At 43.7% G+C, this 144,179-nt stretch overlaps 3 protein-coding genes across 5 annotated transcripts in view; 2 read left to right on the plus strand and 1 right to left on the minus strand.

The window, feature by feature from the left end:
- Positions 1–30,396: 30,396 nt before the first annotated feature.
- Positions 30,397–81,788, minus strand: LOC120046161 (wings apart-like protein homolog). The gene is made up of 20 exons (XM_038991166.1): positions 81,516–81,788; positions 79,353–79,843; positions 70,003–70,720; positions 69,371–69,714; positions 66,191–66,315; positions 60,084–60,170; positions 58,872–59,042; positions 57,106–57,242; positions 56,819–56,930; positions 56,370–56,603; positions 52,438–52,549; positions 45,438–45,535; positions 44,956–45,032; positions 40,104–40,282; positions 39,681–39,796; positions 38,742–38,906; positions 36,890–37,109; positions 36,588–36,676; positions 33,392–33,487; positions 30,397–32,702 (listed from the first exon to the last, which is right to left on the minus strand). The coding sequence occupies exons 2-20, from the start codon at positions 79,819–79,821 to the stop codon at positions 32,637–32,639; spliced, it is 3,615 nt and encodes a 1,204-aa protein (XP_038847094.1). The 5' UTR covers positions 79,822–79,843; positions 81,516–81,788; the 3' UTR covers positions 30,397–32,636.
- Positions 81,789–95,307: 13,519 nt separating this feature from the next.
- Positions 95,308–107,636, plus strand: btbd16 (BTB (POZ) domain containing 16). Its single transcript, XM_038990243.1, has 13 exons — positions 95,308–95,383; positions 96,276–96,369; positions 96,805–96,887; positions 98,005–98,133; positions 102,956–103,096; positions 103,297–103,408; positions 105,101–105,220; positions 105,426–105,517; positions 106,288–106,370; positions 106,477–106,551; positions 106,655–106,756; positions 107,083–107,271; positions 107,568–107,636. Exons 1-13 carry the CDS (start codon positions 95,308–95,310, stop codon positions 107,634–107,636), a joined length of 1,365 nt encoding a protein of 454 aa, XP_038846171.1.
- Positions 107,637–112,783: 5,147 nt separating this feature from the next.
- LOC120046162 (pleckstrin homology domain-containing family A member 1-like) overlaps positions 112,784–144,179 on the plus strand; it is a 34,247-nt gene continuing 2,851 nt past the window's right edge. The window contains exons 1-12 of one of the 3 annotated variants that reach the window (XM_038991168.1): positions 112,784–112,907; positions 125,752–125,925; positions 131,650–131,706; positions 131,903–131,948; positions 134,137–134,234; positions 135,866–135,988; positions 136,896–137,036; positions 137,537–137,605; positions 141,362–141,426; positions 141,758–141,821; positions 141,989–142,078; positions 143,054–143,124. In XM_038991168.1, the coding sequence (XP_038847096.1) occupies positions 125,785–125,925; positions 131,650–131,706; positions 131,903–131,948; positions 134,137–134,234; positions 135,866–135,988; positions 136,896–137,036; positions 137,537–137,605; positions 141,362–141,426; positions 141,758–141,821; positions 141,989–142,078; positions 143,054–143,124 (965 nt within the window). In that variant the 5' untranslated portion in view covers positions 112,784–112,907; positions 125,752–125,784. Of the gene's footprint in view, positions 112,908–125,751; positions 125,926–131,649; positions 131,707–131,902; positions 131,949–132,293; positions 132,597–134,136; positions 134,235–135,865; positions 135,989–136,895; positions 137,037–137,536; positions 137,606–141,361; positions 141,427–141,757; positions 141,822–141,988; positions 142,079–143,053; positions 143,125–144,179 lie in introns of those variants that run through there. The other 2 variants (XM_038991167.1, XM_038991169.1) reach the window with 2 other exon arrangements.

The following is a 144,179-nucleotide window of genomic DNA, read 5'->3' on the forward strand; positions in this document are numbered from 1 at the left end:
AGTATAGGCTAGACCAATTATGTACTAGACATCTTAAATCAATGTTTTTTAAATGTTTTTATGCCATGCGTATTATGCAGTAGACTATTAAGCTATGCATTGTATAACGACACAATCATTATTTTAATGAAGATGTTTTATTTCAGGCCTGGGCTCATGCGTGTGCCTAAGCTCTAATATGCGTATAAGGGTTTTGAATTAATCATCACCGTAGAAAGCGCTGTCCGTTTCGTTGTTTGTCTTTGAAACAACATCCACAATGACGATGTTTTCCACACAGTTTCAAGCTGTTGTTGAAGTTCTTTCTTCAAATTGATCGATCACAGTGAGGTGAGTTTTATAAGCTTGATACTATTCTGATCCTAAGTGTTTGATGTGATTGTCGACTGCATTGGTATTGATGTCAGAGTGGTTAGAGCAGGCCTGGGCAAAGGCCGGCCCAGGGGCCGTATGCGGCCCCCGACCTGATTCAGTATGGCCTGCGGAATCATGCTCAGATCACAAAGAATTTGTGATAGTAAAGTTTTGAAAAACGTATTTGTTATTCAAATTAAAAGCCCAATGAATACTCGCCTTTGTGTATTGATTTAACTCCCACTGTCACACCAGCCTTCGCTTTGGTTCCCCCTCCTGTCCAGCTCAGGCGTTCAGCGTCGCCGGCCTTCTAGCTGCTGCCGAACCTGCTGCTGGCAAACGCCCTTCACTTATCAACCCTGGAATTGTCTCGTCATCATTACACACACCTGGTTCCAATCCCCACTCTATCACTGTATATATACTCCCTCTGTCATTTCTCTTTGTTGGTCATTGTGCATGTTGCTTGTTTTCCTGAGAGTATTCTCAACTTGTATTTCGTGAGTACTTTATTATTTTGCACTTTGGGTTTCGTCCCGCTTTCATATTTGGTGCTTTAATACATTTCAGTAGTTCTAAACCTGCGACTGCCTCTCTACACATGTGACACCCACCGCTTGTGGGACATTTATTTTGAAGGCACGTATAAATAACAACTGCTTGAGGACAGAGAGTGACTGACAGGCTGACACACACGTCACAGTTACGAATAGTAGCTAGCTAGAAATTGCGCTTTATTTTCAAAGATTTCAAGGAAAAGGAAAGTAGACAATGAATGTAGGGTGTTCCAGCAAGACTGGACATTGAAATATTTCTTTATTGAGGTATCTTGGAAAGCTGTGTGCTTAGTGTGCAAAGAGAGCATCGATGTCTTGAAAGACTCCAACTTATCCCTACACACCCAAAAGAATCATGCAGAGAAATATAGGAATATGTCTTCTGAGCAGAGGGCAAGTGCATCGAAAGAGTTGCTTTCTCAGTTGCAAAAGCAGCAAGGACTTTTCACAAAACTGCATTCAGCAAACGACGGAATTGCGAGAGCTAGCTATGTATTGTCTCACAAAATTGCTAAACAAATCAAACCATTCGCTGAGGGCAAATTCATTAAAGAACGTTTAATTGACTCTGCAGCAATACTTTACCACGACAAGAAAGAGCTTTTTGAAAATGTTTTCCTGTCAAGATGAACAGTGACACGGCGTGTTGAGGACATCACAGAGAATATGGACCAACAGTTGAAAGACAAGGTAAAGGATTTCACCTATTTCTCCTTGGCCCTGGATGAGAGCAGTGATGCACGTGACACAGCACAGTTGTTGATATTCTTACGAGGCAAAACCCCAGACTTTGAAATTACAGAGGAGCTTGCTTCAGTGCAGTCAATGAAGAGCACAACCACGGGGAAAGATTTATTGGAGGAGGATGGTTAATAAGTGTGTGGCAAAGCTGGGACTGAGTTTTTAAAAGTTATCCAATGTGACCACTGATGGATGCCCAAACTTGACAGGAAAAAACATTGGCCTTTTGAAACGGATAAAGTAGCTGAGCTGAACCCAGATCAGAAAATGATTTTCCTGCATTGCATTATTCATCAAGAGGTGCTCTGTAAATGTGTTCTGAAAATGAGCCATGTTGTGGAGACAGTCACTAAAGTGGTAAACTTTATAAGAGCAAAATATTTAAATCACAGGCAGTTTGTCTCACTGTTGGAAGAGACAGAGTCGGGTCATGCAGACGTCCCCCTTGGGGAAGGTGCTTAAAAAGGGTGTGGGACCTGAAGTCGGAGATTGCTGAGTTTTTGCAAATGAAAGACAAATATATGGATTTCCCTCAACTGCAAGATAAAGAATTGTTGGCTGATGTTGCCTTCACCGTGGACATCATGGCCCTCATGAATGAACTGAATTCCAAACTACAAGGGAAAGGCCTTTTTGCACATCAGATGTACAGCCTTGTCAAAGCCTTCAAGGGAAAACTACTCCACCAAGTAGAAGCCAACAATCTCACCCACCTTCCGACACTACTAGTCTGTTCCCTATCAGATGACCAGCGGGAGAAGTATACATCGCTGCTGCTTGCTTTGAACGGTGAGTTTTCTTGTCGTTTTGAGGATTTAAAAGTGTTGAAAAATGACATGCTGTGGTTTCCTCTCCTTTCACCTTCAATGTGGATAACGCTCCCACTGACCTGCAACTTGAGCTTATCGATCTTCTGTGTGATGCAGTGACTGGAGAACTATTCAAAACAATGTCACTGACGAGGTTCTATGCATCTCTCGATGAACAAAACTTTCCAAAGATTAGGAGTCATGCTCAGAAGATGTTTGTACTGTTTGGGTCAACCTATGTACGTGAACAGACATTTTCAGTGATGAAATATAACAAGTCAAGGCACAGATCAACTCTCACCTCTCAGCAATCCTGCGCATAGTGACATCAGACACTGTACCTGACTTCACTGCTCTAGTCAATACCCATCAGAGACTTCACTCCTCACACTGATTGAGAAGTTTAAATGTAATGTTGAGCTCTCCGTCTTGTGTTTTTGTGCGTACGCGTTAACAAGAGTTCTGTCCGTGGTGCTGAATGCACAGTGTACTTTTCCCTCCGTGTAGTTCATTGCATGTTTAATAATGAAAATACATGCCAAAAGGAGAATATGGATGGGGTGTATTTCTGTGCATGTTAAAAAAGTAAAATAAGTAGCATATCTGGACGTGATTTACAGTAGATATATCTGTCAACACAGTCATACACATGATGTATAATCCTGTAATATGATTCTGGCCCGCGATGGACAAAAATATATTCTAATGTGCCCCTCCATGGAAAATAATTGCCCAGGCCTGGGTTAGAGAGACAACAGAGCCCTGGGTACCAGGCCATTAGCAACCTGACGGTCGTTAGCGAATTGGGTCCTACCAACACGTCCAGAGTGCATAAAAGAAGATTACTGTGACTCAACGGTCACGTGGAATTTGACTGCGGTCATGACTCATGGATGCCGGTGTGGCAATTATACAGTCACCACAACAGCCCTACAGGCTTCTAAACAGCTTCTACCCTCAAGCCCTAAGACTCCTGAACATCTAGTCAAATGGCTACCCAGACTATTCGCATTGCCCCCCCCCCCCCTCTCCACACCACTGCCACTCTCTGTTGTCATCTATGCATAGTCACTTTAATTAACTCTACCTACATGTACATACTACCTCAACTAACAGGTGCCCCCGCACACTGACTTTGTACCCCTGCATATATTATGTTATTTCTTTACTGCTGCTCTTTAATTACTTGTTACTTTTATCTCTTATTCTTATACATATTTTTTGAAACTGCACTGTTGGTTATGGGCTCGTAAAGTAAGCATTTCATTGTAAGGTCTACACCTGTTGTATTCGGCGCATGTGACTAATAACATTTGATTTGATTTGAAATGTGCTTGGGATGGTTGTTAGATTAAACAGCGTGGTGATGTGTTGACAGTGAGGATGAGAACTAATGGTTTTTTGAGCCGCAGGGAATGCAAGCTCCAGAGGGCCTCGAAGCTAAGCAATTCCTGGTGAACATTCAAAGTCCCCCCCCACACACACACACACTGTCAATGCTGGGTATAACAAACGACTATTAAACAACCTTTAGATTGCTATTGTCTTTGCGTCTGTGCATGTTTGTGTTCGCGTCTTCGAGTCATGAGTCAATCTGTGCTTCCAGGTTTGAAGGCAACTGAAGGAATTCATTTGCATCTGTACATCTCTCTCTCTCCCCATCTATCTTGTTCTCTCTCTCAGAAATAAAAGTGTTTTTGTGCCTCCTGCCTGTCATTATGCCTGAGTGGGTACATTGGGACAACACTAACTGACGGAATATGTCACAGGCTGTCTGAATACGGCGAGAGTGAAACGGCGTCTACCACATTGAGTGCTTAGGTGATTATGCCTTACTGAAATGTATGAAAGGTTATTGCACTAGCTGGTTATATATTCTCCTCGGGCTAATACAAGCAGATAAGCAAGCAGCCAGCAGCACAGCCCTAGCGCTTGTTGTTATGTCCTTGCTTCGTGAGGTGTTTGCTATATCTCCACACATGGAAGGAATCAACGCCAAGACAACCTTATTTAGCAGAGAGGTTGCACAGCCTGTCTGGGAATCCTAGATCCCCACCTTATTCTAGAACGGAAATAAGGATTTTGGCTTGTCGGCATCTCAAAATCCCCTCACGCTCAAAGTTTTCATCGCTCTGTCTAGACAAACTTAAGCAGTTTTCAGCACCCCAAAACATTTAGATTCCACACCTTGTGTGTGGCTGTGTCTGCCCTGGGATTCCCTATGGAGAGACAGTGGCACAGCTGTGTGATGCCTAGAGATTCCCTGTGGAGGGCTAGGCAGGGAGCTGCATGTTAAGCCTGCCTAGAGTGCCTCATCTATACTGCTGGCTGCTAATGCTTGAAATGGTGAAAGGATTTATTGAACATTTTAAGAATACACACCTTATTTTGTACAGTGCCTTCAGAAAGTATTCATACCTCAACTTATTCCACATTTTGTTGTGTTACAGCCTGAATTCAAAACGGAATAAGAAGATTTTTTTCTCACCCATCTACACACAATACCCCATCATGACAAAGTAAAAACATGTTTTTACAAATGTTTTGAAAATGAAATACAGAAATATCTAATTTACATAAGTACTCACACGCCTGAGTTAGAATCACCTTTGGCAGCGATTACAGCTGTGAGTCTTTCAGGGTAAGTCTACGGGCTTTGCACACCTGGATTGTACAATATTTGCACATAATTCTTCAAGCCCTGTCAAATTGGTTGTTGAACATTGCTAGACAGCCATTTTCAAATCTTCAAGTCCAATTTTAAGTCAAAACTGTAATTAGGCCACTCAGGAACATTCAATATCGTCTTGGTAAGCAACTCCAGTGTGTATTTGGCCTTGTGTTTGAGGTTATTGTCCTGCTGAAAGGTGAATTTGTCTCCCAATATCTGTTGGAAAGCAGCCTGAGCCAGGTTTTCCTCTAGGATTTTGCCAGTGCTTAGCTCTACTCCATTTCTTTCTTTCCTAAAAAATCTCCCTTGTCCTTGCCGATGACAAGCATACCCATAACATGATGATGCAGCCAGCACCATGCTTGAAAATATGAAGAGTGGTACTCAGTGATGTGTTGTGTTTGCCCCAAACATAACACTTTGTATTCAGGACATGAAGGTAATTTCGTTGCCACATTTTTTGCAGTTTTACTTTAGTGTTTTGTAATATTTTTATTCTGTAGAGGCTTCCTTTTTTTCACGTGTGTCACGTTGTCTAATGATTGGAGACAGGCGCAGGAATACATAATAGGGGATTTTATTTACTCCACCCAAACAAAAGAGTGAGGTGTAAACCTCTAAATAATACACGGGAAAAGACCCGTAAAACAAGTGCACAATAACACGTAGCATGGAAGCCAATACAACAGCACAGGTACTCACAGGACCAACAGACATGGTAACAATAACCAACAAGGACAATGGGGAACAGCCATTAAACTCTGTAACTGTTTTAAAGTCACCATCGGCCTCAAGGTGAAATCCCTGAGCGGTTTCCTTCCTCTCCGGCAACTGACAAACTGTATCTTTGTAGTGACTGGGTGTATTGATACACCATCCAAAGTATAATTAACAACCTCACCATGCTCAAAGGGATATTCAATGTATGTTATTGTATCTACCAGTAGGTGCCCTTATTTGCGAGGCATTAGAAAACCGCCCTGGTCTTTGTGGTTGACTCTGTGCTTGAAATTCACTGCTCGACTGAGGGACCTAACAGATAATTGTATGTCTGGGGAACAGAGATGAGGTAGTCATTCCAAAATCATGTTAAACACTATTATTGCACACATTCAATTTATGTGACTTGTTAAGCAAATGTTTAATCCTGAATTTATTTAAGCTTGCCATAAAAAAATATGTTGAATACTTATTTACTCAAGACATTTAACATTTAAATGTTTTATTCATTTGTAAGAATTTCTGAAAACATAATTCCATTGTGAAATGATGGGGTATTGTGTGTAGGCCGGTGAAACAATCTCAATTTAATCCATTTTAAATCCAGGCTGTAACACAACAGAATGTAGAAAAAGTCAAGGGATGTGAATTCTTTCTGACGCAGCTGTATGTGTGCATTCCCTCTTTCCCAATTCGACAAGAATTATATCACCGTTTTATATGTTATTATATGGATTAACATCTACTTTCTTGTAGTTTGAATAGTGCAGAACGGATGGATGGAGCTTTGGGAGTTCTGTCTGTCAACAGACAAGGCTTAAGGCAGCAGGGCCGGCAGATAGCTTCTGGTATAAACTGGCCAAAGGGGAGGGGAGTAGAAAAGGGATGAATAAAAGACAGGAGACCATGTTAGCCTTCAAGGCTGCAGGAGCTCCAGTCAGCGCTGTTTAGGGCCAATGTGATTCGTCAGGGATAGGGAGCAGAAGCCTTGCTGCTGTTAGGTTGGCCCCTCCTGTCTGTCACGTCACCCTGAGAAAGTCAATCTCTTTTCATTAGCGCCATGCTCACACTGCCATCTGAGGTGCTCCAACACACACACACACACACACACACGCACACGCACACCAGCTTCAGCCGAGACTTGAGGCAATAGGACTCCTGACAGTTGGAGACACGTACACGTATTGTATGTAGACAGATCACGTTTGCTCTTCACATAAAATATTCATAAGAATACCCATGTTCTCTCCTCTCTCATCTCACATTTTGTCTTTCCCTCGCGCTCTGTTTCACACGCATGCACACACGTGTAATGAACCGGGGTCTCCCAAAAGAGCAACCAACGTCTTAGACCGCTAGACCAAGAGGAGATTGTCCCTTGGGCTGAGGGCAGACACTGGTTTTGGAGGTTGCAGGCAGGGCTACCTTATCACACAGACCATGACCAACTCATGTCTGCTACACACACACACACACACACACACATACACACACCACTCAGAGGAGTGCTTTGCTCCATTATAACGAGTTAGGGTACTACATAATTTAGCAGACATACTTATCTAGGCTGATTTGCCATGCTATCAATGTCTACATCACAGCTTGGTGTTCAGAAGAGCAGAGACTGAGCCTGGAGGCTAGGCTAGCACATCCCAGCCCCCTGAGGGGTTGGGCCCACAACCCCAACCTCAGGATTCATTAGAACCCAGGATACAGAGTTAGGTCTGTGTATACAAACACCAGTAAAGGCTGGAGTTTCTAGTGCATCCATCACCAACATTAATGGAATTTCACACATGAGCTGCTGTGGACACGACCTGCCTTAATGTAGAGAATATGCTGTCCAGTAAGGTAAATAAGCATCATTGTCACATGAATGAATGCACACACACACACACACACACACATCATGGACTGTAAATACAGTATACAGTGTTCTGTACATGCAGAGATGTGGTGGAGGTTCAGCATTTAATCAAGATGATTGAACCTCCATTGCAAAGGTCAGCCAGTTGGCAATTGTCGCTATCATAGCTGCACATAGACCACAAAGCTGATCTTTCCCTCTCTATCATAGCTGCACGTAGACCACAAAGCTGAGCTCTCCCTCTCTATCATAGCTGCACATAGACCACACAGCTGAGCTCTCCCTCTCTATCATAGCTGCACATAGACCACAAAGCTGAGCTCTCCATCTCGATCATAGCTGCATATAGACCACAAAGCTGAGCTCTCCATCTCGATCATAGCTGCACATAGACCACACAGCTGAGCTCTCCCGCTCTATCATAGCTGCACATAGACCACAAAGCTGAGCTCTTCATCTCTATCATAGCTGCACATAGACCACAAAGCTGAGCTCTCCATCTCGATCATAGCTGCACATAGACCACACAGCTGAGCTCTCCCGCTCTATCGTAGCTGCACATAGACCACACAGCTGAACTCCCCCTCTCTATCGTAGCTGCACGTAGACCACACAGGTGAGCTCTCCCTCTCTCATTTTCTCTCTCTTCCCTCTCCACACCCTCCCTGTCCTCACGATTCTCTCTCTCGCTCCCCCCGCTCCGCTGAATCATATTCCAAAGCCTGCCACCCCTACCACTCTGCCCAAACAGGCTCCCTCCACTCTGCCCACCTCTTGCCACCCACCACATGACCAACCGGGAACACTGCAGCAGATAATTACGGAGACTTCTGGGCAGACTCCCACTGTGAGCCCAGGTTTCCCAAATAGGCAAGCAGAAAAAGCTGGCAGGAGGCAGTATGCCAAGACTCTGGAAAGCCAATCTCTGGTCCATGTGGATCCAGGTCTAATGAGTCAATTAGCTTCAGAATTAGCATGATTAATTACCAGAGCAACTAACCAAGCTGGTAGCGCCTTGCAGGCCTGGCTTAGTGTAGAATAGTGGACCCAGAGTAGCGAAGGGAGGTGATAGGTGGGAATGAGGAACACCCATGGTTGTAGAAAAACGGTACGTGAATTTATTGTAGATGAAGAATTTCAGGATACATGGCTTGTCTCAAACATTTGTCTGTAAAAGCAACATTCAAGGAAGTCACAACCTCAGCTGCTACAGAATCACACAGTTTCACAGAGACATTATCCGTGTGCCTTCGGCTCAGTCTGGCGTCAAACTTTAACTATAAGAGTCAACACTGGCAGACATTTCATACTGGCAGTTAAACAGGTCAAAGGTAGAACATCAGTACTTAGTTACGACCGATAATTGTAGACTCAAACACAGGAAAATAAGTTATCAAATCATTTCTCATTACAGGTTCCTACTGCAGCTAAGACTAGGCCTAAATGCTAAACAGCATAATTAGGGATTACCCGTTTTCCAGCTCTGAACAGAGCCTAACTCTCCCCCTTACTTAGCCATTTCAAATATCGCCTAATCAGACCATTACTTTGTTCCAGCTGTTTGATAGGTGTTATTAACAAGCGTAGCACAGAGAATTTAGCCTACCTTAACTTGTCTATACTTCCATGCCCAACTTGCAAGACAACCAATGTCTTCTAAATGTCCATGTCTAGTTGCAGGGGGTTCATTTGAATTTACAAAATGCTCCGTTATTAAATTAAAAGAAACGTTTTGATCCATCTAGTAATCCGACAATGCGTGCTCCGCCATCTTGTCTCTTTCAAATCTTCTCTCATTGATTGAGACAGGTGGTTGTCCACCCCGGAGGGCCGCATGTCATGATGACACTCACCTATCTCAATCAATGAGAGGACATTTGAAATAGATAAGATGGCAGCTTACACCTTGTTGGATTACTTCATGGAGCAAAACCAGGGCTGGAATACCGAACGGGCATGCAGAGCACGTGCCCTGGGGCCCACGACCTCCAGAGAGCCCCCCCCCCCCCCCCCCAAAAAAATACATCCCGTTACAATCTGCTATCTACAACATAGCAGGACTAAGGAGAGTCACCCAGGACAGTGAACACCAACTGTCAGGATGCAACAAACAAACTGCTATGGAGTATATCTGATGCCTATATGATCTTTTCTCTAATGTGTAAACGGCAACAATAAAAAAACACAAGGAATCTGATCTTTTGACTTCCGATGTATGCCACCTCTATATGTGGATCCTCATCCTCATCCTCCATATGTGACCTCTGTATGGACACTCTTTGGTGTTGCTCTGAAGTGCGGTTTTTTTCTTTGCCTATGTCGTTACCATGACAACCCCCCAAAATCTAAAGATAGAGTGACAGGAAGTGAGCATTGCATCTGTGTGCTAGTTCAGAGGCTATATCAGTGTGAATGTTCAAATCTGATATGGGTCACATGCATAGCAGCGGGAAGCAGGGGTGCTGAGGGTGCTGCAGCAAGACATTTGTGAACTAGGCCGTTATTGCTCCTGTTTGTGCGGAGAAAAGATCGGATATAGAAAGAAAATCAGATTTGGGTTCTTAGGGTGGCTGTTTAAATGCACTGGAAGCAGTGCAGCTGCATTAAAAATAACATGAGTAGAGCTACTCAGGGAGACAAACACAGGTGAGATGAGTGCTAATTATTTAACTCACCACACCTGGCTTAACCTAAGCAATCAATTTGGTAGCAAACAATTAAGGTCAGGGACACCTAAACCGGTGGATAACTATGCATGGCAATGAACATGTGCACTTTGTCAAAACCGCATAGATAGATACTTATAAGCATTTTAGATGATCATATTGTTAGAAAGTACATTTTAAACATATATTAAAATGGTAATGAGGCCAGGCTCAGGCTGAAATAAAATGGGTCTGGATGGAAGAGGAATCACAGTGGTACAATCCAGTAGGAGAGCTGTTGAATACTGAGTGGAACATCATCATCACAGAGTCTGTGCCATTGAATGCTTGCTCGCTTGTCAAATATTCGTAGTGCGCTGCCTTTCAAATAGCCTGCCTGCCCCAAGTGTAATGCTAATAATGATAGCATCCCTGTATGAATGGATGGAGAGAGATATGAATGTTGCTCTCTCCTGTGAGGACAGCTCATCTCCTCCCCCTGTGTGTTGTACCGTTCCTTTGACACACACACAGTACCCATCACACGTTAGTGGCAGTATGGAGGTGAAAGGAATTATGGGTATGACGTGTGACAGAGCCTCCACACACTCACACACCTTAACAGCAACACTTCAAACAACTACACATGCATGCACACGCACACACACCCGAAACAACATACACACACCTGAAACAACATACACACACCTGAAACAACACACACACACCTGAAACAACACACACACCTGAAACAACACACACACACCTGAAACAACATACACACACCTGAAACAACATACACACACCTGAAACAACACACACACACCTGAAACAACACACACACACCTGAAACAACATACACACACCTGAAACAACATACACACACCTGAAACAACACACACACACCTGAAACAACACACACACACCTGAAACAACATACACACACCTGAAACAACACACACACCTGAAACAACACACACACCTGAAACAACATACACACACCTGAAACAACACACACACACCTGAAACAACACACACACACCTGAAACAACATAGTGCGCTGCCTTTCAAATAGCCTGCCTGCCCCAAGTGTAATGCTAATAATGATAGCATCCCTGTATGAATGGATGGAGAGAGATATGAATGTTGCTCTCTCCTGTGAGGACAGCTCATCTCCTCCCCCTGTGTGTTGTACCGTTCCTTTGACACACACACAGTACCCATCACACGTTAGTGGCAGTATGGAGGTGAAAGGAATTATGGGTATGACGTGTGACAGAGCCTCCACACACTCACACACCTTAACAGCAACACTTCAAACAACTACACATGCATGCACACGCACACACACCCGAAACAACATACACACACCTGAAACAACATACACACACCTGAAACAACACACACACACCTGAAACACACACACCTGAAACAACATACACACACCTGAAACAACACACACACACCTGAAACACACACACCTGAAACAACACACACACCTGAAACAACACACACACCTGAAACAACATACACACACCTGAAACAACACACACACACCTGAAACAACACACACACACCTGAAACAACATACACACACCTGAAACAACACACACACACCTGAAACAACATACACACACCTGAAACAACACACACACACCTGAAACAACACACACACCCGAAACAACATACACACACCTGAAACAACACACACACACCTGAAACAACATACACACACCTGAAACAACATACACACACCTGAAACAACACACACACACCTGAAACACACACACACCTGAAACAACACACACACACACCTGAAACAACAACACACACACACCTGAAACAACACACACACACACACCTGAAACACACACACACACACACCTGAAACACACACACACACACACCCGAAACAACATACACACCTGAAACAACACACACACACAACCGAAACAACACACACACACAACCGAAACAACACACACACACCTGAAACACACACACAACCGAAATAACAAACACACACACACACACACACACCTGAAACAACATATACACACACACACACACACACACACACACACACACACACACACACACACTTGAAACAACATACACACACAACTGAAACAACACACACACACAACCGAAACAACACACACACACACACAACCTAAAACTACTTTAAACCTCATCAACTCAAGACATGTTAGTTCTGAATGCAGAACTGAAAAAGAAATCCTGCAAAAACATCTTCACAGACAAGCATTTTGTCGTGAGAGGATCACCATGAGGTGTAGTTGATCATTTTCACAATGAATATTATAGTGCTGTAATCTATCTCTCCATCATCCTGGCCTGATTGAGGATTGTTATTTTACCTTTATTTAACTAGGCAAGTCAGTTAAGAACAAATTGTTATTACAATGACGGCCTACCCTGGCCAAACCTGTGCGCCACCCTGTGGGACTCCCAATCACAGCCGGATGTGATACAGCCTGAATTCAAACCAGGGCCTGTAGTGACACCTCTTGCACTGAGATGCAGTGCCTTAGACCGCTGCGCCACTCGGGAGCCCAATGTACAGGAAGTAAATGTTTATGAGGACGTATTTAAGTATTATCAGACAGAGATCAAACAAGGAATTTGTGAATGAGGAGCCAACATCACTTCCAAAAGAGAGGACTCCTCCTTCTGCGGCTAAGAATTCCTGCCAACAGTGCTGGAACAGTGGAGCACTACTGTCTGTGTGCGTTTGTCGAGGGGATATAGTGCCCACTACTGGCCCCAAAGAGCAATTCGGGAACAACTGGTCCATATCCATAGATTTCCAGACTGAGAGAATGGCAAGAGGGTGCACTCGTGTACTGCCTATCGTGAATTTAATAGGATTGATGTAAGCATTGGTTTCCATCTTTGTTACATCCATGCGAGAAAGAGTGCAAGAGCACACTGTGGGAGAAGGGTGTACAATCAGTGCGCAGACCAAGGAAGAGGTCTGTTGTTGTTGAAAAGTATTGAATGTACACAACAGGATAGTAGTATGTATTCTTGGATCCACACCAATGCCTCCTACTGAATATCTTCCTTGAGGGAAACCAGTACGCACACATTATAGGGTGACTAGAACTTGAAATGTAGTGACGGTTTGGGCAGAGCATTTCTAATGTCTTCACATCACAGATGTATAAGGAACAATAAGACAATGACAATTAATGTTGAAGAGGAACACTATCTGATAAACATATTGTCAGTAAACTGCTTATGAGTCTATCTTGAATGATGGTTGCATTTGGGCGTGGCATTTTGGAAAAAACAGACTTTTTCTAAATGGCCTACAGGCCCTTTTTAATAGTTGTGCACTACTTAGGGAATAGGGTGTGGTTTGGGATGCAGGCTCGGTTTGAATGGCTCCTATCCCCCTCTCCGTGGCGGACCCAGCCTCTCCCGACGTTTACGTGATTGTATGCAGTTTCCCAGGGACACAGCACCATCCAATGGCTAATTGATGAAATCATCTCAATGATCCCCAAAATGGAGTCTGTCTGGCCTGGGTGTACACCACTCCATACAACACGTGCCATCACAGCTCGTGGTCCAGGGACACGCTGGGGCTATGCCTGGTGGCCACCCACTGGGAAGTCCACGGAGTCCAGGGCCAGGCCCCAGTATGATGGAGAGGGTGATTAAAACACAAAGAAGCTCTGTTAATACTGGATGAGCGAGGGAGAGAAAGGTGGAGCGTGGCTCTAAATTGGACCGTATATCTCTGGTGCACCCCAGTCCTGCGTCACCCCACTGGTGACGGATGAGGGAAGCACTGGAGCTTCTTCAGCACAGGCAGTGCCCACTGACGGAAAATCCCTTGTCCTATATATAGTGAGAGACTAAATACTAATAAAATGCTGTAGAGCAATCCTTTAAAATCTTCCAGTAATGTCAGCTTTAGATCATTCAGAAGCAGAGTTGGGGAAGCTACTCGGAAAATGTAGTTTACCAAGCTACCAATTACTTCACAATGGAAGAAGTTAAGCTACACTAGAGCTGCCCTTAAGAAAAATATAGTTTAGTTAACTAAAGTTACTTTGAAAAGGTAGTTCACTACATCTAAATTATCATATCTAAATCTCAAATGTCATAGACTACAAATTGCAAGACAGATCACTCTGGAATCAGATGTTAACAGACTGTGTATTGTAGCCTATAACACAGATGCTATGTTTCAAGTGAGAATTAGGCAGGTCTGATGACGAAAATGAATTAAATTCTTACCCACTTCACCCATATTTTATTTTTGCAAAAAAAGTAGTGTGTAGTTCCAGTAGTTAGCTACACCACTACATGGTAAACAAAAGTAATTAACTACTGAAAACACTACCAATATTGGAATTTTGTTCAATTACCACCAAGCTACTGCAAAATGTATTTAAATGACTAGTTACTAACTACATGTAGTCTACTCCTCAACACTGTTCAGAGGTTGGAATAAAATGCCAGTCTGGGGTTGGTATAAAAATGCTACTATTTGACACATTTTCTATGTCAAAAAATTCACAGATAAACAGGAAACCTTTGGAAATCTGACTGAGTGAATGGCTGACTTTCCAGACAATAATATTGGTTTTCTCCAATGTCTGAACATTTTTGGTCGACACCCTGATCAGCAAACAGTGATGAACACATTTGAAAACACGTTTTATGAGAGAGAAAAAGATGGAGATGCACGTCAAATGAGCCATAAGTTCATTGGAGAATAGTCGGCGAGATCAACAAGACAACCAGAGAATGAGGCCAGACAGACAGTTTTGTTTTGTTTGTTTTTTGGTCATTTGGCAGACGCTCTAGTCCAGAGTGACTAGGGTTAAGTGCCGAGCTCGAGGGCACATCAACAGATTTTTCACCTAGTAGGGACAGGGATTCAAACCAGCAGCCTTGAGAGCATGTTTCCTGCTGTTTGACAGTCAGTGTACCTGTCTCCCTGATAGGAGTGGTCGAGGCCTCCTCTCACACCAGACAGGGTTGATAATAGGATCTGACGTATATGAGACACCAGCTCTGAACTCTCTCCCATCCATCCTGGCTTTATTCATAATTAACAGATCAGAAGAGGTGCTACGTTCATTCTGGAACCGCAGTGAGACACAGATGAAAGGGTCACGTTATAAAACCTTTCCCCCAAAAAATGCTGTCAAACTATGTGATATTTTATGCAACAGCTCACTGCATATAGATAGAGGAATTAACCAGAAAGGAATATGTACTCTCTGTTTCTACCATCTACATCCCTTCAGTAGAGTTCTTCCACTATATCTGATCCACCACCCAACCATAACTTAGTATGGTGCATCCATCTATTCCACGCTATGAATGTAAATACCATACATCTACCCAAAGCACAAGCCATCTAGTCATTCTGAGTAGCTCATCCATCTGGCCTAAACAACACAGCACACAACACGGTGTAGTATCCATCCATCCATCCATCCACACCGTGTAGTGGAGGTGCACATCTGTCTAGCACCCTAAATATGGCCCATCTCTGTTACAGACACACAGTGCTCGAGGGTATGAGGGTAATACTCCTCAAAACATTTCTCTGAGTCAATTATACAGGAGGATGCAAATAGGGGTCCTTGGGGTCCGGCCTCATTTTGGAAATAGTTTGTCGTTGGGGAAGATGCAGAGAGCCTTGGTTTTTCTCTGAAATTAATTGTCCTCCTGTGTGGATATGCTAGAGATGTGACATTGATGAAATGTGGGGTGGAACAGTGTGTTGTTCCTCCATGTCAAACCAAGATGAGGATTTCACAGCTTTTCCAATTAATTTCCATTACATTGCTGGAGGAATCCTCTAAATATGAGGGGTTCTGAAAGCAGAATTTGGTAACCAGGTAGGTGTTGATTCTACCCCAAGGCTGAAATCCATATATACGATTTGAAGCTAGAAGTTTGAAATGAATTACAAAATGGAATCTCCTGTACAGTATGGCCTTCCAACACTGAATAGCACATGAAAAACATGAAAATGCATAATTCAAGGAAAGGTCTGTGGGTGAATTGGAGGGAAAATCATGCTCTGTGCACTTCACTCCTACTTCGTGCTAGTCCTATTAGCTGCCATGGAAATCAACGTCTCTGCACATTCTCTGAAGGGGTCGCGTTTACTCCTGCAGATGTTGAATATGCATTAAGTTGTTCTGCCTATGACCTGCTTTCCTCTGCTCTCCTGCCTGTCTAAATGGCGAGCCTGTCTTTCTAATTGTAATAATATGGCTAATGTCAGTGGTTGTTCTGCTTGTCTGAAGGTCTAGGCTCCCTGCTTATGTCAGTAGTTTTCCTACTGCCTGTCTGAAGGGGTGGGAAGAGTGAGTGAGTGAGTGAGTGAGTGAGTGAGTGAGTGAGTGAGTGAGTGAGTGAGTGAGTGAGTGAGTGAGTGAGTGAGTGAGTGAGTGAGTGAGTGAGTGAGTGTATAAAGGGATAGGGGGCATAGCTAGAGAGAGGAGAAGAGAGAGAGAGAGAGACAGAGAGGAGGAGAAAGAGAGGAGAAGAGAGAGAGAGAGACAGAGAGGAGGAGAGAGAGAGGAGAAGAGAGAGAGACAGAGAGGAGAGAGAAAGAGAGAGACAGAGAGGAGGAGAGAGAGAGAGAGGAGGAGAGAGAGGAGAAGAGAGCGAGAGAGACAGAGAGGAGGAGAGAGAGAGGAGAAGAGAGAGAGAGAGACAGAGAGGAGGAGAGAGAGAGAGACAGAGAGGAGGAGAGAGAGAGACAGAGAGGAGGAGAGAGAGAGAAGAGAGAGAGAGAGACAGAGAGGACGAGAGAGAGAGACAGAAAGACAGAGAGGAGGAGAGAGAGAGGAGGAGAGAGAGAGAGACAGAGAGGAGGAGAGAGAGAGGATAAGAGAGAGAGACAGAGAGGAGGAGAGACAGAGAGGAGGAGAGAGAGAGAGACAGAGAGGAGGAGAGAGAAAAGATAAGAGAGAGAGACAGAGAGACAGAGAGAGGATAAGAGAGAGAGAGAGACAGAGAGGAGGAGAGAGAGACAGAGAGGAGAAGCGAGAGAGAGACAGAGAGGAGGAGAGAGAGAGGAGAAGAGAGAGAGAGAGAGAGAGAGAGAGAGAGAGAGAGAGACAGAGAGACAGAGAGGAGGAGGAGAGAGAGAGGAGAAGAGAGAGAGAGAGACAGAGAGGAGGAGGAGAGAGAGAGGAGAAGAGAGAGAGAGAGACAGAGAGGAGGAGAGAGAGAGGAGAAGAGAGAGAGAGAGACAGAGAGGAGGAGAGAGAGAGGCGAAGAGAGAGAGAGAGACAGAGAGGAGAAGAGAGAGAGAGAGAGGAGAGGGAAAAGGGGTGAGAGAAACAGAAACGCCGGTGCATTCAGAGATGCATCAGAGGATCCGCACCAGGCTGTGGGCATCTTTCCCCATAATGGATTTAATGACACAAACACACACAACTCCAGCCCCACACCTCACACTCAAAAGAGTGGGATTGTGCTTTTACACATTAGCATTTGTACAGCACACATGCTATGAAGAGGAGAGAGGTGGGCAGTTAATGTAATCTCTAGGATTAGTCATCCTCTATGTGCTCTTTGATGGGAAAAGACTGGCAATCCTGATGTGTTGTTAACATCGTGGGCCAGCACTGCGGGACAAAGACCCACACCGTGCACCACAGTCCATGGGCACCAAAGAGTGGGGGTGTCCCCGCCCCTCTACACTCACACAGATGTTAGATTTGTTGGTGAGCAGAGCAGAGCAGGGTTAAGGTTAGGGGAAATGGGATTTGGAATGGGAATTAATTGTGTGTGTGTGTGTGTGTGTGTGTGTGTGTGTGTGTGTGTGTGTGTGTGTGTGTGTGTGTGTGTGTGTGTGTGTGTGTGTGTGTGTGTGTGTGTGTGTGTGTGTGTGTGTGTGTGTGTGTGAGAGAGAATGTGTCTTTGAGGGTGGATGAGTGAGAGGAGACTGTGTGTCTGTGTATGATTCTGTGATTAAAGATTGGAGCGAGAGACAGAGACAGAGAGAGAAAAATGGAGAGAAAAGAGAGATAAAGAGAGAGAGAGACAAAATTACTCTTCATTAATTTTTCAACATTTATCTGCACAAGACAAATTCACAAACCTTACTGGGGACGCCAGCACATTACTTATACATTTCCAGGAATAACGTTGACCAATTTCACGAGATTCAGCTCAGCCCAGTACCCAGCACACTAGTTAGTGAAAGTAATGTGATTCTTATACTCCAGTGCCAGGCTTAAACCCAACATGTGAATAGTGAAGTGTGACGATAAGAATATATTCCAAGCGGTGGAGGCTGCTGAGGGGAGGATGGCATGTTTGATGTTGTTGATACCTTTCCACCTATTCCGCTCCAGCCATTACCATGAGCCCATCCTCCCCAATTAAGGTGCCACCAACCTCCTGTGATTCCAAGATATTGTTATTCTATCCATTTTGTGCTAACTCACTGACTGAGCTACCTAACAGGTTTCCTAAGATGGCTGCAACTTCTTCACTCATAAAAACGACAAGCAGAAAGCCATATTCACACCGTCTGGACACGCACAAACATACATAATGCTGTGTTCATAACCAAGTGGGAAGGTGGTAATTAAAAGTGGTGAAGTCGTAAATAACAGCTGGATGCATTCACATACTTTGAACTCATTGAGAAACGCTAATGGCCAACAAGCTGCGTACCCCAAAAACTAAAGGTACAGCTGTCATGCTTGTAAACAAATTATAGTGTTCAAAAAACATATTAATAGATTGCTTTTTTTTTGTAAAAATAAATGTAACTGCCAAAAACACTGTCAATGAGGTCATTTCCTTAGTAGGGTACGTCAGAGGTCTGCATGTGGGAGAAGTCAGAGCTCAGGGATGATAGACAAGTTTCCCACTAGTAATTACCAGTTGTAGGGCTGTTCAAGACTATTTTTCCCAGTCGTGTGTGGTAAATACCACCTTCCCACTTGAATGCAGCATAAATAAGGCTACAAATAAATACACATACAGTACCCCTTGACTTATTCCACCATTTGTTGTTGTTTTTTTCTCACCCGTTTACACACAATACCCTGTAATGAAAAAGTGAAAACATGTTTCTTAAATAAAAAAAGCTAATTTATTGAAAATGAAATACTGAAATATCTCATTTACATGAGTATTCACACCCATTTGCTATGACCCTCCAAATTGAGCTCAGGTGCATCCAATTTCCTTTGATCATCCTTGAGATGTTGGTACATCTTGATTGAAGTCCATCTTTGGCCAATTCAATGGTTTGGACATGTTTTAGAAAGAAACACACCTGTTTATATAAGGTCCCACAGTTGACATTGCAGGTCAGAGCAGAAACTATACCATGAAGTCCAAGGAACTGTCCGTAGATCTCCGAGATATAATTGTAATGAGGCATATATCTGGGGAAGGGTATAAATCTATTTCTAGAGTGTTGAAAGTTTCCAAGAGCACAGTGGTCTCCATGATTGGGAAACTCTGACTAGAGTTGACCGTCCGACCAAACTGAGCAACAATGCTAGAAGGACCTTGGTCAGGGAGCTGACCAAGAACCCAATGGCAACTCTGACAGGACTACAGAGTTCCTTCGCTGAGATGGGAGAAGCTGCCATCAGTAAAGTTTCTACAGCGCTTCACCAAGCTGAGCTTGAGTGACCAGACGGAAGCCACTCCTGAGAAAAAGGGCACATCACAGCATGCCTGGAGTTTGCAAAAAGGCACGTGAAAGACTCTGACATCAAACAAATGTGACTCGTTGGCCTGAATACAAAGCGCTATGGTCTGGAGAAAACCAGGCACCTGTCTAACACCATCCCTACCGTGAAGCAACACCATCCCTACCGTGAAGCATGGTGGCGGCAGCAGCATCATGCTATGGGAATGCTTTTCAGTGGCAGGGACTGGAAGACTGGTAAGGATAGAGGGAACAATGAATGGAGCCAAACACAGGTGAATCCTTGACGATAACCTGCTTCAGAGTGCAAACAACCTTAGACTGGGGTGAAGATATCAGTTCTAACAGGACAATGACCCCAAGCATACAGCCAAAGCAACGCTGGAACGGCTTCAGAACAAGAATGTGAAAGTCCTTGAGTTGCCCAACCAAAGCCCAGACTTCAATCCCATTGAAAATCTGTGAAAAGACTTGAAGATTGCTATTCACCGCCATTTCATTTTCAATAAATTTGCAAACATTTCAAAAAACATCTTTTCACTTTGTCATTATGGGGTATTGTGTGTAGATGGGTGAGAAAAAATATATAAACGTAATCCATTTTGAATTCAGGCTGTAACACAACAGAATATGGAATAAGTCAGGTGGTATGAATACTTTCTGAAGGCACTTATGCTGGGGGCGCCTTCTGGTATCAATTGCTTCATAATACCATTAATCCATATTGTTAATAATACATGGTCACTGCCATAATAATCGTTTGAAAGCAAGCAGACATTTGATCCCAGTGGGTGATGTACAGACTTGAAAATTGCTTTTGCAAATTAACGACTCCTTGATGCAGCCTAAAGTAGATACAATACAGTAATCCTATATGTTTCTCAGGAGTAGGCAAGGAGGAAGAGAGGCAGAGAGAGAGAAAGTCAAAGAAAATAGTTAGGGGGAAAGAGAGAAGGGAAGGGAAGAGAAGTGAGAGAGAGAGAGTTGGGGAGAGAGAGAGAAACCAGTGCACGCAGCAGAGAGAAAGAAGCAGAGCTCTGGTGGAAAGAGAAAACATTGATCCCCAATTTAATTGGCTCCACACCACCAGTGTGTCTTATGCCCACAGGCTAATAAACCCTCCAATCTGGCAACCGCTGGCTCTCAGTATGCGGTGTTCCCCATTTATAATACATCATGTTATTTTAATTTTAAATACAGATCTCTTCTATAAACTACAAATAGAAATGTGTTTTCAAGCTAGCCTTGACTTCTTTGTGCATAAAAATATCAAAGTCTGGTTTTCAAACGTGAAATGTCTCTTAATCTTCTTCATTTGGTTTTCAAAGAAAACCTATTTTAGTATCAATAAAAGGTATTTGATAAATGCATGGAAGTGAAAACAAGAGCTCCAACCATTGTGACACAACTGCCCTGTTGGAGCTAGAAACATAAGCATTTCACTGCACCTGCGATAAAATCTGCTAAATATCTGTACAATATCTGTTCACAAATCATTTTTTTAAATTTGATTTGTGAAGTCTCTACTGTGTAAGTAAGACCTTCAACTGGCAATTTCATTTTTATTTCTCTTTCTCTCTCTCTGAATTGTTCTCTCTTACCCCAAAAGTTGTCATCACAGTTGAGGTTCATGATGTTCAAATCAAATCAAATTTTAAAGATGGCAAGATGCAGTAGATGATATAGAGTATAGTATATACATATACATATGAGATGAGTAATGTAGGGTATGTAAACATTATATTAAGTGGCATTGTTTAAAGTGGCTAGTGATACATTTTTGATCAATTTCCATCAATTTCCATTATTAAGGTGAGCTGGAGTTGAGTCAGTATGTTGGCAGCAGCCACTCAATGTTAATGGTGGCTGTTTAACAGTCTGATGGCCTTGAGATAGAAGCTGTTTTTCAGTCTCTCGGTCCCTGCTTTGATGCACCTGTACTGACCTCGCCTTCTGGATGATAGCGGGGTGAACAGGCAGTGGCTCGGGTGGTTGTTGTCCTTGATGATCTTTATGGCCTTCCTGTGACATCGGGTGGTGTAGGTGTCCTGGAGGGCAGGTAGTTTGCCCCCAGTGATGCGTTGTGCAGACCTCACTACCCTCTGGAGAGCCTTACGGTTGTGGGCTGAGCAGTTGCCGTACCAGGCGGTGATACAGCCCGAAAGGATGCTCTCGATTGTGCATCTGTAGAAGTTTGTGAGTGCTTTTGGTTATTCAGTTTGTCCGTGATGTGTACGCCGAGGAACTTAAAACTTACCACCCTCTCCACTACTGTCCCGTCGATGTGGATAGGGGGGTGCTCCCTCTGCTGTTTCCTGAAGTCCACAATCATCTCCTTTGCTTTGTTGACGTTGAGTGTGAGGTTATTTTCCTGACACCACACTCCGAGGGCCCTCACCTCCTCCCTGTAGGCCGCCTCGTCGTTGTTGGTAATCAAGCCTACCACTGTAGTGTCGTCTGCAAACTTGATGATTGAGTTGGAGGCGTGCATGGCCACACAGTCGTGGGTGAACAGGGAGTACAGGAGAGGGCTCAGAACGCACCCTTGTGGGGCCCCAGTGTTGAGGATCAGCGGGGTGGAGATGTTGTTACCTACCCTCACCACCTGGGGGGCGGCCCGTCGGGAAGTCCAGTACCCAGTTGCACGGGGCGGAGTCGAGACCCAGGGTCTCGAGCTTGATGACGAGTTTGGAGGGTACTATGGTGTTAAATGTTCTGAGAGAGAACAGAGATGTTTTTCTACCTTCAGATTATTCTCATCCTCACCTCTACTGTTAAAATAATTATGCCCTTCGAAACGTGCATAAATCAAAATGTTTTCATGTAGGCCTACCAGCTCTTGGAATTTTAACAACAATACTGAGAAAAATCTCCAGTATTCTGATTTAAAACCCTGTATCCAAGCCATTGGTTTGCATCCCAAATGGCACTCCATTCCCTATTTAGTGCACTACTTTTGACCAGGGCCATTGGAACTGGTTAAAAGCAGTGAACTATATAGGGAATAGGGTGCCATTTGTGGCTAATCCATCTTTTATAATATTCATGGAAGTCATCCCATTCAATCCCTATTTCTTTGGCACACTGATAGCTCAGTAGTTGATAATTGTTAGAGGTGTGTTTCACACATCAAGCTCACAGATAGCAACAGGAGGGAATCAGTGGAGACCGCTGAGGGAAGGACGGCTCATAGTAATCGCTGGACTGGAGTCACTGAAATGGTATCAACCACATATAAACCACATGTCCATTGACTCTATTCCAGACATCATTATGAGCTGTCCTCTCCTCACCAGCCTCCACAGGAGGGAATGCTGTGCATGTGTGTCCTCTGCTTAGCCTAATGCCCTAAAATTAAACTCTGGACATCAAAGCTAGTTCCACTGGGTTTTTTTTATCGTTCCCCTCTAACCAGGGACTGATTTAGACCTGGGACACCAGGTGGGTGCAATTAATTATCAGATAGAACAGAAAACCAGCAGGCTCTGGACCTCGTAGGGTCAGAGTTGAATACCACTGGTATATATATTCTAGTCACCCAAACCCTTCTGGCCTGCTATATTGAACACGGTAATGATAGAAAGAGATATTGACAACATTCAGAGAGAGGGAACTGTTAGATGTAATAAAAGGCTTCCATACAAAATGCATTTTCTTGGATCGCCTCCCATCTGTACCAGTCTGATTGGGTTTCATTCACTGCGGTGAAGATGGATAAAAACACATCTCATTTCCCAGCGCTGAGGACTTGGCCAAGGCCAGCCAAACTGTTTCTTAGAAGCTGTTTCAAAGTGTAAGTCCTGGCATCTGCACACAATTTAGCGGGATTTAACTTTGATTTAGTTAGTTCAATGGATGGGCTTTGCCAAAACAGAGTCAAAAACTGTATGTTCAAATATACTGGATGGAGGGATGGAGTGATATGGACAGGTAAAAAAGGAAGATTGCACATTAGATTGAACCTACTGACTGTGCAGTGCAGTTATAAAACACATGAACTCTGTAGCCAATATATAAACACTATTATAAACTGGGTGGTTCGAGCCCTGAATGCTGATTGACTGACAGCCGTGGTATATCAGACCATATACCACAGGTATGACAAATAATATATTTTTTATTATGTTGGTAATCAATTTATAATAGCAATAAGGCACCTCGGGGTTTGTGGTATATGGTCAATATACCACGGCTAAGGGCTGTATCCAGGTTCTCTGCGTTGCGTTGTGCATATGAACAATCCTTAGCCGTGGTATATTGGGCATATACCACACACCTCTGGACTTATTGCTTAATTATAGCGTACCATAGACTCCACACAGACAGAGCACCGAGTACTTGACATTACACATTCACTTGTTAAGAGGGTAACCTATTGCCGCTATTTTGTGGGATTTTGTGGGATGTTGTGTCATGGTCCCCTGGAGGATTTTGTCTAGTTACTGGTTTGTCCCGGGGACGTCACCTGAAGGTTGCAAAGAAACACCCCCCCCCCCCCCCCCCCATTTATATTCTACCTAGGACTCACACACCCTAGTTTCATTACACATCACCCCTAGTTACTGTTGCCAAGCCCATCAAGACCCTTACTGGTAAACCACTGATCCAGTCACAGCTCTTAGTCTTTTGGCAATGCTAGGGAAACCCACACACAATGCTTTTAACATAGTGTTTTCAATTTACATATGTGACATACATGATTACATTGTGTATGTTCATTCATACATAAACTGTTATTTTATAATGTCCTCACCTGGGATTTGAACTCACAACTTCTTTGTTGTCTGATCTTCCTGCTACGTATCAATTACTTATTTCACCTGTTGGCCTATTCCTACACGTTGCACTTCAATGTAAATCTCAGATCTGTTAAAAAATACCCTGAAGAAAAACTACTATATTTATCATAGTGATTTAGGAGTTAGATTAAAATCGAATAACATCCAACAACATAAGACAACTATACTGAAAATCCAAACGCTGAAATAAGTCAATTAAATCAATGGAGAATAGTCAGATTAATTTATAATTCAAATAGCAGGGCAGATGGCACTCTTTCGCTAAGTGCAGAGATGTATTATAGGTCATGAACGTGCAGGGGACTTCTGTAATTTGACAGACTTTGTGGCACAGCAGAAATCTCAGAATATACCAAATCCCAAGGACGTGAGTTCAAACCCCTAGGTGGGATGATATTGAAAAGTCAGTACAAAGTGATCATGTCAAATGTACTCATTTTGTTTAGCTGAACATACCACTTCATTACTTATAATGGTTTGTGTGACAAAAACATCAAGGGGACCATAACACAATGTCCCAAGAAAGGTCAGGGGACATACGTCCTAAAAACGCCCTCGGGGACATCCCCAGAACAACCGGGAACAAGACAAAAAGGGACCATGACACAATATCCTAACAATGTTCAGGGGACCATGACACAACGTCCCAAGTACATCCACGGGACAAACCGGGACCGATAAAAAGTCCTGAGAACATCCTAAAAAGGTCCTGACATGGTCCTCAGTGATGTCCTGATAACTTACAGGGAACTACACAAAGGTCCCCCAGAGAACGTTCCCTTGGGGCCATCACGCAACATTCTTAGAACATTCCCAGAACATCAGTGGGATAATGTCGCGCAGAAACACAAGGTTTTCCTGTTTGCTGGGAACACTACAGCCAAACTACACCGTCTTTATGCAACCGAAGAAGAATAAAAAACAGGAAGTAGTTGGTTGTTGTTAGCTAGCTTCTATTTTTGACAATCCCTAATGTAACATCTTACATCCTTTGTCATCCTGTCTTTCATAGCCCTTATGCTGGCATTATCTGTTTAATTTTCCTTTGTGTTTTAGAACTACTTTGATGCTTAGCTGTTTTCTATCCCCATTGAAATGTTGCTATAAAGCTTCTGTTTTTGTCATGTTAGCTAAAAAGTATATGTGCTTGTATGCAAATGTAGGATGTTCATATTGGTATACTTACCCATTCTACTTACCTCTTTTGACCTGTTGTCAAGGAGTCCCTCGACTTAACAGTGGCGAATTCCAAATTCAATAGAAAGGAGAACCACTTACAATGTAACACACAGCAATTGTATGTTCTTCTGGAAAAGTTAATCAAATAGTTACAAGTGACAGAAGTGAGAGACCGTAAAGCAATTCAAATAGCACCCTAAAGTGGTTATCCACTAAGTGGAAAAATCATGTTAATTAATTCATTGAATTTCCATGTAACTTGAAAATGAGACAGAATGTCCACAGTCCATGATTAGGATCAAATTAGAAGAATTGGAACGGTAAACGTTTTATATGATAGCCAGACATTCTTGGTACCAACATAGCCTATGCACCATCCCTCCCTCAGTGACCTTAGACTAATCTGATAACGTTTTTACGGTAGGTACATTTTTGTTTTTATTGTATTGTTGTCGATTTAATAAATAAAAATACAAAGTTTGGACACACCTACTCATTCAAGGGCTTTTCTTTATGTCAAGATTTACCAGGGTGATGGAGCTTTATGGATAAGAGCCAATTTATGCTTGATCCTAAAATGTGGTCGAGGCGCGGTATGGATAGTGTGACGCAATATTGTGTAGCCTCTGCAGGCACGCGAAGGCCCAAATGAGCTCAGTACCGCATCACTGTGCTTCTCTCAAATTGTGTACAATGTGGAGGGCTCCATATAGCTTGCATTGACATGACTGGTTGACGGTAGGTGAGGGCGGGAGGTCCTGTATAAACACAAATTCACTTCCTTCACAACAGCTATGCACGACTAAGTGCAAGAAGTATGAATCCCCTGACCGCTGCAGAGGCCATGTCACCGTAAATGCCGCAAGGCCAATGCAGACAGCGGATTGACCATGCAGAGCCTTTTATGGGGGTGCACATCTGTGTGCCTAGATGATGGTTTTGACTAGATGGGATGCTGCTAATGTCACAAGTGACTTTTCCTAGCATGTTTGGATAATTTACGCAGCAGGTTAGAAAATTAACGTAGCAGGTTAGAATAATTAGGTTAAGGTTAGGACAAGGGTTAAGGTTTTCTAAAATTATAGGTGACGTCACTTTCACATTAGCGACATCCCTTCTAGACAAGACCCTAGATGATGGAGAGGGCTTGCTATCGCAGCCAGCATGGTAGCCTCAAACAGGTGCAAGGTTAGAAAAAAACTTGGCGCCGGATTATAGACAGAATGTAGTTTACAATATTTTGACACTATTTTATACAAAATTATCAAGCAATAGCCTGGCTAGCCAATATTTTATGAATATACTATATAATGACCAGTGGTGGAAGAAGTACCCAATTGTCATACTTGAGTAAAAGTATAGATACGTTAATAGAAAATTCTCAAGTAAAAGTGAGTTACTCAGTAAAATAATACTTGAGTAAAAGTTAAGTATTTGGTTTTAAATATACTTAAGTATCAAATGTAAATGTAATTGATAAAATGTACTTAAGTATCAAAAGTTAAAGTATAAATCATTTCAAATTCCTTATATTAAGCAAACCAGACAGCACCATTTTCTTGTTTTTTAAATTTATGGATAACCAGGGGCACACTCCTACACTCAGACATAATTTACAAACAAAGCATCTATGTTTAGTGAGTCCGCCAGATCCGAGGCAGGGATGTAATCTTTATACAGTATGTGCTGAATTTTACAATTTTCCTGTCTTTCTAAGCATTCAAAATGTAAGGAGTACTTTAAGGTGTCAGGGGAAATGTATGAAAAAAGTACATTATTTTCTTTAGGAATGTAGTAAAGTAAAAGTAAGTTGTCATGAAATAAAAATAGTAAGGTACAGATACCAAAAAAAACTCCTTAAGTAGTACTTCAAAGTATTTTTACATCACTGATGATGACCATGGGTTCTGTTTCCTCTGCTGTTATGAACTAAGTATATTTCCAATAGGCCTAGATGAGTGCCCTCTTTTTCTTCTCCCAGTAAAATACTAATTAGGTTAAAGATTAGGCTAATTTGTGAAAATAACGGATATAGTGATGTTTTACTTTTTCGCTAAAAGCAATGGTTTATTAGCAATCTACCATGATTAATCAAATAAACATGACAAAATTATTTTTCAGATTGGATCTGTGTTAAATCAGATAGGCCTACTTAATTTCATCAAGTGAATTGTTTGTCTAGGCCTATTAAAATCCGCATTTTAGGAATAACTCGAATAGTTTGATTATAATTTCCAGTTAAATCCCCTTTTCATTAGAATGCGCTTGTTTCATTACTTTACTCGATGCGCAGCCGAATTTAATGACTTCTGACAAGTGTGTGCCTCTCTCCAACACTTGGCTCGTGCGTCCGGTTTGCGTCTTTTGTTGGTGATGGCAAACACTGAAAAGAAAAAGGTTTTCCCCTTTTACCCTCCACCGCTAATCCCGTCAGTGAAATTTGGTCTCATTTCTTCTTGTCTTGCTTTGACAGGCATGTATGCACTCCAATTTACCCTCGTCATGGGGGGGGGGGGGGGGGGGGGGGGGGGGGGGGGCTCTAATCTACTCGTCCGGCGGGGTTTGATCGCAGGCCTGCCTCCTCGGTTCAATGAGACGCTTCATTAAATTTAATATGAGGAGTGTGCCAACAACTGTCAGGACCTCCTACCACGTGTTGCTGGAGCTCGCCAACTATCCAACTCTGAGACCACTCTACAATATGTGTGTATTATTAATTTACAGATTTTTGGAGAGGCAGTTGTCTGAGTAAGGAAAGCGTGGGTTACCGCAGTTCTAATGTGCGCAGAGAAAATAGGGCCCACATCGCGTTAGTGGACAGCGCTAAATCGTATGAGATTATACACATTGCGTTTGTGGCCTGCCTGTCAGTTATCCTACTGTACATTTAGCTTTTTACATACATTTATTTATAATTATTTGACCCAAGGTTTTCCTTTCTCTCTTTAGTGAGCATAAGGCTACACCCTTGAATTCAATTATCCAGCCTACAAATCCATTTGTGACTATGTAAATGAAGGCCTAGGATTTCTCCTAAAGGTCTATTATTTCATAAAATCTATATTTTCCCATGGTTGCAATTATGAAAACGTTGTTTTTGGCGGGGGTTTTTTGGGGGGGGGGGGGCAGAGAAGATTTTAGCCTGCTGTGCCATTAGCCTATAGGATAAATCTTAATAAAATAATTATTAGACAATGAGCTCTAAAAAAGTGGCCTGGTCGCACTTCTGCCCAGAGCCAAGCCAAGCCCCATGCGCACAGCGATCACTCAGATGGACCTAATCCACTTTTGATGAACTTGGTTAATAAGACTTCCTGCTGACATTATCAAAGGGATCTAACTCTATTCATTACGCGCACACGACCCTTGCCACGCCCATAGCATCCTCACAAGCTCTGGCGTTTGTCAATAAATTCTCCCCTCACACCAGAAACTTTTTTAAGCCACGGGTCTAGAAATTCAGTTACGTCTGCACTGTTGAATCTATACCCTAGTCAGGACAATGCAACGCCGAAAAAGTCTATTTGCGCCATACATCTCCAGAAACGCAGACACTGTTGCTGATTTGAAAGTGCAAGTGCATCCTATAGACATGCCACATGGAGCTCTTGTGCAGACCAGTTGGATAGAGGAGAGAGCAGAGCGCAGGAGCGAATGTGACACGTGCGCTATTGGGGAACTCAGATTGCCAGGGCTCGGATACATCGAACAGGACCAGAGCACCATCGACAGAGCGCAAAGGCGGCGGCGCATGGCTGCCAACGCCCGGGAGAGGAGGAGGATGCTCGGCCTCAATGTTGCCTTCGACCGGCTCAGGAGCGTTATCCCTAACCTGGAGAGCGACAAGAAGCTGTCCAAGTCAGAGACTCTTCAGATGGCGCAGATATACATATCGACGCTCAGCGACTTGTTGCAGGACAGGCCCTGCGTAGCGGAATTCAGCACCACTGAACTTGAGAGCACGGCGAATGTGGACACGGCCCCAACGGGAAGGCCAACAATGAACTCCACAGAAGAAGACGCAACTGTAAAACTACCTGGGCCAGGTACATACAATATATGTAGAGACAGTGGAAACGTGATGCGCGCGCCTTTCGAAGAACAGAAGACAGAGCTGCGAGGGTTTATGAACCTGTGGGAGAGAACTAGTGGCACAAAATAACTGATTGTATTTGTTTGTGCTTACTAATGTATTTTTTTTTTCATACAAAACATGTTGATTCTTGTTTGAAACCTTATGTAGATTATCTGGCTGAAGTAAAAACATATTTACGCATCAATATGAGCTTTATCTGAAAGCTTCGGCTTCTTTCGCATGTCCAAACGTACAGAAGTGTACAAAAATACAAAAAGTATCAGACACCGGTATACTGAAAGTAGCAATTTTTATTCTAGTTATTAATTATAAAAATTATATACAGGTAACCAAAGACATTCTTGAAATTAGTACAAAGATCATGTTCCTGCATTTGGCTTTGTATACCTTTTTAATCTGACTTTCAAATAACACAACTGAGAAATGCTGTATAAAATAAAAATAGGATTGGATTCAGAAAAGTAGTCTACCATTTCTAATTTCCAATAGGCAATATTTACAAATGTATTTACATTATTCCATTCATTTCCAGATTTGTGAATAAAGCTCTTGTAAACTTTAGAAGTGTTGAAATAGCTTAGAAAGTACTGATGAGGGTGTGTGTCAGCACAGCCATGAGAAACAAAACGACACGGAAATACACACCAATTGAGAATAAATGCAACCTTAGAAAATAAAATCTTAGCCTCCCAACCTCAACATCCAAGCTGGGACAAAATTATTTTAGTTTTATGGGAGAAATCTATGGGAAACAGCATATGACCAATACAGTAGCTGACACTGTACTTAAGCCGATAGCAGTCCCAATCTAGCCTGAAATTAACAAAACTGAGAACACCGGTTATGAAACTTAGATGGAGTATGGGTACAGCAACCACTAGAGGCTCGGTTCATGAATAGTCATCTTATCAGTTCTAGTACTTAGTTTGAAATGCTACAAATATGGTAGGCTTCCAGTCCCGTTGATTTAGTATGTTTAAATTAATTGAGAAAACCTCAATAAAGCAATTGAAGCATTGCAGAGAAAAGGGGACTGGTTTGTATTTATTCAAAGACAGAAGTGTTGCTGGCGAGATCAGAAACCAACAATTTGTGAAGTGTTCTACAGCCTTCAATTGGTAGGTGAAGCACTGTGGTCATTCAGACTAACAGAGGCTCTCCAGTCCAAATTAACAGGCACAAACATCCATACTTTCCTGTTGGCCATAACTAATAATGATGGGGGTAAGTATAAGCTAAATTATGTAGTTCTCGTACATTAGTGAACACTACAGATGGGGAACACTTCAGGTCTGTCCTTGAAGAGCTAGAATCTCTGATAATATTGACTTGGACAGACCGAGAGGTGAGGGACTGACCAAACTAACAATTCTGTCTCACCCTCACCTCTTTGTGCACTTTGAAAGAGAACTGAAATCTATTCGAACTGGACAAAAATTGGTTGAATAAACGTCGTTGCCACATCATTTCAACAACAACAAAATGTATGTGATGACGATGAATCAACGTGGAAAACTGATTGGATTTGCAAAAACTCAATCGGCAGGGCATTTCATCTATCGTTCACCCAACTTTCAACCTAAATCCAATGACGTAGTGAAATCTTGTTGATTTCACATTAGTTGACAACTCAACCAAATGTAACAGATATTGAACGGACGTCTGTGCCTGGTGGGTTCGACACCGTCCACTCAACCACAAAGAGGTTTTTAGAACACAAAAAAGCGGAACAGTCGTGAAAGCAAAACAATGGCATCAGTGCAGCGGGGCTATGGGGCTCTGGAGGCTTTCAGCATTTCAAAGAAGGCTGAGAGCTCTGGCTCCTATTCCAGTTCTGTGGGTCACTGCCCAACTCTTTCTATGGATTCAGAGGGGGGAATTCAGGCACTTTGATGACAATCGAAAGTTAACAGAGGAAAGAGCCAGGGAAAGAGCCATCTTTTACAGCAGACAGAAAACAAAACCCAAAACAAAAGGAGGAAATGATGTCAGTCTGGCCCTTCCACAAAAACATGTCCAGGCAGATAGCTGTAATAAGGAGGGGAAATATTGATTTGGAATACAAGGAGTTTTTATATAAATGTACAACCTGAATAGCACAAGTGGGGAAATCAATTCAAGAAAAAAAATCATATTGAATGAATATCAATGAGTCAATCATAAATTATATTTTCATGAGGGAACAGAAATACCCAACATTGAGAACAAAGTCAAGAATATAACGGGAGTTTTTGGGGATTTACTTCTCTGGTTATTCCAAGCAGACGTCATAATAATAGGAGAGGTGGAATGCTGAAACAGTGCTTCAGGCCTCACGTGTGTGAGGGGAGACCATCACAGTTTGTATAGTGAACGTGGGGATGACAATGATGATGATGGGTGGTCGTTATTAGCAGGCTGTGTGTGTGGTCTCTGGGGTAGGGTCCACCCAACTGTCCTGGTCTCTGTGTGAGGCGAGCGGTCAGTCCCAGTGTGATCAGCGTGGGCCCTTTCTGCAGAGCCAGGCCTCTCTAACAGTGCTCTAGATAGTCAATGACCCGAGAGATGGACTTCTGCCCTGCGGTGCCCACATCACACTATGGACAGGGGGGGAGAGAGAGAGAGGGGGAGAGAGAGAGAGGGGGAGAGAGAGAGGGGAGGGAGAGAGAGAGTGAGTGAGTGGGAGAGAGTGTGAGGGAGAGAGCAGAGGTCAGTTACCACACACTGAAGCACTCTCCACACAACATGCCTATTTAGACATAAGGCTACAGGAACCAGAGAGGGATACTACTCATGAGCCTGTACAAGCTCAATGACACAATGAAGAAGCCACAATAAAGACATTTAAAAACAGACATTTTGCCTCCCGAGTGGCGCAGTGGTTTAAGGCACTGCATCGCAGTGCTTGAGGCATCACTACAAACCCGTTACGTCTGGGTTAGGGGAGGGTTTGGCTGGCCGAGATTTCCTTGTCCCATCGCACTCTAGCGACTCCTTGTGGCGGGCCGGGCACCTGCAAGTCGACCTCGGTCGCCAGCTGGATGGCGTTTCCTCCGACACATTGGTGCGGCTGGCTTCCGGGTTAAGCAAGCAGTGTGTCAAGAAGCAGTGCGGCTTGGCAGGGTCGTGTTTCGGAGGACGCATGGCTCTCGATCTTCGCATCTCCCGAGTGCGGGGAGTTGCAGCAATGTGACAAGACTAACTACAAATTGGATATCACGAAATTGGGGAGAAAAGGGAGTAAAAAAAGTTGATAAAAACTGACTTTTTATGTGAGAGAACTTACTGTAAGATTCATGAAATTGAGGAATTTCTTGAGCATTTCTGTCATTATTGAGAAATCTCCTTTGGGCAGGCTTTCCCTCACAGTAGTCACATTCATCTGAAAGAGAAGACTATGAATCAGCATTGAAACCTTTGTTAGTTCTACTTATGTCCAATCTCTGATGATATACAATCACAACAGGCAGGTATAGAATGTCAGCGAACAGTAATTCTAGTGATAAACTAATCTCCATGTCCAAATCATCTCTTCGAGGGAAGACGCACCAGAACCGTAGCCACCATAACCAAGGTTGGTCGTGCGCAGTGGATTACATGCTGGGTGCCAACGAACGGTGGTGATACAACATGTAGAATCGTCGAGAAAAGAAAATGATAGCCGATGTTCTGTGGTCAGAGGTGCTAGAATGGCCGGTCCACTCAGCCATCCATCTCTCTGATGCGGTTCCTCCATTAAAAGCAGTATTCAGTTAGTTTAGGCTAAAAATTAGGAATTCATTCATTGGAACTTGTCCAGTCCTTCTAGTGAACCCAAGTAGTTATTTTGTTTGATATATGTTTTTGTTTTATTACAGATAACAGAGGTAGCGAGTAAAAGTTGGAGAGAGCGCTGAAAGAACAATGAGCCGGGTTTGGACCCATTATGGCAGTAGTACGTATTCTACAGGCATTGCGCCTAGGACCGCTAGACCAGCCAGGCCACAGTCATTTTGTTTTAAGACAAAAGTCTTGTTTAAAGTCTGTTTACGAGATAGAACACAGAGCCCTGTCCAGATAAAAGCTACAGCCTGGGACTGGTACAGGTTTATCAGAGAGGGATAACGTCCATGGCACATCAATCACAACCTAACTGCCCTATGGGAGACTCAGTGAGAGAGAGTCCATTACTGCAGATGTACTGAGCTCTCAAGGCATCATTGGATCGCTAATAACATCTTCAAAAGAGAAATAGCCATTAAATCCGGAATAACATTATCACAGCTTTTATTTTCCTTTTCCACAGTCGGCCGTGAAACTTTTAAGACGGCAATTTTGAAGGAAACCATTGATGGTCCCTGAGAGAGGCTTTAAAATGACACAGATGACGGATGTTTATTACAGACGTTCGAACGAGGCATCGCAGACCAGTCAACTTGTCTAAATGGTGATGTGGGTATTTGAAGTGAACGTTGGGTACATGAGAAAACGACAGTCTAGTTTAACATGCATAATGGGGTGACCTCAGCACTAGCTATGCTGTACACAATGGATTCGTTCGCCTTACCTACGTCTGGATAAATGGCCAAAATGCAATGTACAGTGCATTCAGAAAGTGTTCAGACCCCTTGACTTTTTATTTTCCACATTTCGTGACATTACAGCCTTATTCGAAAATGGATTAAAATGGGTTTTTTCCACCCTCAATCTACACAATACCCCATAATGACAAAGCAAAAACAGGTTTTAGAAATTTTGGCTAATGTATAAAAAAAGAAATATCACAAGTATTCAGACCCTTTACTCAGTACTTTGTTTAAGCACCTTTGGCAGCGATTATAGCATCAAGTCTTCTTGGGTATGACGCTACAAGCTTGGCACACCTGTATTTGGGGAGTTGGTCCCATTCTTCTCTGCAAATCCTCTCAAGCTCTGTCAGGTTGGATGGGGAGCGTCGCTGCACAGCTATTTTCAGGTCTCTCCAGAGATGTTCAATCGGGTTGAAGTCCAGGACACTCTAGGACCTTGAGAGTCGTTCTGAAGCCACTCCTGCATTGTCTTAGCTGTGTGCGCAGGGTCGTTGTCCTGTTGGAAGGTGAACCTTCGCCTCAGTCTGAGGTCCTGAGCAGTCTCAAGCAGATTTTCATCAAGGATATCTGTACTTTGCTCCGTTCATCTTTCCCTCAATCCTGACAAGTCTCCCAGTCCCTGCCACTAAAAAACATCCCCACAGCATGATGCTGCCACCACCATGCTTCACTTTAGGGATGGTGCCAGGTTTCCTCCAGACATGACGCTTGGCATTCAGGCCAAAGAGTTCAATCTTGGTTTCATCAGACCAGAGAGTCTTGTTTCTTATGGTCTGAGTCCTTTAGGTGCCTTTTGGAAAACTCCAAGGGGGCTGTCATGTGCCTTTTACTGAGGAGTGGCTTCCGTCTGTTCACTCTACCATAAAGGTCTGATTGGTGGAGTGCTGCAGAGATGGTTGTCCTTCTCCACAGAGGAACTCTGGAGCTCTGTCAGAGTGACCATCGGGTTCTTGGTCACCTCCCTGACCAAGGCCCTTCTCCCCCGATTGCTCAGTTTAGCCGGGCGGCCAGCTATAAGAAGAGTCTTGGTGGTTCCAAACGTCTTCCATTTAAGAATGATGGAGACCACTATGTTCTTGGGGACCTTCAATGCTGCAGACATTTTTTGGTACCCTTCCCCAGATCTGTGCCTCGACACAATCCTGTATGGGAGCTCTACGGACAATTCCTTCAACCTCATGGCTTGGTTTTTGCTCTGACATGACCTATATAGACAGGTGTGTGTCTTTCCAAATCATGTCCAATCAATAGAATGTATCACTGGTGGACTCCAATCAAGTAGTAGAAACATCAGAAGGATGATCACTGGATACAGAATGCACCTAAGCTCAATTTTGAGTCTCATAGCAAAGGGTCTGATTACTTATGTAAATAAGTTCTGTTTTGAATTTTATATAAATGTATAAAAACGTATACAAACCTGTTTTCAATGTCATAATGGGGTATTGTGTGTAGATTGATGAGGAAAACAAATAATTTAATCCATTTTAGAATAAGGCTGTAACTTAACAAAATGTGCAAAAAGGGAAGGAGTCTGAATACTTTCCAAATGCACTGTAAACTGTAGCCTAAAGTCCGCGTGTCTAATAAACAAGGCCAAACTAGGTCTATGCAACCCATTATGTGATGTGACCTTGTCTCATTGCTTCAACATGAAGGGCTGCATCGGTTCAGGGTTAGACAGTTGTGTAGAGAACGGATCAATGATTTCACTGTTATTATCGACATTCGTTATGTTTCTTTATTCATCTCTTATCTCGCCTATTGCTTGTGTTTTTATCATTTAAATGATTTTCTGTAAAGTGTGTTTCCGATTTGAACTGCAATTTAAATAACAGTTTATTTGATTATGTAGAGCAGCCATGCCACTCAGACACAGTGCGAGTGTCAGGAGTGCGAGGAGAGTGTCCTTACCGGACTCCCCTGACAGAGACAGCCCAGTAGCAGTGCTGTATAGGAGGCCACTATGCTGTCCTCCATGTGCTTCCCAGCATGCTGAAGAGCTGCAGCAGGAAGGGATGGAGGGAGAAGGGAGAAAGTGTCAGTCGCCCAAATATTCATAGAATAACCAATACAGCTCCTAACCTATAATCCAAACATGCATTCCTCTGAATCTCTTTTCAGAGTTACCTAGATGCCATTATGTATCTATTACATTACACTCAGTTAGATTTTATTGATTTATTTTGAGTTTATTTAACCAAGTAGGTCATTACCTTTGGTAAGGTCTATCTCCTCGTTCTCTTCCTCTTTCTTGGCCTTCTCTTTCTCGCTGACGGCGTTGGCGTTGTTGTTCTCTGAGGCCACCCATTGGATCTCGCCACCCGACTCTTGCCACTCGCCGCTCTGGTCCAGCTTGGGCTTGGGCACATCGTTGATGAAGTCATCCGTCTCCGCCTCTGCCGCTATGGCCGCTTGCTCCCGCTGGAGGAAAAGCTGAGGGCACAAACACATTCAGGTCAGAAAAGGTCACACGTGCATGTAAATCAGTAATCAACTCGTCCATAAAAAAAATCCAATGAAATGTTATTTGTCACATGCACCAAATACAACAAGTGTAGACTTTACCACAAAATACTTACTTACGAGCACGTTCCCAACAATGCAGAGTTAAAACGTTTTTAAAAAATGTAGAAAAAGAAGGAAATAGTAACAATAATGAGGCTATATACAAGGAGCACCGGTACTGAGTCAATGTGCAGGGGTACGAGGCAGTTGAGTTAATATGTACATGTGGGTAGGGGTAAAAGTGACTAGGCAATCAGGATAGATAATAAAACAGAGTAGCAGCAGTGTAATGTGAAGAGTGAAATAGTGTGAAAGTGTGTTTGGCGTCAACATGCATGCATGTGTGTGTGTGAGCGGATGTAGTCTGTGTGTGTGTTGGAGTGTCAGTGTAGTATCTGAGCGTGGGTAGATTTCAGTGAGTGTGCATAGAGCCATTGCAAGAGAGATAAAAAGGGGGTTAACGCAAATAGTCTATGTAAGGGATAATCAACGAGGGGCTATGAGTTCAATGGAAAATAATGAACGGTGTGGAACTGACCTCCCACAGAGATGCAGTATTTTCCAGACAACTCATAGCCCCGAGCTGATTATCCCTTTTATACCATGGCTATAATTTAACACATTTACTGCTGTTAATGTGTTTATTTGCAGGTAGACATGTGTTCAACATCCACTGAAGTAGCTAGCAAGTTTACTAGATAGCGACAGTAGTTGCCTAGACAACCAAAACCAGCAGTCCTAGCTATTATGAAAATGTTATTCAACAATGTTTTCAATTTGACTTTTGCTTTTCAAAAGCAGCTCAAACAGAGCATAGCCATTGAAATCTACCGTGCAAATAAACCATGTGTTATAGGGAAATAATGCACGCTCTAGAATGCACATCAAGCCAATCAATATTCAACAATGCCATGGTATAAATCCATTTATAAACTGGGTGGTTCGAGCTCTGAAGGCTGATTGGCTGACAGCCGTGGTATATTAGGGGTATGACAAAACATGTATTTTTACTGCAATAATTGCGTTGGTAACCAGTTTATAATAGCAAATCGGGCTATCTTCTGTATACCAACCCTACCTTGTCACAACAACTGATTGGCTCAAACGCATTAAGGAAAGAAATTCCACAAATGAACTTTTAACAAGGCACACCTGTTAATTGAAAAGCATTCCAGTTGACTAACTCATGATGCTGGTTGAGAGAATGCCAAGAGTGTGCAAAGCTGTCATCAAGGCCAAGGGTGGCTACTTTGAAGAATCTCAAATATAAAATATATTTTGATTTGTTTAACACTTTTTTGGTTACTACATAATTCCAAATTTGTTATTTAATAGTTTTGATGTCTTCACTATCATTCTGCAATGTAGAAAACAGTAAAAATAAAGAAAAACCCTTGAATGAGTAGGTGTCCAAACTTTTGACTGGTACTGAATATATAACTCCAATAATATATATTATTCCATATCTATGCCTACGAGATCGCATTATTGCTCATTGAAGTGTATGAGGTCTCTATACGACCTATGAACCCACAAACAGCCCTCAGTTCTCTAACCCACCTGCACCAGGGCAGCGATGGCAGTGAGCGATCCTTCTGTCTTGAGCTCCTCTTTGTCAGCCACCAGGACAGAGTTGAAGGGAGCTCCTCCATCCATCGCCATCTCCACCAGGCAGTAGCGGTTCCTGGCACTGTACTCCACCAGGTTGATCAGCAGGCCCAGCCCCTGGAAAATCATCACACTTCAGACTGGAGAAATACACACACACACCTACCTACACAAACACACACCCCTCCTACACAAACACACCACCCCCCCCCCCCCCCCCCCCCCCCCCCCCCCCCCCCCCCCCCCCCCCCCCCCCTACACAAACACCCCCCCCCATCCTACACAAACACACCTCCCCCCATCCTACACAAACACCCCCCCCCATCCTACACAAACACCCCACCCCATCCTACACAAACACCCCACCCCACCCCCTACACAAACACCCCACACCCTCCTACACAAACACCCCACACCCTCCTACACAAACACCCCACACCCTCCTACACACCACACCCTCCTACACACCCACAAACACACGCACCCCCCCCTACACAAACACCCCACCCCCTACACAAACACCCCACCCCACCCTACACACCACACCCTCCTACACACCCACAAACACACACCCCCCCGCCACACACACACCCCCCCAAACAAACACCCCCCCCCCAAACAAACACACCACTCTACACAAACCCCCCCCACACAAACACCCCCCACACAAACACCCCCTCCCCTACACACCCACCCCCCACTACTCCCCCCCAACACAACCGCCTACACACCCCCACCCCCCCTCCTACACAACCACACAAATACACCCACCCTACACAAACACACACAGCCCCCCCCCCCCCCCCCCCCCACACACACAAACACACACACCCCCCTACACAAACACGCACACCCCCCTATAAACCCACACCCCCACTACACCCCCCTCACCAGTACGCGAATGTCGAACCTCCTCTCCTGAGGAAGGTACTGTGGGACCCGGAGCACACAGTTCAACGATGTCATCATCATGTCCTCCTGTTCGCCTGTCTTCGTGCTTCCCCATTCTACACACACGGGGCAGAACAGTCATTATGGGGCCTCATCAACAGTTATGTGCATAACACATATTTTGGAAGTCGAATTTCTTTAGGGGTCAAATTAAAAAGCATTAACGCACTTCTGTGAAGGAGCGGCGAGTGCTGCCCAGTGCCCAAGGTAGTGTAGGTATGCTTATGTCCTCAATAACCATAATCATTTACGACCACCAGTGGCGTTGGCACCGTCTGCTCATTCTGTGTCCAGATGATACTGTGTGAGCCACAGAGTGTGTGTGTCTCTATATTGAAGTGTGTGTGTGTGCGCGCCTCTCACCATTGTCGTGGGTGAGATTTAGCAGCACGCCGATGATGGCCCTCATGCAGTCCTCCACGGCTTTGCCCACGTTGCTGTGGCTGGCGTAGGGCAGGGCGGTGCCCGCCAAACACAAGGCGCTGTTCACTCCCATCTCCCGGCTATAGCGCTGGATCATCTCCTCACAGTGCCACAGGGCCCTGTCAACCCCCCCACACAGGGAAAATGGATTATTCATTAGTTTATGTACCAAGGACCAAGCAAGCACAACAGTATTGAACCAGAGGTAGTCAGCTATATAGCGCACTTCCATTTAAGGCCCCTTTACGTCCACCCAAGTTTGAAGATTCTCATATTTCAGCATTGAACTTTTAGCCTTCTGATGTCGTGCTGGGAGATAATAGCCTTAATATTTGATGGGAGGATTGTTTGGCTGACAGACTGGACTGAAAGGGTCTGGAAGACAGCTCTGGAGGGACTTGATACTGAATTAAACACTACCACAACGGCAGTGTGTGTCTGGCAAATAAGCTTCAAAGATGTCTTCAGGGCAACAATTCTTCCTATTGGGTTTTTGTATTATTCAGACAACGCGGAAAAGCTAGTGCTTGTAAACCAATGAAAAACTGGTATGAAATTATTTGAATGCAGTAACACACGTTTCCATTGTGTCTCTTTACATATACAGTGGGGTCCGAAATGATCGACTCCCTTGATAAAGATGAGCCATAATGACTGTATAAAATACACAATTCAAATACTGAGCTATATATATTTCATGCAAATAAAAGGGGGAAATTAAATTGTATACTAATACAATTGCTCAGAGAAAGAGATTTTTGAGAGAAAAAAAACAAACAAAGGTATTGGGTCAAAATTAGACACCCCTAAAGATTCTTATAAAGTAGTCAAATGTTTTGTATTTTATGTCATATAGCACCCAATGACTACAGAAAGTTTGTGACTCCAAACTTGTTGGATGGATTTGCAGTTTGTTTTGGTTGTGTTTCAGATTATTTTGTGCCAAATAGAAATGGTAAATTTGTCATTTTTGAGTAACTTTTATTGTAAATAAGAATAGAATGTTTCTAAATCCTTCTACATTCATGTGGATGTTACCATGATTACAGATAATGCTGAACGATTGGTGAAAGTTAAGAGGGTCAAAGACCATTACCCGCCAGAAGCGCTAACCTCCCACCATTACCAATAACGGGAGGGTTAGCATGTCTTGGTGGTATCATCTTTGACCCTCTAATTTCCTCATGCATAATTTTTCCCAATTCATTCAGGATTATCCGTAATGGTAGCGTTCACATGAAATGTAGAAGAGTTAAGAAACATTCCATTCCTATTTACAATAAGAGTGACTACAAAATGACAAGACATTATTTACCATTCATTTTGACTGAGCACAAAATGTATAACCAAAATGAACTGCAAATGCATCCAACAAGTTTGTAGAGTCACAAGCTTGATGTATTCAACGCATGCTAAGAATATGGCATCAAATACTAAAAATGTTTGAGTACTTTAAAAATTCTGAGCAATTGTTTTAGTCTTAAATAATATACTTCCCAATTTTTTGGAGCATACAATATAGCTCAGTATTTGTGGGGGTATATACACTGCTCAAAAAAATAAAGGGAACACTTAAACAACACAATGTAACTCCAAGTCAATCACACTTCTGTGAAATCAAACTGTCCACTTAGGAAGCAACACTGATTGACAATAAATTTCACATGCTGTTGTGCAAATGGAATAGACAACAGGTGGAAATTATAGGCAATTAGCAAGACACCCCAAATAAAGGAGTGGTTCTGCAGGTGGTGACCACAAACCACTTCTCAGTTCCTATGCTTCCCGGCTGATGTTTTGGTCACTTTTGAATGCTGGCGGTGCTTTCACTCTAGTGGTAGCATGAGACGGAGTCTACAACCCACACAAGTGGCTCAGGTAGTGCAGCTCATCCAGGATGGCACATCAATGCGAGCTGTGGCAAGAAGGTTTGCTGTGTCTGTCAGCGTAGTGTCCAGAGCATGGAGGCGCTACCAGGAGACAGGCCAGTACATCAGGAGACGTGGAGGAGGCCGTAGGAGGGCAACAACCCAGCAGCAGGACCGCTACCTCCGCCTTTGTGCAAGTAGGAGCACTGCCAGAGCCCTGCAAAATGACCTCCAGCAGGCCACAAATGTGCATGTGTCTGCTCAAACGGTCAGAAACAGACTCCATGAGGGTGGTATGAGGGCCCGACGTCCACAGGTGGGGGTTGTGCTTACAGCCCAACACCGTGCAGGACGTTTGGCATTTGCCAGAGAACACCAAGATTGGCAAATTCACCACTGGCGCCCTGTGCTCTTCACAGATGAAAGCAGGTTCACACTGAGCACATGTGACAGACGTGACAGTCTGGAGACGCCGTGGAGAACGTTCTGCTGCCTGCAACATCCTCCAGCATGACCGGTTTGGCGGTGGGTCAGTCATGGTGTGGGGTGGCATTTCTTTGGGGGGCCGCACAGCCCTCCATGGGCTCGCCAGAGGTAGCCTGACTGCCATTAGGTACCGAGATGAGATCCTCAGACCCCTTGTGAGACCATATGTTGGTGCGGTTGGCCCTGGGTTTCTCCTAATGCAAGACAATGCTAGACCTCATGTGGCTGGAGTGTGTCAGCAGTTCCTGCAAGAGGAAGGCATTGATGCTATGGTCTGGCCCGCCCGTTCCCCAGACCTGAATCCAATTGAGCACATCTGGGACATCATGTCTCGCTCCATCCACCAACGCCACGTTGCACCACAGACTGTCCAGGAGTTGGCGGATGCTTTAGTCCAGGTCTGGGAGGAGATCCCTCAGGAGACCATCCGCCACCTCATCAGGAGCATGCCCAGGCGTTGTAGGGAGGTCATACAGGCACGTGGAGGCCACACACACTACTGAGCCTCATTTTGACTTGTTTTAAGGACATTACATCAAAGTTGGATCAGCCTGTAGTGTGGTTTTCCACTTTAATTTTGAGTGTGACTCCAAATCCAGACCTCCATGGGTTGATAAATTAGATTTACATTGATCATTTGTGTGATTTTGTTGTCAGCACATTCAACTATGTAAAGGAAAAGGTATTTAATAAGAATATTTCGTTCATTCAGATCTAGGATGTGTTATTTTAGTGTTCCCTTTATTTTTTTGAGCAGTGTATTTATTTTAAATACAGTCATTATTGCTCATCTTTATTAAGGGTGTCAATTTCGGATTCCACTTTAGACATACGCCTACACCATTAGGCAGACAGCATCCCCGACAATACATTTAAAAAAAGGCAGTGCGGAGCGGGAGAGAACGGAGGGTGAATTTAACCATAACAAAAGCTTAGCAACAGACGTGCATGACTGTTAGCATGGCTAACCAGCAGCAAAACAGCTTCATGCAAAATAAAAAAAAATATGAGATTTGAAATAATGGGGGATCATCCGTTAAGGCAGAGAGGAGAACAGAGGCAGAGTTAATATATTATTTTGGGGGGGCTGTTAATGAGGGCCTCTGCACTGCTGTGTACTGATGTGTGGCTCGACCCCTCTGATTTCTCCCCCCGTAATCGAATTAGCACGGCCGGCTGAATGCGGCTAATGAAGCTGCTGTGTGCGATGTGAGAGCGGCTCTTTGTTGACCCAGTCGAAGAGGCCTCCTGGCTGGGGGTGCAAGGATAGTTCACCAGGGGTGACGCAGGGGTTAGGAACCTGAGCAGAGCGACCAAGGCCCTGGCTGCAGGCAACGAACCCTGCCTGGGACAGGGCTAATTCAGTTATAAAGAAGGAGAACAGTGGCTGTGGTGGGACAAGTGGTGGAGGGGCTGGGGCACTGGAACGATTGGGGGGTGGCTAAACCATACGAGGGGAGAGAGGGGGGGTATTGAAAGGGAGATGGTAGGTAAGGCAAACGCATACGGGGCGGAGTTTGCTTTACAGACAGGCATAGGAGCAGGGCGTGGGGGGAATGCTGTGATTGACAATGTCAAAACGGAACCCAACACACAGCATAATGAAAACGGACATTTCCCAATACAGCTGCATACAGACACTTTTGTACATTAATTACTCTTTTAACACAATGTAGTGTTGGTGAGGAGTCCGGTCTATTTCTGTAGCCAAAGAAGACTGAATTGTGTGGGTGTTAGTGGGCCACTATATGGCATGCATCCAAAATGGCACCCTATTCCTTATAAAGCGCACAACTTTTGACCAGGGCCCCCATGTAGGGAACCGGATGACCTCTCAACCTCATGACCAGGGCCCCCATGTAGGGAACCGGATGACTCCTCAACCTCATGACCAGGGCCCCCATGTAGGGAACCGGATGACCCCTCAACCTCATGACCAGGGCCCCCATGTAGGGAACCGGATGACCCCTCAACCTCATGACCAGGGCCCCCATGTAGGGAACCGGATGACCCCTCAACCTCATGACCAGGGCCCCCATGTAGGGAACCGGATGACCCCTCAACCTCATGACCAGGGCCCCCATGTAGGGAACCGGATGACCCCTCAACCTCATGACCAGGGCCCCCATGTAGGGAACCGGATGACCCCTCAACCTCATGACCAGGGCCCCCATGTAGGGAACAGGATGACCCCTCAACCTCATGACCAGGGCCCCTATGTAGGGAACAGGATGACCCCTCAACCTCATGACCAGGGCCCCTATGTAGGGAACAGGATGACCCCTCAACCTCATGACCAGGGCCCCTATGTAGGGAACCGATTGACCCCTCAACCTCAATGAGATGCTGTCTGGTGATACAGGTGATAAATGCAATATGCATTAAGCTCCAGACTGTGTAACACACAATGTGTGTGTGCATCCATACAGGCCACTTACTTGGCTGAAGAGCAGATAAGCTGGGAGTCCTTATAAGCGATCAGGTAGCCCTGGTTCTCTGGGTTGTGAACAGTTACCTGCACAGAGCAACAACAGAGTTACAGAGGAAATACAACACTTTATCTCAAATCAAGTGAACACATTACTGCACACAGAGCCCCTCCTAGAAGACTCCCACTGGATTCACTGAGTTGATCAATAAGCGCAGGCTTAGTGCCAGGTTAGCACACACACACACACTAATCTAGCCTCAGCAGACCTGCAATCTAAACCTTCACTCTGTACTCGGCCTGAGATTGAAACCGAGCAAAACTGTAGGCTTAGGAAGCATGAGCAGCTGTTACTAAGATCAATGTTTCCCATGGATACTTCATAAATGGCATTAAATAAGATCTAGCAAGCGCTATGAGCGGGGCCCCGATTAGGAATCCAGCCTTCTGGTGGCCAGAAGTGTTGTCCAAGACATTAGTATGTGTACTCACGCTCTCCAACACCCGTAGACACCTCTCGGCTCCCCACAGTGACGCCATCAGCTTCTCCTCGTCATCCTCGTGGCTCAGGTTCTCCACACATTCTTTTACTGCAGAAACAAGAAAACTCGGTTCAACCACAACCACCTAAATCAGGTAAGAGTTCGACCAAAACAATGGAAACGCCACGTCATGGCCACGTCCGCCCTTGGGGGATAGATCCAACATCTCCTCATTGCCGGCCATCAAAATTTGCCTACATTTAGGCTATTCTTTATTATTGATTAAAAAAACATATCACAATATTATTTTGGACGATATCAGAGCAATACTGTAACTCAAAGTAAAAAAATTGCTAGGTAGCGTTAGCTAGTGCTAGTCGGTTGTGCCTGCGCCAAAACACCGGTATTTATCATCCTATAGCTTGTTCTCCACCTTTTTAAATAGTGAGCCAACATGTTTTCAGCACTTTTATTTCCATGACTGACCAAAATGAAATTTCTCCTGCCCGCTCATCTCTGCAGCAGACATAGTGAGCAATATGTTTGGAACATCAAATCGCAGTATCGAATCGCAACACACAGAATCGTGAGAATCTCAATACATATCGGCATCGAAGTATGGTAATAATATATTGTGAAGTCCCTGGCAACTCCCGGCTCCATTGTTCATATGTGTATTTCACATTACGGTGGGGTAAAAATCTGACTATAATGCTGGTATGGATGGCTCAGTCTCCATAGCAACGGCTCCGCTTGGGCTGCTCTGCTCAATGAAGAGACATAAGAGCCGTTAACGACTTGTCACTCAAAACTCAGACAAAACTCAAGGAACATTTTCTGTGAAATAATCTCCCCCTATATTTCACAAGGTTGAAGCACTTCTTGCATCATGTTCTGATCTTAATGAGACATGACTATATAACTCTTAAATCAGAGCGACTTGAACAGGCTCTACCCGGCCCTAACGTGCTGTATAATGTCAGGGTCCTTTGGGCTCGGGGAGCAGAGCTCTAATGTCAACCCCAATACGTTCATGTCGTCGCCACCAATCAACCGTATTACACCTAAGAACGACTTCAAATACCACCACCGATTTCCAGTGGTGTAAAGTACTTAAGTAAAAATTACTACTTAAGTCGTTTTTTGAGGTACCTGTACTTTATATTTGACAACTTTTACTTCCCCAAATTCCTAAAGAAAATAATATATCTTTTACTCCATACATTTTCCCTGACACCCAAAAGTATGTTACATTTTGAATGCTTAGCTGGACAGGAAAATGGTTCAATCCACGCATTTATCAAGAGAACGTCCCTGGTCAGGTCATCCCTTCTGCCTCTAATCTGGCAGACTCACTAAACACACACGCTTTGTTTCTAAGTTGATTGCGTGCGCCCCTGGCTATCCAAAAAAAGAAAATTGCTTAATGTAAGAAATTTTAAATTATTTACAATTTTAAATTTTGATACTTAAATATATTTAAACCAAAATCATTTTACTCTAGTAATATTGTACAGGGTGACTTTCACTTTTGAGTCATTTTCTAATAAAAGGTATCTTTAAGTATGACACTTGGGTACTTTTCCCACCACTGCCGATGTCTATATCATAGCTATGCCACCAGCTTATCCGAAGGAGTCAGCATTTAGCAGTCACAATTTTCTAAATCTGAAAATTACAACTTCTAAATATTATGGAGTGAAAACAGCCAAATATATCCAAATTGGATTTTAACCAGACTGTGGGCCTCTATAAAAACACAAATACAGCGGCTTGCGAAAAATGCCAAAGGGGGTGAATTTTTTCCGATTTTGTTGCTTTACAACCTGGAATTAAAATAGATTTTTGGGGGGTTTGTATCATTTGATTTACACAACATGCCTACCACTTTGAAGACGCAAAATATTTTTTATTGTGAAACAAACAAGAAATAAAACACAAAAACAGAACATGAACGTGCATAACTATTCACACCCCCAAAGTCAATACTTTGTAGAGCCACCTTTTGCAGCAATTACAGCTGAAAGTCTCTTGGGGTATGTCTCTAAGCTTGGCACATCTAGCCACTGGTACTTTTGCCCATTCTTCAAGGCAAAACTGCTCCAGCTCCTTCAACTTGGATGGGTTCCGCTGGTGTACAGCAATATTTAAGTCATACCACAGATTCTCAACTGGATTGAGGTCTGGGCTTTGACTAGGCCATTCCAAGACATTTAAACGTTTACCCATAAACCACTTGAGTGTTGCTTTAGCAGTATGCTTAGGGTCATTGTTCTGCTGGAAGGTGAACCTCCGTCCCAGTCTCAAATCTCTGGAAGACAAACAGGTTTCCCTCAAGAAATTCCATGTATTTAGCGCCATCCATCATTGCTTAAATTCTGACCAGTTTCCCAGTCCCTACCGATTAAAAACATCCCCACAGCATGATGCTTCACTGTGGGGATGGTGTTCTTGGGGTGAAGAGAGGTGTTGGGTTTGCGCCAGACATAGTGTTTTCCTTGATGGCTAAAAAGCTCAATTTTAGTCTCATCTGACCAGAGTACCTTCTTCCATATGTTTGGGGAGTCTCCCACATGCTTTTTGGCGAACACCAAATGTGTTTGCTTAAAAGGAAAAAAATAAGCAATGGCTTTTTTTCTGCCCACACTGTGGAGTGTACGGCTTAAAGTGGTCTTATGGACAGATACTCCAATCTCCGCTGTGGAGCTTTGCAGCTCCTTCAGGATTATCTTTGGTCTGTTGCCTCTCTGATTAATATCCTCCTTGCCGGGTCCATGAGTTTTGGTGGGCGGCCCTCTCTTGGCAGGTTTGTTGTGGTGCCATATTCTTTCCATTTTTAATAACCGATTTAAAAATGGTGCTCCGTGTGACGTTCAAAGATTCTGATATTTTTTTTATAACCCAACCCTGATCTGTACTTCTCCACAACTTTGTCCCTGACCTGTTTGGAGAGCTCCTTGGTCTTCATGGTGCCGCTTGCTTGGTGGTGCCCCCTTGCTTAGTGTTGCAGACCCTGGGGCCTTTCAGAACAGGTGTATATATACACTGAGATCATGTGACAGATTGCACACAGGTGGACTTTATTAAACTAATTATGTGACTTCTGAAGGTAATTGGTTGCACCAGATCTTATTTAGGGGCTTCATAGCAAAGGGGTGAATACATATGCATGCACCACTTTTCCGTTTTTTATTTAAAATTTAAAACAAGTTACTTTTTCATTTCACTTCAACAATTTGGACAATTTTGTGTATGTCCATTACATGAAATCCAAATAAAAATCTATTTATATTACAGGTTGTTATGCAATAAAATAGGAAAAACGCCAAGGGGGATGAATACTTTTGCAAGGCACTGTAGTGACAGATTTGATGAATATCCACCTCATTTGACCAGCATTTTTTTTTGAATAGGCACCAATCACTGCGTCCGTGTTCTATCCCCCGACAGTCTGTGTTCCATTGATCTCTTACCCCATCCATGCTGGTATCGCTGAGCCAAAATGTCCACCCAGCTACAACTCCTTTTAAGAACTTTGTTTCATTGTGTTATGGAATAGGCTAGGTAGATGGCAGACTACAGCTTACTACCACTTCCACACTTCATTCCCCCTGGTGGCAGCAGCAACTTTGTCCAGATGTTGAGCCTGGTTGATAAGCACTTTAGGTGCTGCCAATTAGGGTGATCGTGAATAAGTGTCCAAGCTGTGGGTTTGTTTGGTGGCCATTTCGTTCGATGTTTAGTCAGGCAATGCACTGATGCCGGAAAATAAAGGAAATTCACATGAGCACCACAATGTCTACTCCACCCATGCTCTATCAAGGTTTCCCAGCAAGGTTTCCCAGCAAGGTTTATCAAGGTTTCCAAAGCACACAGCTTTGACCCACTACAGTAGCTATGTTAGTCTATTGTACTTCAAACAATGTGTAGGCAGATTGCTTAAGATAAACGGTCTCAAACTGTTGGAACTCTCAAGTATCCACCGTTCTCTTCTCCGTAGAAGCAAGACGTGCACACTAGTACACACACACCACACTCCCTGTCTATAGCCACTCAACAATGCTCTTTTAAGAGCAATGTAATAAGTGAAAATAAGCAGACCGTGTGCACCGGTGCGTGTTGGGGCTGGAAGCGGGGTGTCAAAATGTCTCCTCCGAGAGGCAAACCCAGGACCTTCAGATCTCGGTGACATTAAACGTTAAGCTACGAACCCTGTCATGAACGAGTTATCTTGAAACTATTTAAAACGGACAGTCTGGTAATGACAGGAAGCTTTCGTTGCACAATGTTTCTGTTGTTCATTCACTCAGTACTGATTGAACGTTGATTTCTCTTGCTTGGTAAAAAAAAAGAAAAAGTCTAAAATCAGGTGTGTTGAAAACAGTCACACAGCCAACCAAGTTACCAAGCATGGCATCATCCTTTGAATATGCAAAGGTCACGCAGGCCAGCAATGATGTTTGTGTTGTTTAACTTCTACTTCATCACAATCCCGGATCCGGGAGCACCCCCATCAGTAAAAAAGCTGACTAGCATAGCCTAGCATAGCGTCACAAGTAAATACTAGCATCTAAATATCATTAAATCACAAGTCCAAGACACCAGATGAAAGATACACATCTTGTGAATCCAGCCATCATTTCTGATTTTTAAAATGTTTTACAGGGAAGACACAATATGTAAATCTATTAGCTAACCACGATAGCAAAAGACACAACTTTTTTTTCCCACCATTTTTTTCCCTGCATAGGTAGCTATCACAATTTCGACCAAATAAAGATATAAATAGCCACTAACCAAGAAACAACTTCATCAGATGACAGTCTGATAACATATTTATTGTATAGCATATGTTTTGTTAGAAAAATGTGCATATTTCAGGTATAAATCATAGTTTACCATTGCAGCCACCATCACAACTCTCACCAAAGCAACTAGAATAACTACAGAGAGCAACGTGAATTACCTAAATACTCATCATAAAACATTTATGAAAAATACACAGCGTACAGCAAATGAAAGACAAAGATCTTGTGAATCCAGCCAATATTTCAGATTTTTTAAGTGTTTTACAGCGAAAACACAATATAGCATTATATTAGCTTACTACAATAGCCAACCACACAACAGCATTGATTCAAGCCAACAATAGCGATAACGAATAAACCAGCAAAAGATATTAATTTTTTCACTAACCTTCTCAAACTTCTTCAGATGACAGTCCTATAACATCATATTACACAATACATATAGAGTTTGTTCGAAAATGTGCATATTTAGCGGCACAAATCGTGGTTATACAATATGAATAGTAGCCAAAATGCAAACAAAATGTCGGGAGAAATCTTGGGAGAGGCACCTCATCTAATCAGTAACTAATCATAAACTTGACTAAAAAATACAGGTTGGACAGCAAATGAAAGATACATTAGTTCTTAATGCAACCGCTGTGTTAGATTTTTAAAATTAACGTTACTACGACATACAGCGTGCGTTAAAGCGAGACCGCACCGAAATTAATGGCGGAATAGTAGATTTACATTTTCCAACAGAACAACGAATTAACAACGAATTTTTTACAAAGTGAAAACAGCACCCCCTATTGAGAAAAGGTTAACCTGGGTGCACTCCCACCCCCCTGGATACTTTTTACTTAGATGGCAACTTCAGGTTTTAGAGAACACACTGAAAAGTAACTTGACACTGATAGTCAGCACAACACGTGGATTACAATGACAATAAGAAAATTGCGTTGACAGAGGGAGTGTACTGAATCAATGCATAAGGTAAGGGCTGTAACATTAGCTAGCTACATGGCTAAGCAAGCCCGATTGACCAGTGTATGGAGTAACGTTAGCTAACGTAAGATGAACAACACCCATTGCATGTTTTATACATTAGCAGCGTGGCAGTTTCCCAAAGTTTGGTGTTGTCTATGAACTTTACTTACTTTAGCTAGCTGTGCTTTGTGGAAGAATGTCAAAATACAGCAAGCGTTAGAGCCTTGTTGGCTTGTAGCTAGCTAACGTTACTGGCTAATGTTAGTTGGCTACCTTACTGGCAATATGGAGAATATCCTTGGTTGCTCTTATGTGTGTTTGTGCTTTGATTACATGCAAGTGTCAAGGCCAACAGTTTAAACAGATGACTTCAGCCATGTGAAAAACCTTCCATAGCAAAATAACGCTAGCATCCTTTGCTTGTAGCTTGCCTCTCATCCGAGTGGTGTTAGCTAGCTAATAGCACTGTTGCTGCGTAACCCAACTGCTTTCGTCCGGTTTTAGAACTCAGTTTCGGCTGAAAATACCTTAGCATTGTCAGAAATGCGACAAAAAGGTTGCACCTGTTGGTTCTTAAAGACAGAAATGAGCACGTAAGCGATAAATTATACATTTAATAAAAACTGTTACACCTACAAACTTCGTCAATCTAAAAAAAAAATTAAGTCCAATGGTAACTTTATGTACGCTACATTCTCGTTTTAATTCAAAGTCTAGAATTTGAGCTAAGCGAGCGCAGAAAAGACTAAATTGCTAAAAGTCCGATGTGTGGTTGTTGGTAACAGCCAGACTGCTCATGACGAGAGGCGGGGAGTGTGTTGTGTCCCTCCAATTGAATTGATTTGCGAATATTCGACATTGATGTCATATTGGCTTAGATATGATGGTAGGGAGATTTGAATTTAACATTGAGCTTCAACCAATGCCATATTGAACATTAGTATACTGCCACATAGTGATTCCACCATTTGGGATCTCCTTGATTTCCCCACAGGTAGTCATGAGTGAGCTTCATCAGGGCTGTCTGTACCCAGACAAACACAATGAAAAAGTAACACACATAAAATACTAATACCATTCAATAAGAATGCATTTTTTGTCATACAAACAATGCATTTGGAATCTAATCGAATTGTCAGCTCCTAGGATCAGGGGAACAACCCTTTCGGGGTGTTTAGCCTAGACACAGAAAACACACTTTCAGGGTAATGTGGTGTAGGTCTAGCTCACCTTTATCCACTATGTGATCCAGGCCTCCCAGAAGCCTTAGCTCCTCTTTAAACCAGTCCCCGGCCCGCTTGGAGGTCAGCGATAACAAGGTCTCCATGGCTAAATGCCCCGTCTGCGTGCGCAAACACATACACAGGGAGTAATGAAAACACATTTACATCACACATACAGGGTATAAATGGACATTACTGACCATGTACTGTGATTCAAAGAGGCCAACTATGACAGACAATAACAGGAGGAAGAACAGGAACAGAAATATGACTGACTTCCTTCCAGTGAAGGAGGGCGCCAGGAGAAGCTAGTTAGCATGCAGGTGGCATTTGAATCCAAGCAAAACAATACTGCCGTCTCTAATTACATTGTCGATAGAAATAAGCTTTCTAACACTTATTAAATATTTTAAAGCAAACTGTTGAGCACTAACGATAAGAGAATCTAATGATTAATTCAACATGGAAGCTAACAGTCTAACAGTCAGAAACATAAAGAGTGCTTAAACAAATGAAAATAAGTTGGAGGCATTGAGGTGAATGGTCAGTCTGCTCTCTGAAGAATAGGGCTACATCCCAAATGGCACCCTACTTTTGACCTGAGCCCTATGGGCCCTTGTCAAAAGTAGTGCACTACATAGGGATTAGGTTGCCATGTGGTACACCGACTACAACATCAGCAGAGAGGATATTTATAGAGGATGTGAGGGAAAAAAGACATCAAAAGGCCCTGTCATTACGTCAGATGTCCAAATTAATCAGATCAAACTGTTTAAACGCTGTGCAGTTTGCCAGACCCAATTCAAATACATGATGTCCATTGGCTCTACCATGCAAAGCCAGTGTCAGAGTCGACTGTTCATCCATTTCTACAAGGGTTTAGGTCACAATTTTTTTATTTATACATACAGTATCAGTCAAAAGTTGACACACCTATTCATTCAAGGTTATTTTTTTTATTTTTTTTTACCATTTTCTATATTGTAGAATAATAGTGAAGCCATCAAAACTATGAAATAACACATATGGAATAATGTAGTAACCAAAAAAAGTGTTAAATCAAAATATATTTTAGATTGTTCAAAGTAGCCACACTTTGCCTTGATGACAGCTTTGCACTCTCTTGGCATTCTCTCAACCATCTTCACCTGGAATGCTTTTCCAACAGTCTTGGAGTTCCCACATATGCTGAGCACTTGTTGGAGGCTTTTCCTTCACTCTGCGATCCAACTCATCTCAATTGGCTTGAGTTTGGGTGATTGTGGAGGCTAGGTCATCTGATGCAGCACTCCAGCACTCTCAATCTTGGTCAAATATCCCTTACACAGCCTGGAGGTATGTTTTGGGTCGTTGTCCTGTTGAAAAACAAATTACATCCAATCTGGTTTGCGCTTAGTGGGACTGGTGTGTCGCTGAAGAATGCTGTGGTAGGCATGCTGGTTAAGTGTGTCTGGCATTCTACATAAGTCACAGACAATCACCAGCAAAGCACCCCCACACCATCACACCACCTTCACGGTGAGAACCACATGCGGAGATCATCCGTTCACCTACTCTGTATCTCACAAAGACACGGCGGTTGGAACCAGAAAACTCAAATTTGGACTCATCAGAAAGGACAGATTTCCACCGGTCCAATGTCCATTGCTTGTGTTTCTTGGCCTAAGCACGTCTCTTCTTCATATTGGTGTCCTTTAGTAGTGGTTTCTTAGCAGCAATTCAACCATGAAGGCCTGATTCAGTCTCCTCTAAACAGTTGATGTTGAGATGTGTCTGTTACTTGAACTCAGTGAAGCATTTATTTGGGCTGCAATTTCTGAGGCTGGTAACTCTAATGAACTTATCCTGTGCAGCAGAGGTAACTCTGGGTCTTCTTTTCCTGTAGCAGTCCTCATGAGAGACCGTTTCATCATAGCGAATGATGGTTTTTGCGACTGCACTTGAAGAAACTTGAAATGTGCCGGATTGACTGACCTTCATGTCTTAACGTAATGATGGATTGTCGTTTCTCTTTGCTTATTTGAGCTGTTCTTGGCATAATATGGACTTGGTCTTTTACCAAATACACTACCGTTCAAAAGTTTGGGGTCACTTAGAAATGTCCTTTTTTTTTTAAGCAAATTTTTGGTCCATTAAAATAGCATCAAATTGATCAGAAATACAGCGTAGACATTATTAATGTTGTAAATAATGACTATTGTTGCTGGAAACGGCTGATTTGTAATTGAATATCTACATAGGTGTACAGAGGCCCATTATCAGCAACCATCACTCCGGTGTTCAAATAACACATTGTGTTAGCTAATTGAAGTTTAGCATTTTAAAAGGCTAATTGATCATTATAAAACCCTTTTGCAATTATTTTAGCACAGCTGAAAACTGTTCTGATAAAAGAAGCAATAAAACTGGCCTTCTTTAGACTAGTTGAATATCTGGAGCATCAGCATTTGTGGGTTCGATTACAGGTTCAAAATGGCTAGAAACAAAGAACTTTCTTCTGAAACTCGTCAGTCTATTCTAGTTCTGAGAAATGAAGGCTATTCCATGCGAGAAATTGCCAAGAAACTGAAGATCTTGTACAACACTGTGTACTACTCCATTCACAGAACCACCACAAACTGGCTCTAACCAGAATAGAAAGAGGAGTGGGAGGCCCTAGTGTCTAGTTTGAGAAACAGACACCTCACAAATCCTCAACTGACAGCTTCATTAAATAGTACCCGTAAAACACCAGTCTCAAAGTCATCTCTGAAGAAGCGACTCCGGGATGCTGGCCTTCTAGGCAGAGTTCCTCTGTCCAGTGTCTATGTTCTTTTGCCCATCTAAATCTTTTATTGACCAGTCTAAGATATGGCATTTTCTTTGCAACTCTGCCTAGAAGGCCAGCATCCCGGAGTCGGCTCTTCACGCCTATGTGAATAATCCATTAAAAATCAGTTGTTTCCAGCTACAATAGTCATTTACAACATTAACAATGTCTACATTGTATTTCTGATCAATTTGATGTCATTTTAATGGACAAAAATAAATAAAATAAATCAGCTTTCCTTTCAAAAACAAGGACATTTATAAATGAGCCCAACCCTACCTTGCCACAACACAACTGATTGGCTGAAACGCATTAAGGAAAGAAATTCCACAAATTAACTTTTAACAAGGCATATCTGTTCATTGAAATGCCTTCCAGGTGACTACCTCATGAAGCTGGTTGAGAGAATGCCAAGAGTGTGCAAAGCTGTCAAGGCAAAGGGTGGCTACTTCGAAGAATCTCAAATATATTTTGATTTGTTTAACACTTTTTTGGTTACTACATGATTCAATATATGTTTTTTCATAGTTTTGATGTCTTCACTATTATTCTACAATGTAGAAAGTAGTAAAAATAAAAACCCTTGAATGAGTAGGTGTCCAAACTGTTGACTGGTACTATCTATATAAAAATGTTATTATAAGTCATGTTTTTTTGTTAACTGTTACAGATACCTCTGACTGGCTTGAAACTTGTGGGTTTTTTTCCCCAACAACGCAAAAGAGACAGGGGCGGCAGGTAGCCTAGTGGTTAGAGCGTTGGTCCAGTAACCGAAAGGTTGCTAGATCGAATCCCCGAGCTGACAAGTTAAAAATCTGTCGTTCTGCCCCTGAACCACCCACTGTTCCTAGGCAGTCATTGTAAATAAGAATTTGTTCTTAACTGACTTGCCAAGTTAAATAAAATAAAATACAGAGGAGGACAGAGGGTTGCAACTAGCCCCCATCCTCTAAGCAAAAACCAGGGTCATATTCATTAGGGAACCAAATGGAAAAAGAACGGACTGAAACCGGGAGGGACCACCTGAACTTGTCCAATAGGAAACAAAAAAAAATGTTTTCCATTGCATAATATTTGTAGTTGCCTATGAATATGACCCAAGGAGGACTATCTCTACGGGAGACCCGTACCGTGATGTTCTCCAGGTCCAGGTGCTTGTTGTGCACCGTGTCGCACAGCTTGCGGATCTTCTCCTTGACCTTTGACATCTCCTTGGTGGTGAGCTGGTCGTCTTTGGCCACTGAGTGGTCCCCATCCAGCTCCAGCAGGCGGATCATCAGGTCTAGACTGGCCCGGTCCAGGTCCATGTTGAGTCTGTCTCGGCTCAGTATGTACATCAAACTAGCTGTGCACAGGGACAGGTTCTAGAGGGGGTGGAAGGAGGACAGAGAAAGGATATGTGAACCTGATATCCTGACTTTTTAAAGTGGTGTCACTAGCGCAGGTTGTCACTAAGCGCTAAAACCATTTGTCACTTGGCAGGCTCCAGTTAACGGACTGAGCTTCTCCACTGATCTGACAGAAACCAAGTCAAGTCAAGTCAGCCACAGTCTGTGAAGAGGCAGGGGCCTTTACTTACCGGGTGCTGTGGGGCGTCGTTGAGTGTCTTGAAGACCTGGGCCACCTTCCCCCTGGCCCTCAGATGCATTCTGAAGCTGGGCATGGCACACCTGGTGGCCAGGCTAATGACACTGCAGGGGAGGACAGATAAATACGGTTTCATTGAATTGAACAGAGAGGGGAGAGTAGGGTCACTGCCTCTGCTAGATCATCAAGCTCTTAACTGCCATGAATCATTACCTTAACCATAATGAAGATGCCAAAGAATGTGACCCTGTATCAGCGGTTAGCGGAAGCTAGTCTTACCTAAGGCAGCGTGTGTTGAGGGGTTGGCCACTCTTCAGGCCGGTGGCCAGGTACTCGAAGTCGTCGGTGAACTCCTGGTTCTCCCCAAACTCCACCACGTCGTTGAAGTGCTTGACATGCTGGACTACCGTGTATAGCTGGGACAAAGAGTTGTTGGGTTCATCAAATCACATAACGTAGGTACTAGATCGAGCTGTAGAGCCCAGTCCTGCTATTCTCAGCATCAGAGCTATGCACCCACCAACCGCCTGCCTTGTTGGTCAGGAGCCAAGACCACAAACACAAGACAGCAAATGAAACTGCAGATGGAATTTAAAGATGTGAGATGCCCATTACACTGCTCCTGCCTATGGAACTGCCCACACTGCAGTTCCTAGAGGGGCTAACACTGCTTAGCATGCAAGACACCACTGTAATAAGATAAATAACTACAGATGGTTACATTAACCACTGTTTAGGGATTCAGGGATCCTGCAGTATTGTCTTATAGGAGGTATAGAGTTATCGATACACAGCCTCAGAATTCACTGATTCGTTTCAAGAGGCTATTTCTAAATAAGTTGAATTACACCTGACCAAACAAGATATGTCTGATCATTATCATTTCAGTTGAATTGGTGCTTTTGTTTAACTCCATTTTCAACATTGTAAACCAGGGCCCATATTCATTAGATGATCAAGGATCAGGTCCCCCTGTCTAAATAAAACATATTCATTATGATCTGGAAGGCAAAACTGATCATAGATCAGCACGTTTAATCCAAGATGATTGATACATACAGCCCCAGGACAATCGCTTGTGTTCTTATAGGCTGTGCTTTATAGATACTGAGTTCCAGACACAACCTGTGTTCGAATACCCATACTGACATACTGTATACTACATACTTAATGAGTATATACACACACTACGTACTAATTTGTTCATTTTAGTGTACTGTAAACGAACGGTATCCTTTAGTTGAGCATACTAGCACTACACCTTTCTCCCAGAAGTTGATGCTGTCGCTATGCAACCTCTTGTTAGCATAACAAATTACTAGCTAGACATTTTACAACTTCGGGTGCATTCTTCAATTCAATCTGGAGTGCCAGAGTGCGCTCTGGGCGTTTGTAAATTCGTCAGTTATTCAGAGTGCGCTCTGGTACACTCGAGAGTGCTTTGAAATCGGAGTAGCTAGCGAGTGAATTTACGAAAGCACCCAAATGTCCATTGAGAACACACAACTACACCACTTAGCTAAGAATGACTGGAATAATCAATAAACGTTGGGTAGTTAGTTAGATAGCATATAGTTAATATACTGGCAAGTTAAATGCATTAGTAGCAAACTAACGTTTGGTAGCTAGCTAAAATACTGGTACATACTGCTGTAATGATATGCTATGTGGCTCGTAAGGATAGCCTAGCTAACAAATTGTTAGCAAACATAATGTAATTTACTTGAAAAGTCATTATTTTATTTGTCAATTATTTACAGCAAAGAATTTGTATCCGCTCTCGTTGGACTTCGGCTGCATATTTTTACGCCATTTTCTGAAGAATTACATTACAGGCCGTAAAAACATGGAAATCGTGTCCACTGTTAGTATACTTCGTATTTTGGCAAATTTAGTACGACATCCCGGAACTTTTGGCATACTAACTATATCCATACTATAACCAATAAGTCTACTACATACTCAATTTACATCAAATAGTATGGTTAGTATGAGTATTCGAACAGAGCTACAGTGATGGGTTGCCAGGTAGAACAGAAGCTCACCTCCTTGTGCTCTTTCCTACATTTCAGTGCGGTGACGATGTCCTGGTAAGGCTCAGTGGGGAACGACACAGACTTGATGACTTTGGGAGGCGGGCATGGCGGTGCCTTGAACAGGCCATCGTCTTTGTGAGAGTTAGCAGAGTCCTTGCTGCCCCTGCTTGACTGGCTAGCCTGGTAGATAGATAGAACGAGAGAGAGAGAGAAACGAGAGGATAAGGAAGGAAGGAAGGAAAGGTGTGTGTGTGTGTGTGTGTGTGTGTGTGTGTGTGTGTGTGTGTGTGTGTGTGTGTGTGTGTGTGAGAGAGAGAGAGAGTGAAAAGGGCAGAAGTAGAGAGTGGGTCAGAGGGAGACAAGCAGAACCACACAGCCACCTGCTCTCAGCTCAGTACACGGCGCTGCTGCTGATTCATGCTGTTGAACACCAGCCAACAGCCTCCTGCCCCTTACATAAGAGGCCAGATAAGGCCCGGTAAAAACACTCAGTTTCACACCACACACAGGCTCTGAGTCTCTTCTAGCAGTTCGAGGGAAGGCAAGGGATGAGGGAGTTATAGGGACCTGTAATACATGGCTAACATTACGGATAAGGAGGAGCGTTCAGAGCGGTACTAACATCATTGGTAAGACGGAGGAGCGTTCAGAGCCGTCCTAACATTATCGGTAAAGAGCGTTCAGAGCTGTGATGCATTTTTAAAAGGATAATGAATTCCAGGAAATGGCACGGTGCCACACATGCATCTAATGACATATGGAAAATGAATCAGACGCAGGGTGCATCCTAAAATAGCACCCCAGTGCACTATAAAAAGGGAATAGGGTGCCATTTGGGACACAACGTGGAGTAGAGTGGCCTTAAGGGGGTAAACCACAGTGAAGAGACCAACTGGAGCATCATTTGTTGTGGAGGGAGGGTGAGAGTGAGGATGGAAGTTATGGGTCGAGGGCATGGAAAATTGCATTAGAGTGTTCACTGTCCCGTTTCCATGGGACTGATTCAGCCATGTTGCTGGTACTTGAACAGAGAGAGCAAGAGAGGATGAGACAGAAAATGAGAACAGTTTGTGGTGCAGTGTTCACCAGCTGCAGAAATCTCATACCTCTAGCTAGCTGGATAGGCAGGCTGATGGGAGTGCCAGGGCTAGTATTTGGCATGGGGTTGGTGGGTGACACCCGTAACTAGGGTGGTGATTAGGGGGGAGGGGGGTTACTCACGGGTGCAGTGGTTGAACGGAGTAAAGGTGGCAGCTCCTCTGGCTCTCTGTTCCAGTGTCTGGCGTTGTACACAGCTTTAGTGGGAGACTACAGGGGAAACAGAAAAACATGAGGTAAGTCCATCAGGTTACTTCACATTCCATCACAGTTCAGCCCCTCCTGCTAGAACAGTGTTACTTAGAACCATTGATCACCACACACTACAACCCAACTGCAACAGTATACTGTGTTTAAAAACCACTGAGCTGATTCAAAGTGTAGTCAATTTCTCCTAATTCGAGGTGATTTCTGATTCTAGACGTGATCTCAATGTCTTGGAACATAGCACCTCAATTCACTCGTCAAGGTAGAGCAGGGGTTCCCAAACTGTGTTGGCCCGTGAACCCATTTTGATAAACATTTCTTTGTGACCCCACCATGTAAAAAAAAAAGGTGATGTAATCAACGGCCAAAGTTAACTTTTTTTATTGGGGCTATGCCAGTCTATTACAAATCAGTCTGATAGTACTTCTGACAGTATTTTAATCTGAAAGAAATATGGTTTGAAATGACTGAAATGCATCAGAAAGGTATTGGGAAGTTCAGAAGATCATCAGGCAATGATGTTGTATGATCTTCTGTGTAGAAAACAACATCTTTTTCCCCAGTCTGATTTAGCGCCTGGTCTTGTCCACTGAATTCTAATGGCTTGTGGGCATTGTAGAGGGAAACATTACGTATCAAATCAAATTTTATTAGTCACAAGCGCCGAATACAACAGGTGTTACATTGAAATGCTTACTTACGAGCCCCTAAACAACAGTGCAGTTTCAAAAAAATACGGATAAGAAAGTATGTACGCGTTCATTAGAGTTTAATCTTTCAAAATATTTCGTAGCATAAACCATTCAAAAGATAGAGCCATATTTGTAGGAAGAAAACAGAAACCACTGTTTACTATAACCGCATTTAGCGGCTACCGGAGGTGCCTGATGTAACCCCGGTTCTATGAACCAAGGACAACTTTTCTCTCGCACCCCCATTTAGAGAGAGACGATAGAGAGAGCTGATTAGATACAAGACATCGGTCTTTGTTGTTTCCTGTAACAAAGAAGCCCCAGGGAGAGAGAGAGAAACTAAATGAATGCCTATTAAACCACCAGAGGCAGCCAGGACTGCTCAAACAGCAGGACTGACTGGAGACAACAGCCAGCGCTGTGTACATACACACACAGGCGTGGGTATGCACACAGTCACACAAACCTCTCTGCTTAAAGGGAGCCTATTGGCTCAGCCTGTTGCTGGGATATTAATAATGAATCAAAGAAAAAGGAAAAAGAGAACAAACATTGTTGTCTGAGGACAGAGCACTGCAGGAAACAATGAACGGAGAGTACGGAGACGTTCATTTAGGCCCTCTACTCTTAACAATGATCCTAATCAAGAGGACACAGACAGGAAGATTCAACGCCCACCCCACACCTCACCCCCATGGGAGTGTGAGCTCATGCCAAAAGGCATTTTCTGTAAACACGGGCACTTATCGGTCACGCGCGCACACACACACACGAGAAGGTCAGATACAAGGAAATGAACACTTGAGCCCTCCCTCCCCAACACTGCCAAATTAAGTCATGTTTGACCAAGGCCCTCAGACTAGTGCAAGCAAGTAAACACAGACACACACACACTTAGCAGAAGACTGAGGAGCTGTCATTTACAGCTGTAGGTGGGGTTCAATTGAACCATTCAACCAGCCATCAGCTGTTGTGCTCCAGGACCACTCAAGACAGTAACAGCAGCCCTGCTCTGGTCTTATGAGACATGGGCAATTCCATTATAACGGAAATACGCTGAGACTCCGATTTGTCACCTAAAAAGAATTTTGACCAATCAAAAACCATTGAAATCAAAGTTTAACCATAGAACAAGGACTACTTTTAACAACTTCCACCACTGAATATTTTACAAAAACATTTACAGGAAGAACTGTGCAGATACAAAGTATGTAAATTGTCCAAAGAAGTCTTTGTTAAACTGAAATCAATAGTTTTTGTTTGGCATACATTTAAGTGAAAAATCGGAATCCCAGCTTAGTGATTCCGATACCGTGTAACACACCACATGCAAACATACTTGTATGACTCATGACTACACCGTCTCACACACACGCTAATGCCGTTAAACCTCAAATGAGCCTCAGATTTAAAAGCTGTCGTTAAAACACCAAAACAAAGCTGTGAAAGAAAATAGAAAAAAGCCACTTCATGTTCCTGCCAGCCATCAAGCAACCCAACCCTGTAAACCAGTTAGTTTTGTTAAAGACAGACAATCACAGAACGTGTGGAAACAGACAGAGGGCATTACTATGTTTGAATCCAACATGACAACCTACACCACAATACATGTGACCAGGGCCCCTAGCGTACTTCATTCATTCGGGAAGGGGGTGCCATTTGGAATGTACTCTACCACCAGCAAGGTATCTGACGAGATTATTGCCTCTTTCTCTACCGTATTCACCCCAGTCTTCTACGCCATGCTGTCGGTGAGCCACTGAAGTCATTAAGCCAGAGTGAGAATGATTATGATGAGGAGTGGGGGAATGCTGGGCCTTTAAACACCTGTGCATCTTTACCGAGGAGAGATTTGGGCTTGACACTATAAATAACCTGTGGCGCATTCTTAGGGTTCTCTGCAGGATATTTTAACAAGGTGATATGCCGAGTACGGCGTAACTGCCATTTCCTGCAATATAGAGCAAAAAAGGCCTTAAAAAGACAAAATATATATATATATATATTTTGGGGAGAACCCTGATTCTAATTTAATTACTTTTAACCGTCTGAAATGAGTCATTACCAACCGTCATACACACCCACAACGTTAAACCCCGTAAGGAGAATATCTCTCAAGGCAGGTTAAAAATGTTCTGAGTCTTCCTGCAATCCAATGCTGCTGTTTTAAGCGGGCGAGCACCACCCACCTAACCAACACGCATCCTGTTACCGACGCCTGGCCTGCAGAAATCATTTTCACGGCGCAATGAGAGCACACAATCTCAGGTTCAACTGTTGGCACGTGAAAAAATGCCCAACATCCATCTTGTGCACAAACATTGGAGCTCAAAGCCAATCCAAAAGAAAGCAGGAGCCATATGCCGCTCCTTAGGCAACAGGCACACAAACAGGAAGAGAGGTTGGTTCAGCAGAACCAGACACAATAACAGATTGAAAACAGGAAGAGGGGTTGGTTCAGCAGAACCAGACACAATAACAGATTGAAAACAGGAAGAGGGGTTGGTTCAGCAGAACCAGACACAATAACAGATTGAAAACAGGAAGAGGGGTTGGTTCAGCAGAACCAGACACAATAACAGATTGAAAACAGGAAGAGAGGTTGGTTCAGCAGAACCAGACACAATAACAGATTGAAAACAGGAAGAGGGGTTGGTTCAGCAGAACCAGACACAATAACAGATTGAAAACAGGAAGAGGGGTTGGTTCAGCAGAACCAGACACAATAACAGATTGAAAACAGGAAGAGGGGTTGGTTCAGCAGAACCAGACACAATAACAGATTGAAAACAGGAAGAGAGGTTGGTTCAGCAGAACCAGACACAATAACAGATTGAAAACAGGAAGAGGGGTTGGTTCAGCAGAACCAGACACAATAACAGATTGAAAACAGGAAGAGGGGTTGGTTCAGCAGAGCCAGACACAATAACAGATTGAAAACAGGAAGAGAGGTTGGTTCAGCAGAACCAGACACAATAACAGATTGAAAACAGGAAGAGGGGTTGGTTCAGCAGAACCAGACACAATAACAGATTGAAAACAGGAAGAGAGGTTGGTTCAGCAGAACCAGACACAATAACAGATTGAAAACAGGAAGAGGGGTTGTTTCAGCAGAACCAGACACAATAACAGATTGAAAACAGGAAGAGGGGTTGGTTCAGCAGAACCAGACACAATAACAGATTGAAAACAGGAAGAGAGGTTGGTTCAGCAGAACCAGACACAATAACAGATTGAAAACAGGAAGAGGAATCCTAGAAAAATCTATAAAGCAATAATAGCAATACTTTTAGGAGAGATATGGGCCAAATCACTGCCTGGGGACAACCACCAGAGAGATAAGGAGAATAAACAGCCAAGTTAACTTGAGGACTGAGAGTGAGGAAGATGGACAGACAAAGAGAGTTGAAAAGAGTGTGGGCAAAATGAGAGAGAGTCGGTAGATGTATCATATCCATGATTAATGTAGGAGAGCCAGCCTGGCTCAGAGTCTAGAAGTGTGCTGTGAACAGAGGGGAGGGAAGGGCAGCCTTGGCCTGTCCATAGGCAGCAGACAGAGCCCTAACCAGCCTGAGAGAGAGCTACTCAATAAACACAACACACTCGCTGTTCAGCCACGTCCACTCATCCAGACTGGAGCAGTGCTAGGTGCCCATATACAGAACTGACATGAATTAGTCAGAGACGACATGATAATGATGGTGGCCATTAAATCAACCTCGAACGTCTGACAGCCGACATCAACAGACTGGCATACGGGCAACTCTACGGTAACAGAATGATGCGGAGACTCCGATGTTTCGCTTTAAAACGTACATCAAAAAAAAGCAATGACTGCAAAGTTAAACAAACCAAACTATGCACAAGGCACACCGAAAATTTGACAAAAACACATTTACTTTAAGCACAGTGCAGATGCAAAGCTTGGTAACAGAATACAGGCACAAACAGAACAAACCGTCATTCTGTTACCAAACTTTGCATCTGCACTGTTCTTCAAGTAAATGTGTTTATTTTCTAATTCTGTGGAAATTGTTATAAATCGTCCTTGTGCATAGCATGTTAAACTTTGCAATCATTGGTTGTTGTTTGGCACACATTTTAAAATGACAAATACAGAGGCCCAGAATGTACATACACAAATAATGCATCAAGCACAACTGGTTATGCAGAATGAAAGAGGGAATTGTTGGATTATTATGCAAAACAGAAGCATTTTTTCTGTAATTTGTAAGCAAACTGCATGAGAAGAAGATAGATTGTTATGCATCCAATTCAAATTGTTTTTTTGTAAGGGTTCTTTAGTTACAGGCTGTGCCCCAAATGGTACCCTATTCCCTACATAGTGCACAACGGGGCCCTGGTCAAAAATAGTGCACTATATAGAGAAGCGTGCGCAATTCGGGACATGTCCATGTAAACTGCATGCGCCAGAGTGCCACTTCACTACCCCTGCAGTTGGGCCAGCCGCAATAGAAAACGCTGCCTTTTGACGACTCATGAATACCCAGGTCCTTTTGGAGGGCTAGTGTTCTTCAAATGACCTCAGCGCGTTTATTATTTTACTTGCATGGAGTACATTACAGGGCTATGTATGAGGAATCTCTGAGCAGAAAACACCTCCAAAGACTTGGAAGGCACCTTGGCACTCCACAGGTTTGTAGTAGCCCAAATGCAAAAACAGATTTATGAGAATAAACTTAAAATGTGCACGTTGCCTTCACAAATAATGACTATGAACCATTGTATGACCTATAACCTGTACTTCACAACTTCAACACATAAAATGTTTCTGATTTACCCACAAAATAATTTCACACCCCATTCTAAACATGGCCTTGATCTTAAAGATCAATAGTGGAGCACTTACAGATGAAGTCCATCTAAGCGATTGGAGAACGGGCATTACTGGTTCTCTGGATGAGAGAGAAATGAGAGAATGACCGTTGCTAGGTATGCAACTCCAGCTAAATGAGTGGAGTCCCATAGGTGGGGGCGCTTCACACCTATTGGTACCTAGGACCAGAGACCTTCAGTGACAGCTCTCATCGCTCCATTCATCCACATACAAATAATCCAACAAGCCGTTTTGGCCTGGCATCTCAGCAGCGCATACAGAGTGTAGTCTACTCATTCTCTGATGAATGTTCTGGGTCTAGTTCATTGGGCACCAAACAGACTGAAACAGGGAGGGAACTACCTGACCATGTCCAATAAAAAGAGCTTTTTTGTTTTCCGTGGGAAAACGTTTCGAAGAGTTGTGTCGCTGTGGCCTGATGAACACTATCCTGAACTTGAGTGCAGGGAGAGTTGCCATAGAACACTTCTTACCTTTTTGGGGCCACTGAAGATCTTCCTATTGGTCTCCTTGGATTTCTCCACCTGTTTTGCCTGAGGTCTCCTGGGCATCTCTAGGCCCACAGAGGCAGAGTTGTCCTCTGGGAAGTCCATCACATCTACAAGGGACATGCCAAAAGGTTGACGTGTGTTAGAATAGGACACGAACATCACAGTTCATTAAGTCCATAGAATTACATAAACAGAATCCTATCGTGAATTATAAGATCTGTGACGAAGTCATTACTAGCCTAAATTGTTTGAGTATAGTCGATTTACATTTGAGTCATTTAGCAGATACTCTTATCCAGAGCGACTTACAGGAGCAATTAGGGTTAACCCTCAAGAGTCGATGTTCGTGCACCGCGGAAATCTAATTAACGTCATTAAAAAATCCTCATCCAAATCCGTCAGTTTAAGCTAGACATGTTTTTTTTTTTTTTTTTTTTTTTTTTTTACATGGGCTGCGTCTCAATCCACTGCACTCGCCTGAAGTCGGTACAGATGATTTGCCAACTTCTGTTGGCAAATCATATAGCGTCCGAACAGTTTGGGCTACACAATAATCCCTCTATGGAAAGGTGAGTCTCTTACGAACATGTCGGTTGTTTTGCTCTAGGATGCCCACAAGCCTCTGAAGACAAGTCTAAAAGGTAGCCAGGTATCAGTTTTAAAAAATGAATGGAAGTATATATGGAGATACTTTAGGCACTAAACTAAGGTGACATGTAAAAGATTCTTTTTTTTTTTTTTTAAGTATTTCCCTCGGATATAAGACAGACACTCCAGAACGAACTCCCTTGTGCTTTTTGTGTGACCGTTTATCCATGTACGAAGCTGTTATTCAATGCATTTCTATGGGCTAATAGCAGTAAAGCCAAAATCAAGGGTTCAAAATATTTTTCAACAGATTTTTTTTATACTTACAGCAGCCCTAAAATTCCTAATCAAATCGCTAAATGATCGTTGGTAACACAATTCCTTGTTGGCTTAGTAGAAACCCATATGTTAGCTCAAGCAAGGTGTACACTATACGATTTTGGCCACGATTTATACTGAACAAAAATATAAAAACGCAACAAAGTTAGTGTTCATAAGGAAATCAGTCAATTGAAATAAATTCATTAGGACCTAATCATTGGATTTCACAACTGGTAATACAGATATGGATCGATTGGTCACAAATACCTTAAAGGTAGGGGCGTGGATCAGAAAAACAGTCAGTATCTGGTGTGACCACCATTTGTCTCATAAATCGAAGCGCAACACATCTCCTTCACATAGAGGTTATTCAGGCTGTTGATTGTGGCCGGTGGAATGTTGTCCCACTCCTCAATGGCTGTGCCAAGGTGCTGGACATTGGAGGGAACTGGAACACGCCGCTATACACGTCGATCCAGAGCATTCCAAACATGATCAATGGGTGACATGTCTGGTGAGCATGCAGGAAATGGAAGAACTGAGACATCTTCAGCTTCCAGGAATTGTGTACAGATCCTAGCAACATGGGGCCGTGCATTATCATGCTGAACATAACGTGATAGCGGCAGATGAATGGTACGACAATGGGCCTCAGGATCTCGTCAAGGCATCTTTGTGCATTCAAATTGCCATTGATAAAATGTAATTGTGTTCGTTGTCTGTAGCTTATGCCTGCCCATAACACCACACCACCATGGGACAGTCTGTTCACAACGTTGACATCAGCAAACCGCTGATGCACATAACGTTATAAACGTGGTGTGCGGTTGTGAGGCGGGTTGGACATACTGCTAAATTCTCTAAAACAACGTTGGAGGTGGCTTATGGTAAATAAATAAACATTAAATTATCTGGCAGCAGCTCTGGTGGACATTCCTGCAGTCAGCATGCCAATTGCACACTCCCTCAAAACATGAGACATCTGTGGCATTGTGTTGTGACAAAACTGCACATTCTATTGGTCTTTTGTCCCCAGCACAAGGTGCACCTGTGTAATGACCATGCTGTTTAATCAGCTTCTTGCTATGCAACACCTGTCAGGTGGTTGGCAAAGAAGAAATGCTCACTAACAGGGATGTAAACAAATTTGTGTAAAAAATTTGAGAGAAAGCTTTTTGTGCTTATGGAACATTTCAGTGATTTTTTATTTCAGCTCATGAAACATGGGACATGGGACCAACACTTGGTGTGTTGATATTTTTGTTCAGTGTAGCTGTCCCAGACAAGTTTTTGAGATCGGAGACAAAATCCCCATGCCGTTGCCTACTCGGGGCACGTGGCCGTCACCGATGCTCGTTTAATGCGAGCGGGTCAGAGACGCAATCTGAGGGATACCAATCTCGTTTTCGAGCAGTTCCAGACGTCCCGATATTTTCAAACGTTTGATTTTATCAGCACAAAATCTGCAATGCTCCTGTAGTGTGATATGAGCAACAACAAGTTTTGAGAACAGTGATCAGCAATAGCCAACGAGAGCTCGCCAAAAAAAAGACAGTGAGATGCCATTGTTAGGCATCACCCAGAACGTGTAGAGTCGAGCTGGCGCGATGACTAGTACTAGTATGCGTTTGTACTTGCCTTGAACCAAAGCCAAAGGGTCAAATCTTTACAGTTCTGAAATGTACAAGCAATGTTATTCAATTCAAAATGTTTGCTAGATATTTCAACTCTGTATGGCAAGCATGAATGTCTGACTGAATGCTTATGAGGCTACTTTACTGCACAGCTAGTAGCTATGTTAAGTCTAAGCACATCCTTGTTTTTGTGAGACAACTTGGTATCTTGAATCCTCACAACCAAGTGAAGAATCGTGCAGTGTGATCCGTCTGTGCTACATCGTTTAGTGCACACCACTACGTTGGCAAGACAACTACAGGAAAGATGGTCGTTTAACGCGAGAAGCTCAGCGACGTTAGGATTTTGAAAGTTGTGTAGTGTCCACCAGGCTTTAGAAGTGTGTGTGTGTGTGTGTGTAGAGAACTCCATGTTCTTGAAATTGACCTTGACTGAGTCTGCCCTGTACCGATGCTGGTCTGAGAGAGAGAGAGAGAGAGAGAGTGTGTGTGTGTGTGTGTGTGTGTGTGTGTGTGTGTGTGTGTGTGTGTGTGTGTGTGTGTGTGTGTGTGTGTGTGTGTGTGTGTGTGTGTGTGTGTGTGTGTTACTACTGGCCTCGCCTGAGGCCCTGTGCCTGACCTGAGTGGCTGCTGGTCTGACTCTCCAGCTCCTCGCTGGCGGACAGGGGGCTGTCCACCCTCATCTCCATGGCAGCAGCGGAGGCAGCATAAGCTGTGGCTGCAGCCGCGGCGGCCCTCTTAGCCTTCCTCCTCTCTTTGGCCTGGGAGCCCTCGTCTTCGTCGCTGTCGCTGCCACTCATATCGTCAAAGCCAAAATACTTGATCTTGTAGTTGGAGCTGCCGGATGCCACTGGGTCGGAACTGGCTTCCTCCTGGGTGGCACCACGGCCCGCTTCGTTTTCCTCAAAGCCAAAAAAGTCCAACTTGGTGTCTTTCTTGGTCTTGCTCTGTGTGGGTCTGAACCTGGTAGAGAGAAGCAGAGACAGAAGTTAGAACAACCTACACATATCCAATGTCTTTGAGCAGGTGTGAGATATTGAAGGATGCATGTTTATCAGGAAAATAGAAGAATCCAAACACACATTTGAGAGCATAGCCTATACTGCAGTGTGCAGATCATTCCCACGGGGGGAGAGAAACATACCTCATTGTTATGACTCAGTGAAGGGAGCAGAAATAGCCCAAACATCATAATCTAACAACAGTGATTATCACAGTCTAGCGGTAAGTAGGTAGGTAGCAGTAGGTCACCTGGTGGGTTTAGCTGGTGCTGGTTCGGTCTTCTTCCTCAGACGGCCAGTATCTCCCTGGTCTGTCAGGGGGGCAGCAACGGCGGCAGCGGGGGTGTATTCCTCCATGACCCTGTCCTGAATGGTGACGTTAAACACCGACAAGCAGGACGGGTGAAGCACTGTGAAGTCTCTCGTCCGCCCGCGGCCCGCCGGCTTGCTGCTGTTCTCTGTATTGTTGGTCTCGAGAGGGCCAGATCCAGGCCCACTACTGAAGGCTGTACTGGTGCTAGTACTACTGGTACTGTTAGAGTCCCCGGCCTGCTTGCCTTTGTTGGGCCGGCGGTATGTCCGGCAGTGGGTGCTGACCCTGAGCAGAGACTGGGAGTAGTCCTGGGACTCGGAGGGCTCGATCGGGATCTCGAAGTCCCCCAGGCCCACAACGTCACTGGGAGTGGGCTCTGGGGAGGTCTTGTCCTGCCTGGCCAGACCGAGACCATAGCCCCACTCGCCACTCCACATTGACGAAGGGGGGCTTCTGGGGGGCTCTGGGGTGGGGGAGGTGGGCCCCAGACCCATCACTGCGTCCCAGTTGTCGTAAGAGTCCTTGGCCTCGCTCTTTAGGGTGGTGGTCTGCGCAATAGGCTTCTTGTCGCTTTCCGAGGCGTTGCAGTACCATGAATAGCTGTGTTTCTCCACAGTCGCACCCTCGCTGGACCAGCAGGGTTGGCTTGGCTTGGCTGGGGGTGGAAAGGCAATCTATTAACACAGTGTATTAGCACCACATTTTAAAAGTGCAATATGCCGAAATCGCTCTGGCATTTCCTGGTTACTAAAATTCAAATAATTCAACTAATTTCAGTTTGTGACACAAAACAAGCACTCAGAGTGTATAGAACGATTGTACCATCTAAAACGCTGTGAAAGATATTTTTTTATTATTTAAAAAATATATAATTCAGTTGTTTGAAGCTGGCATACAAAAACGAAAGTAAAAGACGCAAAAACTAAACATAATAAAAGAATAAAAATAGCACACATACAGTGCATTCAGAAAGTATTCAGACCCCTTGACTTTTTCTACATTTTGTTACGTTACAGCCTTATCATAAAAAATATAAATAAATATTATTACCTACACACAATACCCCATGAAGAGAAAGCAAAAACAGGTTTATAAATTTGCATAAATGAAGTTAAAAATAAATTAATGACATTTACATAAGTATTAAGACCCTTTACTGAAGCACATTTGGCAGCGATTACAGCCGAGTCTTGTGTACGACGATACAAGTGGGAGTTTCACCCATTCTTCTCGTCAGAACCTCTAAAGCTCTGTCAGGTTGGATGGGGAGCGTCGCTGCACAGCTACTTTTAGGTCTCTCCAGAGATGTTCGATCGGGTTCAAGTCCGGGCCACTCTAGGACATTCAGAGACTTGTCCTGAAGCCACTCCTGCTTCTTGCCTGTGTGCTTAGGGTCGTTGTCCTGTTGGAACCGCTCTGGAGCAGGTTTTCATCAAGGATGTCTCTGTACTTTGCTCCGTTCATCTTTCCCTCGATCCTCACTATTCTCCCCCAGTCCCTGCCGCTGAAAAACATCCCCACAGCACGATGCTGCCACCACCATGCATCACCATAGGGATGGTGCTAGGTTTCCTCCAGACGTGACGCTTGGCATTCAGGCCCAAGAGTTCAATCTTAGTGTCATCAGACCAGAGAATCTTGTTTCTCGTGGTCTGGTAAGAAGGGCGGGGGTGTATGCGTCATGATTAACAACTCATGGTGTAATCGTAACATACAGGAACTCAAGACCTTTTGTTCACATGACCTAGACTTCCTCACAAACAAAAGCCAACCATATCTCCCAAGATAATTCTCGTCGGTTATTGTCACAGCCGTGTATATCCCCCCTCAAGCCGATACCACGACAGTCCTCAAGGAACTTCACTGGATGGAAACATTTATTAGAGCTAGGGATTTTAACAAAGCAGATTTGAGAACAAGGCCACCTAAATTCTATCAGCATATTGATTGTAGCACTCTTGCGGGCAATATACTGGATCACTGCTAGTATAACTTCCGAGATGCATACAAGGCCCTATCCCGCCCTCCCATCAGAAATTCTGACCACGACTCCATTTTGCTCCTCCGGTCCTAAAGGCAGACACTCAAACAGGATGTACCTGTGACGAGAACTACTCAACGCTGGTCTGACCAATCGGAATCCACGCTTCAATATTGTTTTGATCACGCGGACTTGGAAATGTTCCCGGGCAGAGAATAATATCTATTTATACGCTGACTCAGTGAGTTTATAAGGAAGTGCATTGGAGATGTTGTACCCACTGTGACTATTAAAACCACCCCTATCCAGAAACAGTGGATAGATGGCGGCATTCACGCAAAACTGAACGCGCAAACCACATTTAACCATGGAAAGAAGACTGGGAAAATGTCAGAATACATACAGTGTAGTTATTCCCTCTGCAAGGCAATCAAACAACCGAAATATCGGTATCGGGACAAAGTGGAGTTGCAATTCAATGGCTCAGACCTGAGACGTATGTGGCAGGGTCTACAGGCAAATACGGACTACAAATAGAAAACCAGCCGCGTCAATGACACCAACATGACACTTCCAGACAAACTAAACACCTTCTTTGCCCGCTTTGGGGAAAATACAGTGCCTCCGACGCGGTCCGCTACCAAGGAGTGGGCTCTCATTCTCCGTGGGCAACGTGAGTAAGACATTTAAACGTGTTAACCCTCGCAAGGCTGCCATCCCAGACGGCATCCCTAGCCACATCCCCAGAGCATGTGCAGACCAGCTGGCTGGTGTGTTTATGGACATATTCAATCTGTCTCTATCCCAGTCTGCTGTCCCCACATGCTTCAAGATGGCTACCATTGTTCCTGTACCCAAGAAGGCAAAGGTAACTGAACTAAATGACCATCGCCCCATAGCACCCACTTATGTCATGAAGTGTTTTGTGAGACTAAGGATCATATCACCTCCATCTTACCTGTCACCCTAGACCCACTTCAATTTGCATACCGCCCCAATAGGTCCACAGATGATGCAATCGCCATCACACTGCCCTATCCCATCTGGACAAGAGGAATACCTATGTAATAATGCGGTTCATTGACTACAGCTCAGCAATCAACGTCATAGTACCCTCCAAGCTCATCATTAAGCTTGAGGCCCTGGGGCTCAACCCCGCTCTGCGCAATTGGGTCCTGGAGTTCCTGATGGGCCACCCCCAGGTGGTGAAGGTAGAAAACAACATCTCCACTTCGCTGATCCTCAACACTGGGGCCCCACGAGGGTGCGAGCTCAGCCCCCTCCTGTACTCCCTGTTCACCCATGACTGCGTGGCCATGCACGCCTCCAACTCAATCAAGTTTGAAGACGACAACAGTAGTGGGCTTGATTATCAACAACGAGACAGACTACAGGGAGGAGGTGAGGGCACTCAGTGTGTGTCAGGAAAACCACCTCTCACTCAATGTCAACAAAACAAATGAGATGATCTTAGACTTCAGGAAACCGCAGAGGCAGCACCCCCCTATCCACATCGACAGCACAGCAGTGGAGAAGGTGGAAAGTTAAGTTCCTTGGCGTACACATCACGGACAAACTGAAATGGTCCACGCACACAGATAGTGTGGTGAAGGCGCAACATCGCCTCTTCAACCTCAGGAGGCTGAAGAAATTGTCACCTAAAACCCTCAAACTTCCACAGATGCACACAAAGAGCATCCTGTTGGGCTGTATCACCGCCTGGTACGGCAACTGCACCGCCCACAACCGCAAGGCTCTCCAGAGAGTGGTGCGGTGTGCACAACGCATCACCTGGGGAAAACTACCTGCCCTCCAGGACACCTACAGCACCCGATGTCACAAGAAGGCCAAAAAGATCATCAAGGAAAATAACCACCCAAGCCACCGTCTGTTCACCCCACCAGAAGGAGAGGTCAGTACATGTGCATCAAAGTTGGGACACAGAGACTGAAAAACAGCTTCTATCTCAAGGCCATCTGACTGTTACACAGCCATCACTAACACAGAGCGGCTGCTGCCTACATACAGACTTGAAATCATTGGCCACTTAAAAAAATTTTTATCACTTGTCACTTTCATAATGTTTACATATCCTACATTACTCATCTCATATGTATATACTGTACTTTATACCATCTATTGCGTCTTGCCTATGTTGCTCAGTCATCGCTCAACCATTTATTTATATGTACATATACTTACTCCATCCCTTTACTTAGATTTGTGTGTATTAGGTAGTTGTGGAATTGTTAGATTACTTGTTAAATATTACTACATAATAATAATATTAATAATAATAATATTACTTTCCTAATGCACTGTAGAACAGATCTACCGCTTTTTAGACTTGCTACCAATGAAAATGCCCGATCTATAACTCACATTTTTTTTATGTGAATTTGGTCAAGTTGCCCAAAAGTTACATATTGCAGTTTCAAGCATTAGGCAGTTAATGTCTCTGACAGATGTAGCATACAGCAGATAAATTCAAGCCATCTTGACATCTGCCACACTGCAACATGGGTGCCATTTTTACATTGGAAGGTGGTTTCAACCATGTATGAGAGAGTGTTAACTAAGTGCTAGGGCTGTGAGAGGACCAGCACACCCTGGTAAAGTTTTTAGCACAACGCTGAAAGAATGCTGAGTCAGAAAATGTCTCCAACTCTGTTGGTCTAAGTCACCACAACATCAGGAGACTGGGTTAGCCTACATGTGATGACAGTGTGGACATTGACAACACTGGCTCTTGTAATTATTTACGTGCACTTTAAAACCTACTGGGTGGGACAATAATGGCTTGCTAAACAACTATACTGGCAGTTGAGTTCCAATAGGCTGCTACATACCACTTGCATTCAGATTCCGGTATATACCCCTCCCTAAGGAATGTTTAGGCTCGCTAGGCTATATGACTAGGGTAATAGTGCACAGAATATACCTTAGGCCAGGGTTCCCCAACTGGCGACCCGCGGCTGAATCTGGCTGATGATCCTTGCATTAGTCTCCTCTCTAGGATAATTTTTGACAAGTCCCAAACTAATCGTTCCAAGGCTCGGAATCCCAAAATCCGTCGCAGAAGATAGACGCTTCATCACTGACAAGAGCTGACACCTCAGTCCAAAACGTCCATAGAATTCAAAGCTCTTCAACCAAGGGAATTGAAGAGATTCTCCTGTACTTCTGTATACTTTTTAGCCAGTAGATCTGAAAGTAGCACTCACGAGACAAAAAGTCGTCAAAAATTGCGTACTACATCACATATGAGCAGATATGTGCACCACATGCAAACAAAATTGAAAAGCTGTCTAACAAAAAAAATCCTGAAATTAAAAGAAATACTTTGGCATGTTGGCAATGAGGCCATATACACTGCTCAAAAAAATAAAGGGAACACTTAAACAACACAATGTAACTCCAAGTCAATCACACTTCTGTGAAATCAAACTGTCCACTTAGGAAGCAACACTGATTGACAATAAATTTCACATGCTGTTGTGCAAATGGAATAGACAACAGGTGGAAATTATAGGCAATTAGCAAGACACCCCCAATAAAGGAGTGGTTCTGCAGGTGGTGACCACAAACCACTTCTCAGTTCCTATGCTTCCCGGCTGATGTTTTGGTCACTTTTGAATGCTGGCGGTGCTTTCACTCTAGTGGTAGCATGAGACGGAGTCTACAACCCACACAAGTGGCTCAGGTAGTGCAGCTCATCCAGGATGGCACATCAATGCGAGCTGTGGCAAGAAGGTTTGCTGTGTCTGTCAGCGTAGTGTCCAGAGCATGGAGGCGCTACCAGGAGACAGGCCAGTACATCAGGAGACGTGGAGGAGGCCGTAGGAGGGCAACAACCCAGCAGCAGGACTACTACCTCCGCCTTTGTACAAGAATGAGCAGGAGGAGCACTGCCAGAGCCCTGCAAAATGACCTCCAGCAGGCCACAAATGTGCATGTGTCTGCTCAAACGGTCAGAAACAGACTCCATGAGGGTGGTATGAGGGCCCGACGTCCACAGGTGGGGGTTGTGCTTACAGCCCAACACCGTGCAGGACGTTTGGCATTTGCCAGAGAACACCAAGATTGGCAAATTCGCCACTGGCGCCCTGTGCTCTTCACAGATGAAAGCAGGTTCACACTGAGCACATGTGACAGACGTGACAGTCTGGAGACGCCGTGGAGAACGTTCTGCTGCCTGCAACATCCTCCAGCATGACCGGTTTGGCGGTGGGTCAGTCATGGTGTGGGGTGGCATTTCTTTGGGGGGCCGCACAGCCCTCCATGTGCTCGCCAGAGGTAGCCTGACTGCCATTAGGTACCGAGATGAGATCCTCAGACCCCTTGTGAGACCATATGCTGGTGCGGTTGGCCCTGGGTTTCTCCTAATGCAAGACAATGCTAGACCTCATGTGGCTGGAGTGTGTCAGCAGTTCCTGCAAGAGGAAGGCATTGATGCTATGGACTGGCCCGCCCGTTCCCCAGACCTGAATCCAATTGAGCACATCTGGGACATCATGTCTCGCTCCATCCACCAACGCCACGTTGCAACACAGACTGTCCAGGAGTTGGCGGATGCTTTAGTCCAGGTCTGGGAGGAGATCCATCAGGAGACCATCCGCCACCTCATCAGGAGCATGCCCAGGCGTTGTAGGGAGGTCATACAGGCACGTGGAGGCCACACACACTACTGAGCCTCATTTTGACTTGTTTTAAGGACATTACATCAAAGTTGGATCAGCCTGTAGTGTGGTTTTCCACTTTAATTTTGAGTGTGACTCCAAATCCAGACCTCCATGGGTTGATAAATTTGATTTCCATTGATAATTTTTGTGTGATTTTGTTGTCAGCACATTCAACTATGTAAAGAAAAAAGTATTTAATAAGAATAGTTCATTCATTCAGATCTAGGATGTGTTATTTTAGTGTTCCCTTTATTTTTTTGAGCAGTGTATCTACTTCCCCAGATTCAGATGAAAGTGTGGATACCACTGTGTCCAGTATGAAGAAAGTTAGAGGTAGTTTCACGAGCCAATGCTAACTAGCATTAACACAATTAATTCCAGTCATTGCGCTAATGCTAGTTAACAATTGTGCTAATGCTAGTTAGCAATTGCGCTAGTTAGCAACTTCCTAGTCCTAGCGCAATTATCCACGAGTTAATCTGACTCTGGTGAAGTAGATTAAAGGCATTGCCAAAATCCCAAGTACCCCTTTAACGGAGCTCCAAGTACCCCTTTAACGGAGCTCCAAGTACCCCTTTAACGGAGCTCCAAGTACCCCTTTAACGGAGCTCCAAGTACCCCTTTAACGGAGCTCCAAGTACCCCTTTAACGGAGCTCCAAGTACCCCTTTAACGGAGCTCCAAGTACCCCTTTAACGGAGCTCCAAGTACCCCTTTAACGGAGCTCCAAGTACCCCTTTAACGGAGCTCCAAGTACCCCTTTAACTGAGCTTGGCATATCAATGAGAAATATCCTATCACAAGAAAGATAGTAAACAGACCTACATCCTCAATCTACATTTTACTTCAAAATAACTTGGGTTTTGTCATTAATTCAGGGTGTTGTGGTTTTTGCTGAGAATGCCAAGACATTTGATTAACAGGTTTTGTTTTGAATTACTCTTCCACCTCTGTAAATATAAATATATATTATAAATGGGAATGTTTTATTTTCAAATCCTTTGCACTTAAGAAATCATCGGACTGAGAAAATGCCTGATTAGATTTCAATCAGAGCCGTAACAGGCCTGGTTTATTATGCAGTTGGTACTTGGGGGGATTTTGAGACTACCCTCTCGCTGTCTGGACACACTCTGAATGCAAAGACAATCACGCCATCGTCGCTAAAGACTGAGCACCTCGGAGTTAAAAAGTTTTCTAGATCCAACTAAGCTTTTCAATAATTAGCCACATAAAAAAAGGGCCGGTCGGAATGCTTTGCTTGACGAATCCTTAAGCGAGGCTCAATAAGTATTATCATCAGTCTGACCGCAAGTCCCGGCTGTGAAAAGCTGCTCATATTGATTTCTCCGCCAGACAAACAAGTAGAGAGTTTCTATGGGTGGACAAGTGAACACTGGGCCTTGGAGGATATCCTGGGTTTGTGTAGGAATGTGGCAGTGCTGTTGCTAAATGTGCCAATGAGTAATACTTTCAGTTCAGTTTTCAGACTGACAGAACTTTTACTTATCATGTGACTATCGCTAACTTGCATGACAAAGGATATGCTTGTGGCTATTGTTCCATACCTGAGCCTGCAACTTCAATGCCTACAGAGGTGTCAAACAAGCCCATTCTCTAAGTGACTCAAAGCCTAGACAACTTCCAGGGCCACTGATTTGAATGACAGAGTCACAGAGGGCATACAGCCATATGGAGGAGTGACAAATGATGTGATACTGTTTTTGCAGTGGACAAGGGCACACAACAGCAGGCAGCATTGCATTGAAACGGGCCCGTAACTAGAGCAATAAGTTGCTGCCTCTGGCAGTAAATAACATTCAGCGTGTCTGCTTTGCAATGCGGAATACAATCAGAACCACCTGCCATAGAGGAGATGGCCTCCTAAAACGGGGCTGTACCCGTCAAGTGGACCGGTTTCGTATTAGAGAAGAGCATCAACATAATGCAGACTGTAAATTTTGATGGGTTTGCTTCTCCCCAGCGAGTGCTTTGGGTGTAATCCACAAGAGCCACCTGCTAGGCTGACAGTTGGTGCCCATTATTCCAGTCCAGAGGGTAAGCTAAACTCACTCCCGGCAGCCTGTTGAAGCCTGCTCCAAAAACACACTGCCAGATTAGATGTTTTTCTGTTCCAAGATTTGGGCTATCAAAGTTTCCCCAAAGTCAAAAGCTTACAACGATGTTTGTAAAGTGGTAAATTGCTGTTCAATTTAAATGACTACTTGTCTGAATCCCAAGGTCAGCTACCAATCTGCTGTCTAAATCAGATGGCTGGATGACATCATATGGTCCGAAATTAATAAGCCTAATTGCAAGTGCATCCTAACCTAATAATTTAGTATTGGATCACTAAAGACCATCAAAATATTTGGTACTCAGTCCTATAACTACCTTAAAAATACATTTGCTTGAAATAAATGACAGGAAATAACTGTTTCAATAATTATAACAGAAGTTGGCTGACACGGCACACAACATTTGATCTCAACTGAGTGAGTCCGCCACACTGCAAGCAATTTATCCCTTCAACCTTACACCCCCTGGAAGCAAAGGCCTTCTGGCCCAAGATTCGATTCTACATTGGATTAGTAGTCCTACTTTGCAACACGAGGCTCCTCCTACCTGTTGTGGTGGTGGTGTTGAAGAACCTGGCTGTGTCCTCTGTGACCCTCAATTGGCTTCTGTCACTACCCATGCTAGAGGTAGCTTTACTGGGAACAAGGCTGCTCTGCTGGCTGCTCCTGGACTCCAGGCAGAAGCCTGGCCTCCCTGCCTGAGGCGGCTCTGCTGATGCCGGCTTGGCTGGGGAGGCCTTGGCGTGTGGGAAGCGAGAGGTGACCGTCTTGGACTCATCATCGCTGTCAAAGCCAAAGGGGTCCTCAGAGATCTCGTCTGAGAGTTTGGGCCTCTTGGGCTGCTCTGACACCTCACTCCTCTGGCCCGGGCGCTTGGAGCTCACCTTGGCCTTGTATGTCGTCTCGCCCCATTTGGTGCTGAGCGTGGCTCTCTTGTTGGACAGGACCTCGTCAAACTTGGATGATGATCCATCGCCGCCCTTACGGCTGTAGGTTTTACCAAATCTCGATGTCATTGTGGCATCTGTTTCATATTCTCTAGGACGGACAAAAAATATAAAATGCATTAGTTGCTGTCATCATAGGCCATTTCTCATCAACGCAATCACAATATTGTGGTTGAAATGTACTTCTACTGTAATGTTTTGATTTTGGATGTAATAAATCTGAATTATTGGCGATTCAGTTCATCAGCACCCAAATGTTATTCGGAAGTTGTCATTTCACCACTACGTTATTGTAATGTTAGTGCAGTGCAGTTCCCAAACTTGGGGTCAGGACCCCAAGCAGCATACTACCCTACATCCCACTGCTTGCTTGCCTCAAGCTAAGCAGGGTTGGTCCTGGTCGGTCCCTGGATGGGAGATCAGATGCTGCTAGAAGTGGTGTTGGAGGGCTAGTAGGATGCACTCTTTCCTCCTGTCTAAAACAAATATCCTAATGCTCCAAGGCAGAGATTGGGGACATTGCCCTGTGTAGGGTGCCCTCTTTCAGACGGGACGTTAAACGTGTGTCCTGACTGTGGTCACTGAAGTGCCCATTGAACTTATGGTAAGAGTAGGGGTGTTAACCCCGGTGTCCTGGCTAAATTCCCAATCTGTCCACCTAATCATCCCCAGCTTCCAATTGTCTCATTCATCTTCAAATGGGCATAGAATACAACCTTTTAGTGTCAACTAAGGACCACTTACACTTCATGTCATTGTGATGAGACAGCCTGCGGGACCTAAAAGTGTGTGAATATTAACACACAGCTTTAACTAGGGAATCAAATGTTTCCATGTGAGGTATGCTGCATTTTCTAGTTTAAATATGTAGTTGTGCAGTAAAAGTTAGGGAACCCTTGCGTTAGTGGGATCTTTATTATAGTGGGATCTTTATTATCAGCTTGAGTAAACTGAGACTACTGCCGCGTTAGCATACTAACCGGAACTATAAAACTCGGAAATGTCCGACTTTCTGAATCGTTGAACGCGGCACGTGTATGACTACAACCAGTTAACAAGTCGCAGTTTCCTCTTTCCGATTGGCACTTTAATGCAGCATCAATTGCTCTGGATGTGGCTAATGCAATGTGTGTACAACTAGCTAACGTTAGCAACAATACACCACAATTAGCTTTGCCATTATACAGTTAGCTAGCTAAATCAATCAGCTGACGTTATTGGGGGGAGGGGGGAATGGTGTCTAACAGCAGTACATAGAAGCAACGTTAAGGTAATCTAACTAGCCTCGATAATATCATGATATTGACCTATGGAGTTATAGTATTAATTCAGTGTTGATACCAAAACAGACCCATATGGCGAGCTAGCTAGTTGCGACGTTAGCTAGCTAACTAACTTAGCCATTAACGTCGTGTGACAGTGTGCTGGCTAGCTACCGTTAGCTAAATAACGCCAACGCCATCTGCAAAAAGTTAAACGTCCTGTACATTGTTCATTAATATAATAATAGTTGGCTAACACGAACATAATTTAGTCATCACATTATCGTCGTGGCTAGAAAGTGAGCAAAAAACTATTTAGCTAGGTAAGTCTAGTAACGAAATAGCTACTTGGCTAGTTAGCTATCAGGTTAGTATCAACAGACTTAACATGATTGACGAACATCCACTTTTCACATTGATTTGAAGGTTTAAAGTAGTTTGAAAATCACTGTATATTTCATAAAATGTAAGTGAATACAACCATACAACAGCCTCACTTACTAGGTGCGCGAAAAGACCGAACCACTCAACAACACTCCGAAGGCGTCCGCTTCCCGCAGCAGATTGGGCCTCCCTTACAATATAAACAAGGCTAAATTGCCTGTAGTAATGACAGATCGAGGACAGTCAACGACTACACAAAGTCCTGTGTTTTCTGTGTAACAATGTTATTTTGATAATGTTGGTTTTACGTCTGATATATTCCTTTTTTGAAGCTATATCAAACTCAATTGTCTCCTCTTGTGTTACACCGATGGCTTGCATTCGGGTTCCCCCTCCCTTTCGCTTCCAACCGCACTGTCACCTAGCCGCTAGTACACTGTGGTCCAATCAGGAAGCTACATATTTGGATGTGACAGTGAACTAGCGCTGCGAAGCAGTATTCTTCGTTGTGATTGGTTCAAAAGCCGACAAGACCAAACACCTTCGCATTTCATTGGACTGTTGGTGAGAGGCGTCCTCTTTGGGGGGTGTCGAAGCTGTTCATATATAGCTCATTCAGTGGTTGAAGCTCCTGGAATGTAATAAATGTGCAAACTGAAGGAAATTGTGTGCTGAAATGAATAATAAATCAATCAATTAAATTGCATTTATATGGTACGTTTGACTAGGTGCTGGCCAATATCCCAAAGGAACAATTAGCCTACAGTGACAAGAAAAACAAAAGTTGAAGACCCTATCAATTGCCAAAATTGGCCCAAACGCAACATGCAACAATTTCATTGATTTTACTGAGTTAAAGTTCATTAGAGGAAATCAGTCAATTTAAATAAATAAATTAGGCCCAAATCTATGGATTTCACATGACTGGGAATACAGATATACCTCAGTTGGTCACAGATACCTTTAAAAAAAAAATGGTCCTCACAATGGGCCTCAGGATCTCATCATGGTATTTTTGTGCATTCAAATTACCATCGATAAAATGCAATTGTGTTCGTTGTCCATAGCTAATGGCTGCCCATACCATAACCCCACCACCACCATGGGGCACTCTGTTCAAAATGTTGACATCCGCAAACTGCTCACCCACACAACGCCATACATGTGGTCTGCAGTTGTGAGTCTGGTTTGGACATACTGCCAAATTCTCTAAAACAACGTGGTAGAGAAATTAACATTCAATTCTCTGACAAAAGCTCTGGTGGACATTCCTGCAGTCAGCATGCCAATTGCAAGCTCCCTCAAAACTTGAGACATCTGTAAGTGCTGTTATTGTAAAGTGTAAACGTCTAGGAGCAACAACAGCTCAGCCGCGAAGTGGTAGTCCACACAAGCTCACAGAACGAGATGATAGAGTGCCTCTACATCTGCATTGCTTGCTGTTTGGGGTTTTAGGCTGGGTTTCTGTATAGCACTTTGTGACATCGGCTGATGTAAAAATGGCTTTATAAATCTGTGGCATTGTGTTGTGTGAAAAAACTGCTAATTTTCGAGTTCCTTTTGTTGGCCCCAGCAGAAGATGCACCTGTGTAATGATTATGCTGTTTATTCAGCTTCTTGATATGTTACACCTGTCAGGTGGATGGATTCTCTTGGCAAAGGAGAAAAGTGACAGAAAAAATATTTTTGTGCAAATTAAACATTTCTGGAATCTTTTATTTCAGCTCATGTTTACATGTTGCATTTGTATTTTTGCTCAGTGTCAAATGAAAGCCACTGGGTTTGTTTGAGTGGTAAGGTGAAAGCAAACGACTGTAGATGAAAGTCGGGGGAGGTGCATCTGCGACAGGCGAAAGTTGGACACTAATGTAGTTTTCCAACAGCAAGGCTTAGATCAACATGGCAGTATTGCCATTGTTCATACAAGTTGTTCTTTATAATGTCTATTTAAAAATGTCTCCAACCCACATATCACACACTCATGAACTGAAATCATATGTGTGTTCATTGTACAATCAACTACTGGGAGAGACACTCAAATATTACATTCATTTGTATATAGGCTTTTAACTGTATGAATTATGTAGGTTCCTGTGTCAGTCATGTCTATGGTGACATTCGATTGGGTCAAACAAAAACACCCTAACGATTGATTAACAATAGAGCCTCCGACAATGCAAGCAAGGCTGCAGGCGGGAGTTGGTGAAAAGCAACTGCAGAAACTTGGGAGTCGACTGCATTCAAAACTTGATGACCTTTGATCACATAATTTCTGTAAAGTTCCTGCAGTTGTCATGTAGGCGTAAGTCAGACAATTTTTATCCCCATAATGCAACACACGTTGAAAGGCGGTGACCATCAACTTGACTAACGTGATATGCACGAATGTGCTCAAAATAGGGAAGACCACAGCCCAAGACCCCTAGAGGGCGGCGTTCTTCCTGATGTGGTATACAGCCCCACAGTGGAGGTGTCATAATACGCATAAAACCTAGCAGTCAAACAGGGAAATAGTTCCAATTGTTTTTCCACCATTCATTTTTCCCATAGGGAAAGACTTAAAGACTTAAAATAAGGGCTGTGTTTCGTGTAGGCTTACCCTGGCGTGATGTGTTGATAACCATTTTTACTTTCACCTCCAAAACACATAAATTCCCCTTACCTCAATGTTTTGTCATGCTGACATGAATTGACTAGGTGGATGAGTTCTTACAAATAATTCACAAATGTTAAAGCTTCAAAATTCTACACAGCACCACTTACGATTGGGAATAATTAACACTGTGACAACCAACCCTTAAGACAACCAACTGGTCCCCCTTAGCCTGAGCATCTGTTAGTGTGCACAATGGATCCTCACTATCATCTGGGATTCATCTGGGATTAATGCGCTCCCAGCGACCAGTTCATACATAAAGCGCCCTCCATTCAGGCTGCAAAAGGCGTGGATTTTCTCCTTAACTCAATTTGATGGCTTGTCGGGGGGAAATCAATTGGGGAAATATGCGTACTGTCTTAATAGAACACAATTTTCCACCACCATTTTGGGATTTTCTGACAATTTACAGATGTTGCACACCGCATGAGAATGTTGTTTACCCCTTGCTGAATGTGGTGGGCACCATCAGGAAGTAGCATTAGCCCCCCTAGCACGGTGGTGGAAAATAGTGTTTTATTAAGACAGTACCCATATTTTCCACTTTTATTTTCCACTGACAAGCCATTAAATCGAGTTAATAAACCAACGCCTTCGCAGCCTTCCTTCTTCTTCTTCTTCATCTTCTTCTATGAGGTTTAACAGCGGTTAGCATCCAATTTGTTGCATTACCGCCACCTACTAGACTGGAGCACAACTCCCTTATATTTTGCTTGAAAAATAAAAATGTACAAAATAAATACCCTACCATCTAACACTACACTCAAAATTAATATTAAATTAAATTAACAAAACAAATTAACACTACTCCACTAATTAAATGTTTTTATTCCCACCTCATGCCATCATCCTGAAAGGATGGGACATCACCACTTAACACACCCTGTAACTCTTCTGATGTCAAGTCTCGCACACCCAAATACCTCTCTGCAGCTGCCACCACAACCTCAATTTTCTGGGACTTACGTTCCATCCCTGCAGTACAGTTGATAACCATTGCTATAAAAGCTAAAAATCCAATCTTACTGAAACTTATATCACTTTTTGGCCTATCCCTCTATACTGGTATATCTCTACTACTCTCACCACTCCTCCCCCTTAACCCACCTTCCTCTACTTTCTTCACTGCCTCAGCATATGACAACTTCTGCACTACTCAACCTGCCTCTCTCACATGGGACATTTCTGATCCCCTGCTCCATGGGCACCCCTACAATTAACACATTCCACTACTTTCCCCAATACTACACATTCCTTTGTCTCATGCCCTTCTGCACACTTTTCACACCTTGGACCCTCCCTCCTACACACTGCTGCCATAGGCCCATAAGCTTGACACCTGTAACATCGTCATGTATTCAGCACATATGCTCGTACAGGATAACTTATATATCCTAACTTCACTTTGTCGGGCAAAGACAACTTCAAAACTCAAGAGAACGGACAATGACTCTTCTGTTTCCCTACTCTCGCCACCCTGTTTGCCTCACATCAAACGACGAGCATCACATACACAGGGAATCTTTCACCTCAGCTGGTCAACTTTTAAATTTACTGCAACCCCAGTTATCACTCCTTCCATTGGTGCCCTTTTCTTGAGAGCGAAACAATTCACTTTTCTTGCCCCCATTTGTTTTACTCCGAGTGCCTTCTCCCTCTGACCAACAGAAACACAAACAATTATCACTAGACCACTTCTGGTTACCCTCCGATTCCACATTACCCAACTCTGTTTTCACCCACCGTGAAACCACAAATGGATCAGCCAAAAGGCAAGAGTCCACTTTTTCCATAAACTTCACTCCTACTGTCACACTCATCTTTTTCCTGACACTCTGTGCATACCTCGGTCTCCGATAACTTCACCACACCTACCACTTCCAATACTTCACCCTCATTCACTTCCATTTCTCCTCCTGTCTTCAGCTCCCTCTGCTTACACTTTCTACCATTCTTCTTTAATAAACCATCTCCATTTTTCCCACCATTTCTATCCGACTCAAGCTCACCCTCTTCTTCCCTCTCTCTCTTAGACCTCCTCTCCCTCTCCTTTTCCCTCCATTCCTCCTCCGTTTTCCAAGTACACATCTCCTTATGATAATACTGCACTACTCCTGACAACCATCTTGTTCTTGCTTTCTCTAGGGACTCCATTTCCCTTTGCGGCCTGAATGGAGGATGCTTTATGTAGGAATCTGTCCCCGGGGGACACAAGTGTATTACCGGCTTGGCTGACTGCGTTCACACCTAGTGGAAATACCAAAGACAGTACAGTATGAAGGCAGAAACTGCTTCTCCAATAGAAATCCCAGATCACGCTTGTAGGTGATGTCATGGTGACGTTGACTAGTTGAGCTCATGCGCAGAAACATGTCATCGGGTTTAACGGTTGTCTCGCACCAAACTGCACATGTGCAGGCCTTCAAATCAAAGGCACACCTTCGATATACAATAAAGTTGTTTTTGACGAAAATGAAGACGTGTCAGTTTGCTACTTTCACGAGGTTGGAGTAATAACATGTTCAACTACTTAAGACACTGGCTCAAATCTAGGTTGTGCCTTTAGATTTAGAGAAAATTAACAACTAAGGAATAATTTTTCACTTCTCTCATTGACTTCTTAAATCCCAAACCCCAACCTGGTCTGCTTGGTCTATTTCGCAAGCGTTCCCGGAAGTCTGACGATGTTGCACCTCTGGGTTTAGAAACTCTGTGGTAATACCACAGATAGAACAAGGAGAAAAATGTTTCACACGATGTATGAAGCTGAAGGATCCGGTTGGAATTCCACTCCCCACCAAATACGGCCTGCAGTGGGAGAGTATAGAGTGAGACGGAACTGGGCCGATATTCAGCAAATTTTCTCATCAATGAATCATTTGATCTCAACAGTTTTCTGTTCCCAAAACAATAATCTGTTTTGAACAGAGTGGACAAAATTTTGCAGACTTGACCATTTGCCAAAGTTTCTAAAAAGGGGTTTTGTTAAGAAGGAGTGCAAGGGCGAATTGGGTAATTGCACATGAGCACTTCACATAGTAGGTGTTCCCTAACGGAAATATGCAAATACATGCTAGAACGCACCAATAGGATCTCGCTAGCTCGTGCTTGTCTCTGCCCACCTCCTTGCTTGTTCTGCCCACTAAGCTTAATTTGCTCCAATTGGAAAGGACTGACTGTGGTGTATCTTGGGATAGTTATACAATTATTAGAGTATAACAGTATGAGTCATACGTGAGCTGTTGTAACTACTCAAGGGATATGTTCTGTGTTGGACTGTGATTTTTTCCACATTACAACCTTATTATAAAATGTATTAAATCGTTTTTTCCCCCTCATCAATCTACACACAGTACCCCATAATAACATACCAAAAACATGTTTTTAGAAATGTTTGCAAATTTATAAAAAAACAACAATTCAAATATCACATTTACATAAGTATTCAGACCCTTTACTCAGTACTTTGTTGAAGCACCTTTGGCAGCGATTACAGCCTCGAGTCTTCTTGGGTATGACGCTACAAGCTTGGCACACATGTATTTGGGGAGTTTCTCCCATTCTTCTCTGCAGATAATCTCAAGCTCTGTCAGGTTGGATGGGGAGCGTTGCTGCACAGCTATTTTCAGGTCTCTCCAGAGATGTTCGATCGGGTTCAAGTCCATGCTCTGGCTGGGCCACTCAAAGACATTCAGAGACTTGTCCCAAAGCAACTCCTGCCTTGTCTTGGCTGTGTGCTTAGGGTCGTTGTCCTGTTGGAAGGTGAACCTTCGCCCCAGTCTGAGGTCCTGAGCTCTCTGGAGCAGGTTTTCATTAAGGATCTCTCTGTACTTTGCTCCGTTCATCTTTTCCACGATCCTGACTAGTCTCCCAGTCCCTGCAGCTGAAAAACATCCCCACAGCATGATGCTGACACCACCATGCTTCACCGTAGGGATGGTGCCAGGTTTCCTCCAGACGTGACACTTGGCATTCAGGCCAAAGAGTTCAATCTTGATTTCATCAGACCAGAGAATCTTGTTTCTCATGGTCTCAGAGTCCTTTAGGTGACTTTTGGCAAACTCCGAGTGGGCTGTCATCTGCCTTTTTTTTTTAAGAGTGGCTTCCGTCTACCATAAAGTCATGATTGGTGGAGTGTTGCAGAGATGGTCCGACCACATTCTGTCCCCTATCAACACTTTTTAAACTTTTGGTGCCAGTGAGAATGAAATAAGAACATAGTCAAGAAGACTAGCTTGAGTGAGCCTCCACCATGTATATCTCACTAGGTCAGGATATTTAAGCCTCCATATATACACTAGTTCAAATATATCCATGATATTTGTGATTTCCTTAAGTCATAGTTTCTAGTGTGATTTCCTTTACGGTTCATTGGGGTATCTAAAACCGTATTTTAATCTCCCACCATAATAATAGAGTCTTGTATTGCTTGTAGGTTTGATAAATTATTACTTCAATTTTCAAAGAAGCATGGATCATTATTATTTGGACAGTATAGATTAATGAGCCATATCTGTTTATGCTCCAATAACATACTTAAAACTTCAAATCTACTTTGCGGATCTGTTAGGACAATTTGCACATTCGGATCAAAATTATTATCAATCACCCCTTCCGAGTTTCTCTGCTCGTGGGAGAAGTATATTCCCCCCAGTCCTTTTTCCACACAACTGGAAAGAATAGATATTATATTCTTTGTCTTTTAGCCAGGTAAATACTGATCCTCTTTTCTTATTATCTTCTAAGCCATTACAATTATAGCTGGCTATACTTATTTCACCATTAACCATAATGAGATACAAGTTTCAATTATTTTCATTATGTTTTTAAATTTACCATTCCAATGTTCCATAGTAATTGAGTGTTCATATAGCTGTACCATGATATTAGCATTGCTACTAAGTAAAACTCCAATTGTCCTCCACTGTTCCACCTGCTAATCAACCGCCTCACCTCGATTTGCTTTATATATAGTTATCAAAACATATACTGTAAATATAAAATTATCTTAATTTCCACAATTCACAAATAATATGCGTAATAATGTAGGCAGTTCATGCGAAGGATTGTTACCTATACCCAGTATTGCCATTACAAAGAGTACATTTTTGGCAAGCAATTACTATTTTAGCAAACGTTTATTGTGATTCATCCTATATTGTCCCTAACATCATTACCCCATAGATACAATTGTTTCCTTATAGAGTTATCAAGGGTTGTCATTCCAATGTTTCTTTCCTATTCTGATTAGTTTATTTTTATTTCACTGACAGTGTTTGTTTTTTTGGATGCATGAATCACGGTGTGAGCCGTGTACAAAGGGGGAATGGTAAGTGCTTGTAATGGTAAGTGCTTGTAGAGAAGAATGGTACGCATCCAAATGTACCACGATGACTGCACAAACCTGTCCCCAATGTCTAATTTGTCAAGAACACAATGCAGGAAAGCAAGTACCAACCTCTTTGTCAAGCCTAACAGTCCCCTTGGGCCCTGCAAATTGATATTGCTCACATGCCTGCCTGTTGGGAGAAAAACATATACAGTACCAGTCAAATGTTTGACAACTACTCCAAATGGATTGAAGCCTTCCTCACATCAAATGAGAAAGCAAGGACTGTAGCTAAGTGCCCGTTGCAAGACATTGTTCCACGATTCGGTGTCCCACAAAGTTTAGATAGCGATAGGGGGACACATTTCACCTCGAAGATAATTAAATAAATGTGTGACCTGATTGTAACGATTCTCGTTGGTGGAAGGAGAGGAGGACCAACATGCAGCATGGTAAGTGTTCGTCATATTTTAATGAAAAAACTGAACACCACACAAAATAACAAATGAAGAGAAAACGAAACAGTTCTGCCAGGTGAACAGACACTAAAAATAAATTAAACACCCACAACCAAAATGGGGAAAACAGGCTACCTAAGTATGATTCTCAATCAGAGACAACGAACGACACCTGCCTCTGATTGAGAACCATACTAGGCCAAACACATAGAAATATAACAACATAGAAAAAAGAACATAGACTATCCACCCCAACTCACGCGCTGACCAACCTAACACAAAGACATAAAAAAGGAACTAAGGTCAGAACGTGACACTGATGCAAGTTATGAGGAATTTGCAAGTACCGTTTCACCTTCAACGTTCTGGACATTGTAGAACGCTATAACTGCCTTCTGAAAAATAACCTGGCAAAAATATGTGCTCAAACAGGACTCACCTGGGTGGATGTGCTACCCATAGCCTTGTTTTCAATGCGTTCCACGCCAGTCTGGAAAACTGGACACAGTCCACATGAGGTGCTGATCACCCGTCCCATGAGGACCCCTGCATCACCACCAGCTGCAGTCCCCGATCTGCATCTGTCAGATGACACTATGATGAAGTACTGTATAGCTCTGACTAACTGTATTCGAGCTGTTCACTCACAGGTCTCTGCTGCCCAAACTCCCCCAGACGACCGTCCCCATCACGATCTCCAGCCTGGAGATTGGGTAGTGGTCAGAAGGCACGACAGAAGTAAAGAACCTTTGAAACCCATGTGGAAAGGACCACATCAGATCGCCCTCATCACCCCAACGGCGGTAAAGTGCTTAGGGAAAGGCACCTGGATCCACATTTCCCACTGTAACCATGTAGCAAAGCCAGAAGAAGACATTATTCCTTTTCCTCCTACAACCAAGTAGGGAAACTCTGCTTACCCTGGGATTTGCAGCCATTGTGGTTGCGGCCATCTTCTGGATGGTAGCAGACTCCGAGCTAGTAGCCTCTCCCCATCCTCTCTGCTCCAACGAGGCCCGGCTTCCACAGGGGGAAGGCCAGAAGTAGACTACCCCGCTGACCTGAACCTTGACCCGATGACCCCGCCGCCCGAAGAGAAGAAAAAGAGGACATGAACGTTATGGAGTTTTCCCCGGGTCAAACACTTTCTTACAATTAGCTAGTAATATCTCTGTACTACAGAATGTATCAGATTGTTGGGGTTGTGGATTGTTACCAGACAGTGCTGAGACTATGCCATTATTAGCGATACCCCTAGGTGCTTATGAAATATTGATGTGGACCAAAGCAGGTAACCTTACAAACAGAGAGCTTGATTGGGTGGAGGATAAAGTGTTTTATATGAGAATATTTGATTTTAATAGTCCCACCTCTCGGCCCAAGCAACCCATCACCCTGGCCTAATCTCCCCCAGGTTATTTGTGTTATATAGCAAATGGAACCGGTCTCCAGTTGGGGGAAAGTCATTGTAAGTATAACCTTTCTGTCTACAATAACAGAACCCTGCCCTTACTGTTGAGAAATGGAACATTCCACCCTAATATGTCACTGGGAATAGGTTAAAAACTGAAGGATGTCAGTGTGTATGCTAAACCTACTTCCTCAGTAAATGGAACTATGTATGTGTGTGGGGGGAAAGTATACTATTATCTGCCTACGAATTGGTCAGGATCCTGCTATGATGCCTATGTTGTTCCTGCTGTGCGTGCTACCCCAGTCCTCAAAATCACCCTTTTCTCATTTGTATAGGAGAACCATTGTAGCTGGCCACGCAAAACAGGTTTTCTCTGCATTACTTCCAAATTATGGCATGACAACTGTGCTTGATTTCATTTGAGAACTAGCCAATGAAGTAGAAAGATTGGGTAATGTTACTGCCACTGATTTGAAAGCATTAACTGCTGAACTTGTAGCTACACGTACCATGGTCTTACAAAATAGATTGGCTTTGGATATTCTCCAAGTGGATAAGGGGGAGGCTTGTGCGGTGGTGGGAACAGAGTGTTGTATTTACATTCCAGATTCCTCCATTGGGTTTGCTAAGTCTCTGGCAACTATCAGACAGGTGGTAGCTACTGTAAACGAGCGAGATAATGAGTGGGGTTGGGATCTGTTTGCATGGGTGAGAACTAGACTGGGGAACATTGGAACTCTCGTGTTGCAAGGTCTCCTAGGCCTGGTTGGAGTCCTTATGCTATCACTCTGCCTGTTCTCATGCCTGGTGACCTTGGTGAGGAGATTGTGTGAAACAGCAGTATCTCCTCCCAACCAGATGGTCATGACCACCGAAGTCAACTTGAATGACCTGACGGATCTCGCCACTGATTCACCCTTTATTGGCAATCCAAATTGCCCTATTGGAGATGATAGTGCCTACTGCCATCGAAATGACCCCAATCCCTATGAACCTCCCTTTTCCCTGGATTGTTATTATTAAATTACCTTTTCGGAGTTTCATTCAGACCACCACTTTCTGTGTAAAATGCCAATTTCCCAGCAACCAGGTTTTCAATTCTGTCTGACAGCTCAGATACTGTATGTCATGTATGATGATGCCTACGGTTTCCATGGCATCAAAAGTGGGAATTTTGGCGGCAGAATTTGGGGTGAGCTGTTGTAACTTCTCAAGGAATATGTTCTGTGTTGGACTGTGATCTTATGCCTTTCATAGACTCCTGGTATGTCTGCAACCTAACACAAGGCCATTGTGTTCCAGGAACTGTTGCTTCTATTGAAAGTGTGATTGTATTATTACCTCCCACTATATAAGGGACATTTAATAATTTATTCTTGGAGTTCTTCCCTGTGAAATCAGAGGTGGATCTCCCCTGCAGCTGCTTCTATTAAGGATGTTTCTATTCTATACTTAAATAGTCTCTGTCTTAATCTTTGGATCGAATTTTCCACAGCAATACCCATAAAACCTAGTTGTCAAACAGGGAAATGGTTCCAATCGTTTTTCCACTATACATTTTTCCCATAGGGGATTGGTATTTTCTTTGATAAAGATGGAATCCGCAGTAGGGGGAAACCGTGCCACTGGCCGCCCCACCGCCATTGTTATTGTTTTTTGTTGCGGAGCTGAGGAGCATCCCGCAGCATGGTAAAAACACACTATCGCGCATGCAACGATGTCCGAGGGGAATAACAGTGTTGGTTGGTTGCAGTCATTTTTTATTGTTGTTGTAATATCGCAAACGGACGTGGCTGTTTCACCATTAAGGATTCCAGCTTTAATGTTGGAATTATTGAAGTATCCATGAACAATTATGTTTGTTGAAAAGAGGAAAGGGAGAGCTATATTTCAAACATATTTCTGAGTTCCTAGGTCAAGCTTATGTGGTAACTAGCATCTTAATTAGCATTGGGTAGTGGGGGGCAAACATTGTGACAACCAACCCCACAATGGGGCCGATTGTCACAAGTGGACGGAGTCTGTTTGATGGTTTATAACTCCATGTTGGGATAAGACAAGAGGATAAAAAAGGGTCCCCATTTCAACCCAATACCTTGGTCTTTCTCCTAATATTGAAACGAGTCCTGTAAGATATACTGGTGCTGAGAAATACACGAGAGTAAAAAGTGTGACAACCAACCCTGGTCTCCCCTTCCATTCTGTAGGCTTGTTGAACATGTCTTCACCTGTCCTAGAAAAGTCTAGGTCACCATCAAATAAGCGAAAGTTTGAAGGCATAGTTTGATGGACCAGTTGCATGAAATGATGCCTCCGATCAGAACACGCTCACCAGATACCTCATAGGAGCATCATTCCTCAGAAAAAAATGTAGTCAAAAACTCAATGTAATTTTTGACTGTCTGGTTGATGGTCATGTGGGCGGGTACGTTTTCAACGTAAACATTTACTGTTGTAGGTTCCCTATGGAACGCTCTGACTAAACTCAACTCCACGATGTACTTACAGTACTTCATACACGAAATAAATATTTACTGTATTTACAATATTTGCTGTTGTAGAGTCCCATGCACCTTGCTGACTAAACTCAACTCCACGATGTACTTCCGTTGATGTGAAGTACATCGTGGAATTTAGTTTAATCAGCACTCAGCAACCTTCACCCGGCCCGATTTATAACAGTAGATGTTGGTTAACCTTTATTTGATCAGGGAGTCATACAGTAAAGATATTCTGTGATTTCGTAGCCTGTTCGATGTGGGAGACCTGGAGCTAAGAGGCTACATGTAGCCTACATATGAGATTATTGCCTACATCTGATGTGTGAAGTTTTATTGTATCCACATCCACTGGGTGTATCATGCATGTTAATGTAATTTGGTTTGAAATGTGAATTTGGGTATTTGTGCACTTCTATTCTGTTTGACTTGACGAAGATCCCGCTAGTTAATTGATACACAGCGGTGATTGACTTGGACATAATATCTCTCACTCAATTAATTTCTGGACTGACTGGGGTTTTTGGACATATAGATTGTGACTTTCAATTGAGAGTACAATTAATTCACTGACATCTACAGGGAATGCTTTTTAATGTGGGGCCTAACGTATAGGAATAGACGTAATATATCTTGTACAGATTCACTTCTTAACGGCGAAGTGACAATTTTCGCCATAATTTTACTTCTGTGTAACGGATATTAGTCTGGACGTGGTCCCTATGATAATATGGCAGTACAGATCAATTAAATTTCAATGGTCAAGGAATCGGACCGTGCGTGCGTAATAATCACCTGCCACTTTTAGAACATCTTGATTCTCTGTCGAAGGAGAGATTTTGACAGATTTTTGCCACCAGAGTCACACTTTCCGAACGGTCCTTTTTCTGTCTTTGGTGTGAGAGGGGATCCGGTATGGCGACGATGACGCATATATCGCCTATGAATGGAGGTGGATGCAGCTCGGGCAACTCTATTGGAAAAATCTTTGGAAACCCTCTATTTCATAGGGGTGTGACGTCTGGCTTTCAGCCCGTGTAAGTCAGAAGACATAAAAATACTTAACTCTGTGATTAACCGTTATTAACGACACGTTACTAAATACACATTCCCGGTCTTGCTGTGCATAGATCAGTGTTGAAGGCTCCGGTCAAGGCATTCCGAGGCCATGTGTCCCTAGAGAGAATGGTGAGAGACATGTAGAATTATACTCCCCAGTACTGATAGTTCGACATTTTTTTTTTACTTCTAGCAGGGTAGTTGAAGGACTAGAACAGAACCACGATTATTGCTGTGTCAAATTGGGTAGGTTAGAGATACATCGTAAATGTCCTAATCCTGACAGGCAACCAATGATTTATAGAAATCAGTCTTTACCTGCGTTCCAATTGCGAGCTACATGAGCTGGTGCATGAAGGAACTATAGGGATAAGATGAGCATGAATGTGTACCAAACATTTCTATCATATTAACCATATGGTCATGGTTATTTTTTCTATCTTATTTTATTATTTTGACTGGTTACTATTTGTGTCCAGCTGTCTGCCTCGTCACATGGCCGTCAAAGGACACAAGCAGGCCACACCAACCGCTGGCAGCTGCGCCACCCCCTTGGCAGTGATCTGCTGGGGCAAGCACAAGCTGAGAGAACTGAGAGAACCATGAGAGTGGCCCTCAACACATCACTCAGGACCATAAGGACAGGTGTGTGTGTGTGTGTGTGTGTGTGTGTGTGTGTGTGTGTGTGTGTGTGTGTGTGTGTGTGTGTGTGTGTGTGTGTGTGTGTGTGTGTGTGTGTGTGTGTGTGTGCTACAGTTTGACAGAAGTGTTTACATTCATTATCCTAAGATAAAGGTCTTGAAGGGTACAGTATTAAGATTAGTTGAGGTTGGCAGAGGGCCTTGGTTCTTCAAGAGGTACTCCTCTAATGTTACCACAGAGCTCTAAGCCAGCCGAAATCTGTACGTGGCATGCTGTGTCCACAGTGCCAAAGTCAGTGTGACCCAGCCAAGAGCCCTGCCTACCAGGAGGGGTGCTAGACCCGATTGATGCCAACCACGCCAACCTGGTGTTGAGAAACTGGCAAAGTTATGGGGAGATTGGCACCTGGAGAGATCTGACAGCAGCCGGGTTTCCAACTAGACTGGCAGTGCCATCCCAGAGACAATTAGGCCTTTGACATCTTCCAGATACGCTGTGTGCATCTGTGAGAGCAGAGGAGAGTCACAGGGGAAAACAATCGCAGATAAACTAAACTATTATGAATACTTTGTAAAGGTTACATTGGGATGCAAAATGCCAAATCAAGTTGAACATGAGAGGTTTTTATTCAACACTGATCATTTGGGGGGCTTTTACAGTATCACAACAATTTCAATGCCTATCCATCATTGCACCTCCAAAGTTAACGTGAAAGTCTGCCATTGTTACTGTCACAGAGTCGTACATGTCTACTGTTGAGTCCAAACCCCCCTTGTGTATCACCCCTCTCCTCACCCCTCTCCTGTCTGTTTGTTTTCCAGCTGACTCTCCACAGCCCTGCACTCATGATGAGCCCCCCCTGCCACGGCTTAGCCTCCTAGCGAGCACCAGCCTGCCCAGAAGCCCCAGACGCTGGTACGCTGCCAGGCCCGCAAGGGCACACACTGACAACCATAGAGAAGGAGAGACAGAGGGAGGACAGTTGATCAGACATTTGGGGCCTGCTGCCAGCCGCATGCAACCAGTATGGAGCAGGCTGCATGCCACATTGGAACATGATTATCTTTCATTTGGTCTGCTTTTGTGTGGAGCACAATGGCCACCATAAAGGGGGCAGACCCACCTGTAGAGTTGGTGAGATGGTCACGCTGGGAGCGTTTGGGCTGGACGGGAGGGGTGACTTCTGATGGGGACAAAATTGTTGTGTTCTGAAGGGCTCACCTTGTGTTAGTTCGCTTTTTCAAGTTGCTGACAAGAGTTAGATGATTTTCCATGAGATAGGTGTTTACCATTTGAGTTTTTGATTTGTGTGCTTATGATGATGTGTTTTTGTGTGTATTTGTTATGTAGTGTGCCAGGTCATCCCAGCAAGGCTACACCAGAGGACCTGTTCTACCTCTTGTCCCGCAGTGTTGTCCATTACAACCAACCAGGTTTTTCTTCACCTGTCTGTCTTTTTCTCTCTCTCTCTGTGTCTCTCTGTGTCTCGCTGTGTCTCTCTCTCTCTCATTCTCTCTCTCTCTCTCTCTCTCTCTCTCTCTCTCTCTCTCTCTCTCTCTCTCTCTCTCTCTCTCTCTCTCTCTCTCTTTCTCTCTCTCTCTCTCTCTCTCTCTCTCTCTCTCTCTCTCTCGCTTTGTCTCTCCCTCTCCTTCTCCCTCTGTATGCCTTTCTCTCTTGCTCTCTCGCTCTCTGTCTCAGTCTCTCCCTCTTTCTATCTCCCTCTCTCTCTCTCTCGCTCTCTCAATTTTCAATTAAATATGCTTTATTGGCATGATGTAACAATGTACTAATTGTCAAAGCTTACTTTGGAGATTTACAATATTAACATAATTAAAATAATAATAATCAATATTGTCAACGGGACAACAGTAACAACAATAATCAAGGGTCAAAATAACCATACATTGAACAATAACAATAACATAGAGGACATGTGCAGGTTGGTCTGTCAGACACTGTCCCTCATCTTATGGCAGGCAGCAATGTAGTGCGCTGCCAACCCACAGCTCTCTGTGTCCTCCCCCAACAGGACGGGTAGCCTATCTTCACCAGAGAGGTCTTTGAAACCTTGAATAAGGGGATCAAATTTGGGAAATGACACTCAATTTTTAAAATGTTTTTTACATTTTGTCAGGAAATGCAGCTCTGTCTCTCTGTCTCTCTCTCTCTGTCTCTCTCTGTCTCTCTCTCTCTCTCTCTGTCTCTCTCTGTCTCTCTCTGTCTCTCTCTGTCTCTCTCTCTCTCTCTCTCTCTCTCTCTCTCTCTCTCTCTCTCTCTCTCTCTCTCTCTCTCTCTCTCTGAATGTTGTTTCCATTTATTTTCTCCCCTCTTGCTCTTTTTAATAAGGTGAAATATGTAATGTACCATTTTTAAAGTAACAAAATGCTTGGAGGGTGCTGTCTCACTGAAAGGTTGACGACCCCCAGTTAAAAAATGTGCCATGAAAGGTCATGAAACCGTAGCAGTGGGAGCTGTCAGCAAACGTAACATCAACAACAACAACAAAAGCAAAAACTTGCCTGGCTCAGTGTGTTGTCTGTTTGTTGTCAGACGTGGTGCTGGAGTGCCTGGGAAGCCAGTGGGAGCTGCACTGCCCTAATCTCACCAAGTCAGGCACCCTAAGCGACCTCTACATGTCAACCAGACAGCAGAGGGCAAGGAGCCTTCAGGACAGAGCAGGTGCGCTGCTTAAATGTGTCTCCCAGAGGCCAGAGTTCTGATCTGATTACAGTATCTCTGCATCTCTTACTGACTTTGCTATACTTTTTAGTGTTATCTGTGCTGTGTGTTGGAGATAAGAGTATTACAACCCTAATGTCTCTGCATCCTCTCTCTGGTCTTATGTACTGTGGGAGACGGACTTCCCAGCTAGCACATTTGGCTCCTTGGAAGTTGTGGAAACGTACATTTTCCGTTTCCCATTGGTTGTAGAAACGAAGCCATAAGTTTCCTCACCGGTAAAACAGATTCTTTTTTTTTTTTACGTTCTGAGAACTGAAGTGAAAAATGTTGTCTGTTCTGGGAATGTTTATTTTAGGTTGCAGGGAGGTTCTGAGAACATTTTACTCTGGTTCCTTTGAAAGTTTACCTGAGAGGTTTTATTAACGTTCTGAGAATGGAACTTATAGGTTATTTGTAGTTTTTTAATAACTTCCTTAACTTTTGCGGAATGTTTCAGTAAGACTTTTAATAACACTGCTAGCTTATTTTGGGGTAACTTTTTTGAACTCCAAGTACAGATAGGACACATAGAAATTAATTTCTTTAGGCATTAATCACACAAACACATTTATTTTTTATTGTGACACGGCATCAGTGAGATTCAAACCTATAATCTACTGTCCTCTATCCATGGAATTAGTCCACTGGGTCACCAAATGGAGCTGAACGCACTAAACAAAGAAAGAGGGTAGAGTTTTGTTGATGCTGAGAACAGAATGTATATGTTTTTAAATAACATTCTTAGATTCTGACCACAACGCTCGCGTTGCAGAATAAATGTACACATACATGTTATTCAATCATTGCACCCACACTGCTTGCGCGTGCCAACAAGCGACTGTGTTGCCAAGCGCTAAAGTTGAAGTCAGTTCTATTTGTGACGCTGAACGCGGTGCAAGTCGTGCCTCTCCCATCTCCTCATTGGTTTATAGAAGCATATACCCACGTGCCATCTCCTCATTGGTTATACCCACGTGGGTGATTGAAAGATGAACTGAGGTCGGTCAGTTGTGTTAATACACCTTATTATGAAAGTTAGATGCCAATCACCACATCAAGTCCAAAGAAGAAAAAGCCTAGAAGGAGAGATGACTAGAAACGATTCGGTTGACAGTTTTATGTGAGGATTAATTGTCGGAGGAGAGGACCTTGTGCATTTCAGGTAAAATAACAACTCAACGTTTATATCCTAGGACAAATTAACTAGCAACAGCAAGCTAGCTAAATAGGACAAATTAGCTAGCAACTGTAAGCTCGCTAGCTAAATTGCCATAAATGTGTATTGCTTTTCGACCTGTCTCCACATTAATATAATTGGTTCAGAGTTTGTTTTGATATTTCAACCTGCGTGTTGTGATCGTGTTTGGTGTGGGGGGACAAAATCAATTTGCGCACGATGGCACATGTGATCGCACGCACGCGTCCGGTGTGGGCATGGTGGTGGTTCTTGTGGTTTTTATGGAAAGTTTTCTTATAGTTCTCAGAACAATTTGAGAACATGACTTTAAAACTTAGAGTCGATGTCCGTGCATCACGAAGATCAATTAGCATTCATGAATATGTTATTCATTGTATTTCTTTGGGCTAATAGCAATAAGTATTTCGTGTTTTTTTTCTTTCTCAAAGGTATTTTTATTTGGCATTTTTTATGATAATACAGATAATACAAACAGAACAGGTAGAGGACAGAACACACACAGATCCCCTACCAAATCAAACCCACCCTAACCCCCCTTGCTCCAACAGAACACACACAGATCCCCTACCAAATCAAACCCACCCCAACCCCCCCCCATTCTCCAACAGAGCCCCACCCCAATACCAGACTTAAAGAATTTAAATATAATTTTTATAATATAATCAAATAACCAAAAAAACTAAGATTTAATCAAACAAAAATTAAAGAAGAGTAAAAATAGTGATACAAATTCTAACTTGGGTTGGTTTATGTCTTCCATGACTAACTGGGTCCATGTCTTCTACAAAGGATAGGAAAGGTTGCCAGATATTATAAAATGTAATTGCAGATCCCCTAACGGAGTAGTGCATTTTCTCTAGCTTGAGATGTTGCATAACTTCCTTTATCCAATGGTTAAAACTAGGAGGAAACCTATCCTTTCACTTAAATAGTATAAGACGTCTAGCTAGAAGAGTAGTACATGTCAGTATGTTGCCCATTGAACTGTTTAGAGGGGCCTCCTGTGGTGCCATTCCTAGTAATGAAAAAAAAAGCAGAAGGTTTATAGGGCTCTCCACTAAATTAGAAAACGTCTCAAAAATGGATATCCAGAAATCTGTCACTTTTGTCCAGAACATGTGCAATAAAGTAGCAGGAGCCTGCTTACGTCGGTAACACGTGGGATCTATTTCTGATCTAATCTTGGATAATTTTGCCTTTGACCAATGCAGCCAATTAACATTTTTTTTCTTATCTCTCTTAGACAAATAGATGAAGAATGTGTTCTCTGAAGCATATTCTGCCAAATTTCATCTGAAAGTTGCTCACCTAAATCCTCTTCCCGTTGGTTTTTAAGAGATTATCAAATACTTTTGAAAATATATATTTTAAAAAGTATTTGATAATCTCTTAAAAACCAATGGGAAGAGGATTCCAAATCAAATCAAATAAAAAAATCCAAATCAAATAGCTAAATCGTTGGTATGATCGTTGGTATGACCTTCTTAAAACAATTCCATATGTTAGCTTAGTAGAAACCCAGCCCCGGGCCCTTAGATCTTATAGAACCATGAGGAAACTTGTAGGAAATGTTAGAAGCATTGTTTCTTGACGTTCTCTGGACTATTTGAGAACATTCTCAATGTCAAATCAGTTGGCAAACATTCCTAGAACATTACCAAAATTGAAATTAAATTTCACGATGTTTGAACGTTTAGTAAACGTTCTGTTCAGTAATGAAATACCAAGAAAATAACATATTTTTTGTCAAGTTCCTTAAATGTGCTGACAATGTTCCAAAGCCAAGCAACTAACCTGCACCATTCCTAGAAAGTTGTGGGAAGGTTGTATGCAAAATAACCATAGGACAACCACGCTCTCACCAAGCTCTAAGAAACATATGGTTCTCAGAACAAAATGTGCTAGCTGGGTTGGCCCTATTTACAGAAGTTAGTGCCAAATGCTTGTCCTCTGATGACATTTTTAGGAAATTTGTGAGGAATTAAAACCTCTATATAATGTTTTATAGAGACAATCCGGAATTCAGACAGCTGGTTTGCATTAGTCCCTTCCGCAAAGACATACAGTATGTGATTAGATTATTGGGAGTGTTCTCCCCCAGCATATAGGTCTCATTTTTCTCATTCAGTAAATAAAACCAATAAATTGGTCCTTTCAAGTGTTGTGTAGTTGATGTTTTCTTGATGTTTTTCTTTTTTTCACTGCCTTATCATTGCTATATTTGCATCTTAGGTGTATCTTTAAGTGTGTCTTTGTGTACAGTTGTGTAAATATCTACAGTTGAAGTCGGAAGTTTAGTCAATAAAACTTGTTTTACAACCACTCCACAAATTTCTTGTTAACAAACTATAGTTTTTTCATGTCGGTTAGGACATCTACTTTGTGCATGACACAAGTAATTTTTCCAACAATTGTTTATAGACAGATTATTTCACTTATAACTCACTGTATCACAATTCCAGTTGGTCAGAAAATTACACTAAGTTGACCATGCCTTTCGAAAAAAGGTTGGAAAATTCCAGGAAACGATGTCATGGCTTTAGAAGCTTCTGATAGGCTAATAGACATAATTTGAGTCAATTGGAGGTGTACCTGTGGATGTATTTCAAGGCCTACCTTCAAACTCAGTGCCTCTTTGCTTGACATCATGGGAAAATCAAAAGAAATCAGCCAAGACCTCAGAAAAAAAATGGTGGACCTCCACAAGTCTGGTTCATCCTTGGGAGCAATTTTTAAACGCCTGAAGGTACCATGTTCATCTGTACAAACAATAGTACGCAAGTATAAACACCATGGGACCACGCAGCCGTTATACTTCTCAGGAATAGTGACCATCGTTATGTTTGGAGGAAAAAGGGGGAGGCTTGCAAGCCGAAGAACACCATCCCAACCGTGAAGCACGGGAGTGGCAGCATCATGTTTTTGGGGTGCTTAGCTGCAGGAGGGACTGGTGCACTTCACAAAATAGATGGCATCATGAGGCAGGAAAATTATGTGGATATATTAAAGCAACATCTCAAGACATCAGTCAGGAAGTTAAAGCTTGGTCGCAAATGGGTCTTCCAAATGGACAATGACCCCAAGCATACTTCCAAAGTTGTGGCAAAATGGCTTAGGGACAACAAAGTCAAGGTATTGGAGTGGCCATCACAAAGCCCTGACCTCAATCCTATAGAAAATTTGTGGGCAGAACTGAAAAAGCGTGTGCGAGCAAGGAGGCCTGCAAACCTGACTCAGTTACACCAGCTCTGTCAGGAGGAATGGGCCAAAATTCACCTAACTTATTGTGGGAAGCTTGTGGAAGGCTACCCAAAACGTTTGACCCAAGTTAAACAATTTAAAGGCAATGCTACCAAATACTAATTGAGTGTATGTAAACTTCTGACCCACTGGGAATGTAATGAAAGAAATAGAAGCTGAAATAAATCATTCTCTCTACTATTATTCTGACAGGAATTGTGAAAAACTGAGTTTAAATGTATTTGGCTAAGATGTATGTAAACTTCCGACTTCAACTGTATGTAATCTGATTACTTCAGAAGTACAGTAGTTGTAGCATGTGCCTCTTCTTGCATGGACCAGGAAGTGGTAAGAGTGGGAAAGACAAGTCATACAGCCGACCTGGCAGCAGCAACTCCAGCAGAGACAGACAGAATGGGAAGAAACCCACAGGCCCCCTGGTCCTCCAACTCTCTGTGAAAGAAGCCACCGTCACCAAAGAGGGTAGCTACAAGAATCATACACCCATGACATACATCCAAGACAAATTTCCCCTCAGGGACAAATAAGTAAATCCTATTTTCCATTGACAAACAGTACATTTGGTTCAATGACAGTTCATGTACCCATATCGCTCATACAGTATACTCACAGCTGATGAATGAAATGAATGATCAGACTATTAACCCTGTGGTTTCTCCCAGCCCTCTCCTTTGCCCTCAGGACCCTCTATAACCCAGAGGCATGTCCTGAACACTGGGGAGAGGGGGTGCTCTCTACCGCCGCCCTGCTGGGCCTGCCACACCTTTTCCAGAGGTGAGCCGGACTACCACACCACACTACTAGTCCTGGGGAACCCATAGGAGTGCATATTTGTAACACTAACACACCTGATTGAACTAATCAAGTGCTTGATGAGTAGTTGAATCTGACATGCTAGTGCTGGGTTAGAACAAGTAGGTGCACCCCTGTGGGTCACCAAGTTCCATGTTTGAACGTTGCTACGTAACACTGTCCAGCAACACCGTTGGGAGGATCACTGTGTTGTAAAACAATGCTGTGGCGTGCAAAAACGGGCCATCACTCAGCCAAAACGGGTTAATCCTCTTTTCAACAAAAACAAGGTCAAGGAGGAACAGGAATGAACTTTTCCCTGCTTGTATACATGTATGTCACATTGGATAACTTATGATACTATGATGCCTCCAGAATACACGCCCATCTCTTGTGGGACCTAATTTGGCCCAGTTGAACTGGTTGATTCATGTCCATGAAACTGGGTGGGGATGGGTTTGAATGAGATGAATCCATGTCGACATTGGCCTTATTTCCTCAGCTTGTCCTGAATGTACTGTAAGCTTGAAATCACCAACACCCTTACAAGAGTCGCACCCGGTCACTTAGTCACCCTGGGTGCCCACATAAAAAAAACACTTCAGTTTACAATAGAATACTACAGTACTTACTATAGAATTCTGTAGTAAACTGTAGTATACTGTAGAGTACTATACTACACACTGTAGTATCCCTTGTTCAGTACTTGCTATTGAATTTTGTAGTATACTGTAGAATACTATTGTAAATACTACAGTATTATCCACAAAAAAACACTGACATTTCAGCAAAAACACTACAGTCCACGAAAACTGTTTTTTTTCTATAGTATACCCATTCCCCTCCCCCATATCCCAATTTGTGCCACCCGTAAGTGAGAAACCTACATGCCAAGTATAGACCATATATTGTGTTTCTTATAGCAAACTGTAAACACTACAGTAAAGTCCACAAAAACACTGCAGTATTCCTACCATAGTATACACTATAGTATGTTTTCATATGGGTGTATCGTAAATAAAGCAGAAGTTTATTATGAGGTGACAGATATGTGTGTGATTGACAGGTGCTTAACAGAGATGATAAATAAGATCAGCTCCTCCACTGTGTGTGTCTTTCATCGCGTGTCCTGCAAGGTAAGCTGCACTAGCTACTGGTGTGTGAAGTAGTACTAAAAGTTACTGCTCAAAAATATACACTAGGGGGAGCCAAATCACCTCAAACACATAAATGCACTGCTGTCTAAATATGTCCATCCACGTTTGTCTATGTTGTTGTCTATGTGACGTTTTTTATGATGGTATATGTTTGTTTGTGTGTGTGTGTGTGTGTGTGTGTGTGTGTGTGTGTGTGTGTGTGTGTGTGTGTGTGTGTGTGTGTGTGTGTGTGTGTGTGTGTGTGTGTGTGTGTGTGTGTGTGTGTGTGTGTGTGTGTGTGTGTGTGTGTGTGTGTGTTTCAGTTTAAGGAGACCAGTCTTCAGAGAGCGTGTGAGCGATGGTTGGAGCTTTACCTGGTGACTGAGTTGACATGTTTCATCTACCTGAGAGACTTACCCTTTGAACTCCTCCACAAGACCCTAAGTTCACCCAGGTAGCTGCTAGAGTAAGGTCCAACTTAAACAACACCCTATTCTAGTCATAACTCACAATGTGGGTCTTCTATCGCCTTCTCCAGGGTCTTTGCTGCCTGTGAGTACCAGCTCCTGAAGACAGTGCTGTACTGGGTATTCCTACAGTTCAACCCTGCAGCTCAGATCCTTCCCTCCCATAGGTTCATTATGACCTTCTTCTCCAGGTACTGATCACACAGAGCTCAAGGTGGTAGTCATCAGGCGTAAGTTTAATTGTATGTCGTTCAAGTGGATGGAATTCGTAGACTACTGTCCATGAGTAGCATGTTAGGCCTGTTTGTTTGAACATTGACTCTGGTAGACATGTAACTACACTGCCCCACAAGCTTATCTCTCGTTATTTATCTCTCTCTCACTCTCTTACTCCAGTTGGCCAAGGGCTGGCGTCTTCTTGGAACAGCCTGTGGGACAGAGGTTCACCATTCTCTTCCGGGCCCTTCGCTTACATGGCATCACTCAACGTGAGTGACAACGCCAAGTCCATCGACCTTTCACAGCTCGATGACATAACACTAAAACCTAGAAAGCATCAAGTCTGTTTTGCTATTGTTACGTTTATTTGTTAAGTTTGTGCATTAATTCATGTTCACAAGGCCTTTCATAGTACAATGTGTTCATCATTACTATGTTGCAATGGTGTAAGGGGAAGGACTCTAAACTAAAGCCAGACCTGTTGGCCGCGGCCTCGGTATGTGACTACATCACTCTGGCACCCGTGTCCGAACCATCATGCAGCTGGAGACACATAAAATGTGTTGCTGCGGGTGCCAGAAGACCAGCGGTCCATAGAAGAGCAGCCAGTTTAAAAAACAGTTTGATATTATAGAAACACGCAACGTGACTCTAACCAGTATGATTCTGATAAGCAGAACTGATCAAATCATACACAGTACACACCCTGGGCGAAGTGGGCATGCTCCCAGGCAAATAACACGTTTCCATCCTTTGCTTCGATTCCTGGAATCTGATTCATTCTGAAACTGCAGATGTCTTTTCGTTTTTATTGACTTGAGGAACAGATTGTATTCGTTAACATGAAATGCATCTCAGACGAGTTGCAATAGATTATCATTGGTGGGTTATGATTATGTTTAGGTATTAACTGTTTTCACGAAGTTACTTTTGAATTGTTAAGAATTCATTTGTGTTAGAGTGAAAGGGTAAATGTGAGTGATATTTTGGCGAGTGAGTGTTTGCTTGATGGCGAACCCTAACCTTTGACCCCCTCCAGGAGCCCATCTAGAGGAGATGCAGCAGATCCATGTCTTTCCTCAGTCCTGGCTGCTCCTCATCTTCTCCAAGCACTACTACACTGTGAGTTCATGTAGACAGGCACACCTAAGTATATAAGAGGATCATACTGTTTGACAATCTGCTCCTGGACGTAGCTCTCTTTCTCCCTCGTTCTCCCCCATCCCAGCTCCACAGTGGAGGAGACATGCAAGTAACAGATTTCTCCCAACAAGCAGTGCGCTTCGGCATGGTCATTGAGAGGGTAAGCCATCTCACTTAACTCTGTAACTCTGCAAAATGGTGCAAGTTGAAAAGGAATCAGTTGTGTAAGTCATTGGCACTATTGTCTTGGTGTCGTCCTACAGGAGCCTCAATACTGCACACGAAGCATTGGACTGTATGGCTTCTACTTCCTACTTAAAGCAGCCAGCATAGGAGAGCTGGACTCGCATGGCTTCTCTCTGCAGGTCAGGGTGCATCAACACTGCATCTCAAATCGGGACATTTGCTCTTGAGTGCCTATGGCACGGTTCAGAGGAGGCTGCTGGGAGGAGCTATAGGAGGATGGGCTCATTGTAAAGACTGGAATGGAATGAATTTAATGGAATGGAAACCACATTTGACACCGTTCCATGAATTCCATTCCAGCCATTGCAATGATCCCATCCACCTATAGCTCATCCCACCAGTCTCCTCTGGCAGGGTTATAAGTAATAACCAGCAGATAAATTACACCAGTAAACACTGCAGAGACTGACGGGTGAATGGCTGTGTACCTGTGTATCCACTGCAGAGACTGAAACACTGGGACCCTGCCATGTCTGTGCGGGCGTGTGAGAGGCATCCTTTCAGTATGATGACAGAGCGGGCCTTGTCCTATCAGATCAACGTGCAGGCCCATGTGCACGGCCAGTGGCAGGAGTTCAACAGTGGTCCCATCAACCAGGAGTTTGGCCTGACCAAGCGCACCTGCAAGAGCCAGGTATGGAAGGATGAGGACGGATTGATGCAGGAACAAGGAGGAGGGAATCGGTGGATGGGTGATTTCAGGACAGGAGATAGGGTCTAGTACTTTAATGATATGAGAATTGCAATGTTATGATTTTTCACATTCGTTGGATACAAGTAAATTGCTATATCTGGGGCGAAAATGTAGCTTAAACAAAGAAACTTCACAAGGTTTGACTTGGATACTAGCTAACAGGGCATTTTATTTCTGTTTCTGTATTTAGAGGGGTCTACTATCTGAACTACTGTACCTCTTCCCTCTGTGTGCAGGTGTTTAAAGTGAGGGGCCTCAGCTTGCCCATCTTCGTGACCTTCGCCCTGGCCTTCGCTGCAGTCTGATCCCCTGCCAGACAGTCTCCATGGTGCTCGTTATCACACGTAAACATCACACTTCCTGCCTGATTAAAAGTATCCAGGAAGACTTGTCTTAGTGGGGTAGCCTTGATAGAAAAGAAGAAAGCCACTTCAAAGACGATCTGTTAGGCACGCAGCCTGTTTTAACCCAAACCATGCTCAATGCTCTGCCCAAATCAAATCAAATCCCGTTGACCAAATCAGGTAAAATAGTAGTCTTGGACACTTGCTTCTTCCACTGAGACAGGTAATGGTCTGTCGAGGTACAAGGGACACAATTATAGTAATATGATTCATGCACTTTCACATCACTTGGCAGTATGAGGTTGTGTCCCAAATGGCACCCTATTCCCTATACAGTTTGACCTGGGTCCTATGGGTCCTGGTCAAAAGTAGTGCACTATAAAGGGAATAGGGTGCCACTTGGGATGCAGTCTGTGCCAGCTGTAATGTATCCTAACAACAAGGGGTGTTGCAAACCTTGTCCTGGAAGAGAGCTCTTTGAAGGAAGTTGTTGGGCTGTAGGTTGTCTGGAGGCTTTATAACTGTTGCTCCTTGTGGTTAAGGTCTCTACTCAACCAGGAAGCAGAGTAATGAGTCTCTCTGTGTCCGAAAAACGCTGACTGTCAGTGGGCAACATTCTGACCAGTGGAGGTACTGTAGGGTCATGTACAGCTGAGAAAACACACAGGTAGAGTTGCCCAGGAAAGCAGAGGTTTATTGGCGAACTCTTTAGTGAATGATAAACATGGTTTGTATTTACAGTACCAGTCAAAAGTTTGGACACACCTACTCATTCAAGGGTTTTTCTTTATTTTACTATTTTCTACATTGTAGAATACTAGTGAAGACATCAAAACTATAGAATAACACATATGGAATCATGTAGTAACCAAAAAAGTGTTAAACAAATCAAAATATATTTTATATTTGAGATTCTTCAAAGTAGCCACCCTCTGCCTTGATGACAGCTTTGCACACTCTTGGCATTCTCTCAACCAACTTCATGAGGTAATCACCTGGAATGCATTTCAATTAACAGGTGTGCCTTGTTAAAAGTTAATTTGTGGAATTTCTTTCCTTAATGCGTTGTGTTGTGACAAGGTAGTGGTGGAATACAGACGATAGCCCTATTTGGTAAAATACCAAGTCTATATTATGGCAAGAACAGCTCAAATAAACAAAAATAAATGACAGTCCATCATTACTTGAACACATGAAGGTCAGTCAATCTGGAAAATTTCAAGAACTTTGAAAGTTTCTGCCAAGTGCAGTTACAAAAACCATCAAGTGCTATGATGAAACTGGCTCTCATGATGGCCGCCACAGGAAAGGAAGACCCAGAGTTACCTCTGCTGCAGAGGATAAGTTTATTAGAGTTAACTGCACCTCAGAAATTGCAGCCCAAATAAATGCTTCACAGAGTTCAAGTAACAGACACATCTCAACATCAACTGTTCAGAGGAGACTGCGTGAATCAGGCCTTCATGGTTGAATTGCTGCAAAGAAATCACTACTAAAGGACACCAATAAGAAGAAGAGACTTGCTTGGGCCAAGAAACACGAGCAATGGACGTTAGACCGGTGGAAATCTGTCCTTTGGTCTGATGAGTCCAAATTTGAGATTTCTGCTTCTAACCGCTGTGTGTTAATGAGACGCAGAGTAGGTGAACGGATGATCTCTGCATGTGTGGTTCCCACCGTAAAACATGGCAGAGGAGGTGTGATGGTGTGGGGGTGCTTTGCTGGTGACTCTGCCAGTGATTTATTTAGAATTCAAGGCACACTTAACCAGCATGGCTACCACAGCATTCTGCAGCAATACGCCATCCCATCTGGTTTGCGCTTAGTGGGACTATCATTTTTTTTTCAACAGGACAATGACCCAACACACCTCCAGGCTGTGTAAGGGCTATTTGACCAAGAAGGAGAGTGATGGAGTGCTGCATCAGATTACCTGTCCTCCACAATCACCTGACCTCAACCCAATTAAGATGGTTTGGGATGAGTTGGACCATAGAGTGAAGGAAAAGCAGCCAACAAGTGCTCAGCATATGTGGGAACTCCTTCAAGACTGTTGGAAAGGCATTCTTTATGAAGCTGGTTGAGAGAATGCCAAGAGTGTGCAAAGCTGTCATCAAGGCAGAGGGTGGCTACTTTGAAGAATCTCAAATATAAAATATATTTTGATTTGTTTAACACTTTTTTGATTACTACATGATGCCATCTGTTATTTCATAGTTTTTATGTCTTCGCTATTATTCGTTTTATTTTTTATTTAACTATTATTTAACTAGGAAAGTCAGTTAAGAAAAAATCTTATTTTCAATGACAGCCTACCCCGGCCAAACCCTAACCCGGATGACGCTGGGCCAATGGTGCGCCGCCAAATGGGACTCCCACTGAAAAACCCTTGAATGAGTAGGTGTGTCCAAACTTTTGACTGGTACTGTATATACACCTGGCAGGAGCACATGCTGTGATTGGATGTTTGTAAGATGTAAAGTTTTACACTGTCAGCAGGTCCTTAGCAGGGCCTGCCAAGACTCCAAATCTCTCATTTCTGTATTAGTATGAGTGATGCCAGTTCAACTAAAATGCGACACGTACATCTCAATTCCAAATGTTTGTTTGATTAATTTACGAAACGTAAGCAGGAATGGCAAATTACACCATAAAACACTTATTGTTAAGCTGTCCACTGACCTAAACTTTCTATTGCTCAAAATAGAGTACATAACCTCAGGCCCTTCAGCTCGCCCACTCAGGAAATACAGTATGTTCCATGCATGGCTATTGTTTTCAAGAGTGCTCCAATTGGATGAGGAAAAGGGAAAAGCATGGTTTCTCTGTAGTTGATGTTTTTTCACATGGGCAGACTGCCCTGAAGGAAGCAAGAGTTCAATCCAGTAGCTCCTATCGTGGACCATCCCATCCCCAGCTCAGCACTGAGTAGTTGTTTCAGACCGGACCATTGCAGATTCAGAAGTGGGTAATTACTCTGCTGCTCCATGCTGCCTAAGGCTGTGCAAAATTTCTCCTCCCACTTTGTGGCTCTGGTAACCAACAACTCCACATGAACAAATATGATAGTTTACTATGGTATAAATACTGTAGTATTACTATATTTATATACTGTAGTGTTTTTGCAGACATGACTGTAGTATGCTGTAGTATTTACTATAGTGTTTTTGTTTTATTATCTTTGATATGGAAATGGGGTCTTTCTCCTTGAGGAAACCTACCTGACAAATACAAAAATAGCAAATTGTCCATAACCAGTAGATAGGTCTGGAGTCTAAACAGAGACTTTAGTCTGTTTGGTCCTTTCAATGATCTCTAGAAAAGAAAAAAAAAATCAGTATTGTCTATACTTGGCATGTATGTTTCTCATTCATGGGTGGCAGGAATTGGGGGATGGGGTATATGCAAATTAAATACTGTAGCATTACTATTGTAAAAAAAAACTGTAGTGTTTTGGCGGACATTTCTGTATTATTTACTACAGTCTTTTTGTGGATAATACTGTAGTATTTACTATAGTATTCTACAAAATTATGTAGCAAGTACTACACATGATTGAGGGATACTACAGTGTGGAGTATAGCATTCTACAGTGTACTACAAAATGATATAGTGAGTACCACACATGATTGAGGAATACTATAGTGTGAAATATAGTTTTTTTTACAGTATACTACGGTTTACTACAGACTTTGATAGAATTCTATAGTACGTACTAAAGTATTTTATAGAAAACTGTAGTATTTTATTTTTCACTCTCAACTACTGTGCAACACCCATCATGTCAGGAATGGATGCTGTGCATAATTTACTGACCACTTAGGTGAGCTAATTGCCATAGAAAAACTGGTGTCTGCAGTCTTGTACTCAAATCACAAGGGACTGTCATGGACTGATTAAGCGATGGCTCAAAAAACACATTTCATGTACAGTATATCCAGATCTCTTCTTTTGAACCCATGATCTCATTTTTAGGTTAGAGAGACTAGAAATGCACTGTAGTGGAAATGCAGTGCACAGCTCCCACAGTGAGTGTGAGTGGGTACGAGAGGGTTGTAGGTCACACTGTCTGCCCGTTTTAGCATGAGTGTGCATTTTGCTCACATCGTTAAACTCTCTTAAACTCACATCTTCACAAAGACCCTACTGTCTAATCGCGGAAATGCTCTCCATCCTACTGTACATTAAGGACCAGTTGAGGGCTAGGAAGTTCCCCTGTGAAATGTAAAATGGTAAACCAGATGTTGTTTCTTTTTTTGCATTCATCCAGTCCCAGGTTCCACCCCAATTAGTGACAATAGAGAGGGATATATGGCACATATTTCCATCAAAGTGCATGTCCTCAACTGTCAGGAAAGTGTTGATCAGGAAATAACTGGGGTACTCTGGCCAAGGATCAAAGCATTGGATCTCTTGCAGGCATCCTCTTTTACTGGGAGGCAATGTGAAAGAGTTTATTTAGAGGGAATATAAGAGCCTTTAATAGGTTAGAATTCTGCTGGCAAAGGACCTTAGTGGCTTTTCAGGGAACATAATAGAATATAAGGGATCAGAATTGAGTAGAGTAGAATAGAATAGAAGTCAATATAATATAATAGAAGGGATCAGAATGGAGTAGAAGTCAACAGAATAGAATGTAAGGGATCGGAATGGAGTAGAATAGAATAGAAAAGAAGGGATCAGAAATAGAGTAGAATAGAATAGAAGTCAACAGAATAGAATTTAAGGGATCAGAAATGGAGTAGAATAGAATAGAAAAGAAGGGATCAGAAATAGAGTAGAATAGAATAGAAGTCAACAGAATAGAATTTAAGGGATCAGAAATGGAGTAGAATAGAATAGAAGTCAACATAATAGAATATACCAAATATGCAAAAGTATGATAGGTTTGAATTAATCTGTGCCATTAGAAGTTTGAAATACAGTATATGCCATTCAACAGACACTTTTTTATCCAAAGCGACTTACAGTTGAACTAAGGCAGTTCAATACAATTGAATAATGTGGCCTCATAGAGGTTGGCCTGCTGCATACAAATATTAATACTACTCCTACCATAATTCTTTGCGGCACCCAAAAAAAATTGTAATCGCTCTGCTCCACGCCCCTGCCCTCTACCTAAGCATTGGAATATGTAGGAAATATCCGTGGAGAGATGGGCTGAAACTCCTTTCGGTTCATCCTAAAAGATTTCTCAAGCGGCCTATAGGATTTCCGAAAGAACATAAATATGTAAGTATTCACAAATGTTCTTTATTGTGGGAGCATTCGATGTTGGGATACAATGTAGATTGGTATGCGCATGTAGTAGCGCGCGCGAGGCACTATGCACGCAGCCTGAATGTAAATATTCATAGCCACTTTTCTAGTAGCGGACTTCAGTCGATCATACACAGTATCAAGACATGTATCAGCAGAATATATCTTTAGAATTAAAGTTACTTCATAAATTATCATGTTACTGTCGCACTCTTGTTTATTGAATGATATAAATCGATGTGTTGCTCGTCATATCAGGAAAGTATTATGGTTGTGTGGAATGCTGAACTATCCTCAGTCTGTTATTGTTACGAACTGCTATATAACAGTAGACTGACTATACATCCTACAAATTCACAAACAACACGTTCATGCGCTGTAGCCTAGGCTATTTAGGCTACTATACTTACAGTATGATCTATGTTAGCTTATCTGATATCAATACCAGCCAGCTATACCTCAATCTGTATCAATATGCCAGATTCTCCCCCTTTAAATGTCAATTGGTAGATTCGTTTCTCATAACAAGAGTTTGATTAAATATCATGAGCTCCAGATGTTTCACTTGTGTAATAGCATGGTTAGGCCTATTATAGATAATATTATTATATTAAACATACAGGTAACTGCCAAAATAAAGGAAACACCAACATAAAGTGTCTTAATAGGGCATTGGGTCACCACGAGACGCCAGAACAGCTTCAATGCACCTTGGCATAGATTCTACAAGTGTCTGGAACTCTATTGGAGAGATGTGACACCCTTCTTCGTCGAGAAATTCCATAATTTGAGTGTTTTGTTGATGGTGGTGGAAAATGCTGTCTCAGGCGCCACTCCAAAATCTCCTATAAGTGTTCAATTGGGTTAAGATCTGGTGACAGAGACACACACATGCATACACTCTTTAAAAAAAAAACTATGCTCCTTTGAGACCCCTCTTTCAAAGTCACTGTGACCTCTTCTAGCCATGGTAGCCAGAATAATGGCCAACTGGGAAATGTTATACATTATACTTTTTATTTTTGTATAACTTTTTTTTATACAGGGTGGGTCACCATTGAGGCCAGGGTCTCATTAACAAGGGAGCCCAGTGAACATGACCCTAAACATTATGGGATGTTAATTTCTTAATTAACTCAGGAACCACGACTGTGTGGAAGCACCTGCTTTAAATATACTTGGTATCCCTCATTTACTCAAGTGTTTCCTTTATTTTGGCAGTTACCTGTACATGTGATGTTTTTCTAGGTGATTGGCCTTTATTGGTTATGGTGACACCAACCACCCACTCATACAACTGGTTCACATTCAAGGATGTGTTATTTCCCTTTCCTGTCACTGAATACAATCATTGGCTTAGTTGACTGTTTAGTTGACTAGTTGACTTAATGCTACTGCTGGCTTTGGAAGGGTGGAATTAACTCTAGGTGCTCTCGGGGCAGTGTGCTATGTAGGCCTTTATAAAGGGATGCAAATTCCGTGGTTTTCATTGCACCCAGCTCCATACAATGGCAGAGAATGTTAATCCATTTCAGGTGCTAGAGGATGGCTACACACAAGCCTTCTCATTGGTTGATTACACACATTGTATGAATGTGTGTTTGTTTTTTTTACTCTCCTTCTTCATGCCTAGCAACTCACCGTTTAATGTCTCCTATTTGTCAGAATGATGAGATGGTCTTTAAAATGTATGACATCTATTTCCCTATTGCTGTCTTGTTGTCATACAGTTCAGAGTCAGACCCATGTTTGTTTTGGGCTTGTGGTTGGTTTGCCTAAACTCCAAACACTCACACCCTCTCCCCATGTTTATAATGTCGATACGGGGGTGCTACTTTTGACCAAACCCTATAGTGCATAATGGGAAATAAGATGTCATTTGAGACAGGATTGCTGTCAGATAATATTGTTTAAGCTCACATTAGATTAGATCACATTAAATTAGGGCACACATTTTGCAGTCCATAGACTAGTGTTTTTGCAGACCTAACTGTAGTATACTATAGTATTCACTGTAGTGTTTTTGCGGTCTTTACTGCAGTATTCACTGTAGTGTTTTTGATGAGATGACTAGTATACTATAGTATTCACTGTAGTGTTTTGCAGACATGACTGTAGTACACTGTAGTATTCAATATAGGGTTTTTGCGGACATGACTGTAGTATACTGCAGTATTCACAAGTGTTTTTGAGGGGATGAATGTAGTATACTGTAGTATTATTATTTTCTGGTCCACAGATGCCACTGCTTGTCTTTGTACCAGCAGTGCACAACTAGCTAGGCCTAAACAGCAATGTAATCTCTTCAACATTATAAGCCTCCTCCTCGGCCAGAGGTGTGAGGATTAGGTTAGCCTCAGCAGAATTCAGCTGCATAGCGTGCCATCTGTATGTAATTAACTACCAGTGTAGAATTGAACAGTATTAGAGCAGATGTCCTTATTCCTCTTTCTACTCTGTAACGGTATTTGGGGCAACCTCTCTCACAAGGAACCAATGTGTTCAGCTCAAAAGACTGTTGTCTCTATTGTTTGTTGTTTGTCTCAATTCAGCATTTTGTCATCTGAGATTTTGGGTGAATTAGCATTTATTCGATTCCGAATTGTTCAATTGTTTGTTCTATTTTAAAGACGCTTCCAGTTGATCTGGAAATACAAGTCTTGAGGCACTATTCAGAGCAGAGGTGTCTTCTTCTAGACCCCAAACATGCACAATGCTATAACATAGTAGATGCAACACTGTTATGGTTTGGGGTTTTCAGTTATTCAAACAGTCACTGTGTGTTTATTGGCCAAAGAAATGAGCAACATACTAGTGCAGGTATGAAGTAAGAGGAAATGGAATTTGGCCGAAATACCCTCTTCACTCCCTTCAGTGTTGCATTGATTGGCCCTGAGCTTATAGTATATACTGTAATTCATAAACCACACCTTTTATTGCGCTGTAATTCATTTTCCATTATACTGTCCCTATCAGTGACAAGCCAACGTAAGCATGTGACAATGTAGGAGTGTGTGTGTTGATAGGTATTGGTTACAGAGTTGTTGGAAACAAGGACACGAGGAAACAAGGACATGAGTAAAAGTTCAGTGTGTGTGTGTGCCTTGTACGTGTGCTGTGGGCGCGTGCGTGTGTATGGTCGACTATGAAAATGTGGAAGGTCATTTCAGCCACATATTCAGGTTCTCTCTTTTCTTTTTCACTCTCTCTGTTTTCTGGTCCTAAAAATAAGACCAAAAGCCCAATCCCCTGGAGGGCATGTGTTCAGGCAACCATGAGATTTGGGAGGCTAGGACTGAGTCACAGCTGTACACACACACACACACACACACACACACACACACACACACACACACACACACACACACACACACACACACACAGACACAGACACAGACACAGACACAGGCAGACAGACAGACAGACAGACAGACAGACAGACAGACAGACAGACAGACAGACAGACAGACAGACAGACAGACAGACAGACAGACAGACAGACAGACAGACAGACAGAGGTATAAGTAGGGATAAAGCCAGAGGGAGTGGGGAAGCAGATGGAGAGAGGGAAGAAGTGAGCTAGCCCTCTGAGTGTATTGCCAAGGGAATCCAGTGAATGGTCCATTAACACCCGAGCTGTAATGGATCTGTGCTGTTAGCATTCATCCCCATATCCAGAGACCCAGTCAAGGAGCATCATGTCACGACTAAATGGACCCATGGAGTGGTTTCATGGTTTCACGTATCTGTCCAAAAGCCTCAGATGACCTGTCTTCTTGACACACTAACCCCGCAGAAATGTCTGGAGAATGAGAACGACTGAGCTCTGGTCAGTTCCATGTGAAGGAGCCATGAGCACCAACATGGGACGTTCATAGGAGCATATCTAATTGGGTGTCAAATGAAGCTAAGAATTTATTTTGAGGAAATGAAGGCATAGATACATTCTTCAACCATTATACATCTTAAAAATGAGGCATAATTAATGTCTTTGATTTCTGGTTGAACAGATGGAAAGGGGTGTTGTGGAAAAATAGAAAGAGAACAAATGTGAACGATGATGGTCAGTGATTAAGATGAGTCTAGCAACTTGCAGGTGCCGAGGCCCAGCGTGAGGGCTCAATCCCGATTTATGGCATTGTCTGGATGGCAGACCATATGATGGATATCATAAAAGTTTAACACAACCTTATCCATGGCTTTCTCCGAGGCGGGAGGTTTCCATAGAAGCCTGGGAGCACGGACACCTTCGGGTGTGTGAAGACCGATGAAAACTTGAATTGACTAAATGAATGTTACTTTGTGAATTAAATGGTCATGTTTGGATTGTTTCAAGAGTTCATAAAGAGTTCATAAAGTGCTATGGATTTATTTTTGCAGAGTTACTGTGTTATTCTGCCCGTCGAACAGTGGCAGTGGTGGAAAAAGTACTCAATTGTCATACTTGACTAAAAGTTAATTAAGATATCTTAATAGAAAATGAAAGTCACCCAGTGAAATACTACTTGAGTAAAAGTCTAAAAGTATCTGGTTTTAAATGTACATAAGTATATTGGCGGAAAAAGTAATCAAGGGTCCTACTTGAGTAAAAGTAAATGGTAATAAAATTCCTTATATTAAGCAAACCAGATGGCAGTATTGTTTTATTTATTTTCATTAACGGACAGACGGGGGCACACTCCAATACGCAGACATAATTTACAAAAGCAATATTTGAGTTTAGTGAGTCCACCAGATCAGATTCAGTAGGGATGACAACACGTTCTTTTAATAGGTGTGTGAATTGGACCATAATTCTGTCCTGCCTGAGCATTCGAAATGTAACGAGTACTTTTAGGTGTCAGGGAAAATGTATGGAAGTAAAAAGTACATATTTTCTTTAGGAATGTAGTGGAGTAAAAGTAAAAGTCAAAAATATAAATAGTAAAGTATAGTAGATACCACAACAACAAAAAACGACTTCAGTAGTACTTTAAAGTATTTTTACTTAAGTACTTCACACCACTGAATGGCAGTCAGTTCAATGGGGGAGTGACAGAGATGTGCGCCCCTATCATTCAGATAAGAGTTCTGTTTATTGTTTTGGCCTAGCATAGTGATGTTAATTAGACGATGGGAGATACTGAGATTTGGCGCTCTGGGGAAAATAAAAGATTTGTGGAAACTTTGTTCTTGGAGTCATTCTAAACCAATCTCCAGGTGTAGCGTTCCGTTACACTACTGTAAGTCGCAATGGATAAGAGTGTCTGCTAAATGACTAAAGAATATTTAGAATATTTTGTATTCTTTTGACATTGAAGACTTCTGTTATGCCATTGTATTCTTATTGCATAACTGTAATAAATCGGATTACTTTTAAATGGATACGAATGGTTGGGTAATATTCCTTGAATTATTATTTGATGTATGATCTAATGGTAAAAGTACTACACATAGCTTATATGCTCGGCCTCTAACTGTGCAGCTCTGAGCTGAGGATAACGCAATCATTTAATGCTGGGACATTGATTGCAGGATATTAGCTCTTTGTCTCTCAGCCTGTTAATATTAGGGTTATGTTGGACACATGTAACTTATAGTATTCCGAGTGGTGACCCAAGTCTCGCTACCTTGACTAGAACCATCGGATTCGCTTATGGGCCTATAGCATTCACATGATATTGGAGTCCGATTGAATATTATATTATGGTCTTATTGCTCCTACACTAATCTCTGTCATCAGACGGAGTGGATTTTCACTCTTTTACAGGGGTCTTAGAAAACATCGATCACAAAAAGTCATAAGTTGTTAGAAATACATCAAAACACAATAATGTGGAAGTAAAGAACCCTGCCAAATAATATCAATGCTTATTATCTTCTTGTCAATAGGGGGTGCTGTTAGCACTTTGTAATAATTACGTTCCCAAATGAAACTGCCTCGTACTCAATTCTTGCTCGTACAATATGCATATTATTATTACTATTGGATAGAAAACACTCTCTAGTTTCTAAAACCGTTTGAATTATATCTGTGAGTGAAACAGAACTGGACTTAGAGCAATTTTCCTATGTGGATGTGAGAATGCAGAATTCTGCAAGCTGCTCTGAGATCTGTTTATAAATCTGCCTGTCTTCTATTGGTTGAGATGCACTGCATACGCCTTCCCCTGGATGTTAGCGAATAGTGAGAGTTGAAATGGAGTCTCTACGCAGATCTGAAAGGTTATAAATAGCTTGGCAAGGAAGTGTCTGTTCTTTTCCCTCTTCGCTCTGACGCACGGAGGACCTTGGCATATCGTACTAGAACCTTCGGTTATAGCTCTTAGAATTATCCGGCTGTGTTTTTATTCGATATAGGCTTTAAAGACATCATAATGTTGTTATTTTAAACCGAATTATATCAGTTTATGTCAGTATATTGCGATTTTCGGGTATTTATTTTTGTGGCGTTCTAGGTAGTTGGGTATCTCTGGCTCACATGCTAATGTTTACTGCTAATTGCAACGTTGAAGACGACATTCTACAACCGAGCAACGATTCTTTTGGACAAAGGACACCTTTCCCAAGATTCTGATGGGAGTTCATCAAAAAGTAAGAACTATTTATGCTGTTAATTCGTTGTTCTGTTGAAAAATGTAAAAAGATAACTGAATTAAATGACTATCGCCCCGTGACACTCACTTCTGTCATCATGAAGTGCTTTGAGAGACTAGTCAAGGATCATATCACCTCCACCTTACCTGCCACCCTAGACCCACTTCAGTTTGCATACCGCCCCAACAGGTCCACAGACGATGCAATCGCCATCACACTGCTCACTGCCTGTAAGAATGCTGTTCATTGACTACAGCTCAGCATTCAACACCATAGAGCCCTCCAAGCTCATCATTAAGCTCGAGATCCTGGTTCTCAACCCCACCCTGTGCAGTTGGGTCCTGGACTTTCTGACGGGCCGCCCCCAGGTGGTGAAGGTAGGAAACAACATCTCCACTTCGCTGATCCTCAACACTGAGGCCCCACAAGGGTGCGTGCTCAGCCCCCTCCTGTACTCCCTGTTCACCCATGACTGCGTGGCCATGCTAGCCTCCAACTCAATCATCATGTTTGCAGACGACACAACAGTAATGGGCTTGATTACCAACAACGACGAGACAGCCTACAGGGAGGAGGTGAGGGCACTCGGAGAGTAGTATCAGGAAAACAACCTGTCACTCAACGTCAACAAAACAAAAGAGATGATCGTGGACTTCAGGAAACAGCAGAGGGAGCACCCCCCATCCACATCAATGAGACAGCAGTGGAGAAGAAAGTTTTAAGTTCCTAGGCGTACACATCACGGACAAACTGAAATGGTCTACCCACACAGACAGCGTGGTGAAGAAGGCGCAACATCGCCTCTTCAACCTTAGGAGGCTGAAGAAATTTGGCTTGTCACCTAAAACCCTCACAAACTTTTACAAATGCACAATCGAGAGCATCCTGTTGGGCTGTATCACCGCCTGATACGGCAACTGCACCGCCCTCCAACGCAAGGTTCTCCAGAGGGTAGTGCGGTCTGCACAACGTATCACCGGGGGCAAACTACCTGCCCTCCAGGACACCTACTGCACCCGATGTCACAGGAAGGCCAAAAAGATCATCAAGGACAACAACCACCCGAGCCACTGCCTGTTCACCTCTCTATCATCCAGAAGGCAAGGTCAGTACAGGTGCATCAAAGCTGGGACGAGAGACTGAAAAACAGCTTCTATCTAAAGACCATCAGACTGTTAAACAGCCATCACTAACATAGAGAGGTTGCTGCCAACATACAGACCCAAATCACTGGCCACTTTAATAAATTGATTTAATAAAGGTATCGATAATCACTTTAAATAATGCCACTTTAATAATGTTTACATATCCTACATTACTCATCTCATATGTGTGTATACTGTCTTTCATACCATCTATTGCATCTTTCCTATGCCGCGCGGCCATCGCTCATTCATATATTTGTATGTCCATATTCTTATTTATCCCTTTACACTTGTGTGCATAAAGTAGTTGTTGTGAATTTGTTAGATTACTTGTTAGATATAACGGCACTGTCGGAACTAGAAGCACAAGCATTTAGCTACACTCGCATTAATATCTGCTTACCATGTGTATGTGACAAATACAATTTGATTTGATATTTAAGAGTTTTTGGAAAATGTGGTCGCATAAGAAACTGAGGGAGATTTTACCATAGTTCTCTTACCAAACTTTACATCTGCACAGTTCTTCCAGTCAATGTGTTTTTATGAAATGTCCTGTGCACATTGCTCAAAATAGTCCTTGTGCATAGAGTTGTATGGTTTGTTAAACTTTGAAATCAATAGCTTTTGTTTGGAATACATTTTAAAGTGGAATTGCCCTTCTCTTTCTCTTACCTCTTGCTTCCTCATCACACACACACACACACACACACACACACACACACACACACACACACACACACACACACACACACACACACACACACACACACACACACACTGAGCTGCATTGTTTGTAACCTCACTGCAGCCTCTTTCTTCCTCTTTTTCTTCATTAACTTCACCCAGTGGTGGAAAAAGTACCCAATTGTCATACTTGCATAAAATTAAAGATAACTTAGAAAATGACTCAGGTTAAAGTGAAAGTTACCCAGTAAAATACTACTTGAGTAAAAGTCTAAGAGTATTTGGTTTGAAATATACTTAGATATCAACAGTAAATGTAATTGATAAAATATACTTTAGTATCAAAACTGAAAGTAAAAGTATAAATGATTTCAAATTCCTTTAAGCAAACCAGACAGCACTATTTTCCTGTTTTGTTATTTACGGATAGGCAGGGGCACACTCCAACACTTACACATCCTTTACAAACAAATAAGTGTGTTAATTTGACCATTTTCCTGTCCTGCTAAGCATTCAAAATGTACTTTTGGGTGTCAGGGAAAATGTGTGGAGTAAAAAGTACATTTATTTTCTTTTGGAATGTAGTGAAGTAAAAGTTAAAGTAGTACTTTAAAGTATTTTTACTTACAGTGCATTCGGAAAGTATGCAGACCCCTTGACTTTTTCCACATTTTGTTACGTTACAGCCTTATTCTAAAATGTCAATCTACACAATCTACACACAATAGCCCATAATGACAAACAAAAACAGTTTTTTGAATATCACATTTACATAAGTATTCAGACCCTTTACTTAGTACTTTGTTGAAGCACCTTTGGCAACAATTACAGCCTTGAGTCTTCTTGAGTATGACTCTACAAGCTTGCCACACCTGTATTTGCTCTCCCGTTCTTCTCTGCAGATGCTCTCAAGCTCTGTCAGGTAGGATGGGGAGCAAAGCTGCACAGCTATTTTCATGTCTCTCCAGAGATGTTCGATCGGGTTCAAGTCCTGGCTCTGGTTGGGCCACTCAAGGACATTCAGAGAAGCCACTCCTGCGTTCTCTTGGCTGTATGCTTAGGGTCGTTTGTCCTGTTGGAAGGTGAACTTTCGCCCCAGTCGGCGGTCCTGAGCGCTCTGGAGCAGGACCTTTGCTATGTACTTTGCTCCGTTCATCTTTCCCTCGATCCTGACTAGTCTCCCAGTCCCTGCCTCTGAAAAACATCCCCACAGCATGATGCTGCCACCACCATGCTTCACTGTAGGAATGGTGCCAGGTTTCCTCCAGGCATGACGCTTGGCATTCAGGCCAAAGAGTTCCATCTTGGTTTCATCAGACCAGAGAATCTTGTTTCTCATGGTCTTGAGAGACTGAGGAGTGGCTTCCGTCAGGTCACTCTACCATAATGGTCTGATTGGTGGAGTGCTGCGGAGATGGTTGTCCTTCTGGAAGTTTCTCCCATCTCCACAGAGGAACTCTGGAGCTCTGACAGAGTAACCATCAGGTTCTTGGTCACCTCCCTGACCAAGGCCCTTCTCCCCCGATTGCTCAGTTTGGCCGTGCGGCCAGCTCTAGGAAGAGTCTTGGTGGTTCCAAACTTCTTCCATTTAAGAATGATGGCTACCACTGTTCTTGGGAACCTTCAATGCTGAAGACATGTTTTGTGAATGGTGTTGTAGAATACTGTAGTAAGATACTGTAGTATGATGCTGTAGTAGGATGTTGTAGTAGGATGGTGTGTGTGTATGTGTGTGTGTGTGTCTGTGTGTGTGTGTGTGTGTGTGTGTGTGTGTGTGTGTGTGTGTGTGTGTGTGTGTGTGTGTGTGTTTGTGTGTGTGTTTGTGGCATCTCCAGGGTGCCTGACCAGGATTAGTTTGTTAATCCCAGTTTGTTAATTTACCAGCACTATACTGTACCTGTCCATCGGCCTGAACCCCTGAACCTCAACCTTAACGCTGCATGTTAGTTATTCCCCCTGGACCAGAAGTCACGTCATTACCTAGCAGAACCTCTGAACACCAAACTCTCCTCCAATGTGGGGGGGCGACATGAGAAACTGGCCTTGGAGTGATCCCATGGAGCGGCCTGTTTGTAAATAGGCCCAGGCCTTAGCCATGCTCACACTTCCTCCCCCTGGACAGACCCAGGCGGCAGGAAATGTGGACCGTTGGTCTGTGTGCCAGCGTTGTGTGTGTGTGTGTGTGGGTGTGGGTGGGTGGCCGGGACTAGCTTTGAGCACCATTTACCTCTCAACACCACAAACAGGAGCTGGGGCCTCAGGGGCCCGGGCCCTTTGATGTCCAAAGGCTTTGGATAGTTTGGCTATACAGGGCCACATTGGTACACAACACCACAAGGACACCATATAGCATTTTTTAAATTGTTTTAATCATTTTCGTTGTTGGACATAAAACACTGTAAAATCACCAGTAAATGAGCTCAAAGTGAAAGGAAATCTGTTCCCAAGTATTCCCACGCATAAATAGAGAGGCATATGCGATCGTATCCCAATGTAATCACTAATCAAGGTTAGAAGTGATTCTGTTTTTGTTTCCGTTGTAATTGGGATTCTTGCAGTCAATTTTCAGTGTTCAAATATTTATAACTATGTTCCGACCCCTCAACCATCCGCTCAAGGCAAAATGGGCCCACGGCTGAATGTAATTGGGGACCCCTGCCATATAGGCTACCCCACCTGAATGGCCTCACTACAGCACCATGGTCATGTTCTTGGCCACATAAAACGTTTTGCAACTAAAATGAGCATGTCTGTTTGGACAGTTCCAGGTAGTCCCTCCCGGTTCGGTCTGTTTTCTTCCATTGGTACCTAATGAACACGACCCTGGTTTGGACAGCCTCTGGTATTCAGAGTGTCATTTTAAAACCAATGCATTTTTGGGGAATCTAATCGCCAACATATCGTCAAGATCATCAGCAGATGCACTTCTTAAATCTTTGCACAGTGAGACAAGGACAAGGACTGTGCCGGGAGAAGTTGGGCCGTAGTTCGTTCGACTAACCTAAGGGGGAAAGTGGAGAAGGTCACTGAATGTTACCATATTAACATTTAGATGACCTGTTTTTCCTGCACTTCCCTCTATACTTTATGGACAGAAACGACTTTTTCCGGAGAGGAAATTATAAAGATAGTTGGGCTTAGCCTGTGTTGAACTCATCAGTGGGGTGGAGGGATGGAGGGAGGTAGAGTCTGATGGAAGTGAAGGAGGTAGGGAATGTTGACTGTGCATGTCCCATAAAGAGTAGGAATGGTGTAGTAGAAGGCAGTTGTAGAAGGTTGTTGTAGAAGGCGGTTGTAGAAGGCGGTTGTAGAAGGCTGTTGTAGAAGGCTGTTGTAGAAGGCGGTTGTAGAAGGCGGTTGTAGAAGGCTGTTGTAGAAGGCTGTTGTAGAAGGCTGTTGTAGAAGGCGGTTGTAGAAGGCGGTTGTAGAAGGCGGTTGTAGAAGGCGGTTGTAGAAGGCGGTTGTAGAAGGCTGTTGTAGAAGGCTGTTGTAGAAGGCTGTTGTAGAAGGCGGTTGTAGAAGGCGGTTGTAGAAGGCGGTTGTAGAAGGCTGTTGTAGAAGGCTGTTGTAGAAGGCTGTTGTAGAAGGCTGTTGTAGAAGGCGGTTGTAGAAGGCTGTTGTAGAAGGCGGTTGTAGAAGGCGGTTGTAGAAGGCGGTTGTAGAAGGCTGTTGTAGAAGGCTGTTGTAGAAGGCGGTTGTAGAAGGCGGTTGTAGAAGGCGGTTGTAGAAGGCGGTTGTAGAAGGCGGTTGTAGAAGGCTGTTGTAGAAGGCTGTTGTAGAAGGCGGTTGTAGAAGGCGGTTGTAGAAGGCGGTTGTAGAAGGCGGTTGTAGAAGGCTGTTGTAGAAGGCGGTTGTAGAAGGCGGTTGTAGAAGGCGGTTGTAGAAGGCGGTTGTAGAAGGCTGTTGTAGAAGGCTGTTGTAGAAGGCTGTTGTAGAAGGCGGTTGTAGAAGGCGGTTGTAGAAGGCGGTTGTAGAAGGCGGTTGTAGAAGGCGGTTGTAGAAGGCGGTTGTAGAAGGCTGTTGTAGAAGGCGGTTGTAGAAGGCGGTTGTAGAAGGCGGTTGTAGAAGGCGGTTGTAGAAGGCGGTTGTAGGATGGCGTTGTAGGATGGCGTTGTAGGATGGCGTAGTAATCGTGTACCGCTGACAAAAACTGTAGACGAGACTCACTCATCTCTTCTTTGGCTGCTTAGCTGAGAGACAGACTCTCACTCCTGCTCGCTCTCTCTCGCTCTCTCTCGCTCTCTTGTCTCTCTCTGGCTCTGGTCTATCTTTCTTCCACCCCCCCTCTCTCTCTCTATCACCCCCACTCCTCTTACACTTATCTTCTCGTCTCTCTCTCTCTCCACATCCACTTCTCTTCCTCTCATCTATTTATCTCTCTCTCTCTCCTCCTCTCCTTATCTCCCCAGCATACAGGGGAATGAGCAGGCTGAGGTGGGGAGATGCCTTACGTGGATCGGCAGAACCGGATCTGTGGCTTCCTGGACATTGAGGAGAATGAGAACAGTGGCAAGTTCCTCCGACGCTACTTCATCCTGGACACCAAGGAGGGTAGCCTGGTGTGGTACATGGACAACCCACAGGTAGGACAGCAGGGTAGTAAACGCACACAAACACACACACACAGAAGCTGACAGAAGCACACGCACACATATGCAGAACAGACATACGCACACAAACACACAGACACAATGGAAAGTGTAGTTATTGACCAAATACAGTACCAGTCAAAAGTTTGGGCACACCTTTATTTTTACTATTTTCTACATTGTAGAATAATAGTGAAGACATCAAAACTATGAAATAACACATGGAATCATGTAGTAATGAAAAAAGTGTTAAACAAATCAAAATATATGTTATATTTGAGATTCTTCAAAGTAGCCACCCTCTCCCTTGATGACAGCTTTGGACACTCTTGGCAATCTCTCATCCAGCTTTATGAGGTAGTCACCTGGAATCCATTTCAATTAACAGGTATGTATGCCGTGTTAAAAGTTCATTTGTGGAATTTATTTCCTTCTTATTGCATTTAAGCCAATCAGTTGTAACGGCGTTCCTCTTCATCCGAAGAGGAGGAGCAGGGATTGAACCAAAATGCAGCGTCGTGATATGACATGATTTATTAAAGTAAAGACGAAAAAACACGAAAACACTTTAACAAACTACAAAACAACAAACGATGTAGACGCACCTGAACATAAGAACTTACATGACACGAAGAACGCATGAAACAGGAACAGACTACATAAACCGAACGAACGAACAAACAAACCGAAACAGTCCCGTGTGGCGTAACATACACAGACACTGACACAGGAGACAAACACCCACGACAAACAAAGTGAAAACACCTACCTTAATATGATTCTCAATCAGAGGAGATGAAAACCACCTGCCTCTAATTGAGAACCATATCAGGTACCCATAAACCAACATAGAAACACAAAACATAGACTGCCCACCCAAACTCACGTCCTGACCAACTAACACATACAAAACTAACAGAAAACAGGTCAGGAACGTGACATAACCCCCCCCTTAAGGTGCGAACTCCGGGCGCACCAGCACAAAGTCTAGGGGAGGGTCTGGGTGGGCATCTGACCACGGTGGTGGCTCAGGCTCTGGGCGAGGTCCCCACCCCACCATAGTCAATCCCAGCTTACGTCTCCCCCTTAGAATGACCACCCTCCTATTACACCCACTTAATTTACATGGTAACATCAAGATAAGGGGCAGCACCAGGATAAGGTAGCACAGGACAGAGAGATAGCTCAAGACAGAGAGGTAGGTCAGGATAGAGAGGTAGCTCAGGATAGAGGGGCAACTCCGGACTGAAGGGCAGCTCCGGACAGAGAGACAGCTCTGGACTGAGGGGCAGTTCTGGATTAATGACAGCTCCGGGCTGAGGGGCTGCTCATGGCTGGCTGACGGCTCTGGACGCTCATGGCTGGCTGACGGCTCTAGACGCTCATGGCTGGCTGACGGCTCTGGACGCTCATGGCTGGCTGACGGCTCTGGACGCTCATGGCTGGCTGACGGCTCTGGACGCTCATGGCTGGCTGACGGCTCTGGACGCTCATGGCTGGCTGACGGCTCTGGACGCTCACGGCTGGCTGACGGCTCTGGACGCTCACGGCTGGCTGACGGCTCTGGACGCTCACGGCTGGCTGACGGCTCTGGACGCTCATGGCTGGCTGACGGCTCTGGACGCTCACGGCTGGCTGACGGCTCTGGACGCTCACGGCTGGTTGGCGGCTCTGGCAGATCCTGTCTGGTTGGCGGCTCTGGCAGATCCTGTCTGGTTGGCGGCTCTGGCAGATCCTGTCTGGTTGGCGGCTCTGGCAGATCCTGTCTGGTTGGCGGCTCTGGCAGATCCTGTCTGGTTGGCGGCTCTGGCAGATCCTGTCTGGTTGGCGGTTCTGGCAGATCCTGACTGACGAATGGCTCTAGCGGCTCCTCACTGACTAACGGCTCTGACGGCTCGGGACAGACGGGCGGCTCTAATGGCTCGGGACAGACGGATGGCTCAGACGGCGCTGGGCAGACGGATGGCTCAGATGGCGCTGGGGAGACGGATGGCTCAGATGGCGCTGGGGAGACGGATGGCTCAGATGGCGCTGGGGAGACGGATGGCTCTGGCCGGATGAGGCGCACTGTAGGCCTGGTGCGTGGTGCCGGAACTGGAGGCACCGGGCTAAGGACACGCACCTTCAGGCTAGTGCGGGGAGCAGAGACAGGGCACACTGACCTCTCGAAGCGCACTATAGGCCTGGTGCGTGGTACCGGCACTGGTGGTACCGGGCTAAGGGCACGCACCTCAGGGCGAGTGCGGGGAGAAGGAACAGTGCGTACAGGGCTCTGGAGACGCACAGGTGGCTTAGTGCGTGGTGCCGGAACTGGAGGCACTGGGCTGGAGACACGCACCATAGGGAGAGTGCGTGGAGGAGGAACAGGGCTCTGGAAACGCACTGGAAGCCTGGTGCGTGGTGTAGGCACTGGTGGTACTAGGTTGGGGCGGGAAGGTGGCGCCGGAAATACCGGACCGTGCAGGCGTACTGGCTCCCTTGAGCATTGAGCCTGCCCAACCTTACCTGGTTGAATACTCCCCGTCGCCCGACCAGTGCGGGGAGGTGGAATAACCCGCACCGGGCTATGTAGGCGAACCGGGGACACCATGCGTAAGGCTGGTGCCATGTAAGCCGGCCCGAGGAGACGCACTGGTGGCCAGATATGTAGGGCCGGCTTCATGACATCCGGCTCAATACTCAATCTAGCCCTGCCAGTGCGGGGAGGTGGAATAACCCGCACCGGGCTATGAACACGTACAGGAGACACCGTGCGCTCTACTGCGTAACACGGTGTCTGCCCGTACTCCCGCTCTCCACGGTTAGCCTGGGAAGTGGGCGCAGGTCTCCTACCTGCCCTTGGCCCACTACCTCTTAGCCCCCCCCCAATAAATTTTTGGGGTTTCTTCGCGGGCTTCCAGCCACGTCTCCTTGCTGCCTCCTCATACCACCGCTCCTGGGCTCTCGCTGCTTCCATCTCCTCACGAGCGCGGCGATATTCCCCAATATGAGCCCAGTGTCCTTTTCCCTCCAATACTTCTTCCCATGTCCAGGATTCCTGTTTCGTAGGCCACTGCTCGAACTCACGCTGCTTGGTTCTGGTTCGGTGGGTGTTTCTGTAACGGCGTTCCTCTTCCTCTTCATCCGAAGAGGAGGAGCAGGGATTGAACCAAAATGCAGCGTCGTGATATGACATGATTTATTAAAGTAAAGACGAAAAAACACGAAAACACTTTAACAAACTACAAAACAACAAACGATGTAGACGCACCTGAACATAAGAACTTACATGACACGAAGAACGCATGAAACAGGAACAGACTACATAAACCGAACGAACGAACAAACAAACCGAAACAGTCCCGTGTGGCGTAACATACACAGACACTGACACAGGAGACAAACACCCACGACAAACAAAGTGAAAACACCTACCTTAATATGATTCTCAATCAGAGGAGATGAAAACCACCTGCCTCTAATTGAGAACCATATCAGGTACCCATAAACCAACATAGAAACACAAAACATAGACTGCCCACCCAAACTCACGTCCTGACCAACTAACACATACAAAACTAACAGAAAACAGGTCAGGAACGTGACATCAGTTGTGTTGTGACAAGGTAGGGGTGGTATGTAGAAGATAGCACTATTTGGTAAAAGACCAAGTCCATATTATGGCAAGAACAGCTCAAATAAGCAATTACTTTAAGACAGCAATACTTTAAGACATGAAGGTCAGTCAATCCGGAAAATTTCAAAAATGTTGAAAGTTTCTTCAAGTGCAGTCACAAAAACCATCAAGTACTATGATGAAACTGGCTCTCATGAGGACCACCACAGGGAAGGAAGACCCAGAGTTACCTCTGCTGCAAAGGATAAGTTCATCAGAGTTACTGGCCTCTGAAATTGCAGCCCAAATAAATGCTTCTCAGAGTTCAAGTAACAGACACATCTCAACAATCAACTGTTCAGAGGAGACTGTGTGAATCAGGCCTTCATGGTTGATTTGCTGCAAAGAAACCACTACTAAAAGACACCAATAAGAAGAAGAGAATTGCTTGGGCCAAGAAACACGAGCAATGGACATTAGACCGGTGGAAATCTGTCCTTTGGTCTGATGAGTCCAAATGTGAGATTTTTGGTTCCAACCACTGCATCTTTGTGAGACGCAGAGTAGGTCAACGGATGATCTCAGCATGTGTGGTTCCCATCGTGAAGCATGGCGGAGGAGGTGTGATGGTGTGGGGGTCCTTTGCTGGTGACACTGTCTGTGATTTATTTAGAATTCAAAGCATACTTAACCAGCATGGCTACCACAGCATTCTGCAGCGATACGCCATCCCATCTGGTTTGCACTTAGTGGGACTATCAGTTGTTTTTCAACAGGACAATGATCCAACACACCTCCAGGCTGTGTAAGGGCTATTTGACCAAGAAGGAGAGAGATGGAGTGCTGCATCAGATGACCTGGCCTCCACAATCACCCGACCTCAACCTATTTGAGATGGTTTGGGATGAGTTGAACCTCAGTGTGAAGGAAAAGCAGCCAACAAGTGCCCAGCACATGTGGAACTCCTTCAAGACTGTTGGAAAAGCATTCCAGGTGAAGCTGGTTGAGAGAATGCCAAGAGTGTGCAAAGCTGTCATCAAGGCAAAGGGTGGCTACTTTGAAGAATCTAAAATATTAAATATATTTTGATTTGTTTAACACTTTTTTTTGGTTACGACATGATTGCATATGTGTTATTTCATAGTTCTGATGTCTTCGCTATTATTCTACAATATAGAAAATAGTAAAAATAAAGAAAAAACATTGAATGAGTGGGTGTGTCCAAACTTTTGACTGGTACTGTACATTTCACAGAGGAGATCATGAGTTAGGCTATGATGCTCTCACTGCCCTCAAGTCATCAGTCTCTAATGTCTGTGTGTTTAATCAACACATGCATTTAGGCTGATGTCATTTCTTGAGTGGGCAGCAGCTGACACGGCCCTATGTACTTACAGTATGCACTGGAGTAGGACATTAGCGGTAGGATGAATTTAATAGTTGCTTCTGTTTGGACTGACCTAATCTTATAAAGTATTGGACTGGATTGATCCGTCTGGTCTGGCCAGACCACTCTGGGCCATCAAGAGGAAATGTGTGTGTCGTCGCCTGGGGAGATGATGCTACGTCTGGGAAAACCGAGTCAAGTTACACGTCTGCCCAGACGCCCGTCCGTCCGTCCGTCTGTCTGTCTGTCCCTCCCCCAGGTCTATACTCTTGTCATGTGTGACATGTGCAAATTCACCTCTGAACTTCTTCTGGGATGCTGTTTTACGCTCCTTCTACACAAAGTATAGCTGCTTGAAAGTATGTACAGTATACTAGTAGAGTAGTGCTTTATGATTTGGGCATTCCTTTCCTTAACATGAAACGACAAGATAAAATAATCATCTTTTCAACGTGATGTAGATGATAACCAGTCAATGAAAACATTGGCGTGAACAGAAACAATCAGACTTAATGTTTTACAGGTCATTTAAATGCATGTAATCTGTTTGGCGGGGAGTGGGAGCTCAGTGAGGAATACCTGTACAAAGACAGACTTGGTCATGCCCTCAAAAAATGATATCATTTATTGATGCTGCCCTGGGCTCTGAATTATTCATTTCAGTTTAGTTTCCATCTCCTTCTCCAAGACTTGTAAATCGTTTAATGCCTTCATCACTGTTGAATCCTCTTTTTAGAACCTGCCCAAAGGAGCTGAAAATGTTGGCTCCCTCAAACTCACCTACATCTCCAAGGTCAGTCAAGTTGTCCAATAATGTTGTTGAATTAAATCCTGTCTGACAGACACAGACATGGCCAACAGTCTTAGGTGTGAACATCTGTCTCATTCTTTCTCTCGCTCTCTCTCACTATTTCTCTCTTTCTCTCTCTCTCTCTCTCTCCCTCTCTCTCACTATTTCTCTCTCTCGCGCTCTCTCTTGCCCCCTCTAGGTGAGTGATGCCACAAAGCTGCGACCAAAGGCGGAGTTCTGCTTCGGTAAGTCCCTCAACCTTTGGATTTGATTCAGTGTCTGTAAAACACTGTACATTACTGCTAGTTGTGTATATGAGTATGTTTGGGTATTGTCTCTCTAGCAGTGTGCTGTCTGGGGGGTTCTGTGAAGGAGGAAGCATCGGGAGGAAAGTGGGGGGGGGGGGGGGGGGGGGGCTTGTCTAGGGAGCGTGGGGGGGTGGGAGTAGGGGGCAGCTTGTAGTAAAGACACCGTTGACCTTTAGCTATTGAACTAGAATGATTCTATTTAGTTCACTAAGGTCGATGATGTGAGCCCCTCGTCAGTAATTGTTTCACTGTTCACCTGTCCCCTCTTTCCATAGATTCCCTCCCCCCTCCCTCCCTCGCGGGGGTTTGAATGGGACCATTTTCTGTATGACGTGCTGTTGTTCAACAGGCCCTTTGTCCCTCAGCGGCCCCAGTCAGGAGTATACAGTAGCTCCCCCACTCAATAGAAGGAAGCAGTAGGATGACCCACCGGTGACCGCCAAGAGCTGGCTCGACCCAACCATGTTGTTCGATGAGCGGGGGTGTCGAGTTTGGGGCATGGGTGGGGGTCTTTCCTGCATGACAGGATGCTGGAGTCCAAATCGGAACCCCCCTCTCTAAAACTCTGGGATATTTTTAACCTAGGTATTTGCATGATCCAGGTCCACTTTTGGATAGTCTCATCAATCTATTCCACTACTGTAGTTTTAGGATTACCTGACTGTCCAAGTATGAGGTCAACCTACCTCAGCCCTGACTGAGTCTAGTGTGTGTGTGCACGTGTGTTTGCATTTGAGTGTGTGGGCTGGTGCGCTCTGGTGAATCATTGTGAGGATCACAAAACTGAGACGTTGAATAGGACGGTGGAAGACAATCCACTGGGATTATGTCTCCTTGAATAGGACGGTGGAAGACAGTCCACTGGTATTATGTCTCCTTGAATAGGACGGTGGAAGACAGTCCACTGGTATTATGTCTCCTTGAATAGGACGGTGGAAGACAATCCACTGGGATTATGCTCCTTGAATAGGACGGTGGAAGACAATCCACTGGGATTATGTCTCCTTGAATAGGACGGTGGAAGACAGTCCACTGGTATTATGTCTCCTTGAATAGGACGGTGGAAGACAGTCCACTGGTATTATGTCTCCTTGAATAGGACGGTGGAAGACAATCCACTGGGATTATGTCTCCTTGAATAGGACGGTGGAAGACAGTCCACTGGTATTATGTCTCCTTGAATAGGACGGTGGAAGACAGTCCACTGGTATTATGTCTCCTTGAATAGGACGGTGGAAGACAGTCCACTGGTATTATGTCTCCTTGAATAGGACGGTGGAAGACAGTCCACTGGTATTATGTCTCCTTGAATAGGACGGTGGAAGACAGTCCACTGGTATTATGTCTCCTTGAATAGGACGGTGGAAGACAGTCCACTGGTATTATGTCTCCTTGAATAGGACGGTGGAAGACAATCCACTGGGATTATGTCTCCGTTAGGGATGGGAAACATAATACTGCCGGACAAAGGTTGTGTTCCAAATGCCACCCTATTCCTGATAGGGAAAAGGGGGATATTTGGGATGCATGGAAATGTCTCTCTGGATTCTGAACATGGGACTCAGCCGAGCACTCGAAACAGCATGTGTCAGACTACTTGGCAGAAATATGTTACTGAAATACAGAGATGCATAATTAAACTCTGCTAATGGGCCTAACTGACAGAACTGCTGCTGTGGCGCTTAAAGGCGCTGCATGGTCAATCCAACGTCTGCATTGGCCATGCAGCGTTGACGGTGATAGTGCCTCTGCAGAAGGCAGGGCATTCATACTTGTTGCTCTTCGCGGAGCAGGGCAGAGCTGTTGTGAAGGAAGTTGTCAGGGAAGTGAGTTTGTGTTTATACAGGACCTCCCGCCCCACCTACCGTCAACCAGTCATGTCAATGCGGAGCTATTGATTTGGGAGGCGCACAGCAATGCAGTACAGAGCACAATTTGGCCTCTGGAGGCGCCGCAATTGCGTCACGCCATCCATACGGCGGCCCGAACACATTTTGGGATCAAGGATACAGTGCATTCAGAAAGTATTCAGACCCCTTGACTTTTTCCACATTTTGTTACATCTCTCTGCCCCTCTCTCCCCCTCTCTCTCTGCCCCTCTCTCCCTCTCTCTCTCTCTCCCCAGTCATCAATGCTGGTATGAGGAAGTTCTACCTCCAGGCCAATGATCAGCAGGATCTGGTAGAGTGGGTCAACGTGCTCAACAACGCCACCAAGATCACAGTGAGTCCCCTGCCCTGTCTCTTGTCATAAGTCTCCCGTAGTACAAGACCGCTTCCATCTCAACGCCGGCTAGGAAGGGACCTGTGATTCAGAATTAGGATGTGTTATCCCAGTTCAGCTGGCGTGAGTGACTGGGATGGAGGAGGATGACAAGGCCGGCATACCTCACGTGTGTCTACTGTCAAGTCAACAGTGGAGAGAAAGACATTATGAAGCACTAATCTGCTGGGTCCAGGAACCCCTGTCTGTTTCCTACAGGGCATCCAAACCCCTCTGGGCGGGGGTTCTGGTCTCTTACTGTGTCACTGAGGGCCACAGCAGCAACCACGGCTTTCTCTGCTCCTCTCCCTCCCATCTGACTAGCCCTCACAGATACAGACACACACACAGACACACACACAGACACACACACGGACACACACACAGGCAGGCACGTACATACACACACACACTCACCTTGCACAAATGTAAATGCAAACACACACACAGGCAAGCAAGCACACAGCAAGCAAGCACACACACACACACACACACACACACACACACACACACACACACACACACACACACACACACACACACACACACACACAGGACAAAGGGGAAGGCGAGTGCTCTGAGTCACGGACTGTCGCTACAGAAAAGGAAGTAACAGGATAGAACAGAACGGGGCAGAACAGAATGGGGCAGAACAGAACGGGGCAGAACAGAACGGGGCAGAACAGAACGGGGCAGAACAGAACGGGGCAGAACAGAACGGGGCAGAACAGAACGGGGCAGAACAGAATGGGGCAGAACAGAACAGGACAGGACAGAACAGGACAGAACAGTGTGCTTTCACTGGGATTCACTGGAGAGGATGTTCCACTCTAATTCCTCTTATAAACTGGGTGGTTCGAGCCCTGAATGCTGATTGACTGACAGCCGTGGTTTATCAGACCGTATACCACGGGTATGACAAAACATTTTTTTTACTGCTCTAATTATGTTGGTAACCAGTTTATAATAGCAATAAGGTACCTCGGGGGTTGCGTCGTGCCTAAGAACAGCCCTTAGCCTTGGTATATTGGCCATATACCACACCTCCTCGTGCCTTATTGCTTAATTGAACCACATCCATGTATGGAAAATGGACTGGGCGTTAAGTATGAAGTAACATAAAAATAAGTTGTGTGATAACTTCACAATACACGCTCTGTATTGAAGTCTCATCAAACTCTGTTGACTCATGTTCTCTTTATTGAGTTTAGTCCTGCTGCTGACACTGCAACACAGTCTCACAGTCCACTCAACAAGGTCACGCACACAGACGCACACATATTGTTCCACACACTTCTACAGACGGCTGTCAATGTTTGACACACACACACACACACACACACACACACACACACACACACACACACACACACACACGCACACGCACACCAATCGATTACCCCAGTCACCACTCAGTGTAGCAGTTTCTCTCTGAGCCCCCAGGCTAGAGTTGATGGAAAATAGACTAACGAGCAGGCAGGGAGTACATCATCATGTCACTACAGAGACCGCTGAGGGACACATCTAACAAGGTTTTGGGGCATGTTGGCCCGATGCACTCTGGGAGTTGATGTTTATTTGACATGTTACAGGTGCCAAAGTCGGGGGATGGCCAGCCCAGTGCAGAGATGACCCAGGAGGGGCTGGGTGCCACAAAGCAAATCTCCTATAAGACAGAGATCATAGGTGGAGTCCCCATCATCACTGCCACACAGGTAAGGAAGATGCACCAGTCTGGCCCAGCACTAACCAGGCCCTAACCAAACATGAGTACGGTTGCAAACATTCAGGAAACTTTACCAACATTCTCAGATTTTCCAGATGTCCCGGTTGGGATATTCCTGGAATCAAGAAGGAATAAGCAGGATATCCTGGATTCCCTCACCTGGGATTTCTGGAAAACCTGGGGGAGTTTCTGAAAATCTGCAACCCTTAACACGAGTAAATAGACATATCTGACATATGTTTGAAGGCCATTTGCTCAGCTGTGGCTTGGAACAGTTAAGTCAAATCTGTCAAATTAGGGCAGTAACGAGCAACATTCCATAACTGAGTTTTTGTTCCCTTAGTAACTTGATTTTAGCCATGTTAATCAGCTATATAAATAGATGGTCTGACTGAATAGAAATGTCCATGGATCAGGCCATCTTTTAGATAGTGACAGACATTGAGCTTAATGTTCCTCTGAGGAGGAGCTCACTGTGTGGTGTGTTTTCTGGTACGTATGAGCGGTACCAGTCATATCCTGTCTTGTGCTGATATATGGTATGTAGCAAGGCCTCTTAAAAAACACTGGCTGAAAGTGAAAAGTTACATCCAGATGCACAAGCTATGATGTCACTTCCTGTGTGGGCAGTGGCGGTGCAGTGGTCCGGCCTCAACTTCAGCTTATGGAACAGCCAGTGAATTCTCTATCATTATTGTTTGCTGTTACCACACATTTCTAGTCACTGGAGATGATGATATGGTGGGGGGCTTGCCACACACACGTATGGGATTGTGTGTGTGTGTGTATTTGTATCTGTCTGTCTAACATGTGTGTGTGTGTGTGTTGGCGTGCCCGATATACTCCCATGCGTGCGTCTGTGCGTTACACTTACATGTGCGTGTCCTGCGGTGCAGGAGCAGGGCGACGGGGGGCAGAACGGAGCAGAGCGGGGGAGCCAGCGGAAGGCCCACAGCCAGCTGCCCTACTTCCTGGGGCGAGGGGCGCAGGACCAGGCGCTCATCAAGGCTGGATACTGTGTGAAGCAGGGAGCCGTGGTGAGTAGAGGCGGTACAGACAGTGGGAGAACTCTTCCCAGTCCTGTAGCACGAGAAGCCCACACTAGGACCATGGTCGCGTTCGTAACGGAACGCAATGGAAAACGTTTCTGTCCGTTTTCTTCCTTGTGGTGCCTAATGAGTACATCACAAGCTCAGAGGAATTCTCCCTCAGCTACAAGCTTTTTATACTAGCGGTATTCCTGGCTGTGTGTGTTTGTCGACCTATAGGATTATGATGTGTTGGAGTTGGATAGCAGCAGGTATCTGACCAGCTGTTTCAGAGGGTGAATTATATCCCTCATCGTTGTCCTGCCTTTGACCTAACTTCTCTTAGCTCTCTGTTAATGGAACATATTAACCACAGTAATCCAGCCATTCTAAAGCAAACAGTGTCGGAATAGCTATCAATTAGCAGCATTCTTAGCAAGTCAAAAGGATTTGGAGGAGCTGGAAATGTTGCCAGCCATCTGTGATTTGTTTTCCTTTCTCTTCCGCAGATGAAGAACTGGAAGAGGAGATACTTCTTACTGGAGGAGAACGCGGTCAGCTACTTTAAGTCAGACCTGGTTAGTGAGAATGTGGCTCTGTCCTCTCCTCCTTCTGTGGGCGGCTGTGAGCAAGGTGACACACACTCTACACAAAATGACCTTGAGCCGCCCACGCCAACACACACCCACACACAATTCAAAGGAGCTGCCTGACCCCGTTGGCTAGCAGTTTGTCTTTGTTTTCCACCTGTGTTTCACAGACCCCTAGAGCTCCGGACAGACACACACAGATTAGATAAGAGCCGACTCCAGGCCTGTGCATTGTTGCAGGCTCCCAAAGCTCTTGGCACAGCTACTCATAAACAGGACTTCCAAATGGACAAGCTGGGTTTTGATTCATCGTCCATGCTGGCCCAGATTCTCAGCATTTCTATTCTGTACTGTAGCTAGACGAATGCTAGATTGTTGATAAATCTGTTTGTCCCACTCACGTTCTGCACCTCCTCTCTCATGGTCTGAGAGGTAGAGAACGAGTTCAGACAAGAGCGACAAGTTTTCTCCCTCCTTTACTCCCTACGTTTTTAGGATAAGGAGTGGCTTGTGTAGTGAATGAGCTTGTCTCCCATTGGCCCTAACAGATTTTTGTACAATTTAGAATGTTCCACACCACGTATAGCCACGGGTGTGCAGCATCTTAAATGTATAAGGGCATAAGACGAGACCCAGATGCAGACACGGGAGGCAGATGGTTTGAGTCTTTGATATTTATTATAATCCAAAAGGGTAGGCAAGAGAATGGTCGTGGACAGGCAAAAGGTCAAAACCAGTTCAGAGTCCAGGAGGTACAGAGTGGCAGGCAGGCTCGAGGTCAAAGCAGGCAGAATGGTCAAGCAGGCAGGTACAGAGTCCAGAAACAAGCAAGGGTCAAAACTGGGAGGACTAACATAAAGAGAATAGGAAAAAGCAGGACCACGGGAAAACCACGCTGGTTGACTTGAACATACAAGACGAACTGGCACAGAGAGACAGGAAACACAGAGATAAATACACCGGGGAAAATAAGCAACACCTGGAGGAGGTGGAGACAATCACAAGGACAGGTGAAACAGATCAGGGTGTGACAAAATCAGGGCGTGGTGACAAAATCAGGGCGTGGTGGAAAATTGTGTTTTATTAAGACATAGTGCTGGGAAAGTAACCAATTGTCATATCTGAGTAAAAGTAAAGATACCTTTATAGAAAATCACTCTAGTAAAAGCAAAAGTCATCCAGTAAAATACTACTTGAGTAAAAGTCTAAAAGTATTTGGTTTTAATATACTTAAATATCAAAATTAAATCTAATTGCTAAAATATACTTAAGTATTAAAAGTAGAAGTATAAATAATTAATTAAATAATTCATAATTAAGTAAACCCATTTTAAAAAAAAAAAAACATTTTTACGGATAGCCAGGGGCACACTCGAACACTCAGGCATCATTTACAAACAAAGCATTTTTTTTGTGATTCCCCGAGATCAGAGCCAATAGGGATGACCAGGGATGTTCTCTTGATAAGTGTGTGAATTCGACCATTTTCCTGTTGTGCCAAGCATTAGAAAGGTAACAAGTACTTTTAGGTGTCAGGGAAAATGTATGGAGTAAAAAGTACATTATTTTCTTTAGGAATGTAGTGAAGTAAAATCGAAAGTTGTCAAAAGTATAAATAGTAAAGTAAAGATACCCCCCAAAAATACTTAAGTAGTACTTTAAAGTATTTTCACTTAAGTAGTACTTTACACCACTGTTAAGACAGTACACATATTTTTCAGTTCCCCCCCCCCCCCCCCCCCCCCCTTCTTGCCATTAAAACTAGTCAAGGAGGAAAATTATGCTTTTGCAGCCTGAATGGAGGATGCCTTGTGTACGAAACGGTCCGCGGGGGAAACAGGTGAATTACCAGGAATGCACATTAATCCTAGACGATAGTGCAGATCTAGCGAGTACTATTGGCTGTCTAGGCTAGGCCTGGGTGTGTTCTCTCTCCAGACCACTTCATCTCTCCATCCTCTCCTACTAAAGTACCATTACAGCCTCTAACCCAGGGCCAAAGACATGCAGAGATACGTCTCTTATAGAGATTATGCTGTGATTGAGCTATTGTGTGTGTGTGTGTGTGTGTGTGTGTGTGTGTGTGTGTGTGTGTGTGTGTGTGTGTGTGTGTGTGTGTGTGTGTGTGTGTGTGTGTGTGTGTGTGTGTGTGTGTGTGTGTGTGTGTGTGTGGTTATAGGGGAACAGGGGTGTTGCCTTTAGGGATTTTGCGTCGTACACTACCGTTCAAAAGTTTGGGGCCACTTAGAAATGTCCTTGTTTTTGAAAGAAAAGCAAATGTTTTGTCCATTAAAATAACATCAAATTGATCAGAAATACTGTGTAGACATTATTAATGTTGTAAATGACTATTGTTGTTGGAAACAGCAGATTTTTTTATGGAATATCTACATAGGCGTACAGAGGCCCATTATCAGCAACCATCACTCCTGTGTTCCAATGGCACCTTGTGTTAGCTAATCCAAGTTTATCATTTTAAAAGGCTAGTTGATCATTAGAAAACCATTTTGCAATTATGTTAGCACAGCTGAAAACTGTGGTTCTGATTAAAGAAGCAATAAAACTGGCCTTCTTTAGACTTGTCGAGTATCTGGAGCATCAGCATTTGTGGGTTTGATTACAGGCTCAAAATGGCCAGAAACAAAGACCTTTCTTCTGAAACTCGTCAGTCTATTCTTGTTCTGAGAAATGAAGGCTATTCCATGCGAGAAATTACCAAGAAACTGATGATCTCCTACAACGCTGTGTACGACTCCCTTCACAGAACAGCGCAAACTGGCTCTAATCAGAATAGAAAGAGGATTGGGAGGCCCCGGTGCACAACTGAGCAAGAGGACAAGTACATTAGAGTGTAGTTTGAGAAACAGACGCCTCACAAGTCCTCAACTAGCAGCTTCATTAAATAGTCCTCAACTCTTTCTATTCTGGTTAGAGCCAGTTTGCGCTGTTCTGTGAAGGAAGTAGTACACAGCGTTGTACGACATCTTCAGTTTCTTGCAAAAGGGTTTTATAATGGTCAATTAGCCTTTTAAAATGATAAACTTAGATAAGCTAACACAACGTGCCATTGGAACACAGGAGTGATGGTTGCTGATAATGGGCCTCTGTACGCCTATGTAGATATCCCATAAAAAATAATCAGTTTCCAGCAACAATAGTCATTTACAACATTAACAATGTCTACACTGTATTTCTGATCAATTTGATGTTATTTTAATGGACAAGAAATGAGCTTTTCTTTCAAAAACAAGGACATTTCTAAGTGTGTGTGTGTGTGTGCTGCCGTTGCACCAGAGCCTCTGGAGGCTTCCCCTGTGTAACACTACCCTGCTTTATGGTTTAGCAGGATGAGAGAAAGAATTGCATACAATTACAGCCTCGCCCTGTGTCTGCGTCAAAAGGCAATTATCTGCAATGAACACTGGTTATAGTATGAATATATATATATTATATAAATACCCCAGGATCAGACCTAGGCCCCCTCTCTGCAGCCCCTCTTCTCTTTATTAGGCTTCAATCTGGACAGGGATCCTATTAGTATAGCATAATGCCAATGATCATGAATACTCCCCTTCTACCTTCTCTGTGTCCTCCTCTATTCAAGGAACATCAGGAACTAGCTCTTGGGTTGTCATGCTACATAAGGCTTTACTTTTAGTTGTTGTCATGTTGTCAGGTGAATTACATCTTGTATACATTTTCTGTCTCTCTCTCTCTCTCTCTCTCTCTCTCTCTCTCTCTCAGGAGAGGGAACCTCTGCGTGTGATCCCGCTGAAAGAGGTTCATAAAGTTCAGGAGTGCAAACAGAGGTCAGTGTCTTTTCCACTTTAGTCACTGAGCTGGACAGGTTGGCTATTGACGCTGACAGGCATAGTGCCAAAGTGAACGGATGTCTCCCAAATAGCATCCTATTTCTTATTTAGAACACTGCTTTTGACCAGGAATAGAGTGCCATTTGGGATCAGACATGGCTAACAACTGTAGCGTGCTCACAGATAAGAATACATGTTGGACATGGACCAACAGAGTGAGCTTACCGTCGCCCTTTGATGGCGATGCGTTCTTACATTCAGACCCAGTGATTTCTGTCGCCGGGATGTTTGAATATTATTGAAAGTGGTGTCATCTCTTTCCATCCAGTGACTTAATGCAGAGGGACAATCTATTTGAAGTCGTCACAAGCTCAAGGACCTTCTACATGCAGGTGGGACATTTTCTTTCTCAGGGTAATAGATGAACTTATAGATTTCATTCCAGCAAAACTGACGAAGAGATACAGTCAGTGTTCCTTGCCATTGTCACAGTGACCTCCTCCTTTTCTCTCTGTTTCCTACGTGTCTCCTATTCTTCCTCCCCCTCCTCCCCCTCTAGTCGGACAGTCCAGAGGAGATGCACAGCTGGATCAAGGCCATCTCAGGAGCCATTGTGGCCCAGCGGGGGCCCGGACGCTCAGCTGCCTCTGTACGTATTCAGTCTGGGGCTGGGCCTGAGTCACTGGTCCTGCATACTGGTTCTGCATGACCAATAGGGTGTCGACACTTTAGTTGTAGCCAAGAATTACAGAACACAAGTGGTTCCCCTAACCAAGGGCTTGATGGTTAGTTGGATCAGGTATGTTTGTGCTGGGTCAGAATAAAAGCCTGCACGTCCTGTGGACCAGTATTGGAGACCTCTGCTCGGAGGGGAGATACTTTACTGTCTTTGGAGGAAATCCATGTTTGAGTCTACATCCGTGTCTCTAGTTTCCAGATGTTTCTGTCTGTTGAAGAGCAAACATTAAAATCCGGTTTGGATGTAACCCATTCACCCACCACCCACCCCAGCTTACAAACTGGACATCACAGTTATATTTCTGTACCTGTGTGCCGCCTTGATTTTCCTAATTGTTTTGTTGGTTTCCATGTCCTATTTTTGCATTGACATAATTATAGTACACAAGGCAGTATTCGATCTCCACTCACAACCAGGTGATCCAGCTACACTTCAAACCCCTAACCAACGGGTACCCTAACTCACACACACACACACACACACACACACACACACACACACACACACACACACACACACACACACACACACACACACACACACACACACACACACACCCCCCAGCCCCTCTCCTGTTCTCTCTCTAATCCCTTCCTCTCTCGCCCGGAGCGTCCTCCCCTCCCCACCCTAACTCACACACACACACACACACACACACACACACACACACACACACACACACACACACACACACACACACACACACACACACACACACACACACATATACATACATACATACATACACACGCACACACCTCCACCCCAGCCCCTCTCCTGTTCTCTCTCTAATACCTTCCTCTCTCAGCCGGAGCGTCCTCCCCTCCCCCTCCTCCTCCCGTTCTCTCTCTTCTAATGAAGATGTGCACTACTGTGTTCTTGCAGATGCGTCAGGCCCGTCGGCTGTCGAACCCTTGTATACAGAGGTATACATTCCGCAATGGTGAATGCAGCACGTATGTGAGCCCCCGTGTCAGTCAAGCAGCTTCCTCTGTTTGTTTTGCAGACGTAGTCCTAGGTTGCATCTGAAATGGCACTATTTTTTTTTTCCCACTTTAGTGTACTGCTTTGGACCAGGACCCATAGGGAGGGCTCTGGTCAAAATAAGTGCACTATATACGGAATAGGGTGCCATTTCGGACACAGCCCTAGTCTAATGTAGTGGAATAGAGCTTTGATGATTGCTTAATCCCCTCTGAAACTCTCAAGCAAGCCCATTTAATAGATAGACTTCCATCTCATGCTTGAGTGCTGATCATTAGCCCCTCCCCCTTCTCCGTCCTAACTGGTCTGGACAGGCATAATCTAATCTGCCATTGATTGGTCAGACTAACTCGCCTGGTCCACATGACCTCACTCCTCGCCCTCCTTCCGGAGCTTAGTATGGTCTGGTCCCGACCAGGCTTCTTTGAAAACCTCCTCTATGTCATTGTTGGTTTTCAGTACCTTCTGCCTCTTCTTTCTCCATCCTCATCCGGCAGGTAGCCTAGTGGTTAGAGCGTTGGGCTGACAAGGTAAAAATATGTCGTTCTGCCCCTGAACAAGGCAGTTAACACACTGTTCCTAGGCTGTCATTGTAAATAAGAATTTGTTCTTAACTGACTTGCCTAGTTGAATAAAAAAATCCCACTTTCATGCATTTATAACTGATTTTGTGACCTCCAGTCTGCGTGTCTGTTCCTTTATACAGATAATACAGTCACCTGGCCTCCATGTGCAAGAAATTATTCCATATAGAACTGTCTTGCGTCACTGGGTTCCAATGTAGCTTGGGAAGCTGTAGTGTAGTAGCCTGTTGTACAGTTACCGGTAGCTGCTAGCTAGGTCTGGTAGCTGCTAGCTAGGTCTGGTGATGCATGTTCCCCCACCTCTCCTAGAAACACACACAGCAATCCTCAAGGTTGACCATTATATCTTCATTCATTCATTCATCCATTGGCTTCAACATCTTACACTTGCCAACTTTGAGACTTTTTAACATTGCCACATTGCTTTTAGAGTCTCTTGTTAC

Source organism: Salvelinus namaycush, chromosome 4, assembly GCF_016432855.1.
Source record: "Salvelinus namaycush isolate Seneca chromosome 4, SaNama_1.0, whole genome shotgun sequence".
Classification (NCBI taxonomy): Eukaryota; Metazoa; Chordata; class Actinopteri; order Salmoniformes; family Salmonidae; genus Salvelinus; species Salvelinus namaycush.

What these genes read in the sequence shown, in the direction of transcription:
- LOC120046161 (XM_038991166.1), bottom strand. Translation starts at nt 79,821, where the DNA reads ATGACATCGAGATTTGGTAAAACCTACAGCCGTAAGGGCGGCGATGGA. An exon ending in CTCAACACACGCTGCCTTAG is followed by an intron (nt 56,931 to 57,105) that starts GTAAGACTAGCT and finishes CCTCCCCTGCAG; the next exon opens with TGTCATTAGCCTGGCCACCA. An exon ending in GGAGATAGACCTTACCAAAG is followed by an intron (nt 36,677 to 36,889) that starts GTAATGACCTAC and finishes TTCCTGCTGCAG; the next exon opens with CTCTTCAGCATGCTGGGAAG.
- btbd16 (XM_038990243.1), top strand. Translation starts at nt 95,308, where the DNA reads ATGGCCGTCAAAGGACACAAGCAGGCCACACCAACCGCTGGCAGCTGC. An exon ending in GAGCCTTCAGGACAGAGCAG is followed by an intron (nt 98,134 to 102,955) that starts GTGCGCTGCTTA and finishes TGCATGGACCAG; the next exon opens with GAAGTGGTAAGAGTGGGAAA. An exon ending in CTGCCACACCTTTTCCAGAG is followed by an intron (nt 103,409 to 105,100) that starts GTGAGCCGGACT and finishes CGCCTTCTCCAG; the next exon opens with GGTCTTTGCTGCCTGTGAGT.